General features: G+C 39.4%; 3 protein-coding genes and 52 non-coding genes across 55 annotated transcripts in view; 1 reads left to right on the top strand and 54 right to left on the bottom strand.

Moving 5' to 3' along the window:
* Positions 1 to 371, bottom strand: part of LOC149959775 (uncharacterized) — a 2,938-nt gene extending 2,567 nt beyond the window's left edge. The window contains exons 1-3 of the mRNA XM_090167393.1: positions 336 to 371; positions 226 to 287; positions 1 to 180 (exon numbers count right to left, since the gene is read on the bottom strand). The exon at positions 1 to 180 is cut by the window's left edge and continues 832 nt beyond it. Coding sequence (XP_090023519.1) covers positions 1 to 180; positions 226 to 287; positions 336 to 371 — 278 coding nt within the window. The remainder of the gene's footprint in view (positions 181 to 225; positions 288 to 335) is intronic.
* Positions 372 to 4,919: 4,548 nt separating this feature from the next.
* LOC149959776 (uncharacterized) lies at positions 4,920 to 31,168 on the top strand. Its single transcript, XM_090166536.1, has 17 exons — positions 4,920 to 5,058; positions 15,803 to 15,871; positions 17,728 to 17,873; positions 20,100 to 20,169; positions 20,228 to 20,406; positions 20,826 to 20,905; positions 21,684 to 21,763; positions 21,928 to 22,159; positions 23,934 to 23,987; positions 24,061 to 24,124; positions 25,793 to 25,831; positions 29,142 to 29,344; positions 29,654 to 29,678; positions 29,750 to 29,792; positions 30,323 to 30,423; positions 30,491 to 30,697; positions 30,834 to 31,168. Exons 1-17 carry the CDS (start codon positions 5,006 to 5,008, stop codon positions 30,926 to 30,928), a joined length of 1,740 nt encoding a protein of 579 aa, XP_090022662.1. The 5' UTR covers positions 4,920 to 5,005; the 3' UTR covers positions 30,929 to 31,168.
* A 3,545-nt stretch (positions 31,169 to 34,713) lies between these two features.
* TRNAW-CCA (transfer RNA tryptophan (anticodon CCA)) lies at positions 34,714 to 34,785 on the bottom strand. Its single transcript has one exon. It is a non-coding gene; the product is annotated as a tRNA-Trp (tRNA).
* Positions 34,786 to 34,987: 202 nt separating this feature from the next.
* Positions 34,988 to 35,059, bottom strand: TRNAW-CCA (transfer RNA tryptophan (anticodon CCA)). Its single transcript has one exon. It is a non-coding gene; the product is annotated as a tRNA-Trp (tRNA).
* A 65-nt stretch (positions 35,060 to 35,124) lies between these two features.
* TRNAW-CCA (transfer RNA tryptophan (anticodon CCA)) lies at positions 35,125 to 35,196 on the bottom strand. Its single transcript has one exon. It is a non-coding gene; the product is annotated as a tRNA-Trp (tRNA).
* Positions 35,197 to 35,397: 201 nt separating this feature from the next.
* TRNAW-CCA (transfer RNA tryptophan (anticodon CCA)) lies at positions 35,398 to 35,469 on the bottom strand. The gene has a single exon. It is a non-coding gene; the product is annotated as a tRNA-Trp (tRNA).
* A 201-nt stretch (positions 35,470 to 35,670) lies between these two features.
* TRNAW-CCA (transfer RNA tryptophan (anticodon CCA)) lies at positions 35,671 to 35,742 on the bottom strand. Its single transcript has one exon. It is a non-coding gene; the product is annotated as a tRNA-Trp (tRNA).
* Positions 35,743 to 35,943: 201 nt separating this feature from the next.
* Positions 35,944 to 36,015, bottom strand: TRNAW-CCA (transfer RNA tryptophan (anticodon CCA)). Its single transcript has one exon. It is a non-coding gene; the product is annotated as a tRNA-Trp (tRNA).
* Positions 36,016 to 36,216: 201 nt separating this feature from the next.
* Positions 36,217 to 36,288, bottom strand: TRNAW-CCA (transfer RNA tryptophan (anticodon CCA)). The gene has a single exon. It is a non-coding gene; the product is annotated as a tRNA-Trp (tRNA).
* Positions 36,289 to 36,352: 64 nt separating this feature from the next.
* On the bottom strand, positions 36,353 to 36,424 carry TRNAW-CCA (transfer RNA tryptophan (anticodon CCA)). Its single transcript has one exon. It is a non-coding gene; the product is annotated as a tRNA-Trp (tRNA).
* A 14,704-nt stretch (positions 36,425 to 51,128) lies between these two features.
* TRNAW-CCA (transfer RNA tryptophan (anticodon CCA)) lies at positions 51,129 to 51,200 on the bottom strand. The gene has a single exon. It is a non-coding gene; the product is annotated as a tRNA-Trp (tRNA).
* A 64-nt stretch (positions 51,201 to 51,264) lies between these two features.
* Positions 51,265 to 51,336, bottom strand: TRNAW-CCA (transfer RNA tryptophan (anticodon CCA)). Its single transcript has one exon. It is a non-coding gene; the product is annotated as a tRNA-Trp (tRNA).
* A 65-nt stretch (positions 51,337 to 51,401) lies between these two features.
* TRNAW-CCA (transfer RNA tryptophan (anticodon CCA)) lies at positions 51,402 to 51,473 on the bottom strand. Its single transcript has one exon. It is a non-coding gene; the product is annotated as a tRNA-Trp (tRNA).
* A 749-nt stretch (positions 51,474 to 52,222) lies between these two features.
* On the bottom strand, positions 52,223 to 52,294 carry TRNAW-CCA (transfer RNA tryptophan (anticodon CCA)). Its single transcript has one exon. It is a non-coding gene; the product is annotated as a tRNA-Trp (tRNA).
* A 1,023-nt stretch (positions 52,295 to 53,317) lies between these two features.
* Positions 53,318 to 53,389, bottom strand: TRNAW-CCA (transfer RNA tryptophan (anticodon CCA)). The gene has a single exon. It is a non-coding gene; the product is annotated as a tRNA-Trp (tRNA).
* A 339-nt stretch (positions 53,390 to 53,728) lies between these two features.
* On the bottom strand, positions 53,729 to 53,800 carry TRNAW-CCA (transfer RNA tryptophan (anticodon CCA)). Its single transcript has one exon. It is a non-coding gene; the product is annotated as a tRNA-Trp (tRNA).
* Positions 53,801 to 54,549: 749 nt separating this feature from the next.
* TRNAW-CCA (transfer RNA tryptophan (anticodon CCA)) lies at positions 54,550 to 54,621 on the bottom strand. Its single transcript has one exon. It is a non-coding gene; the product is annotated as a tRNA-Trp (tRNA).
* A 1,023-nt stretch (positions 54,622 to 55,644) lies between these two features.
* On the bottom strand, positions 55,645 to 55,716 carry TRNAW-CCA (transfer RNA tryptophan (anticodon CCA)). Its single transcript has one exon. It is a non-coding gene; the product is annotated as a tRNA-Trp (tRNA).
* A 1,161-nt stretch (positions 55,717 to 56,877) lies between these two features.
* On the bottom strand, positions 56,878 to 56,949 carry TRNAW-CCA (transfer RNA tryptophan (anticodon CCA)). The gene has a single exon. It is a non-coding gene; the product is annotated as a tRNA-Trp (tRNA).
* Positions 56,950 to 57,836: 887 nt separating this feature from the next.
* TRNAR-CCG (transfer RNA arginine (anticodon CCG)) lies at positions 57,837 to 57,908 on the bottom strand. The gene has a single exon. It is a non-coding gene; the product is annotated as a tRNA-Arg (tRNA).
* A 2,127-nt stretch (positions 57,909 to 60,035) lies between these two features.
* On the bottom strand, positions 60,036 to 60,107 carry TRNAR-CCG (transfer RNA arginine (anticodon CCG)). The gene has a single exon. It is a non-coding gene; the product is annotated as a tRNA-Arg (tRNA).
* Positions 60,108 to 60,719: 612 nt separating this feature from the next.
* Positions 60,720 to 60,791, bottom strand: TRNAR-CCG (transfer RNA arginine (anticodon CCG)). Its single transcript has one exon. It is a non-coding gene; the product is annotated as a tRNA-Arg (tRNA).
* Positions 60,792 to 61,671: 880 nt separating this feature from the next.
* TRNAR-CCU (transfer RNA arginine (anticodon CCU)) lies at positions 61,672 to 61,743 on the bottom strand. Its single transcript has one exon. It is a non-coding gene; the product is annotated as a tRNA-Arg (tRNA).
* A 327-nt stretch (positions 61,744 to 62,070) lies between these two features.
* Positions 62,071 to 62,142, bottom strand: TRNAW-CCA (transfer RNA tryptophan (anticodon CCA)). Its single transcript has one exon. It is a non-coding gene; the product is annotated as a tRNA-Trp (tRNA).
* Positions 62,143 to 62,618: 476 nt separating this feature from the next.
* TRNAW-CCA (transfer RNA tryptophan (anticodon CCA)) lies at positions 62,619 to 62,690 on the bottom strand. The gene has a single exon. It is a non-coding gene; the product is annotated as a tRNA-Trp (tRNA).
* A 339-nt stretch (positions 62,691 to 63,029) lies between these two features.
* Positions 63,030 to 63,101, bottom strand: TRNAW-CCA (transfer RNA tryptophan (anticodon CCA)). Its single transcript has one exon. It is a non-coding gene; the product is annotated as a tRNA-Trp (tRNA).
* A 476-nt stretch (positions 63,102 to 63,577) lies between these two features.
* Positions 63,578 to 63,649, bottom strand: TRNAW-CCA (transfer RNA tryptophan (anticodon CCA)). The gene has a single exon. It is a non-coding gene; the product is annotated as a tRNA-Trp (tRNA).
* A 453-nt stretch (positions 63,650 to 64,102) lies between these two features.
* Positions 64,103 to 64,174, bottom strand: TRNAW-CCA (transfer RNA tryptophan (anticodon CCA)). Its single transcript has one exon. It is a non-coding gene; the product is annotated as a tRNA-Trp (tRNA).
* Positions 64,175 to 64,775: 601 nt separating this feature from the next.
* Positions 64,776 to 64,847, bottom strand: TRNAW-CCA (transfer RNA tryptophan (anticodon CCA)). The gene has a single exon. It is a non-coding gene; the product is annotated as a tRNA-Trp (tRNA).
* A 339-nt stretch (positions 64,848 to 65,186) lies between these two features.
* Positions 65,187 to 65,258, bottom strand: TRNAW-CCA (transfer RNA tryptophan (anticodon CCA)). Its single transcript has one exon. It is a non-coding gene; the product is annotated as a tRNA-Trp (tRNA).
* An 887-nt stretch (positions 65,259 to 66,145) lies between these two features.
* On the bottom strand, positions 66,146 to 66,219 carry TRNAR-CCU (transfer RNA arginine (anticodon CCU)). The gene has a single exon. It is a non-coding gene; the product is annotated as a tRNA-Arg (tRNA).
* A 1,289-nt stretch (positions 66,220 to 67,508) lies between these two features.
* TRNAR-CCU (transfer RNA arginine (anticodon CCU)) lies at positions 67,509 to 67,580 on the bottom strand. Its single transcript has one exon. It is a non-coding gene; the product is annotated as a tRNA-Arg (tRNA).
* A 327-nt stretch (positions 67,581 to 67,907) lies between these two features.
* Positions 67,908 to 67,979, bottom strand: TRNAW-CCA (transfer RNA tryptophan (anticodon CCA)). Its single transcript has one exon. It is a non-coding gene; the product is annotated as a tRNA-Trp (tRNA).
* Positions 67,980 to 68,044: 65 nt separating this feature from the next.
* Positions 68,045 to 68,116, bottom strand: TRNAW-CCA (transfer RNA tryptophan (anticodon CCA)). The gene has a single exon. It is a non-coding gene; the product is annotated as a tRNA-Trp (tRNA).
* Positions 68,117 to 68,455: 339 nt separating this feature from the next.
* On the bottom strand, positions 68,456 to 68,527 carry TRNAW-CCA (transfer RNA tryptophan (anticodon CCA)). The gene has a single exon. It is a non-coding gene; the product is annotated as a tRNA-Trp (tRNA).
* Positions 68,528 to 68,866: 339 nt separating this feature from the next.
* TRNAW-CCA (transfer RNA tryptophan (anticodon CCA)) lies at positions 68,867 to 68,938 on the bottom strand. Its single transcript has one exon. It is a non-coding gene; the product is annotated as a tRNA-Trp (tRNA).
* Positions 68,939 to 69,414: 476 nt separating this feature from the next.
* TRNAW-CCA (transfer RNA tryptophan (anticodon CCA)) lies at positions 69,415 to 69,486 on the bottom strand. Its single transcript has one exon. It is a non-coding gene; the product is annotated as a tRNA-Trp (tRNA).
* Positions 69,487 to 69,939: 453 nt separating this feature from the next.
* TRNAW-CCA (transfer RNA tryptophan (anticodon CCA)) lies at positions 69,940 to 70,011 on the bottom strand. The gene has a single exon. It is a non-coding gene; the product is annotated as a tRNA-Trp (tRNA).
* Positions 70,012 to 70,612: 601 nt separating this feature from the next.
* Positions 70,613 to 70,684, bottom strand: TRNAW-CCA (transfer RNA tryptophan (anticodon CCA)). Its single transcript has one exon. It is a non-coding gene; the product is annotated as a tRNA-Trp (tRNA).
* Positions 70,685 to 70,749: 65 nt separating this feature from the next.
* Positions 70,750 to 70,821, bottom strand: TRNAW-CCA (transfer RNA tryptophan (anticodon CCA)). The gene has a single exon. It is a non-coding gene; the product is annotated as a tRNA-Trp (tRNA).
* Positions 70,822 to 71,160: 339 nt separating this feature from the next.
* On the bottom strand, positions 71,161 to 71,232 carry TRNAW-CCA (transfer RNA tryptophan (anticodon CCA)). Its single transcript has one exon. It is a non-coding gene; the product is annotated as a tRNA-Trp (tRNA).
* An 888-nt stretch (positions 71,233 to 72,120) lies between these two features.
* TRNAR-CCU (transfer RNA arginine (anticodon CCU)) lies at positions 72,121 to 72,194 on the bottom strand. Its single transcript has one exon. It is a non-coding gene; the product is annotated as a tRNA-Arg (tRNA).
* A 337-nt stretch (positions 72,195 to 72,531) lies between these two features.
* Positions 72,532 to 72,603, bottom strand: TRNAW-CCA (transfer RNA tryptophan (anticodon CCA)). Its single transcript has one exon. It is a non-coding gene; the product is annotated as a tRNA-Trp (tRNA).
* Positions 72,604 to 72,805: 202 nt separating this feature from the next.
* On the bottom strand, positions 72,806 to 72,877 carry TRNAW-CCA (transfer RNA tryptophan (anticodon CCA)). Its single transcript has one exon. It is a non-coding gene; the product is annotated as a tRNA-Trp (tRNA).
* A 1,287-nt stretch (positions 72,878 to 74,164) lies between these two features.
* On the bottom strand, positions 74,165 to 74,236 carry TRNAW-CCA (transfer RNA tryptophan (anticodon CCA)). Its single transcript has one exon. It is a non-coding gene; the product is annotated as a tRNA-Trp (tRNA).
* Positions 74,237 to 75,249: 1,013 nt separating this feature from the next.
* Positions 75,250 to 75,323, bottom strand: TRNAW-CCA (transfer RNA tryptophan (anticodon CCA)). Its single transcript has one exon. It is a non-coding gene; the product is annotated as a tRNA-Trp (tRNA).
* A 1,558-nt stretch (positions 75,324 to 76,881) lies between these two features.
* TRNAW-CCA (transfer RNA tryptophan (anticodon CCA)) lies at positions 76,882 to 76,953 on the bottom strand. The gene has a single exon. It is a non-coding gene; the product is annotated as a tRNA-Trp (tRNA).
* A 1,013-nt stretch (positions 76,954 to 77,966) lies between these two features.
* On the bottom strand, positions 77,967 to 78,040 carry TRNAW-CCA (transfer RNA tryptophan (anticodon CCA)). Its single transcript has one exon. It is a non-coding gene; the product is annotated as a tRNA-Trp (tRNA).
* Positions 78,041 to 79,324: 1,284 nt separating this feature from the next.
* TRNAW-CCA (transfer RNA tryptophan (anticodon CCA)) lies at positions 79,325 to 79,396 on the bottom strand. The gene has a single exon. It is a non-coding gene; the product is annotated as a tRNA-Trp (tRNA).
* Positions 79,397 to 80,376: 980 nt separating this feature from the next.
* Positions 80,377 to 80,448, bottom strand: TRNAW-CCA (transfer RNA tryptophan (anticodon CCA)). The gene has a single exon. It is a non-coding gene; the product is annotated as a tRNA-Trp (tRNA).
* Positions 80,449 to 80,902: 454 nt separating this feature from the next.
* On the bottom strand, positions 80,903 to 80,974 carry TRNAW-CCA (transfer RNA tryptophan (anticodon CCA)). Its single transcript has one exon. It is a non-coding gene; the product is annotated as a tRNA-Trp (tRNA).
* Positions 80,975 to 81,450: 476 nt separating this feature from the next.
* TRNAW-CCA (transfer RNA tryptophan (anticodon CCA)) lies at positions 81,451 to 81,522 on the bottom strand. Its single transcript has one exon. It is a non-coding gene; the product is annotated as a tRNA-Trp (tRNA).
* A 202-nt stretch (positions 81,523 to 81,724) lies between these two features.
* Positions 81,725 to 81,796, bottom strand: TRNAW-CCA (transfer RNA tryptophan (anticodon CCA)). The gene has a single exon. It is a non-coding gene; the product is annotated as a tRNA-Trp (tRNA).
* A 65-nt stretch (positions 81,797 to 81,861) lies between these two features.
* On the bottom strand, positions 81,862 to 81,933 carry TRNAW-CCA (transfer RNA tryptophan (anticodon CCA)). Its single transcript has one exon. It is a non-coding gene; the product is annotated as a tRNA-Trp (tRNA).
* A 25,468-nt stretch (positions 81,934 to 107,401) lies between these two features.
* Positions 107,402 to 140,639, bottom strand: part of su(r) (dihydropyrimidine dehydrogenase su(r)) — a 34,173-nt gene continuing 935 nt past the window's right edge. Inside the window, exons 3-22 of the mRNA XM_090166535.1 lie at positions 138,773 to 138,855; positions 137,023 to 137,110; positions 136,802 to 136,963; positions 135,831 to 136,027; positions 135,226 to 135,307; positions 135,064 to 135,148; positions 134,896 to 135,003; positions 133,574 to 133,743; positions 130,726 to 130,936; positions 128,118 to 128,302; positions 126,084 to 126,299; positions 120,850 to 121,014; positions 116,985 to 117,056; positions 115,975 to 116,058; positions 115,761 to 115,881; positions 113,367 to 113,629; positions 112,127 to 112,306; positions 109,806 to 109,952; positions 108,268 to 108,351; positions 107,402 to 107,879 (exon numbers count right to left, since the gene is read on the bottom strand). Of these exons, the coding sequence (XP_090022661.1) occupies positions 107,598 to 107,879; positions 108,268 to 108,351; positions 109,806 to 109,952; positions 112,127 to 112,306; positions 113,367 to 113,629; positions 115,761 to 115,881; positions 115,975 to 116,058; positions 116,985 to 117,056; positions 120,850 to 121,014; positions 126,084 to 126,299; positions 128,118 to 128,302; positions 130,726 to 130,936; positions 133,574 to 133,743; positions 134,896 to 135,003; positions 135,064 to 135,148; positions 135,226 to 135,307; positions 135,831 to 136,027; positions 136,802 to 136,963; positions 137,023 to 137,110; positions 138,773 to 138,855 (2,985 nt within the window). The 3' untranslated portion in view covers positions 107,402 to 107,597. The remainder of the gene's footprint in view (positions 107,880 to 108,267; positions 108,352 to 109,805; positions 109,953 to 112,126; positions 112,307 to 113,366; positions 113,630 to 115,760; positions 115,882 to 115,974; positions 116,059 to 116,984; positions 117,057 to 120,849; positions 121,015 to 126,083; positions 126,300 to 128,117; positions 128,303 to 130,725; positions 130,937 to 133,573; positions 133,744 to 134,895; positions 135,004 to 135,063; positions 135,149 to 135,225; positions 135,308 to 135,830; positions 136,028 to 136,801; positions 136,964 to 137,022; positions 137,111 to 138,772; positions 138,856 to 140,639) is intronic.

Below are 140,639 nucleotides of genomic sequence, written 5' to 3' on the forward strand. Positions count from 1 at the left end.
CGATTACATTGGTCCATTTCATGTCTTTGATCAGAATTTCGTGCTGAGGTTCTAGAGCTAGGTTTTCTGTCTTCGGTATGTTGAAGACTGCGAATTCGTTGATTTACTCGAGTTTTGGTTGTTGTGATTTTCTCGGCGCAGTTCATGTTGTTTGTAATTTCCTCTTCGTAGTCCTTCTCACTGCTTATTTCGGCTTCAATGAGTTAATCAAGATCTTTCAGTAACTTTTCTTTCGGTTTCAGTTGATCCAACAGTCGTTCTAGTTCATGTTCATCACCGACTTCTATCTGTTGGTTGATACTTGTGATTAGTTTTGTAACTGCGGTTCTAATTACCTTGCGTTTTTTCTTGTATTTATCCAAGTCGTTCATTTTTCGGTTGGTCAATGTTTCCCTTTCCCGGGTTTCGGCACCAATGTGAAATGTGGAATTCGAGGCTCAGAGCTTTCGATGGGCAAACTGGTATTTCTCCAACATTAATCGTTAATGATGGGAAAGGGATTGTCGACAGTAATAATGACGATAAATTAAACTTAAATACAACGTTTATTTAAAGGCACAGAAAGGTTACACTACATAATTGAACTTAAGATTTTTCGTTTTACATTGATTTATATACATGAGATAAAAAGGAAAAATTATATTTTTTAGCCGATAATTTGGCGTATCGTAGGATGTTTAAAATATAAATTAGAGTTTTTGATTAAGCATAGCTTAATTTTGGAAGAAAGGGGGGAGGCAACTCGAAAGGTCATTTTTTGTGAAGTCTAATTTTAACAGGCCCTAATGTTCGTAATTGGGTTTATAGCTGTACATACAATTCTAACGTAGGTATTCGCGATAAACCGTTACTGTGCACCAGTTTACCCCATAACCATTGCGCGTAAAACAACTATTTCCAACAGTAACCTGTGAAAAGATATGTTTTTGTTTGATTAATTACTCCTAAAATATTTAAATAGACAATTTTGAGCCATTCATCATTTTTTATTTAAAAAAGAACTAGCTTTCTATGATTTGAAAGAAACGCGTTTTCTAGTGCGTTCTTAGCGATTGGAAATTATGGTAAAAAGAAAACTATTTCTAACACTAACCTGTGAAAAGATATGTTTTCTTTTGTGTATTTACTCTTACACGATTTAATTACGCAATTTTGAGCCATTCTTCAACTTTAATTAAACGTAAGTCGCTTTAAAGATGTCAAAATAACCGCGTTAGCGGCGAGCTAAAGTCGACCACTCAAGGGCGTATCCAGGATTTTATTTCAGGGGGGGTTTTGTGGGAAAATTTCAAGGGGGGGGGTGCTGACGGAGGTTTCGCTGATTTTTATTAGGCACCGCCCCCCCTCCCCCCCAGTCATCAGCATTTCGGGGGGGGGTTGGACCCCCAAACCCCCCCCCCCTTAAATACGCCCTTGAGACCACTTAATCTTCGGCGAAATAAAGTGTTAGTTCCCCTGTAACTTTCGTTGCCAGCCAAACGAAAAGCATGGGCCAAAGGTAGGGTTCTTTAAAAGTTCTAATCAGACACCGCGACAAAATTTCAAAAATCGTTCTAGTTTGTTATCCGATTTCTATGGTTTTACAGTGACTCGACCCTTTCGCCACCACAGCATCGGATTAAAATGACGTCATAGGGTTCCTCTTCTTACCCTACTGCGAATTCCAAGAACAAGCGAAAAGGATCCTAGCGACCAACAACAAAGGATCACATAAATACTGGATATTCGCATTCTAAGCAGGCACTTTATGTTTCAAAATGACCGATTGTCTACTAATGAGTTCGCCAGCTTTTTCGTTAACTGAAATGGATTTACTTATGATGGGATTTTTTTTTCCTTTACCCTCATTATTATTTATTTATTTAATAGCTGTTCCTTAAAGAAATTAACCTGCTTTACAAAACTAAGAAAAACGTACGTGGACAGTAGTAAAGTAGTTCGACGTTGTTGCAATTACAAAGACGAAATAGTAAACCTCAAGCTGTACTTTGTCTTGGTTTGGTATTGCGTCGTCGTGTACTTGCTCAAAAAAAATTCAAGCGAAGAAAAGTGTTATAAAGACTCAAGAGATCATTATGTTCAAATACTAGAAAAGACAAGTTTTTCAATTTCTAATAATTTAAATCATTTAATGAGAAGTATTCTTTAGTAACTGGGACAATGGAAAATGAAGTAACATAGAACTGCCGAAGATGTGTTATATATACTAGACAGTACTAAGGCTGAATACATATTTATTTGGCTAAAAGTAATAATAGCTCAAGGTTAACTCTGATTAGATTATAATTTTACAGGGTGTGTTTGATTGAAATTTTCGATGATTAAGCTTTGATTTCGTAATAAATTTCGCGACTATCGCTTTTCAGGATTAAAGAAGTTTAATTTGGCTTCCGCAACTGGTCAATTTTTCAAGTCGCGTTTTTCAGTGAAAAATAATTATTTTTACATCGAACGAAAGGTATTTGTAGGTTTTAGATGATGCTGTACAAATTATCAATTGGAAAAAATAATTAACACCTATTGGTGAAAATATGTTTTTACAATTGTGTAAATATTTTCAGAAAACGATGAAATTTCACCAATCAACGTCTTTCGTAGCTAAGTAGCAGTTTTTGTACGACTGAGTTGTTGTTCGTTAGCTTCACTGCACCATTCTCAAAGAACTATTATTATTGTAAACAAAGCTTTCATTGCTCGTAACAATAGTCATTTGGCTCATTTCTTCACTTATAAGTATTTAATAGAACACATTAATTTTAATACAAACAGTGAATTTAATTTAATAGATCTAAAAAATTAAGTCCTAAATATTTATTTAGTTTCCAAATATTTATAATAAGTTATTTAATAACTATAAATTTAGCCTTAACGGTAAGGCTAATTAAAAATGCTATTGCGAAAAATGTAACTTCTACAGTGCTTTCCGGCCTTTTGTCAAGCTAACTCGCAGTGATGTCAAACTAACTCGCAGTGATGTCAAACTATTCTGCAGTTGCCGTTAAGACATCTACCGTGCTTTGCTTAACCCTTGCCGACTTGAAACGCGTGTAGATTTTTAATATACAAATAAATACTTTCGGATTATATTGAATACTTTTGGTTTAATGTTACATTAAATAATGTTGGTTAAGTGTCAAATTAAATAATTTTGGCTTAAGGTCAAATTAAATAATGTGGGTTTAATGTCAAGTAAAATACGATTCGTTTAATGTGAAATCTTAAATGACATTAGCAGTGGCGTCACTAAGCTGGTGTCACCCAGAGTGCGATAACTCCTAGCACCTTCCTTTTAAGCGAGTTAAATTTTATCCATAGATACACGTCCTGTTGTGTTGGGCAACTTTTTAATAAAAGGTTTGGGGGTAATACTTTCTCTGCGCTTAATGTGGTGTTAAAGGATCATAATATTAGTTTTCAGATTAACATATAATTTTGATCTTTGGAGAGGATGTCAGCAAAAGGAAAACAAAATTTACCTGTAGGTTTCGAGACTGGAAGTGTTATTTATATTTAAAAATTATTTTACTATAGCAACGTGCATATTTAATAAGTTATCGTTTAGTTTGGTTTAAAGTAAATTTTATTTTGACACGTATCCTGCTTTATCCCAATTTGGAATAAATTTTAAATATGGCTGATTTAAATGGTGCCAGTATAGTATTGCTCTACACCGAAATGAAGGTAAAATAAGTAACACGAAAAAACTCGGACAATATAATTCAACCTAAGAAAATGTTATCCAAAAATTGAAGGTGCGTGTGAGCTAGGTTAGGTTTAGATTGGTCACCGATCTTGAGGCAGTGTATCAAAACTTAATCTAACCTGGCCTTTGCTGTAATATTATCCAAACTATAAAGAAACTTCTTAAGTGGTTAGAATTCTAGCAAGGCAGCAAGAGGAGCCGGGTTCGTAAAAACTCCTTCTGCGTTGAGTGAGTCAGTTCTCTCCCCTCTGGTTAAAGGGGTTTTCTCCGAGTTCTTCGGTTTCCCTTTTCCATAAAAAACTTTATGAATTAACGGTAATAGCTAGTTAGTGTAGGGAGCTATTGGGGAAAGGGTTAACACCACTTCTTACGCAATTTAACCGGGCCACCGGTAATTGGCTTGACAAAGCGATAGTCGACTTAGTCCTATGGCGGTGCCTTTGGTATTAGCTTAGCTTATTATTATGTTTCATTTGTCCAAACAATAAAGCTTTAAAGGTTCAAACACTAATGAAGTTTTTTCTTGTGTTCTACTTTATATTGATGGGGGCTAGATAAGTGTATCCGATTTAGTTCGGTCGAGAATTGTACTACAGCAATTAGAAAATAAAATATTTTCACTGTAATTTGAAAGTGGATAGCAGTTAGTCACCGGTTGAAAACTAAAATATATAAATAATTCTGCTTATTCTTTATCACGTTTAAGGGAGGCGCCAGGGACCAAATTCAATATTCAAACTATACCCCCTTCGCCGGTTCAGAATAATTTGATTAAAATCGAGTGATAGAACACGCGAACATAAAATCACATGAACTTAACATGGTTGAACGAAAACACTTATAGATCCAATTTTAAAATTTGACCACCATCTAGTTTAATTTTTGGAATCAAGATGGGAAAAGGTGTCTGATATTTTTAGTAAAACTTTATAAAAGAAATCCAGTAGAAAAGCAGTGTTCAAAGGAAATTTTAAATCCGCATATTTCAAATCGCTCAAGATTATAAAAATTAAGGTCTTTGGCTACCAAATACCATCAACATTACTGCCATATAAAATCCGTGTCACTTTTGCTGGAGAATTACGGCGCAATAAGCATATTTTTAGTCCATAACTTTTACGTGCATACTCCTTGGTGAACTGTGACTCTTAGCCCCAACTAACAGCGAATAGCTGGATAATAGGCGCGTAACTTCGTAAAGAATGGTCATAGAAGTTTTCTTTCCAGAATTTTGCTACTGAAAATTTCCAGTTTTAACCCTTAAAATAAACTTAATTAAGAAAATATTCAGAGGAAACCACAATGTTTTACCCTGATTTCATCGTGAGAAACCGTGCTCATCTCGGAATTTTTTGGTAATGTAAATTTCGTAGTTTGACAACATTTAGGCCTAAGCTTACACAGTCTTTAGCGTGACGATTGGGGCACAATGAACTAGTATAATTCGACTACGTTATTGCACATTTGTAGTAATCTAGTATGTAAATAGGTAGGTTTTTATAACTCTACCCCCCACATATTTTAAGGTAATCGTCGCCTGCTTCTAACGTGCGTTTTAAAACCATATTTTGAACAATTTTAGTCAAAACCGTTATTATTTACAGGGTTGCCCTACATTTTCGTGACAAAATAAATAAATTAGGACGAAAACTGTATGGCAAGCCTGTAAAAATATCGTCTGCTTCACCATAGGCCAAAACTATTCGCTCGCTTTGGGACGAAAAGAGAACACCTTTTACCCCAAACTACCAACTTCTTCCATACTATAACAGCCAAACTGTATTTTGAAGTTGCTCGCTATTTCCTAAAAAATTACTCCAAAGCGAGCGAATAGTTTTGGCCTCATAATTCCCTTCATCAGCCCAAGGAGGATAGGAAGGGAGGCGAAGTAGGAGGGATGAACGCGCCAGCATCCTTGTAAGAAGTTTAGCGCGAACTCGGCGGAAAAATTTCAGAAAAATGACGGCACCACGTAGCGTAGCGGCTGCAATCTTGCCGCCATTTGTCCGAAATTTTCCCGCCGAGCGCGCGCTAAACTTCTTACAAGGATGCTGGCGCGTTCATCCCTCCTACTTCGCCTCCCTTCCTATCCTCCTTGATCAGCCTAAAGGCTGGTTTACACTAAGGCATAATAGAAAATTTTTGTGTTCACGCCCGCCGTCACGACGGTTTTGCGCTAGTGAAAACCAACCCTTATGGGAAATCTGTTCATCAAGTATATACTTACCGGGATGCCTTTGTCCACCGAATTCTTGGCAAGAAAACTTGGCATTGGCAGTATGGAGACAATACAGTTGTATATTGGCATTGCCCAGAAATAATCTAATGTGAATTCAACTTGGACATACGACTTATTGTCACTCGCATTCGAAATCTCCAAAGTCATCGGTTGCTCACAAAAATGGTTCTCAAATTGTATACCGCGAGGTTGGGCGCGGTATATCGTGTTAATCACTCTTGCGTGTATATTTTCTGATATTTAACTAGAAGTTCCTGCATTTTTAGTGTAGGTAAATTTTATTCTGTTCTTTGCTAGCCCTTAAGTATCCATATTTTTATTAAAAAAATAAATGGAGAATAATATTGACCCCTTTGAAATCCAACCTACCGCTGGGGTTCCGCGGATTTTCATTTAGATAGAAAAGCCCGCAGTCTATTCGCCAAAATTGTTTTCACGCCCAAAACTTTTCAATAAGGTAGGACTCGCGATAAACAAAAACATATTTATTTGGACGTAACTCATCAATATCTAAGGGACATATTTCACGCTAGCTGCACCAAAAAAAAAGACTTACATTTCATAATTTTGTTTCTTTAAAATGTATTTACCTGGAAATACGAGTTGAATAGCAGCTTAACTGAATGGTATCCGATTTTTTAATATATAATTCTAAAGAAATAGTCGGCCAAGCTTTTCCAAATATCGCCTTATTTGCATAGCAAAAGATCAACAAGACGTTCAATATACTTACAACTGTTACACGTACCTTATTTTGTCTTGGAAAAAAGTTTTTGGCCTAAAAAGTTGAAACGCAAAATAACGCCAAGAATTTTGGTTTGAATTTTCGCCGCCATCTTAAGGTGTATCGCCAGCGCCAGCAGCACCTTAGTGATCGATTTAAAAACTATCCTTACTTTTAAAATCGCGCAATTTAGGCTTAGGTCTCGTATAACTGGAACGCGCCGAGCGTGCAAAACAAATCTTTCGCGTAGCGCGCGCTTTTACGTTCTTTTTCTGTCTCACCGATTTCTCCCCAGGTGTCGCGGCGGACGCGCGCTTTTCAATTTCCCGAAATTTCTTTATTTTATTAAAAATTAACCATTTAATATTTTTTGATGCAGCTTTCGCCATAAATTTTTGTTTTTAGCGGGCTATAGGACTATCTAACTGGTTAAAGCTTGACCGTTCCCCTTTAAGCATATAGTTTTAGCCAGGTAGTTTACTTCCTAAATCTTTCAACTAATTTGATGCAATCTATATTTGATTGGCTCCAAGAATGCTTTTGAAAATTAATCTTTCCAATTTTAATTTTTGGGTATCTAAGAATATAGGTAGTTTAAAAGGTTTTAAAATTATAGATAGTTTAAGCTCGGTTTCGTTACTATCATGTTGAAAAAATTAATCTTTCCAATTTTCGTGACAATAAATTAATTAGGTCTATATTATGCGATTATACCATACGTCTCATTTATGTTGACTCACGAATATTGCACAAAAACCAACCAATTGTTCTAAAAAAGGTTGTATCTGTTTAAAAACGCCCAAAAAAACCCATATTTACCCAAAACTAGGTAAAATATTAACTAATTATGGAAATTTTTAAATAAATTAGAATGTCCACTAAAAAACTTGGGGCCCGGTGCAGAGACGTTTTAGCGATTCCTGTTAATCGGCGACGCTGTTATTTTTATACCAAAGTCACCGACCAATAGGAGAGCTCGATTTTTGACGCAAAAAGCTATCACGTGGTTATTGTTGGCTTACATTGTGACGATGAAATCCTGGCTCTTCTAATTAATAATTTTCTTACTCTAATTTTATTATTATTTTTGAGAATTTTTATAGTTAAATCCGTTATTTTATTAAAATATATTTATATAATATAGACACGAAGGGAAAACAAATCAGTTTCTGAATAATGAGAGGTTATCCAAAATCTTTTTTAAAGCAATAAAATAGTGCATGAAAATTAGTTTCTTCTTATTATATAATTTTCTTACTCCTATTATTTATTAAATTGGTTGAATTTATTACACAGTTTAATGGTTTTGTTATTTTAAAAATTTATTTTTATAATATGGTTGGTACACCAATAAAATAACGAATGAAAATAAGATTCATTACTATAGAGTGCTAGCAGTTGATGCTTTTTTAAAAGTTAGAGACGTCACAGCCGTAGCTTCCGTAATGGTTGTCATGAAAACTCACGTTTTTTCTCAATAGACATTTGACATTGGTGACGTCGCAGGGTTTCAAGCTGCTAGCACTCTATTATAAGCCAACATTTTCCGAAAAGAATTCTTTTAGAAAATGAGCCGTATCATTTGGTTTTTAGGAAAATATTTATTTAAAAACTTAGCTGATAGCAATTAAAATAAATCTAGTTATAACATAAATCAATAAATAAAAAAACAGCAATTTCACGAGTGTACAAAAATTGGTAATTGTCTAAAGCAATTTCTAGTGAAATATCCTATATTGATCACACGTAAAAATGGTCCTGCTTTTAGATATAAGTTGTTATTCTACTTAATTACCTGGCATTTACATAGCCTAGTCCAGGTATAAATTGTAACAAATGATATAAGCGTGTAGAATTAACTGACAAACGCTTTTAAGGTAATACCGAGGGGTCGGACATTTAACAAAATCCCGTACTTTGTCTCAAATCGCAAAATCTTTTAACTCTCTATGGTGAATTAACATTGAAATCCCAAAAGCACTTCAAAATGTAATGATAAAATCGCCAAAATCTCTACAAAATCCTGTACAAAATAATGGCAAGTGTCCGATCAAATTGGCTCGGTAAGCTCTTGATGCATGCCAAATAAACTTGAAATTCCAATACATCATTTATCGCTACTCCTAGTCTACCTGAGGAAAGGTTTCTTCTCGGTAGATGAATTGGTATAAACGCTGGTTGATAGTTAAAGATCTTTGATACACTGAACAAATTCACCAAGTCATTACTGACTCATTAGTTAAAACCCACTGCATACACTACCAGCAAATAAGGATCTATAAATAAACCAAGGCTTAGAATACACCCAAAGTAGGGCTATTTTTAACAATAGGTACTTTTGTTTTTTTTTGGGTTTTGTTTATTTTTTTTTATGTATTATTTGTCAAGGATTACAATAATGCAAAAAGTTGTAACCGCAATTTATTATTTAGAAAGATATGATAATTTTAAAATTGTTACTTGTCAGCAATTTTTACCTCGGAAAATTCGACATATTTCGAGATGTTTGTACGTGTTGGATAAGGTAGGACTGATGACGAATTAGATTAAACGACAAGATATTACTAATTTTTAAAACGTGTGCTACCAAAAATGTGTTTTCTACTACGGCTTTTTTGGTTTTGTTTATTATTTGTCAAGGATTACAGCGAGGGGCTAACCACTCTTAGAAAATTTGTACACCGGATTACGCTTAGATTACCACTGCCAAAGGCAGGGACTTCAAAGATTATGCGTAATCCCATTAGTACAGTCAAAGGTACGGCTCTGTACACCGATTACGCGGAGTGATCAGCCCCTCGGATTACAGTAATGCGAAAAGTTTTAACCGCCATTTATTATTTAGAAAGATATGATAAATATAAAATTGTTACTTGCCAGCAATTTTGGGTTAAGTGTAGAATAGCTACCCCCACCCGATTTTTTATATATATTTTTTGGACAGAGGGGGATTATTTTAATTTTAATTTTTTTTTGGCGGAAATGATTATTAACAAAGATATGAATTTTTAAACATTGGCCTTTTGCAGGACGATTCTTTAAATTCCTAGATTTTAATGCGTTGTGGATAACGTGGGGCTGATGACGAAAAAGAAAATGTGGAAATGCAAAACATACTAACTTACTTTTTTATTTCAGGTATTTTCGCCGTATTTCAATGCATTTTAGGGGTTTTGGCAGGGATAATAGGTTAGGTTATTTATATTAATAGGTTAGTTGGATTAATATCGGGTTGACGATACTTGATGCGTCAGGCTTGGTGCTGTCTTCTAGGTTGCGTTATAGATGGCCCATAGCTTTTTTTTAGTATGGGGTTGGGGAGGCGCCGCGCGCCCCCAGCGCTCGAGCGAAGTGAGTGCGCGGCGCCGTCAGGCACCAATACTTAGAATACATTCGACGTTGTATACGTCAACATCACACAGAAGACATATAATATGACATAGTATGGTTAAAAAAGGCTAAAATGCGTTGAAATACGGGAAAAATTCCCAACCCTTAAAAGTTAGTACTGTGTTTCATTTCAGCCTTTTTCTTTTTCGTCATCAGTCCTACTTTATCCAAAAAGTATTAAAATCTAGGAATTTATAGAATCGTCCTCGTCATCAGTCCTACCTCATCCAACACGTACTTAAATCTCGAAATATGTCGTATTTTCAGTTGTAAAAATTGCTAGCAAGTTGCAATTTTACATTGATCATATCTTTTTAAATAATAACTTGCGGTTAAAACTTTTTGCATTACTGTAATCCTTGACAAATAACAAACCAAAAAAAAACCAAATAAACAAAAGAACCTATTGTTAAAAAATCCCCAAAGTAGTAATGTATAAGATTCCCTATTATAATTTATTCTTAATTGTAAAATTGCTAAGAGTGGCTGGTTTATGTTTCGTAAATCATGATTGTGGTTGGGCCTTGGCTCTGACAATAATTTGACAAAAACATTTTTCGGAAAGCGATAATGAGCTAGAAACTCAAATTTTAATAATTTAAAAGATTCTGACCTACCGTGTTGTATTATTTATCTTATTAAAGTAGGTAAAAAGCGTTTACTTCTCAATTTATTTCCCAAGCTCTTTGCGAAACACAATTTGCCATTGTTTTTGCGAGCTTTTCGGCGGCTAGCGACTGCCCTGGTCTGCCCAACACCACTCGCAAAATAAACAGAGCGACTTCCTGTTATTTTAGCAAGTGAGATGTCTCTGCACACCGATTTGGCGCGAAGTTCGATAGCACGTGTGTTTTCTAGGGGTGTGCAAAATATTTGGTCAGACCAAATAATTCGATCGAATACCAAATCGAATATTCGATTCGTCGAATCGAATAGCGCTTGGAAAAGTTCGCGAATAATCGAATTTTTTTATCAAATAGTCGAATATTCGAAAAGATAGGGAAAAAGTATTTGGAATTTTCAAATAGTTTGCAAACTGGTCGAATAACCGCGGGTCTTTTTCTAATTTGTTGAAGTTCAAGGCCATCCCAGGAGAGCGTAGTGAAATTTCCGAAATAGTCCTTATTTCTAGCACCTCTCTGTAGGCCGCAGCGCGAAAGACCATATAAAGAGTAGCTTGCACGTCCGTTATCCATACCGTTTGTATTGAAACTTCTTAGCGAAAGGCAGAAGCTGTGTATTCTAGCGCCTATTGGCTACATTACTCGCGTGTTCTCTTTTGTTATGGAATTTTCTAGAATAGCAAAGTAAAACTAAAATTGAGTCTAAAACGTAAACCAAGTTCAAAACAAAACTAACAAGTTGGCAAGCCAAAATATACCTCTCCTCGGAAAAATTGTCCCTAGTGGTATTAATTTCTCGAGATAACACGTAAAGATATCTCCGCAAATTTGAGTGGTTTGTTAAAAATGTTATCCCAGTTCTATCCCGCCCGGTATAAAATTTTAATTATAATTAAAATAATTGAGACGAAACGACCAATTTTAATTTATTCATAATATCATAAGTTAAGTAGTTACAACAGTGAGTTAGACGTACTATAACAATGCACAATTGAATTAAACCCTTTTTACAGAACAAGTTTATCAGTTAAATATAATACGAAGCAAATTTTAATGAAATAAATATCTACAGAGGGTATTATAACGACCGTTCGCTTTTTTGGTTTATAATTTTTACGGAATCGGGCCGATTTAATTAAACGATAGATTATCGAAATTTTGTTAAAAGAATATTCCCTAAGGCCGCGCGATAAATTTACGAGAATGATTTCCAGTCGCTGTTAAATCGAAAATTTATTTGATTCGGGATTGCCAGAACTGTAATGTTGTGGGCGAGTGATTAGAAAATAAAATGGCAACCAGAATTATGCAAAATTATAAATGTTTATTTTTATTCAGAACAGTCTATGGAACGTTCTAGATTTAACTTTCATCAATAACCCAACAATATATATCCCTTCTTCATAATTGTACAGAACTAATACTCAAGTGTCTAAGACTAGATATGTCTTAGTTCATCGTGATTGAAAAATAAACCAAAACACACTTACACTTAAGTAAATATCATAAATTATACTGAGTAATTTTAACTAAATTCAAACTACCTAACTATAAACTCGTGTCTTAATTAACAGCTGAGAGCTGTTCGCTACTAATTACTTCCAATCTACTTAATTACCCTCACAGGTTGAATTGATAATTTCAAGGGTATAATTAGGTTATTCCAATTAAAAAAATAATAACAATAAATTTTATCTTACAGCTGACTTGAGTTAGTTCACAATTACTTTAACACTTTCAGTCTTAAACACGCACTGTTCATACAGTGAAGTCCATTCACTCACGTTCCAAACGCGAAACACAATTTATCTCTTTTCTTGACCGAAGACCAAACATACTAATTAAAACCGCAAAGTTACCTCATAACTTTTGACCGACACCAGGACCCCCGTCCTGTAGTAGTTCGTCTGACAGCCAAGAACTAAGAAAGACTAAATCTTCTATATTGACGGCAACGGCCTTATATACTGTTATTTTGTGTTTTTTTTTACCTGTCGAGATTCGACTAAAGTTCGAAAAATTACTCAATCTTATGGAGCTCATGGTAGACCTCAAGTAATTTTTTATTAATTTTAGCTTTGAGAAGCTACGTTCACATGAAGCAACACTGTTAGCTAATATATACTAACATCAACAACAATCTAACTTAAAAATTAAATTTTTAATCAGTCTGTATTAAAAATAATAAATTTTGGAACTAGTATGTACTAACAACAATAATCAAAAATGAAACTATAACCAAGGAGGATAGGAAGAGAGGCGAAGTAGAAGGGATGAACGCGCCAAAATCATCCTTGTAAAAAGGGGCAATTTTGCCGCCCTCCTAATGGTGGCGCCAGGGCGGTCCGCCCCTCCGCCCCCCCCTCGCTACGCCACTGTTTCTGGTAAGGCTTAATAATATCAATTTCAAAATTTCTCTTTTGTAATATTGATTTTATTTTGTAGATGATGATGATGATTTAGGGTTAAGGGAATGGTATAATAAAAAAACTGCACTAATATGCTGTTTACTGCTGAATCTTGAATCACTTTTACACGATTTACATACACAGAGTTTTTTCATATTCCATATAATCTAATGCTAAAAAACCATCATAAAACGTATTGTCGCTCCCAAAAAAGACCGTTGTAAAAATTGAGATATAACTGTCTGCTATTTTTTTCAAAATTCAGAAGTGATATTGAAAACTACTAGATGGAAATATACACAAAATATTTAAACAAGTCCTTTTGGTTAAAAAAATATATATCCCCCAACTTGAGAAACTTCCGTCGTTCTACATTATCAACTAAGAAACTTTTACATTACCAATTTTAAAGGATTTATGGAAAAGTAACGAGGAAATCTGTGATGTATACGCAAAAATGTTCAAACAAAAGTCTTTTTTGTTAGAAACTTCTATAGGTCTACAATATCAACTTAGGAACTTTTACATTATCAACTTTAGGAACTTCTACATTATCTACTTTAGGAACTTCTACATTCTTGACTAGAGCAGGATTCTCCCTAGTTGCTGTAGCCTTCACTTTGACTAGTAACTAGTTCACGATTATCATCAACACTAGGAGCTTAAACATTCTTAACTTCAACAGGAGTCTCCGAAACTGAAGAAACTCTTACATTCTTTGCTATCGAATTTTTTTTTCTTTGGCGTCACTATTTCGTCTGGTACCAAAGCAAGGAAATCACCCATTTCTTCATCTGAAGAAAGAATTTCATTTACTTTGCTTTTTCGGTAGTGTATTTCCTGTGGGGGGTTGAGATTGTTATTTTGTTCATTTATGCATTTTTAAAAACTTGAAAGTACCTTAATATCTTTAATGGAGCTAGCGTATTCACCAGCGTTATTGATTTTAACGGATTATTTGTTTTAACCGAAGTAGATGTTTCAACCGGAGTAGTTGGTTGTGCCGACATATACTGGTATTGATTTTAATATGAACTCTGTAAAAATAATTATGAATATAAACTCTGTAAAAATAATTATGAATATAAACTCTGTAACAATAATTGTGAATATAAACTCTGTAAAAATAATTATGAATATAAACTCTGTAAAAATAATTATGAATATAAACTAAAAATAATTATGAATATAAACTAAAATAATTATGAATATAAACTAAAATAATTATGAATATAAACTCTGTAAAAATAATTATGAATATAAACTGTAAAAGTAATTATGAAAATAAACTCTTAAAATAATTATTAATAAATATTAATTAAAAATAAATATTAATTAAAAATAATTATTAATAAATATTAATTAAAAATAATTATAAATAAATATTAATTAAAAATAATTATTAATAAATATTAATTAAAAATAATTATTAATAAATATTAATTAAAAATAATTATTAATAAATATTAATTAAAAATAATTATTAATAAATATTAATTAAAAATAATTATTAATAAATATTAATTAAAAATAATTATTAATAAATATTAATTAAAAATAATTATTAATAAATATTAATTAAAAATAATTATTAATAAATATTAATTAAAAATAATTATTAATAAATATTAATTAAAAATAATTATTAATAAATATTAATTAAAAATAATTATTAATAAATATTAATTAAAAATAATTATTAATAAATATTAATTAAAAATAATTATTAATAAATATTAATTAAAAATAATTATTAATAAATATTAATTAATATTATAATTTTTCCAAATATTTTTATAAGAATTATTATTATTATTACACGTACACCTCGGAACTAAGACGAAAGCAATGTGGGTTTCGTCCCTCGGGCCGAAAGGAATGCAAGTTGCATGCCAAAAGCCGAAAATCACGTGACTACTTTTCAAAATCACCTGAGGTGTACCCATATATAGCCGAGAGTCGCGTTTTACCTCTGTCAATGGTTTCAGGTAATGAGAAGAGCTCACCCGTTTTTACTCAGAACGTAAGTCTGGCACCGCCACTAGATGGCGCTCGCCGGACTAAAATGGCTCTGAAGAATCAATAACGCTTTTCAGTGACTATTTATGTGGATGCTTACATTATATATTAAGAAGGCCATATCATTCAGGAAAATGAACTTCGACGGCGCGACAGAGATGCCGATACTTTCGTCATCCGGCAAACAAAAAGCGCGGTCAAAGCTTCAGCTTCTCAACGGGATGAATGAGCGTTTTTGTTCTTTCTAAGATTGCTATGTCAATTTAATTTAATTTTTAGTTTCTCCATTGACATAACTTGTGGTTTATATTAATCAAGATTTAATCCAACTTATTTTTTGGAAAAATCATTGATTTAAATCATACCAGGTATTTTTTAATGTAGGAATTAAAATTACAAAAACAGTTTCTTAAAAAATTAAAATACATAAAAATCTGAGAAAACTAAAATATTAAATAAGAATTAAATTCAATTAATATTTAATTTAATTCAAGAGTACTAATTAAAGGAAAATATCCGTAAAATATACAGGAAAAGAGACCCTAATTGGATAAAAATGAATAAATTCAATTAAGTAAAAAATATCCGATTTAAATAAAAAAAAGAAAGATTGATTTGATTTTTATTAAAAAAATTAAAAAGTGCCCACCCTGCTTAAAAACTAATTTTGTAATTTAATTTTGGGTCTTAACGTAGGTTGGCCGCCCACGATCCGAAGTTCATGAAGAAGCAAGAGATTCTGCAGGCTAACGTTGTCGAAGGAAGGTGAGTCCTCTTTGGTCACTTGGTCCCCGAAATAAGTTTTTAGCCTCTGATTAGATTTCCCATTCGTTTTGAAATATACTTTTGGCACCAATTATAGTCTTAGTCGATTATTCACAATAACGAATACGATCGAAACAAAGCTGTGGACTTACACACTCATTTTGAATGAGGTGAAGACGTTTCCCAAAAATAGTTCAGGGTTACCACACTCCAAGGAAATCGGGGAAAAGTCAGGGTATTTAATAATGGGCCTAAAAAGTCAGGGAATTCAATTAAATTTTAACTCTTTTTTGAGGTAATTTTACTCTAGATCTATGACAAATTCTATGGGTATTTTTTCCTTCAAACATTGGCAATTTTTTCAACATTGCAATAGCCTTTTTGCTGAAATATAAGTCCATTTAACTTAACTTCTGATAAAAGTAAAATATAAAATCAAATTTCTGCAATAATAAGTCAAGAAAAATCTCTTTAAATGGGCAGGGGATTTGAATCTCAAAATTTTGAGGCAACCCTAAATAGGTAGCGTAACGATCTTTTGGGGTACGTTATTGCTCGTAGCAGTGTTGTGATGGATGAAATTGTAGCTATGAAAGATTAATATTTGCATTTTATTAAAATTTTACGCTATTTTGGGTACCACAGCAATTAGGACGCCAGATTTCAGTAATTTATATTTTTACGAACCTTACCAGCCCAGGGGTAACGTGGCTCGGTGACTCCAGATCAGAAGGCTGCGTGTTCGAATCACGTCCGAGTCAGTTTGGTTTTTCCTTCGAGTAATTCACAATATATTTGGTCGAACCTGAAAAAAGCTTGTTTACCGTGTCTCGGTGGCGCAACGGTAGCGCGTCTGACTCCAGAGCAGAAGGCTGCGTGTTCGAATCACGTCCGAGTCGGTTTGGTTTTTCCTTCGAGTAATTCACAATATATTTTGTCCAACCTGACCAGAACTTCCTTACCGTGGCTCGGTGGCGCAACGGTAGCGCGTCTGACTCCAGATCAGAAGGCTGCGTGTTCGAATCGGGTCCGAGTCAGTTTGGTTTTTCCTTCGAGTAATTCACAATATATTTTGTCGAACCTGACCAGAACTTCCTTACCGTGGCTCGGTGGCGCAACGGTAGCGCGTCTGACTCCAGATCAGAAGGTTGGGTGTTCGAATCGGGTGCGAGTCAGTTTGGTTTTTCCTTCGAGTAATTCACAATATATTTTGTCGAACCTGACCAGAACTTCCCTACCGTGGCTCGGTGGCGCAACGGTAGCGCGCCTGACTCCAGATCAGAAGGCTGCGTGTTCGAATCACATTCGAATCTTATATGGTCAACGCCTTGCCAATTTGCAACGGCAATGGGTAATATAGCCCTACCATGGGGAGATAAACAGCACTGGTTTACTTGTAGGACGGCGCCATTATTATCTTCACCCGTTTCACCCCCAAAGGGCAACTCCTTCCATACATTGTTTTCAACGATTTGTGAGGAAGTATTATTTATAGCTTAAAAGTCTCGGTCCATCGCTCGGACTCCTCTGTTTTACTCCACCGTCGAATCCCCATTGAAACCTTGGTTTCGCGTCAACCTGTCTCGCCACAGGAGGAACGAAATGCGCCATCCTTTGTTACAAAGGATGTTTGCGAAAATAAGGGGAGAACGGTTTCGTACTCGGAAAAACCCCAAATACCGAAGTATATATACCAAAGAGGCTTTTAACAATTATCGAAACCATACCCGACCCTTACAACCTCACCAGAGCTATGTTACCGTGGCTCGGTGGCGCCACGGTAGCCCGTCTGACATTTTTTTCTAGTTACGTATCTTATTGGCATTGTTTTTATTTTATATTTCTGGACGCAACAGTGCGAAGGTGCTCTCAATCGTGAACGGTGAAGAAGTGGTGGCTTTGGCGGGCAGTACGATGCCGGTCAAGTTTGCTTTGAGACTTAGCTCTCACATGATGTACGGGGTCATCTACGTCTACGCCAAGAAGTGCGACTTTCTCCAAAGTAAGTTTTGACATGGTTTGTTGAGTACATCCGCGCTTTCGTTAAACATATTGTCTTTTAGGGCAGGATTTTCAGATAACATTCAAACATTTGTAAAAAGAGCCAGACATGTCCGGTTTCCTTCGGTTCCGGGTTCGATTTCTGTTTTGTGAATTGAAGTTATTTCGGTAACATCAAAATAGCGACACTCATGGCTTATTTTTGAAATTTTTTTAACCAATAAATACCCTGGATATCATGGGGAACGAGTTATCTTCCTCAGAGTTTTCACATAACCTGGAATTCCTAGATACAGTAGCGGCGCTAAGGTTTTTTCACAGGTGGGCTAATTATTTTGTGGCCCCTAAGAATTTTGTGGCCCTTAGCTTGATCCTTGGATCGACTATATTTCGCAAAAGTGGTGGAATCGAAAAAACCCAAAATTTTCCAGGAAGCGAGAAGAGCACCGTCGATTTATTGTTGCGGCGTTTTCTGGACCCCCTACTGACCTTGTATCCGACCTGGAGGGGACACGTCACACGTGCATGCCTGGGATATTTCCCTAAATTCCCATAAGCCCCTTTCTTTTCAACTTTCTCTCAATTTCCGCTACCTTCCTCCCGAATCTATCTGTTCATGGTCTACTACCTTTTTGAGTAAACAAATTGATTTTGAAAGATTTTCTTCCAGAAAAACCTTTTTTGGCAATAAAACAAATTTCTAGAGATAATGAAAATTAATAAATTAAAATATGTGGCCTCTTAATTATGAATATGTGGCCCTTTTAATATAAATATGTGGCCCCTCTCAGAAATGCAGGGGGGCTAAAGCCCACTTCATCCCACCCTTAGCGCCACTACTGCCTAGATAAGTCAGGGAATTTAAATATGGGTCTAAAATTCAGGGTATTTAAATATTGATCTAATATTCAGGGAATTTAAATATGGGTCTAAAATTCAGGGAATTTAAATATGGGTCTAAAATTCAGGGAATTTAAATATTGATCTAATATTCAGGGAATTTAAATATGGGTCTAAAATTCAGGGAATTTAAATATGGATCTTAAAGTCAGGGGATTTAAATTTGGGTCTAAAAGTCAGGGATTTTAAATGTGGTTATAAAATTCAGGGAATTTATATATGGCTCTAAACGCCAGGGATTTTAAATATGGTGCTAAAAGCCAGGGAATTTAAATATGGACTAAAACCAAAGAATTTAAATATGGGTCTAAATGTGGAATTTTATAAAATTAGTTGAAATATCAGAAAAATATAAGGGAATTTCATTTCGGTTGCAAATGGGAAACCGTTTTAAAATATAGGTTAAAAAATTATAAATTTTTTCACAAAGTGAGTCAAGGCAAACCTGGAAAAGTCAGGGAATTTCAATGTGAAAAACTGTGGCAACCATGTACTTAGTCTAAACAAATTCATTGCTGAAAACGTTATGAGTCGGACATTGAAACTGAACCAGCAACGCCATCTGTCGAGAGAACGTTTTAAAATGTTCATCTTTAATTTAATTTACATGAACTAAATACACATTTTCGCCAAATATACATGTAAAGGAAATCATTCGTGAGACCAATTCTAGTTTTAGATGGCGCTAGGCAGTTAGTCAAATGCAGTATTTTCGTTTGAGATGGCAGCTTAACTAGTAGATTATGCTGAAGATTGAGGCGATCCTTGGCTTTTCAGACCCTTGTTCGATCATTTTACTGCCCAGAATCGGACCGAGCCATGGCCGCGGCCTCGGTGTCAAGCCGAACATTTTTGAACCCTAGACCCGAGGGAGTTTTGTTACCCTTTTTTCATCCTTGATTGTGATATAGCGAGCTTGGAAGATAGACGCGTACGTTCTCAGATAGTTAAATACGTTCTGGTCCTTGACATGCTATATTAATAAACACCCAGGAATTTAGAAAGTAAATGGCCGCCATAATGCGATGTGGCTGTTGATGAGGCAAGACTCAGTGTATCGATTTTTATGACGCTCTAAATAGCGCTCTCCAATTGGCCCGATAATAGCCAATGAGGAAACGATCTAGCTATGGCATCATCGGCGTTTGTCATTGGCTTCTGTAGGGCCAATTGGAGAGCCGCTCTTCCCGTTAACGTAGTTTAATTTCCGCTCCGCAATAGTGACAATGCTGTGAGGCAGGGCGAGAAGTCCAGCCCCGCGACAGGCTGATGTTCATGGACAGATATGAATTAGTTTATTAAATTATTTAATTAAGTTTTATTTCAGGAGATTTGTTATCGATGTTGAATGACACGTTCAAGCCAAAACCTTCCAGAGACAAAATTAATTTGCCCATGTAAGCTTCATTTCTAGATTTCGGAAATTTCAATCGCAAATATCGTTTGTTATTGCAGACAAGGTCAAAGAAGACGACGCGTCAGGCCTCCTGTGGCCCAAATTAATGGCAACGGTGACAACGGCAATGGTTCGGTCAACGGCCACAATGACCAAGCGGACAGAAATACGACCCGGGACGACGTCCAACTGCCTCCTGAGAATTTAGAACCCTCCCAGTCACCGCCAGGTGGTGTCGGTGAGTTATGCAAGTTGCGCTCATCGATATTTACACTTTGGAGATCATCTCAAAGACGTTCGATGTAAACTTATTTTCGGGTAGGGCTTACTATATAATCAATTAATCATACGGATTAGTAATAAATAAAACACGTGGTAAGGTTTCCATCGAAGAGAATAAGGATATTGTTTTCTAAATAATACGAAAACCCAGTATGTATTCGGGTGAACGGTGATTATGTAGACAGCACCCTATTGCCCCATGATTCCCCGGAGAGAAAACACGCCCCCGCGCTATTCTTCGTCTACTCGTTCCCCTTGTAGGCGGAGACTATCTTCCGGGAAGCTGGAGCTGAGTCGATATATTCTACGTTCACTCGAACACATCACATTCTTGATTAAACTCGGGGCAAATTTGAGATTTTTCTCCAATTACAGACACGAGGCCTCCACATACGACCGAAATCACAATACCAGAAACTGGCATTCCGATTCAGGCTGCGGAGGAACAAGAACTGGTAGGAATATTTGAATCCGTATAAAACTGCACTTTGGAAAAACAGTTAATCTGTTTCATAAATTAAAAAGGGTAGTCCGTGTCACCAGGGGTGCTAAAATTATTCCGTGCCCCCGCCGAGATATCAATAACATAATGAACAAACGCGGAAAGCTACTGCCCTCTGGTGGAAACGCTAGAGGGCAGTAGCTTAGTGGCACTTGATGAAAATCTAAAAGCACCCATTCCGCTTTGAGTTTGCTGGCTCTCTCCCTACAACTGTTGACAGAGTTTTCCACCCAGTGCCTTAGTTTCCCTTTCCATAATGTTCTGGAACACTAATTTTAGCTGTGACACATCCACAACCTTAGATTATAAAGCTGTTGTAATATAGCTTTTCCATTGTAATTATCAAGAATGTATTAAATTTTTTTTAGGGATAATAATAATCAGCTAGGCTAATTGCTAAGGCACCACCTTTATCCCAATTTATCTAGCGACTTTTATTACTTTTATATAAGAAGGACGGCTTGCAATGAGTAGGAGGTGCGTGGTGGCAAGAGCTTCATGCCACACTAACTAAGTATAACGTTAACCTCAACAAGTTTTTATGGAAAGCGGAAACAGAACAACTCGTGGAAAAATCTTATTAATCAAAGGGGGAGATCACATTGGTTCTATAAAACTGACGTTTTCCGAAGCGATTGAAATCCCTTCTCTCAATTTCCATTTCTATCTAAGCTGAAATAAATACATTTCCGTGATTAAACAGTGAGCTAATATTTGCGTGTTTCATTTAGATTCCGGGTGACGTGATGACGGAAGAGCAAGCGAATAAATTCCTGGAAAACCTCCGAAGCCCAGTTGTCTTTAGAACTCCGTAAGTGACACATTCTGGCGATTCAAGTGTTGGCTTTCCACGAGGCGTACAATTATCCCATGTCCCATTTCTCGAACAATATTTTAAATACAGAAATAGCTAATGAAGCACTTTGATCTCGATTCCCGATTCCTAAATTTAATCAGAACTACAATTATTCTCAGACGCCGACGAAGGTCATCTCCCGCTTCACAGAGTCCACCCTCTGGTGAGCCATCCCTCGGCGTCACCCTTGCAGGACCGGGACCAGGACAAGCCGTCAGATCCCCGGCACGCACACCTCCGGTCGTGGGAAGTGGCGAGCGCCGGCGCCCACGTGCAAGATCCCCGGGTCAACCTCTAAGCACGGATGATGGACCGACTCCACCAAGACGCCGACGACGAATATCACCACGAGTACGTTTCTGTGCCAGGGCTTGTTACCAATTACCATTAGAAATAGATCCGCCGGCCTTCTTTCCGATTTCAGATACTTTCGTGTATTATGAAGAATGTAATCATTTCAAACATGAATATCGAACTATATCACAATCCTTTCTACCTTCTGGGGCCAGGATGGCATTTTACTTGAACCAATTAGGTGACAATTGTTTCTCATTGACTCGATCCACAGAATCATTTTTGGGAAAAAAAATTACTAGTAATTCTTCGAAAAGACCTACACGACTATAAATCAGTTGATAATCGTAAATAATGCAATTTTTTGTTGATATTTTTTCCTATTTTTGTTCAATCGAAATAAAATTCGAATTAAGCCTTGGAAGTGTTTCAAAACGTTGCGTGTCAAATAAAGCTTGTTCGATCATAATGACGAAGCCCCTCCCATCCTAGCGTCTCAGGACAATATACCTGATGCAGTTCGATATTCATGGTGGGGAAAATTGCATTCATGGCAGTACGTAGGGAGGAATAGATAATTTGAATTTACAAGTTATCTCTGCTGAGTTTTCCGGTTTCCCCATTCCATAAAAACCTCTTGTTGTTCACTAACTATTATCGAGCTGTTGGCGGGCCTAGCGTGAAGGGCTTGCCATCACCATCATATGCAGTATAACCCGGCCACCTGATTTAAAGGCATTAAAAGTTCGTATATGACTTGGGCTAGGGTGGTGCCTTGAATATTAGCCTAGCTGATTATTATTATTATTATTATTCATATTATCATAAGTTTCATTATGTTACTTATGTTATTATTATTATGGCAGTTTAGCTATGGTACGAAAATGTACAAACGCGTACGTCTAGAAGTTAGATTCCCAAAATCAGCGCTGTCGCGAGTCACTTGTTAACTGAACCGCCATTCGTCTAAATAAAATAATGTCTCGTGGCATTTAGGGTGACAACGAAAAGAATGAGCCGCTTGCCGTCGTTTTTAATTCAGTACTAGAGAGGTTAAGCAAAGTCACGTTAACATTTAGACGTTTTAATTTTCCCGTTTGTACTTTGGTGTCGAAAATTTAACAATTTCAAGTGACGCCATATTTTGATCGCATTACGTGGCACGTCGTAATATTTTTAGTGTTTAAATAAAAATATCAAACTCAAAAAATCGATACAGAGTTATCACAACTCGATCATTATTTAACTAGCAGCATACATAAAAAACCTAAATACTTGTTAGAATATGTCAAAGCCTGGTAAAATTAGGTCGAATTTGGCCATTTGTCTAAATAACTAGGATTATTGTAAAGAGACATTTGCGGTACACCCGGGCACACGAAGAAACAAATAATTGTATTTCGACAAAACACATTCCCTTACATAACTCCTGTTTTAGTATTGTTCAAAAGACGTTTTGAATTCTTCTTGTACCCTGGATTAGCGACAAGTGCGCAATTTGTTAAACTTCGATTGCAAAAGGTACTAGATTGCGTTAGCTGGCGAACTGATAGCGCGCTTAACCGATTTTAAAGAATGTTTCTAATCGATCGAACGTCTAGGTATTCCCGACGTTGTTGTTCAAACTTCTAGAACGCTTTGTTTAACCTCTGTACTGTCAATTAAAACGACCTCGGAAAATAGGATATCTCGAGATCATTCACACTGTTTATTGTACCCATTTGAATACCAGAACATCCCCGAGAGGCGCTGCAATGATTGTTCACTCTTTTAGAAGTAAACTATTAAATATTGTTCCTCCCTGAAATAGACCATTCTTATTAACTTTCAGCGGGTAAATATTCGTCGCAACATTGAGACGCATACTCAGACCAGCAGAGTGATGGTAAGATAAAATTTAAATAAATTTAAAATTAAATAATATTTCTGTTGAGTTTCATCATCAATGTATGTTGCAGGAAGTCAACAACCCTCACCCGCAGCTTGGACCATTGCAATTGCTGACCATGAAGACACCAAATCGTACGTGCCTTTTTTTCCGGGTTTTTTCTATTATTCTAAGCCAGGTGTGCCAAATTGGCTGATCTTTGGTAGATGTACATCTTGACCTTAAAAATGCTCATCTCGTAAATAAACTAAAACCAAGATACATAGAAAACAAAGTCTGCCTCGACGCGGCTTCGTGTGCCATGAAAATTTCCAACTTCTCCGTCATGTTCTTTCCCCCTTGCGCATGATTACATTTGACGGGCGTAGCACTTTAAAAATGCGTTATTCCTGAATTCGCCGGAATTCCTACTAGGGTCGCTAGTGTCGCGGCTACTACTTAAAAAAAAAACAATTTTAATTTAAACAATATGATTGGCTCGCAAGTATAGGGGGTAAGAGGGAGGTCGGAGTTGTTGGAAGTTTTCAGGAAACCTATGGTAGAAGCTAGGGGAGGGCTATCGAGGCAGACTCTTTTTCTTCTATGTCTCTTGCTAAAACCTTATAATTAAAAATAACTACGTCAAACGATGTGAACTTGACCTTGAAAATGTTGACCTTGACCTTCAAAAAATAATCTTTATTTTAGTCTAAGGCATGCAATATTCTTATACATCAGATAAATGTTCCAATACCATAAGTTATGTAATAAATCCTAACTAAGACTACGTCAGCTTCAGGGTTTAAAAAAACCCGGGTTTTTTTAAAAACACCCAGCCCATTGGGCTTTTTTGGGTTTTATTGGGTTTTTTTTGGGTTTTATTGGGTTTATTTGGGTTTTTTAGGGTTTTTTACCTAAAATGATACCCTAAATCGATGATTTACTTCATTTTTATTTTTTATTTTCAATTTAGCACTACTTATTTATCGCTCTTATTCTTATCTTTCGTAGACGTAAAGTATCGTCTGCTCCATGTTCTGCTAAATATTTATTGAAAGTTGCAGAAGTTTAAAACTTACTGTTTAGTTAACACTGTTAACTTGCTACTGTTAGATTAGTGTTTACCAAAACACTGGTAATGTATTTTGTGTAAATACGTTTTATAAAAAAGCAATATTTTTGTATTATTATAGAATTTAAAGAATTAAAGTTTAATTTTTTAAATTATTTAATATAGTTTAATATAGTTTAATTATTAAACAATAAATTTAAACTTTTTTCGTCATTTTTGAAACTGTTTAAGGTGGGTTTTTTTAAGTGGGCTTTATTGTGGGTTTTTTAAGGTGGGTCCAACCCAAAATAACCCGTGGGTTTTTTTTGGGTGGGTTTTATAAATTCGAACCCTGGTCAGCTTAGTCCTTAATCAGAAAGATTTCAGAATTTTTTTCTATTGGTCAGCGAAGAAGTTCAATTTGAGGAGATGTAGTGAGCTCTTCAGTTTCACCTTACCACAAAAACTTGCTAATGTTAACAGTATTAGTGAGGGTAGGGATCTGTTGGCTCGCGTGGCATGAAGGCTGACCACCACCCTGCTACGCAATTTAACCCGGCAACCGGTAATTGGCATCACAAGTCTCTAGTCACGAAATTACTTAGGCTAACGATCGTCGTTATCCGCTATGAAAGAGTTCGAATGAAACTCGTGCTCTGTTACCCAGCACGATATTTTTAATTTTTACCTGGTTCTGCTTAAATACAGAAATGTAAATATATTATTTATTTTAAGCAAAGTTTGTCTAATCTTTTTATATTTATTTTCACAGCGTTAATTCGCATCAACTACCGACGAATTCCTTGGAGAGGTACGTTGTAATTGCAATCACTGCCCTTTGATAAGTTTAAGAAAGTTAATTGATTAATTGCAGGGTGACCAGACTTCCTATATTTCCTATATTTTCCTACATTTTTAAAGCCTTCCTTATGGCACGCCATCCCGGTCAAAATTAAAAAGAAAAAAAAAACGGAGTTTTTCGTTGAAAAAAAAATTCGGATATTTTTCCAAAAAAAAAATATTTTAAAATATAATTTTTGTTGAAAAAAAATAATTTTGAAAAAAAAAAATGAAAGAAAAAAAATAATTTTGAAAAAAAAAATTGAAAGAAAAAAAATAATTTTGAAAGAAAAAAAAATAATTTTGAAAGAAAAAAAATAATTTTGAAAGAAAAAAAATATTTTAGCTATAAATGAAAAAGTGCATATACCACACTAGAGAGCTGCAGAGCAGTGAAAATAGCAAATCGTTTCCGCTCCGTTTTGTTTTCTGGTATGGTACATATGTCCGTTTCCGTTCCGTTTACTTTATCGCCAATTATTTTTACCGTATATTATAATCCCATGACAGTATTAGTAGTCCCTGCAAGCGTAAAGTAGAACCATCTATGTGTGGTATAGAGAGCTGCAACGGACAGGAAATTATTCCGTTTCCGTGGACTCCGTTCCGTTCCGCGGCGCTGGAACGGAATCGGAGATAAAACTCCAAATATTAAAGCAACGGAACAGAATCGGATACAAATTTCAAAAAATCGTCGTCACGGAACGGAATTGGAGTACGAGCGAAATTCCGAAAATGGGGTTAAAAGAAGCTTCGGTCTTTAGTGGCTTCTAGGCTAGGATGCTCTCTGCTAGGATGGTGACGGGGTAAAGAAAAAGGGGAAGGGGTTATTTCTCTTAGCTGCTGATTGGGTCTCCCACTTTCTCAGACAGTAAGATCATAATCCCCTTTTTCACGGGCTCGTAGGAAACGAAAATGCAACTTGCACCTTCTTTCTCTACGATTACGTTACGTAGATTGGTGCGCAGTATAGTACAAAATACAAACTGCTGAAAACGGACGAAAATAATATACGGTAAATGAAAGGGAGCGGAAACGGACGGAAGTAATAGGTGAGAAAAAAACGGAGCGGAAACGGTCGGAAATAATAGGCGACAAAGAAAACGGAGTGGAAACGTACGGTTATTATGGACGATAAACAAAGCGGAGCGGAAACGGACATATGTACCATACCAGAAAACAAAACGGAGCGGAAACGATTTGCTATTTTCACTGCTCTGCAGCTCTCTAGTGTGGTATATGCACTTTTTCATTTATAGCTAAAATATTTTTTTTCTTTCAAAATTATTTTTTTTCTTTCAATGATTTTTTCAAATTTTTTTTTCAAAATTATTTTTTTTTCTTTCAAAATTATTTTTTTTTCAACAAAAATTATATTTTAAAATATTTTTTTTTTGGAAAAATATCCGATTTTTTTTTTCAACGAAAAACTCCGTTTTTTTCTTTTTAATTTTGACCGAGATGACGTGCCATACTTCCTATAATTTCCTTTATTCTTATCTATTTTCCTATAATTTCACGGTCTTTTGAAAATGAAAGAACGTTTTTGTACGCGTCATCGTCTACTGTAAATACTGCCATTTTCCAACCCGACAATTAACTGCTTTAGTTAGTCAAAACCCTTATTCGTACCCTATTGCTTCTTGAGAAACTACACTGTTAAAAAAAATTGTTATAATTTGAACAAATCGCCGTTCAGAAGGTTGTCCTTGTAACAGAACACCATTTTGTTCTAATATGAACAAAAAATATTTGTTCGATAAAGAACGATGGTTGATGGTTGAATATTGATTTTAGATGTTCAAATTAGAACGTTTTGTCGTTCGCGGCGGAACGCTTTGTCGTTCGCCGTGGATCATTTTCTCGTTTGACTTGGAATGCTTTATCGTTATCAAATACAAAAAGTACATAAAGTTATTGCTTTCAAAATCAAAGCTCATGTCTCCGGCCGGCGGTTCATCATGATAAATTATTAAAAGTTAACCTCACCTAACCCATTGCCCACCGAAAAGGAAAACCAGGCTAATAACTAGAATATTTGAATTTAGTTCCAACCTCAACTAAAACCATCTTATCAAGCTTAAGACATCTACCACAAAAGTGATATGCGTAATATAAATTAAACCTTTCATAGCGTAAAAGATATTACTTTCTATTCTCAGCTGAAAGGCCGAGAACTGGTAATAAACGATTTTATCATTTATTTCTATGCTGTAAACATCAAACCAAATTGCAGTATATTACGAAATATTTTCTGTAAATTTTAATTCTAGAACTTGGGCAATTACATTTCCGAACGAATTTCGTCTACCTTGCCAATCAAATAAAAATATACTTAAAAAAAACTGTGCGTGTCCTATAAATTCGGACCTTTCACAACCCTTTTTCGTTTTCCACTTCGTTAGGACACGGAGGTTATTTATATCGCTATTTGTGTGAAGTTTCTTTTCAATAGATGGGGTAGTTTCTGCGAAACAGCGTTACATACCTAACGCCATTTGAGTCGCTAGTGAAGGAGCTACGCTCCAACAATGAAATTGAATCTTCTTTAAATTTCCAAACACACTGTACATACAACTACAAAAAAAAACTTCATTACAACATGTTCTAACTCACCCTGTAAATAAATTACTACGAGTAATAGTTTAATCAAGCAGTACACTAACTTAAAACAACATAATAATGTACGAAAAACCTACCTATAACTGGTTTGTTACTTTTGACTTTTGGACATACGAAGTTTTCCGCAAAATAGTGTCACACTTATATGTTAGTATGTACATGAAGCCAATACAAAGAAATCCATATAGTATTGTGTGTAAAAACTGTTCTAAGAGGAACGAATCTATTCTATTGTGTAGTTTACAAGCCTTCCTCCAGAGGGCGAAAGAGCATTCGTTCTTATTTGAACGAAATAAAATATCTTGAACACACCGTTCTCTGTTACATACCTTTAAAACGCTATCGTTCATTTCTGAACAGACTGTTCTAAGTTGAACGTCTTCTGAACGAATTTTTTTAACAGTGTAATTAGAAAGGGAGAATACATCATTGTTAGTTTTGGGATCTGAAGATTGGCTTTTAATCAAGTTACAACTAGCGTTGTCAGTCGTAATAATTTCAAAAACAGCTGAAGCTGTTCTCAAATTAATTTAGTTCTTAATTAAGTTTGACAAAAGGCAATTATCCGTTTTTAATTGCCGCAAAAACAATCTAAAGTCAGCCCATTCTTAATTTGGAAACAAATAAAAGTCCACTTATAATTTTCGTGTAATCTATAGATGCAGATGATTTTGACGAATCGTTTCCCTGGCTGTCGCCTCCCAGAGTGCTTCCGTCGCCTCCCAGAATGCTTCCGTCGCCTCCCAGAGTGCTTCCGTCGCCTCCCAGAATGCTTCCGTCGCCTCCCAGAGTGCTTCCGTCACCTCCCAAAGTGCTGCCTCAATATTCCCCACCAGTTCCTAATCTCAACATTACACCAGAGGTAGAAACATTTTTTTATTTTTTAACATTTGACCGTTATGAAATCGGTCATATTTTTCCTGGATCCACTAGTTCTAAAACCAATTAAAGGACGTTGGCATTGTCAACGCTATATCTTAACAACTACTTAACCAATTTCACCTCTGACCCTTGATATATCGGGTCGAACTGTCACTAGCCTATATGATATATCTTCGTGTAACCCTTATTTTGTAATTATAATAATTAAATCATGAAAAATCAATGTTTATCGCGCAAAAACTTTCATTAGATTCTCCAACAAACTTTTAAATATTTGTTTTATTTGCAGGTTGCGAGACCCGGAGATTTAACACGTAATGTTTTTAGAATCTTGCTTTTGAATCCCGAAGATATAGAAGAATTAATAGGGTATTTTGTTTTGCAGAAGGCTCATTTGCTCCTAGGACTTCGATTCGAATGCTCGACAGGTAATTCTTACTCAGTCTTAAGAGACCGTTAAACTCAATTAAGGCCAACCGCGTCATTTCGCTCGAACTAGATCTCCTTGCTGCACTTGAACTTATTGAATTATCGTAGATAAAGCCATCAGAGAAGTTCTTAGTTTATGTCCGAACTGGGAAACGCAACTCCCTCACGAATCTGACTCACCAATCAGAACTCCCAAACTAAAATTAAAGCGCTTTTCCCCCATTCTTCGATATTCCCTTTCCATAAAAGTTTGTTGATATTAAAGGTAATAGTAAGTGTTGGGAGCGTGACGTTAAGGGCTTTCCACCACCCTCCTACGCGATATAACCCTGTTACCTGAAATAAAACCATTAAACGTCACTCGATGACATTTGAAACTTTTTTTAATAGGAAATATGGGGAAGGATTGAAAAATCGCAATAAGTTATTTGTTTGGTCGAACGAACATGGTTCTTATTTTTTTTAACTTAACCAAGGCAAGTTTAAATACGCGTCAAAGTAGAATGTTAAATTGTCTTTTTGTTTGCAGCTCATTGCGACCACCCGACCCTGATAGAACTCCTGACCCTGATAGAACACTGGACCCTGTAAGAACAGACTACCTTGATAGAACACCGTCGTCTGTTGGAGGTGACCGATCTCGTTTAATTTGGTAAAAGAGAGTAACTTAATTATATCGAGCCTTTACCTGATTTAGCTTGCAGACCAACTGGCTTTTCGCCCATGTCCTCGGCACATGGCAACACTCCAGTCCTCCGAAGAGAGGAAGACACTAGCGCGACACGCAGACAGGTTGGCAGTGTCTTTCGATCGTCGAGGTTTCGATCGACAACTTTCCAACAGTTATGTCCGCCGACCAGCACTACACGTGCCAAAGCCGCCAAGACCTTTTTCGACCTGATTGGTAAGTGCATATTTTGTGGGAAAGTCTAATTTTCCGTGTTTTCCAGTAATCTCCGAGAAATCTAATTCAGACTCGAGGCGAACTCGCCCAAGGTCAAATACTTCACGGTACTCATTTAGTCTCGTTTACTTTGCAGTGATGCACAAAGGCAAACAAGTACAAGTAACCCAAGAAGAGTGTTTCGGTGAAATCGTCATCAAGCATGGTGAGCGCGTACTTGAAATCACCTAAAAAGTAAAAACGCCATCTCAGTACTTATCCTCAGGCTCGTTGGAAATTATTTCGTTCGAGTTAATTCTGTTTATGTCGCGATGATAGTGCTGTGCACGGAGTGGATCCGTTTGATCTTGAATCCAACACCTGTGGCTGCCTTTCTTTGTTTCTTATTTTCCCCCTTTTTAAACTTTTGTCACTAAGTTCTATTCTTACAAAACCCAAACGTGTTAAACTACGTTTAGTACGCTATTGCGAAGCTCGTTTTGTTTAAAACTGTTCATCCATTTATTTCAGATAATTTTTTTTTTATTTACAACTGTAAATACCTGCAGTTAATAACTTATTCTCACATTGATGCCAATTTAATTAAATTTTACATTACTTCAGTTTATTGTAGTGTTAGTTTATCTGAAATTGCATTTGTGTACCGAAGTGATACATTGAGATTTAGATAATCGTTTGCAAAGTTTTATTCTTCTCAGCGCTTTCCATTCTCAGTAACACTTTTTATGCGTGGTTTTTTAAGTAGTTTTTATGTTATTTTTACTGCCCATTGTTCTTCACGCAAACTTTTTACTCTACTTCAAAATAAGCACCCAATTTCGAAGGAAATTTTGTTTAAAACTTGCATCCAATTATTTCATACAATGAATTTATTATGCAACTGTAAAACTCTGCAGTTTATTTTTTATTTTACATAAATGGATAATTAATTTTTTCATTTATTTATTTGACTTATTTTTATGTTAAGTTCGATTTGTGTAAGGGAAGTAAAGAGAAGGCTATTGCAATTTGCTTATTTCTTGTACATACTTTTCAATCTAAACACTGCCACCGTGATTCTTTAAATGTTATTCTTTTCGTCGCTTTGCGCATTCAGTAACACGTTTTTACGCATTCAATTTGTTCAATTACTTTTACTGGTATTTTATTGTTCGTTGTTAATCACTAACAACCAAACTTATTACACTAGTAGCATTTCAATACGGTGCATTCATTTATTTCACAAGAAACTTTTTATAAATCTACAGTTTTCAAAATGTATTTGATGTTATTGTAAAATGTTATTTCGTTTTACATTTTATTATTTTAATTTATAACTGATTTTACCATTTTTCTTATAAATTGCCCGTGATTTTTTAAATAAAACTTGTAAATTAAACAATTCGGTCTTCGTGCATTTTCTACCAGGTCACAAAGTTGAATATTAGTTCCGCATCGACATTAATTGAGAAACATTCTTTAAAATCATTTAAGCACTTTCAGTTCTCCGGCCAAAGAGGATAGGAAGGGAGGCGAAGTAGGAGGGAAGAACGCGCCAGCATCCTTGTAAGAAGTTTAGCGCGAACTCAGCGGGAAAATTTCGGAAAAATGGCGGCAACACGTAGCGTAGCGGCCGCCATAGAAATCTCATAGGTAACTAGAATGCTGCCGCCTACGGCTGAGCTTGACGCCAGTTCGCCTTGAACCTTCAGCCAATGAGAGGCCGTAGAGTGGTTCCGCCAAGGAGGATAATAATCCTCCTTGGATCCGTTACTATAGCGGGAGATAGGTGACTTAATTCTCTCTGGTGACATTAAATCCTTGGCAGAACCACTCTTTGAGCTCTGATTGGCTGAGATCTGGCTATCGTCTGCCACGGCGTTTGGCCAATTTGCCAGTTACACGGTAGCATTCTAGTTACCTATGAGATTTCTATGGCGGTCGCAATCTTGCCGCCATTTTTCCGAAATTTTCCCTCCGAGCGTGCGTTAAGCTTCTTACAAGGATGCTGGCGCGTTCATCTCTCCTACTTCGCCTCCCTTCCTATCCTCCTTGCTCCGGCTAACGCAACAACAACAAATTTCATATTTCTCTAACTCGGGTTACACGAAGAATTAAAAACGTCTTTTGAACAACACTAAAACAGGAGTTTTGTATGGAAATGAGTATTGTCGAAAAACAATTATTTGTTTCTTTCACGTGCCCGGGTAAACCGCAAATAATATTCAGCTAGGCTAATACCCACCACCTTAGGCCTAACGGTAATAGTTAGTGTAGGGAGCTGTTGGCTCGAACGCGTGGCATGCAGGGCTTGCCAACACCCTCCTACGCATTATAACCCAGCCACCTGAATTAATGGCTTCAAAAGAGGGTGGTGGCAAGCCCTTCAAGCCACGCGAGCCAGCAGCTCCCTACACTAACTATTACCGTTAACCTATACAAGTTTTTATGGCAGGGGAAACCGAACACCTCGGGGGAAAGCCCCTTTAACCAGTGGGGAGAGAACTTGCAAACTTAACGCGGTGGTTTGTATACTCATTATTTCAAGAAATTAGTCTTAATTGTACAAGTCCTTGGCGCATTTCAATTCAAACAAGTATTAAGGTTTTTTATGTACGCTGCTAGATAAGTAATAAGTTGTCATAACTCTGTCTCAATTTGGTGAGTTTGAAAATTATAACTATCCGTATTCTTATTTAAACACTATGAATATATTAGGACGTGCCATGTAATGTGACATAAATATGGCGTCATCTTGAAGTTCAAACGGGAAAAGTAAAAAATCTTCACGTGACTTCCGACGTTGGTGCTCAAAGTTGGCCCTTAAGGCTCTTCCCTTAAAACGACGTTTTTATGCTTCGGTTATATCAATGTACTCTATTACTTATTAAAGTTAGAAATGTCGGTCTTACAAATGTTCACTCTATCGCTTGGTTATATTTGTATACGCACTTTTCTGCCATCGTAATAATTAATTATGACTATCCAAAGTTGATTTCAAAGTTTTTCCCTCACATGACACCCTTTCATCCAGCAAATTTGTAAAACCATCAAACCGATCAGGTTGTGCAGTATGTCATTTTACTTGAAACCATTTGATGTATGATTTTAATACTTTTTATTCGTATAACTTTATTACTTTTAAAGATAATTAGGATTTAAAGCAAGTATCGGCTCTAGGTGAAGTAGCTCTTTTTTCAACAGATGTCGCTAGCGTCGAAATCAAAACAAGATGCTGAAGCTACATTTTGCCCCAAAAGGCGGGACATAAAAGTATGCTTCGCGTTGATTGGCTAGTTTGTAAATTTGTCAATAACTTCAATTATAGTAATTGTTTACAATATATTTTATATGGGATATATAATTTAGGTTAAAGTTCACTAAGTAGAGTAAAAATGGTCGAAGTATGTCTCTCTGACGACGTTATTCTTTCGCTATTTTGAATTTTAGCTTCAGTTCCCATTAATAGATGGCTCCACGCTCTCCACGAAAGTCAATTTTTCGAAGAATCGCAAAGATTCATGGCCATCTCTAATAACAGGGGCCTTTTAATAATACAGGTGGCGATGATAGAGCCGACAGTTGCTTTAAGCTAAAAATTTTATTTTCGGAAAAATTGAAGGGCAGTTAATTGTAAATATTGCGTCACCATAAAAACTATCTCAATACATAAAACGGAATCTTATCTGTTTTTGAGGTATTACTCGAAAATTTTACTTGTTTAGTTTTAAAAATTTGCTGGATGAAAGCCGCTCTGCTATTTTGCCCATTGACTTAACACAGAGGCCTATTTCGAAGGGAATCCGCCAGGGGTAGACGGTGTTTCCAAAACAAAAAAATACATATTTCCCGCTAAGAAGCCACGGTTACGAAATTTTGGGAATAACTCGAAAGAAAAAAAACACTCGGTCTAGATTCGAAAACGCAGCATTCTAATCTGGTGTCAGCCGTGCTACCGTTGCGCCACCGAGCCAAGTTGCCAAAACTCTGGTCAGGTTCGACAAAATATGTTGGGAGTTACTCGAAGTAAAAACAACTGACCCGGACGTGATTCGAACACGCAGCCTTCTGATCTGGAGTCAGACGCGCTACCGTTGCGCCACCGAACCTCGAAAACCCTCCTCTGGTCAGGTTCGACAAAATATGTTGGGAGTTACTCGAAGGAAAAACAAACTAACTCGGACGTGATTCGAACACGCAGCCTTCTGATCTGGAGTCAGACGCGCTACCGTTGCGCCACCAAACCTCGAGAACACTCCTCCGGTTAAGTTCGAAAAAATATGTTGGGAGTTACTCGAAGGAAAAACAAACTGACTCGGACGTGATTCGAACACGCAGCCTTCTGATCTGGAGTCAGACGCGCTACCGTTGCGCCACCAAGCCTCGATAACACGCCTCTGGTCAGGTTCGACAAAATATGTTGGGAGTTACTCGAAGGAAAAACAAACTAACTCGGACGTGATTCGAACACGCAGCCTTCTGATCTGGAGTCAGACGCGCTACCGTTGCGCCACCGAACCTCGATAACACTCCTCTGGTTAGGTTCGACCAAATATGTTGGGAGTTACTCGAAGGAAAAACAAATTGACTCGGATGCGATTCGAACACGCAGCCTTCTGATCTGGAGTCAGACGCGCTACCGTTGCGCCACCGAACCTCGATAACACTCCTCTGGTCAGGTTCGACAAAATATGTTGGGAGTTACTCGAAGTAAAAACAACTGACCCGGACGTGATTCGAACACGCAGCCTTCTGATCTGGAGTCAGACGCGCTACCGTTGCGCCACCGAACCTCGATAACACTCCTCTGGTCAGGTTCGACAAAATATGTTGGGAGTTACTCGAAGGAAAAACATACCGACTCGGACGCGATTCGAACACGCAGCTTTCTGATCTGGAGTCAGACGCGCTACCGTTGCGCCACCGAACCTCGATAACACTCCTCTGGTCAGGTTCGACAAAATATGTTGGGAGTTACTCGAAGGAAAACAAACCAACTCGGGCGTGATTCGAACACGCAGCCTTCTGATCTGGAGTCAGACGCGCTACCGTTGCGCCACCGAACCTCTATAACACTCCTCTGGTTAGGTTCGACCAAATATGTTGGGAGTTACTCGAAGGAAAAACAAATTGACTCGAATGCGATTCGAACACGCAGCCTTCTGATCTGGAGTCAGACGCGCTACCGTTGCGCCACCGAACCTCGATAACACTACTCTGGTCAGGTTCGACAAAATATGTTGGGAGTTACTCGAAGTAAAAACAACTGACCCGGACGTGATTCGAACACGCAGCCTTCTGATCTGGAGTCAGACGCGCTACCGTTGCGCCACCGAACCTCGATAACACTCCTCTGGTCAGGTTCGACAAAATATGTTGGGAGTTACTCGAAGGAAAAACATACCGACTCGGACGCGATTCGAACACGCAGCTTTCTGATCTGGAGTCAGACGCGCTACCGTTGCGCCACCGAACCTCGATAACACTCCTCTGGTCAGGTTCGACAAAATATGTTGGGAGTTACTCGAAGTAAAAACAACTGACCCGGACGTGATTCGAACACGCAGCCTTCTGATCTGGAGTCAGACGCGCTACCGTTGCGCCACCGAACCTCAATAACAATCCTCTGGTTAGGTTCGACAAAATATGTTGGGAGTTACTCGAAGGAAAACAAACCAACTCGGGCGTGATTCGAACACGCAGCCTTCTGATCTGGAGTCAGACGCGCTACCGTTGCGCCACCGAACCTCTATAACAATCCTCTGGTCAGGTTCGACAAAATATGTTGGGAGTTACTCGAAGGAAAAACCAACTGACTCGGACGTAATTCGAACACGCAGCCTTCTGATCTGGAGTCACACGCGCTACCGTTGCGCCACCGAACCTCAATAACACTTCTCTGGTCAGGTTCGACAAAATATGTTGGGAGTTACTCGAAGGAAAAACAAACTAACTCGGACGTGATTCGAAAACGCAGCCTTCTGATCTGGAGTCAGACCCGCTACCGTTGCGCCACCGAACCTCGGTAACACTCCTCTGGTCAGGTTCGACAAAATATGTTGGGAGTTACTCGAAGGAAAAACAAACTAACTTGGACGTGATTCGAACACGCAGCCTTCTGATCTGGAGTCAGACGCGCTACCGTTGCGCCATCGAACCTCGATAACACTCTTCTGGTTAGGTTCGACCAAATATGTTGGGAGTTACTCGAAGGAAAAACAAACCGACTCGGAAGCGATTCGAACACGCAGCCTTCTGATCTGGAGTCAGACGCGCTACCGTTGCGCCATCGAACCTCGATAACAATTCTCTGGTCAGGTTCGACAAAATATGTTGGGACTTACTCGAAGGAAAAACAAACTGACTCGCACGTGATTCGAACACGCAGCCTTCTGATCTGGAGTCACACGCGCTACCGTTGCGCCACCGTTGCGCCACCGAACCTCGATAACACTACTCTGGTCAGGTTCGACAAAATATGTTGGGAGTTACTAGAAGGAAAAACAAACTGACTCGCACGTGATTCGAACACGCAGCCTTTTGACCTGGAGTCAGACGCGCTACCGTTGCGCCACCGAACCTCGACAACACTCCTTTGGTTAGGTTCGACCAAATATGTTGGGAGTTACACGAAGGAAAAACAAACTGACTCGGACGTGATTCGAACACGCAGCCTTCTGATATGGAGTCAGACGCGCTACCGTTGCGCCACCAAACCTCGATAACACTCATCTGGTCAGGTTCAAAGATGGGCACGTTTTGTTCACGAACCAAAGAAAACCGTGATCAGAGCACGAAATATTACATTCCCAGATAAAATACTATTTTTACCAAAATTATGTATTGTCATATAATTGAGTTAATGTTATTAGATATCACACTTATTAAATAGTTTTACGGATATCACTTCGTAAAATGACCTTTAGCTCTATATCTACCTAAGATTTGTTATTGAATAGTCAGTTTTCAGATTGATCATTTTAGAATATATTAATTACGACTTATAGGCAAGATTACGGTCGTGAATTATTATTAGAATAATTTTTACCGGCGATCACGACGTGAAAATATTAATATTGGTTTCGAACACCAAAATCACCGCTGTTATCTGACAAATAAATATTTAATCACCAGTAAACCGTACGATAATATATCTGGACATTAAATAATTTACATTCTTGTAAAAAATAAATACCGAAACACGTCTTGAGTTCGAGATAAAACAAGTTGGCAAGCCAAAATATACCTCTCCTCGGAAGCATTGTCCCTAGTGGTAATAATTTCTCGAGATGACCCTCAAAGTTATATCTCCCCAATTCAGAGTTATTTACTAATAACGTAATCCCGGTTCAATCCCGCCCGGTATAAAATTTTAATTTGAATTAAAATAATTGAGACGAAACAACCGAGATTAATTTATTCAGAATATTATAAATTAAGTAGTTACAACAGTGAGTTAGACGTACTAAAACAATGCACAATTGACTTTATCCCTATTTACGGTACAAGTTTAGCAGTTAAAAATAATACGAAGCCAATTTTAATGAAAGAAATATCTACAGAGGGTATTTGTATTTTTGTCGCTTACGAAATACTTGCCGCATAGTTAACGCTCATTTTATTTCAACTATCGCCCGATCAAGATACCGTAGATATCTGGTAGTGGACGACTCGTAGACTGTCGGAACCTGTTGACGTTGTGACACATACCGCATGAAAAAGACCAAAACCGTCCAATTTCCCATATCATATAATGACTCGCACACCCAAGATATCAATGACTGCATTAGGAATCGTAGATATCCAAATATCCACACCAACAAAAAACTTATTAACAAGAAGCGAAAAACTTACCATTCACAAAGCACAGAAAGCCACTTGACTAAACGTATATCAATAAATGACCGTAGAGGGAATAGTTAGGGTTCTTTATAAATAAACACAAACGAACCCCATTGATGAACTGCATTAAACATCTTAATCAGCCGAGAAAACGTTTAAAATAAATTACGACCGAGTTGAAAACCAGACCAACTCGATATGTTGTTAATAAATGAATTATTAAGCTTGAAAACCAATACGCTAAACCTAATAGATAAGAATATACGACTGAAAAAAACTAAATAAATTACAAAAAACTAACGTGTTCTACCCTTTATCTTATCTGCTGACTGCGCTAAAACAAGATTTGACCATTAAATTTTTTGAAAATGCGACGTATACACTTTGAAGGTTCCGTCAAAAATTATCCTTTCCCAAACGTAAAGGTTCTCAAAACATTAATACACAAAAAATAAGTAAAAAGGTTCCTCCAAAAAATGAACCATTTTGCGGAAGAAGTAAATAATTTTAAAAGAATAAAAGATAAAACAAATATACAACCGCAAAAATAAAACGTCAAATAATAGAAGAAACAATCTTAAACTCCATTCATTAAAAAAACACTAAACAAAAGTACCAAATTGAAATAAAGCAACTTATTATATTAAACAAGATTAAGTCTTTATAATTTTTTCGTAAAAAAACCACATTAGGCCTTCACAATTTCATTCGTAAAAAAATTCAAGACTTTGTTAACTATTATGCTTACAATGAGTGTCTTATTTGCAGTGTAGCTTGAAGTTATCGTTGGTTCTGTGGTAGAGCGCTCGACTGCCTAACTGAACGGCCCGGGTTCGAAACCTGGGTGACGCATTTGTTTTTAATCAAATGAGAAATCGCTAAATTAGAATTTCTTCGATGCAATAATTTCAATTTCAATTCTATTTCAATTAAACCAAAATTTCGTACTCTATTAAATACGCTTCTGATAAAGCTGAAGGTCTAATTTTCAATAAGGCGTAACAAGTGTCGGTGGTTCTGTGGTAGAACGTCCGCCTGTCATTCAGGAGGTCTCGGGTTCAAATCCCGCCCGATGCGATCGCAAATTGATACTAAGACCAATACCGTGTACAACTGGTGGAAACCCTGCCATTGGACGTTGAGAGGTAGCATTACACTCAGCACTCGGTCCGTCCCAAAGTCATTAAGAAGAAGTTGGAGAGAAAACGCCCATATAACACAACAGACTCAACATGCACAACCATCAGAACACAAACACAACAAATTCAACATTACAAAAACGTAATACACCAAACCGTCACGACGGTGAGCGAAAAAACACCATCCAAACCAAACCGCAAATGCATTCGTTAACGCTCACCGTCACACGGTGGTTTTGCCAACCCTTTGAGAAACTGCGTACGCAGTGATTACACTTTGCACCGAAAATGCGAACGCGTTCGCAGTCCTGACAGACAGACAGACCCACCCACAGACCCACCCACAGACCCACCCACAGACGAACCCACAGACCCACCCACAGACCCACCCACAGACCCACCCACAGACCCACAGATAGGTATTTTTTTTAAAATAATATTATCTAACTTTTAATTTAGTATCGTGTGGCGAGTGTTTACTGCTCCTTGAAAAGATTAGTAGACCTTCTATTCGGCTATTACATTATTCGTGTCAATTAAGGTGGAAGGTTTGCGATTAGTAAGCATCCTCAATTATTGATAGTCGACGATGAACGAAGACAACGAATTAAATCGAGCTACCACGAGTAACGCTGACCAACAAAATCAAGCTCCTAAGTTAATAAAATGTCCAGTTTTTATCGATAAATTCGATACAGGGAATTTCGGGCAGTTCAATATCCATAAGTACTTTGATTATGAACGTTCTATTCCAATTACTGGTACAAATACCCCAGGATCAAACTAAGTGTTAACTGGCAAACTATGTAACGAAAACAAGAGAGGGGACGGAGCATCAAACTTTGAACGGCACATTCAGGTACGTTGTCCGAATTTTAAATAGACCTTAATGTTCTTTCATTACTCTTATACAAGCGATTTGCGAAACGAAATTGATGCACGCGACCAACCGTAGAATTGGGTATAATTCCGTAGAATAATAATAATAGTAAAATTAGCTAGGCACCACCACAGGCTTATGTCATCTTACAATGCGTAGGAGGGTGGGGGCAAGCCCTTCATGCCAGGCGAGCTAGCCGACAGCTCCCAACACTAACTATTACGGTAGAATTTCGTCGAGGTGGGTAGAATTTCGTCGAGGTGGGTAGACCTGATGTTATGTAATGTTTCATTGGATATTTTAGGCCAAACACAAAGACGTTGCACTCGTACCACGTGGCAGCTTGGAAAAGGGCCATGAGCTCTTACAATTTCATGGGTTACCACGCAAGCAAGTTCCAAAAATTAAATTGATATCAGCCCAGCAATTGTGTTTCAAACAGTCGATGGTGGATTTAGTGGCTGTCGATGGTCTTCCTCTCAGCTTTATCGAAGGAAAAGCTTTTCAAGCGTTCATTACGATGTTCTTACCTCAAATCAACATTCAATGTCGTCGAACCGTAACGAGGGACTTAAAAATGGTTGTTTCCTATGAAATAACACCGAAATTAAAAGATTTGCTTCAAAACCAGTCGTATTTACACCTGACGCTCGACATATGGAGCGCACGATCGAGGGAAGCCGTTCTAGGTGTAAAATGCCAATTTATTAATAATGAGTTCGAACTGGTAAATCGCACACTTGCATTCACACATTTCGAAGAAGCACATACAGGGGAAAACATTCTGGCAAAACTTGAACAGATTCTGCTCAACTTAGGCGTGATGTCAACGCAGGTACTTTATTATCTATATGCTCTTTTAAAAATAATTATCAAACATTTACTTAAGTAGATTGTCACAATTTGTGCTGATAACGCCAGCAACATGGTTAAAGCCTTCAACCTTCAAGCAGTATACTCGGAGCCTTGGGAGGTTGAGGATTCTGCTGACGAGTCTGACGCTGACGATCAATTAGATAATGGTAAATAGCAGTGAGTCTGCATTTTGTTAAAATCATTCTTTGAAACGTGGTATTATTAAAAACTACGCGCTTTAACGAACGGGTTGGATTTGGTTTGTCCTGTAAAAACCCGGTGGAATTCGTTATGCTTTGCCATGGAGCGTTTCTTAATGGTAATTATTACAGTTTATCAAAAGTAAATGAGTCAAACTATTTGGAATAACCCCCAAAATATGGAGGCATTCTATTTCATTAATCAAAACTTGGTGAAACTTTCGATCAACCCGTCGAATTTGAAAAGAGAGGACAGCCACTCAATTAAATAGGAAAGTGGCGATTGGGTCATTCCATGTCAAATCGAGAGGCTGGTAGGTACCACCTTCCCGATTTGTAAATTGATGGTTTGTGTGAAAGTTGGCTTAAAATAATGGCTATTCCCAAAATTTGGTCCTTCTAGCCGTATAATTGTCCGTTTTATGTTTAATTGAAACTGAGTTCCACCAAAGGCCCTAAGGACCCAAAAATTAGAATTTTTGACCATAGCTTCCAATTAAATATCTTTTACTGCCACAAATTACTTTCCTATACCTACTTTTGACGAGAAATTTGAATCCGGTTTCAAAATTTACCTCCGATTCCTGGATTTTGGAGATATTTGAGATTCGGTGAGTACAATCAACGCCCAAAAATCGGATATCACGTCACCTTCGATTTTTTTCATTTTTTAATATGTTAGTGCTATTGAACCAAGAAGCATATGCTTAGATTTTCATCAATGTGAAACATTTAGTTAACAATTCTTAACAGAATTTAGAATGGAAACTAAATTTCCAAATCTGTTGTCCTCCACAATTTATTATCCTATACACCTTTAAATGGTTAATATATCGTTAAGGTTTCCCTGATGTTTAAAAGTATTGCCCTTGAAGTAGGCACCGCCCGTCCCGAAGTAGGCACCGCCCGTCCCGAAGTAGGCACCGCCCGTCCCGAAGTAGGCACCGCCCGTCCCGAAGTAGGCACCGCCCGTCCCGAAGTAGGCACCGCCCCGCCCCCTACATGTGTTGTTAATTGGGTTCTCATTTCGAATTGAAATGTTTTTCTAACGAAATGTATCATTATTACACCAAGAAACATTATAATCGATCCTCAAAGTATGAATTTACCAAAAAAACCATGTGCTTAAAAGAAAAATGCCTTATCGTAAAAAGTGTCCCGAATATTTTATATAATAATATTAGCTAGGCTAATACCCTAGGTACCACCTCAGGCCCAAGTCGCAAGCGACTTTTATTGCCTTATCCTACATTGCGTTGGAGGGTGGTGGCAAGCCCTTCTTGCCACGCGAGCTCACCGTCAGCTCCCTACACTTACTATTACCGTTAACCTAAGCAAGTTTTAGGAGCTCCCAGCCTTTATGGATATTATATGGTCGGGGTAGAAGTTTTGAGCCTCCTTAATTTATAAGAAGACTCATTACCTTCAATTGGTCTTCATCGAAAGATCGAAACTTTTACCCCCTTTTAAAGGTTTATTAATTGCATTCATTAACCTATATCTCCCCCACCCTCGCAGCAGCGTAACTATATAGCCTTTTATGCGCCTGGTGCGAGCTCCTAAAACTGCGCCCTTCGAATCTGACTAACTACTATGCATGACAGAAAAATTTGTAATTTCTGCGCCCCTCCATGGTCTGCGCCTTGTTCCTGGGCATCACTTGCACTACCTTAAGCCCTAGTTTTGGCAGTGCGCCCTCGTTAGGGGAAATACTTATTAAGTGCAGTAGATAACTCCAGTTCATTTACTTCTGATATTATTTGTAGATGATTTCAGTTCACCGCCCTGGGCAGAGGGTTACCCAAATTTCAGAACTCCCACAAAAAAAGACGCCCTTCAACTGTTGGAAAACTATGGGTCAGAGTTTTTTACCCCAACGAATCTGGAAAATGCAACTGTAGAAACGACTTCAAAGTATTTCGGTCTTATGTTGAAAAAGAGACCTAGGTTGGAACCAGGCTCGCTTAAAGTCATGATAAATTCGTACGTTCATGAAGAAACGGCAAATACTGAACTTTCGTGCACATTGGCTTATTGGAAAGAATACCATACGAAGTATCCGGCAATTGCCGCACTTGCAAAGAGACATTTGTCTACACCCGTAACCTCGGCTAGTTGCGAACGAATGTTCTCCAGAGGCAGATCACTAAAAAGGCCAAGACGCGCGAGGCTTGGATTTGGTTTGTCGAGGACTGTTTGATTTATAAAGAATACAAGGAGCCACAGTTAGAAAAGATTTTGTGTAAAACCGAAAGCTAAATGAATAATGAAGTCATGTAATTATTAAGATAGACTTGTGCCATTATGTTACTAATGTTTATTTACATTTCCGTTAAACTGATATAAAATGCGTTAGAGAAGGTATTTGAATTGTTTTACCTATTACCCTCAAATATGCGAAGTGTCATACTTAATTAATAATAAGAAGAATAATAATAATAAGCTAAGCTAATACCCTGGGAACCACTACTTATGGACAATATTTTACTTAACGACTTTCGACGAATTACCGGTGGCACATTTCAAAGTAACATTCAAGAGGTTGGGAGGCACCACCTCACCAATTTGTACATGGATTTTTATGTGAAAGTAGGCTTGAAATAATGAACATTCTCAAAATTTGGTCCCTCTGGCGGTAAAATTGGCCGTTTTATGATTAATTGAAATTTAGCCCTACCTAAAGCTCAGAGGACCCAAAAATTATAATTTTGGCCCATAGCTTCCAATTAAATTTCTTTTTACAACTACAAATTATTCTACTAGACCTAATTTTGACGATAAATCTGTATCCGGTTTCAAAATGCACCTTTGGATTCGGAGATATTCTAGGATCCGGGGGGGGGGGGGGTCATGGAAAACATTTGCAAATGACATTGAAAAATAGGTTCAAGGCCATCCACAATTTAGTATTGTAGACACCTTTACATGGTTAACATATTGCCAAAGTTTCATTTCCCTGTGATAATTTGCTGTAAAATTATTGCCCTTGAAGTGTGTCTTATGTAGCATCCATATTATAAGGAACAGATTTTCCTTAGTCGTCATTTGTCGAACGCTAATTTTCGTCACTTTGGGATCGTCGCGTAAGGCGTTGGGGGCTCCATAGAGTCGTTTCGACTTTAGTATCTAAAACTACGACACGCGTTCTCCAACTTGGCCTTCTCAGATTTTAAATTCAGCTTTTAATTATTTTACAAAAAAAAATCGTAAACGTGACCGTTCAAATTCACTAATTTGGGGTTGAGGTTCTCCCACTTTCAGAAAGACGGGTTGAAGGGGGAACTGCATTCGAACACGAGAGGTAAAAAAATCCCCTTCCAGATTATTATCTCCCCCTCGGTTGCTTCCGCCCCTACCAGCTTTACGATAATCAGTGTTGCCAGCCTTACGATAATAATTGTCGTATCATAGATGATAAAATATGTGGAGATGTGGAGATACAAAATCTTAAATATTTCTCACATTATGTTAATGTTGATGTGAAACCGTCAGTCTTGCCATCCATAGTACGCGTCAATAACTTTGAGAAATTTTGGCAGCGTACTATAATTCCAACTACCTACTATATAGTACGCTATTTTCCGATAATTTCACTTTGTCGTACTATAATGTACTATATTTTTTGATATTTGTGCTGATTCGCACTTTCCCCTGACAACGATCTAAGCGATTAACGGGCTTGTCTGAAAAATGAGAAGAGAGGACGGCGGACGTGCTTTCAAAGAAAATATTTTAGAGGGGATTTACGAGCTCAAGTGGCGTTCTTTTAACTGTTACAGCCCACTACATTTAAAGGAGTCCAGGGCCGGACTGGCCCGGGTGGCTAACCGGCGATCGCCGGTCAGATCAGGGCTAAATAAGATAGGGGGCCACATCCCCGACTTATAGAGGTTATGCACATCTGGGGCCAACACGAATTCATAGCCGGTGGGGCCAACTACTAGCCAGTCCGGCCCTGAAGGAGTCAGTTGGGTTTCTTATGGGTCTAAAGCAGTCTACATGGTTTCTTGAAATTCAGAATCGACACGAGTATTTGGGTATTGTTTGTTGATACCAAATTATTGACATATCGGCGATTAAAATAATTTATTAAATAGTGTCATTTTGATCCCATGGATAGTTGTCAGCTAACTGCTTATTGTGAAGTAACTTTGTTGCGATTAGCGCTGCCAGCTTTACGATAATTATCGTCGTCTTATAAAATAGAAAATATGTGGGATACAAAAACTTAAATATATCTCGGATTAAATTATTTTGATGTGCAACCGTCAGTCTTGGCATCCGTAGGATAGTTATCGTCGTCAAAATAAAAAATGTGTATTCTTTAATATATTAATGAATTATTATACGAATTATATACGATCATCCCAACTAGCTGGGGCCCGGCCATAGGCCGGGCTTCATAGCTAGTTGTCTTTAAGATAAAGCGATAAATATACAGTCAGAAAAGTTTATATTAAAAACTATATTAACTCTAAATAAATAATGTCTAACAACACACATTAATTTTAGACGTTATAAATCTGAAAATAAACGTGGCACTGAATTGAAACTTTTCAGGCACATTGACCATTTAAGTGGCCCGGTAAAATTATAATTTTTGAGGACCTTGAACTCTTTTTCAAGGTCATTCACTCATTTTTTCCATGGCAAACAGGTTTGGAAATTCAATTTCAATTCGAAATTTTTTCATCGTCACAAATATCAGAATATGCCTCTAGGTTCAATAGTTTCAACATATTAAAAAATTAAGAAAATCGAAGGTGACGTCATTTCAAATTTTGGGGGTCATTCGTACCCCCCAGATTCTCGAATATCTCCGAATCCACAAATCAAAGGTTAATTTTGAAACCGGATTCAGATTTATCGTCAAAATTAGGTCTAGTAGAGTAATTTGTAGTAGTAAAAACAAATTAAATTGGAAGCTATGGGCAAATATTCGAATTTTTGGGTCCTCTGAGCCTTTAGTCCGGCTAAATTTCAATTAATCATAAAACGGCCAATTTTACCGACAGAGGGACCAAATTTTGGGAATAGCCATTATTTCAAGCCTACTTTTACAGAAAAAATCCATGTACAAATCGGTGAGGTGGTGCCTATCACCCTCTCGATTTGACACGGAATGACCCATGTGCATGGTTTTATAATTCGTTATATACAAATACTGCAGTGGCGCACCCAGGGGTAGGCAGGGGACCCCTCCAGGAAGAAGAACAAAATAAGCAGGACCGAAGCTTTCATGAAATTAAAGTAGTCGAAAAATTTTATAACTCGTCGGGCGCCTCCCAGAAAAAAAATCCTGGGTGCACCACTGGGTTACTCAACTTCCCATCAAAGTACAATATACTCGAGATCACTGTTACCTAAGTACACTACCAAAGGCAGGGATTTTTATACGTCCGCTGGAAATATAGTCCCCCAACCAAACCGACTGGTCTTTAGAAATTTTAGCTTACAGTAAAGTGTAAAATATTGTTTGACACGAAAATGAGCTACAATCGTAAAAGATTTTGTAAAAAAATTGTTATCGTACCTAAAATTCAAATTTAAAGTAACACGGGTACCTCACTATCTCGACCATTGCCATTTGTCGTAACAACGGTTTCTTCGAAGAAAAGAACATGACAACACTGTTTTAAATAGTACCTTTGAATTTTCTACTTAAATTAACACTTTAATGTTTCTTTACGAGCTTGAGTAAAAGTTGTTGCGATTACGTAAAATTAGCGCCGCTAAAAGTTCAGTTCAGTTCTTTGTTCCACCCCAAAAAATGATCCCTTTTGGATCAGGGAGGGTCATTTTTGCCTGCACAGAAGGGGCGCGGTGGAGCACGCCGTGAATTCACCACGTGGGTCGCTTGCAGAGGTTAACGGTAATAGTAAGTGTAGGGAGCTGTCGGCTAGCTCACGTGGTATGAAGGGCTTGAAACCACCCTCTTACGCAAGATAACCCGGCCACTGGTTAGAAGGCCTTATATGTCGCAAGTTGACTTAGGCCTGTAGTGGTGACTTGGGTATTAGCCTAGCTAATTATTATTATTAATTATTTGGTTTTCTAAGAGACCACCACCTGTTGTTTAGTGGCCTCCGTCGTTGCTGATTTTGGTTTTTCAGGGGCTAGGCCAAGAAATCGGATATTATCCAGTGTTGAATGCGGTTCGCCTGGGGGAGCAGTCTCTGTCTCTCCTATAGAGGGTGTTACGGATAAGAGTACCGAAACTTTCTATATGCATTCTATGGGTCTCTACGAGTACAAAACGTCCATTAAACATGGGTCCTTAAGTGCTTCGTTTCAGAGATATGGGCTCCCAAAAAACTACACCAAAAAAACCGGACACAGCCTTAATTCTGTCAAACAATATTCTTCCTTGAACCAAATTGTTTTCATTAAACTATCAATTGTTTTTTATGCGTGAGGCGAGAAACTTTAATAACAAGTGGCAAAAGTGCATTAATGTCCTTTTAGAAGTAAAAATGAGTTTGAAGACAAAGCCATTTTAATTTAGTGATACGATTTTAATTATTAAATATAAAGATACAAATGTCATAAAAATTCTAAAGGAATGATTTTAAAATTGTCTAATTCGTTTTGCAGCTAATATGGCACATTGGTCTAGGATTGCTTATTGAACGGACGGGCTCAAAAAAATGGGTTAGAAGCTCAAAGATTCAACCAGCAGTAGATCATTTTACTTCTTAAAGGACATTAATGAACTTTTACCACTTGTTATTAACGTTTCTCGCCTCACGCATAAAAAACAATTGATAGTTTAATGAAAACAATTTGGTACAAGGAAGAATATTGTTTGACAGATTTAAGGCTGTGTCTGGTTTTTGGGGTAGTTTTTTGGGAGCCCATATCTCTGAAACGAAGCACTTTAGGACCCATGTTTATGAGACTTTTTTTACTCATAGAGACCCATAGAATGCATATAGAAAGTTTCGGTACTCTTATCCGTAACACCCTGTCGATTCGCGTTCCCTAGTCAGGGCCGGACACTTTTCCAGGATGTGCTTGACGGTTTCTGCCTGAGTGGCGCAGAGTTTGCAATCCGGTGCATTGCCCAGAAGGTCGGACTCCCTGGCTGCAGTTGGCAAGGCTCCCGTACGGGTCTGGAAAAACAAACAGCTTCCTTGGCTGTTGTCGTACATTCGTTCCTTGGCAGGTTTTGGTTTCAACCGTTTTTCGTGGAGACTGGATTTCTTGGCCACGTCGAATTTCCTTCTGGATTCATTGGTAGCCACCACATCCCTTCAAACCCATTGGCGCCACGTTTTGGCTGTTGGGCACGTTCAAATCATCGACAAATAACCCTCAGAGGGACTCGAAACCGTTAATAATTTCAAATCCCTACATGGGAGATGCGCTTTTGTTAGTGCCAGCATCTAGTGAATCTCAACGCAACTAAAATCGAGGAGCAAATGGCGCCGTCCACTAAAGCAGCTAATCCTGGTGATTTCTTTTTGAATCCATAAACCATGTCAAGTCGTAAACTGCTTTAACTCTCTTATTTTATATTTTTAGTTCATTATATTTGTTATATTTTATAAAGTTGTTACTTAATCACACTACAAATAAGTTGAAATCTATTTCTTTGCTGAAAAACAATAAGCCTCGTTCAGTCAGAGATCACTTATGGAAGCGGCCATTTTGGCTTTCACCCCGCGTTTTGAACTCATTTTTACGCCACTAGGTAGCATGACACCGAAATCAACGCGCCCGTGTAGATACGAATAATTTTGTATGGGGTAATGCTACGGAGTGGAGTCCCTCTGAGGGTTATTTGTCGATGTTCCAATGTTCGCGCGCACTCCGAACTTCTTGTAGGGGCAGTTTGTGCGGCGAATCCATTGGGTACGATGCATGGGACGGTTGATGTAGTCATACACCGCACGGTAGGCATGTTCCGAGGTAGTTTATTTTCGCCCTAGTTTCTCTTGCTTCGAACGTGGACCAGCCCATTTCAGCCTTCAAAGGCTGCATTCGCGGTGATTACATCCTAAGGCTACTTTACCGACTTCCCTCTGGCGGCGTTCGAGAGAAGGCCAGGTTGGAGTTGCTAAACAGAGGGCTCCGTGGCAAACGTAAGAGCTGGAACTGCGACTGCTTTCCATCATAGAGGTCATATATAGAAACCTCTACCCGTAGACAAGATTGTACCTTTTAGTCGGTTTACTTTTGTGACCCGTGCCGCATTCATTGCTGCAAGATAATACTCTTGCGTTGAGAAATGGATCCCCAAGTACTTTTCCTCAGTGAACTCTTGGAGCAGGGGCCACCAAAGTAAAAACTCTTTGTTTGGGGGTCGTCTGGAAACCAGTGACCATTCTCGCCATCTGTTGGTCAGTTAATGAAGTTCCGCGTACGTATATTGTTGTTAAATACCGACCAATTTATTGCCTCAGGTAACAGTGATTTCGAGTATAGTTACAAGAAAATGCTCCGCTGCTGAATAAAAAACAGCGTCGTATTTATGGAAGCAAATTTATGTTATTTAACTTATTACTTTATACTCTTCCAATTATTTTCGTGAGTATAGCTTTGAAACTATTTCAAGGTTATTCACGGCAGATATCTATGTTGTTGTCGTTTTCCTATTCAAAGTTTCTTCGGTATTAATTTCAAACAAAATTTGAGCGCGGATGAATTTTTGATATTATCGCGGTATTGAAATTTTTTGGCAGAAGGAGAAAGTTTCTGTGTTCTGTTTTCGCATAGCCTCAAAACCAGATTTTTCTGAAAAAACCATATTCGCTACCCCGAAATCTTATCAAAAAAACCAGTGAAACAGCCAGTGCCCAAAAATTAACTGCGAATGTTACCTATTGAATATGTTCTTAACGTTCGAACGATTGTTTTTTCTCGACAAGATCCGTTAACTATATGAAAAAAAATTGTTCTTTTCATTCTTAAAAATATTTTAATGAATGTAACGTCTCGAGATTTTGAACGGAAATAGATAACGGTATGTGGATTCACTTGCCGTAGTTTTTTTAAGATCTTCATTAGAACGACTTTTGCCGTGAAAATATCAAAATCAATCCGTCAATTCTTATATGATCACTGTTATTATCAAGAAAACGCACTCGATTGGGAACTTTTAAGGATGTAGGAGTTTACTCGGGCGGCGAAACGAGCTACTTTAAGTAAGACTGTTCTTGCTCAAAAGAGTGTATGAACATGAATGAAAAATTCGCAAAATGTCCATCTTTGGTCAGGTTCGACCAAATATGTTGGGAGTTACTCGAAGGAAAAACAAACTGAATCGGACGTGATTCGAACACGCAGCCTTCTGATCTGGAGTCAGTCGCGCTACCGTTGCGCCACCGAACCTCGATAACACTCCTCTGGTCAGGTTCGACAAAATATGTTGGGAGTTACTCGAAAAAAAAAACAAACTGACCCGGACGCGATTCGAACACGCAGCCTTCTGATCTGGAGTCAGACGCGCTACCGTTGCGCCACCGAACCTCGTTAACACTCCTCTGGTCAGGTTCGACAAAATATGTTGGGAGTTACTCGAAGTAAAAACAAACTGACCCGGACGTGATTCGAACACGCAGCCTTCTGATCTGGAGTCAGACGCGCTACCGTTGCGCCACCGAACCTCTATAACAATCCTCTGGTCAGGTTCGACAAAATATGTTGGGAGTTACTCGAAGTGAAAACAACTGACCCGGACGTGATTCGAACACGCAGTCTTCTGATCTGGAGTCAGACGCGCTACCGTTGCGCCACCGAACCTCAATAACAATCCTCTGGTTAGGTTCGACAAAATATGTCGGGAGTTACTCGAAGTAAAAACAAACTGACCCGGACGTGATTCGAACACGCAGCCTTCTGATCTGGAGTCAGACGCGCTACCGTTGCGCCACCGAACCTCTATAACAATCCTCTGGTCAGGTTCGACAAAATATGTTGGGAGTTACTCGAAGGAAAAACAAACTGACTCGCACGTAATTCGAACACGCAGCCTTCTGATCTGGAGTCACACGCGCTACCGTTGCGCCACCGAACCTCGATGACACTCCTCTGGTCAGGTTCGACAAAATATGTTGGGAGTTACTCGAAGGAAAAACAAACTGACTCTGACGTGATTCGAACACGCAGCCTTCTGATCTGGAGTCAGACGCTCTACCGTTGCGCCACCGAACCTCGTTTACACTCCTCTGGTCAGGTTCGACAAAATATGTTGGGAGTTACTCGAAGTAAAAACAAACTGACTCGAACGTGATTCGAACACGCAGCCTTCTGATCTGGAGTCAGACGCGCTATCGTTGCACCGCCAAACCTCGATTACACTTTTCTGGTCAGGTTCGACCAAATATGTTGGGAGTTACTCGAAGGAAAAACAAACTGACTCTGACGTGATTCGAACACGCAGCCTTCTGATCTGGAGTCAGACGCTCTACCGTTGCGCCACCGAACCTCGTTAACACTTCTCTGGTCAGGTTCGACAAAATATGTTGGGAGTTACTCGAAGTAAAACAAACTGACTCGGACGTGATTCGAACACGCAGCCTTCTGATCTGGAGTCAGACGCTCTACCGTTGCGCCACCGAACCTCGATAACACTCTTCTGGTCAGGTTCGACTAAATATGTTGGGAGTTACTCGAAGTAAAAACAAACTGACCCGGACGTGATTCGAACACGCAGCCTTCTGATCTGGAGTCAGACGCGCTACCGTTGCGCCACCGAACCTCAATAACACTTCTCTGGTCATGTTCGACAAAATATGTTGGGAGTTACTCGAAGGAAAAACAAACTGACTCTGACGTGATTCGAACACCCAGCCTTCAGATCTGGAGTCAGACGCGCTACCGTTGCGCCACCGAACCTCAATAACACTCCTCTGGTTAGGTTCGATAAAACATGTTGGGAGTTACTCGAAGGAAAAACAAACTGACTCGGACGTGATTCGAACACGCAGCCTTCTGATCTGGAGTCAGACGCGCTACCGTTGCGCCACCGAACTTCGGTAACACTCCTCTGGTCAGGTTCTACCAAATATGTTGGGAGTTACTCGAAGAAAAACAAACTGACACGGACGTGATTCGAACACGCAGCCTTCTGATCTGGAGTGCGACGCGCTACCGTTGCGCCACCGAACCTCAATAACACTTCTCTGGTCAGGTTCGACAAAATATGTTGGGAGTTACTCGAAGGAAAAACAAACTGACTCTGACGTGATTCGAACACGCAGCCTTCAGATCTGAAGTCAGACGCGCTACCGTTGCGCCACCGAACCTCAATACCACTCCTCTGGTTAGGTTCGATAAAATATGTTGGGAGTTACTCGAAGGAAAAACAAACTGACCCGGATGTGATTCGAACATGCAGCCTTCTGATCTGGAGTCAGACGCGCTACCGTTGCGCCACCGAACCTCGATATCACTCCTCTAGTCAAGTTCGACAAAATATGTTGGGAGTTACTCGAAAAAAAAACAAAGTGACCCGGACGTGATTCGAACACGCTGCCTTTTGATCTGGAGTCAGACGCGCTACCGTTGCGCCACCGAACCTCGATAACACTCTTCTGGTCAGGTTCGACTAAATATGTTGGGAGTTACTCGAAGTAAAAACAAACTAACTCGGACGTGATTTGAACACGCAGCCTTCTGATCTGGAGTCAGACGCGCTACCGTTGCGCCACCGAACCTCGGTAACACTCCTCTGGTCAGGTTCGACAAAATATGTCGGGAGTTACTCGAAGTAAAAACAAACTGACCCGGACGTGATTCGAACACGCAACCTTTTAATCTGGAGTCAAACGCGCTACCGTTGCGCCACCGAACCTCGGTAACACTTCTCTGGTCAGGTTCGACAAAATATGTTGGGAGTTACTCGAAGGAAAAACAAACTGACTCGGACGTGATTCGAACACGCAGCCTTTTGATCTGGAGTCAGACGCGCTACCGTTGCGCCACCGATCCTCGGCAACACTCCTGTGGTCAGGTTCGACAAAATATGTTGGGAGTTACTCGAAGGAAAAACAAACTGACTCGGACGTGATTCAAAAACGCAGCCTTCTGATCTGGAGTCAGACGCGCTACCGTTGCGCCACCAAGCCTCGATAACACGCCTCCGGTTAAGTTCGAAAAAATATGTTGGGAGTTACTCGAAGGAAAAACAAACTGACTCGGACGTGATTCGAACACGCAGCCTTCTGATCTGGAGTCAGACGCGCTACCGTTGCGCCACCGAACCTCTATAACAATCCTCTGGTCAGGTTCGACAAAATATGTTGGGAGTTACTCGAAGGAAAAACAAACTGACTCGCACGTAATTCGAACACGCAGCCTTCTGATCTGGAGTCACACGCGCTACCGTTGCGCCACCGAACCTCGATGACACTCCTCTGGTCAGGTTCGACAAAATATGTTGGGAGTTACTCGAAGGAAAAACAAACTGACTCTGACGTGATTCGAACACGCAGCCTTCTGATCTGGAGTCAGACGCTCTACCGTTGCGCCACCGAACCTCGTTTACACTCCTCTGGTCAGGTTCGACAAAATATGTTGGGAGTTACTCGAAGTAAAAACAAACTGACTCGAACGTGATTCGAACACGCAGCCTTCTGATCTGGAGTCAGACGCGCTATCGTTGCACCGCCAAACCTCGATTACACTTTTCTGGTCAGGTTCGACCAAATATGTTGGGAGTTACTCGAAGGAAAAACAAACTGACTCTGACGTGATTCGAACACGCAGCCTTCTGATCTGGAGTCAGACGCTCTACCGTTGCGCCACCGAACCTCGTTAACACTTCTCTGGTCAGGTTCGACAAAATATGTTGGGAGTTACTCGAAGTAAAACAAACTGACTCGGACGTGATTCGAACACGCAGCCTTCTGATCTGGAGTCAGACGCTCTACCGTTGCGCCACCGAACCTCGATAACACTCTTCTGGTCAGGTTCGACTAAATATGTTGGGAGTTACTCGAAGTAAAAACAAACTGACCCGGACGTGATTCGAACACGCAGCCTTCTGATCTGGAGTCAGACGCGCTACCGTTGCGCCACCGAACCTCAATAACACTTCTCTGGTCATGTTCGACAAAATATGTTGGGAGTTACTCGAAGGAAAAACAAACTGACTCTGACGTGATTCGAACACCCAGCCTTCAGATCTGGAGTCAGACGCGCTACCGTTGCGCCACCGAACCTCAATAACACTCCTCTGGTTAGGTTCGATAAAACATGTTGGGAGTTACTCGAAGGAAAAACAAACTGACTCGGACGTGATTCGAACACGCAGCCTTCTGATCTGGAGTCAGACGCGCTACCGTTGCGCCACCGAACTTCGGTAACACTCCTCTGGTCAGGTTCTACCAAATATGTTGGGAGTTACTCGAAGAAAAACAAACTGACACGGACGTGATTCGAACACGCAGCCTTCTGATCTGGAGTGCGACGCGCTACCGTTGCGCCACCGAACCTCAATAACACTTCTCTGGTCAGGTTCGACAAAATATGTTGGGAGTTACTCGAAGGAAAAACAAACTGACTCTGACGTGATTCGAACACGCAGCCTTCAGATCTGAAGTCAGACGCGCTACCGTTGCGCCACCGAACCTCAATACCACTCCTCTGGTTAGGTTCGATAAAATATGTTGGGAGTTACTCGAAGGAAAAACAAACTGACCCGGATGTGATTCGAACATGCAGCCTTCTGATCTGGAGTCAGACGCGCTACCGTTGCGCCACCGAACCTCGATATCACTCCTCTAGTCAAGTTCGACAAAATATGTTGGGAGTTAGTCGAAAAAAAAACAAAGTGACCCGGACGTGATTCGAACACGCTGCCTTTTGATCTGGAGTCAGACGCGCTACCGTTGCGCCACCGAACCTCGATAACACTCTTCTGGTCAGGTTCGACAAAATATGTTGGGAGTTACTCGAAGGAAAAACAAACTAACTCGGACGTGATTTGAACACGCAGCCTTCTGATCTGGAGTCAGACGCGCTACCGTTGCGCCACCGAACCTCGGTAACACTCCTCTGGTCAGGTTCGACAAAATATGTCGGGAGTTACTCGAAGTAAAAACAAACTGACCCGGACGTGATTCGAACACGCAACCTTTTAATCTGGAGTCAAACGCGCTACCGTTGCGCCACCGAACCTCGGTAACACTTCTCTGGTCAGGTTCGACAAAATATGTTGGGAGTTACTCGAAGGAAAAACAAACTGACTCGGACGTGATTCGAACACGCAGCCTTTTGATCTGGAGTCAGACGCGCTACCGTTGCGCCACCGATCCTCGGCAACACTCCTGTGGTCAGGTTCGACAAAATATGTTGGGAGTTACTCGAAGGAAAAACAAACTGACTCGGACGTGATTCAAAAACGCAGCCTTCTGATCTGGAGTCAGACGCGCTACCGTTGCGCCACCGAACTTCGGTAACACTCCTCTGGTCAGGTTCGACAAAATATGTTGGGAGTTACTCGAAGGAAAAACAAACTGACACGGACGTGATTCGAACACGCAGCCTTCTGATCTGGAGTGAGACGCGCTGCCGTTGCGCCACTGAACCTCAATAACACTTCTCTTGTCAGGTTCGACAAAATATGTTGGGAGTTACTCGAAGGAAAAACAAACTGACTCTGACGTGATTCGAACACGCAGCCTTCAGATCTGAAGACAGACGCGCTACCGTTGCGCCGCCGAACCTCAATAACACTCCTCTGGTAAGGTTCGATAAAATATGTTGGGAGTTACTCGAAGGAAAAACAAACTGACCCGGACTTGATTCGACCACGCAGCCTTCTGATCTGGAGTCAGACGCGCTACCGTTGCGCCACCGAACTTCGGTAACACTCCTCTGGTCAGGTTCGACAAAATATGTTGGGAGTTACTCGAAGGAAAAACAAACTGACACGGACGTGATTCGAACACGCAGCCTTCTGATCTGGAGTGAGACGCGCTGCCGTTGCGCCACTGAACCTCAATAACACTTCTCTTGTCAGGTTCGACAAAATATGTTGGGAGTTACTCGAAGGAAAAACAAAGTGACCCGGACGTGATTCGAACACGCTGCCTTTTGATCTGGAGTCAGACGCGCTACCGTTGCGCCACCGAACCTCGATAACACTCTTCTGGTCAGGTTCGACAAAATATGTTGGGAGTTACTCGAAGGAAAAACAAACTAACTCGGACGTGATTTGAACACGCAGCCTTCTGATCTGGAGTCAGACGCGCTACCGTTGCGCCACCGAACCTCGGTAACACTCCTCTGGTCAGGTTCGACAAAATATGTCGGGAGTTACTCGAAGTAAAAACAAACTGACCCGGACGTGATTCGAACACGCAACCTTTTAATCTGGAGTCAAACGCGCTACCGTTGCGCCACCGAACCTCGGTAACACTTCTCTGGTCAGGTTCGACAAAATATGTTGGGAGTTACTCGAAGGAAAAACAAACTGACTCGGACGTGATTCGAACACGCAGCCTTTTGATCTGGAGTCAGACGCGCTACCGTTGCGCCACCGATCCTCGGCAACACTCCTGTGGTCAGGTTCGACAAAATATGTTGGGAGTTACTCGAAGGAAAAACAAACTGACTCGGACGTGATTCAAAAACGCAGCCTTCTGATCTGGAGTCAGACGCGCTACCGTTGCGCCACCGAACTTCGGTAACACTCCTCTGGTCAGGTTCGACAAAATATGTTGGGAGTTACTCGAAGGAAAAACAAACTGACACGGACGTGATTCGAACACGCAGCCTTCTGATCTGGAGTGAGACGCGCTGCCGTTGCGCCACTGAACCTCAATAACACTTCTCTTGTCAGGTTCGACAAAATATGTTGGGAGTTACTCGAAGGAAAAACAAACTGACTCTGACGTGATTCGAACACGCAGCCTTCAGATCTGAAGACAGACGCGCTACCGTTGCGCCGCCGAACCTCAATAACACTCCTCTGGTAAGGTTCGATAAAATATGTTGGGAGTTACTCGAAGGAAAAACAAACTGACCCGGACTTGATTCGACCACGCAGCCTTCTGATCTGGAGTCAGACGCGCTACCGTTGCGCCACCGAACCTCGATAACACTCCTCTAGTCAGGTTCGACAAAATATGTTGGGAGTTACTCGAAAAAAAAACAAACTGACCCGGACGTGATTCGAACACGCTGCCTTTTGATCTGGAGTCAGACGCGCTACCGTTGCGCCACCGAACCTCGATAACACTCTTCTGGTCAGGTTCGACAAAATATGTTGGGAGTTACTCGAAGGAAAAACAAACTAACTCGGACGTGATTTGAACACGCAGCCTTCTGATCCGGAGTCAGACGCGCTACCGTTGCGCCACCGAACCTCGGTCACGCTCCTCTGGTCCGGTTCGACAAAATATGTTGGGAGTTACTCGAAGGAAAAACAAACTGACTCGAACGTGATTCGAACACGCAGCCTTCTCATCTGAAATCAGACGCGCTACCGTTGCGCCACCGAACCTCGATAACCCTTTTCTGGTCAGGTTCGACCAAATACGTTGGGAGTTACTCGAAGGAAAAACAAACTGACTCGGACGCGATTCGAACACGCAGCCTTCTGATCTGGAGTCACACGCTTTTTTTTTTTTTTTTAATTATATCATTAAAAAAATACACAACGCGTGTATGGTACAAAAAGCGAAATGCAACAAGATAATAGAACAAGAAAAAAATACGAAGTAACATTTGAAAAAACGGTCGCGAAAAAGAACATCGATAAAGAAAGAACAACGAGCAGATAATATTGATTAAACAATAGTGAGAAATAAAAAAATTAAGCAACGTATCAAACACTATTAGGCAGTACATGTTGTAGAAAGAATTCATGAACAAAAATAGGCTAAATTAGATATTAAACAGCAGTAAAGACGATTAAGAAGAAATAAATTAACGAAAAAAAAAACTCCTTATTGAAAATGAGAAGCAAAGGCTTAGAACCGACAGAACACAGAAAAGGCCGCAAAACATTAAGAAAATCCAACACCATTAATTTGTAACTTATACTTTGAAACCGTAATCATCCGGGATCACAAAGTCCTTATACAGAGGACTGGTAACAGGCTGACCCTGATACCGACACGCCCGAGCAAAAAATTCGTTCTCTGAAGATGGCGGCCAAGCAACCTCCTTAGGCCACCACTCAGGCCGGCGATGACCCTTGAAAGGGTACAGACGCATAGCAACGGGAACCCTTTGAACCTTCGTAGCAGAGCCAGAAGAAGAAGACAGCTTCTGACCGACATCGCCATCGCTTGACGACAGCGAATGCTTAGCACTCCGACGCGGATCAGACTTGACACCGGCATCGACGATGGAAGATTCACCGCTACCGGCCCGGACCGGAGAACCTTGAGGAATAGCGACTGAGGCAGGATCGACGACCATCGCTTCACCGTCACCACCACCGCCAGACGCCGCTTCTAAATCACGGGATGCCATCCGGGGCCATAAAGGACACTCCCGAACAACATGTCCCTGCTTCTGGCACTTAAAGCACTTGAAATCAGGACAATGGCGATAAATATGGTCAGGAGAATAACACTTATTACATATTTTCAACTGAGAATCATGTCGGACAGCGTAAAACTTCTCTCGACCAACAGCATCGGCAACTCGTAAGCGATATGGTAATGATGACAGATTCTCAGGTAAGGTAACACGAACGGTACGAAGTCCGCAATAGAATGATGCCTTTTTATGCCACACAAGCGGACCCTTGATTTCACAGCCAAGCGACGTTAATTTGGATAAAACGGCTTCATCAGTCACAAACTCAGGTAAGTCCGAAAAGGCGACAGTCACAGTCTTCGCAGAAACGCTTGAAATTTCATATATCTCACCATCAATATCCAAGCCCGAATCTATAACGCCCTCGACATCGGCCAAAGTCTTCAAGGTGAGAATGTAACCTCCCTCATCACAGACAACTAAAGCAGAAGCACAATCGAGACCAAAGTTCGCAATCACCGCCGTAGACACAACTTCAAAACTTGGTAGATTTCGTTTAAAATCAATAAAAACCGATCTCTTGAATGCGTCCATCCTGGGTAGAAACACCCAGGAGGAATTACCAAATTAATAAATTAACAACTATTGAATTAAATGCACGAATAATAACCGAAAGAAAAATAAATTGGCAAAAAACCCCGCTTAGGCTTAGCGCGACGAAAACACGGAGTGCAAAATCGAACGACCTGCACTCTCCAAAAGCTCGAACGCAACTCCCTGGAGTCACACGCTCTACCGTTGCGCCACCGAACCTCGAAAACACTCCTCTAGTCAGGTTCGACAAAATATGTTGGTAGTTACTCGAAGGAAAATCATACTGTTTCGAACACGTAGCTTTCTGATCTGGAGTCAGACGCGCTACCGTTGCGCCACCGAACCTCAGTAACACTCCTCTGGTCAGGTTCGACAAAATATGTTGGGAGTTACTCGAAGGAAAAACAAACTGACTCGTATGTGATTCGAACACGCAGCCTTCTGATCCGGAGTCAGACGCGCTACCGTTGCGCCACCGAACCTCGATAACACTACTCTGGTCAGGTTCGACAAAATATGTTGGGAGTTACTCGAAGGAAAAAAAAACTAACTCTGACGTGATTCGAACACGTAGCCTTCTGATTTGGAGTCAGACGCGCTACCGTTGCGCCACCGAACCTTGATAACACTTCTCTGGTCAGGTTCGACAAAAAATGTTGGGAGTTACTCGAAGGAAAAACATACTGACTCGGACGTGATTCGAACACGCAGCCTTCTGATCTGGAGTCAAACCGCTACCGTTGCGCCACCGAACCTCGATAACACTTCTCTGGTCAGGTTCGACAAAAAATGTTGGGAGTTACTCGAAGGAAAAACATACTGACTCGGACGTGATTCGAACACGCAGCGTTCTGATCTGGAGTCAGACGCGCTACCGTTGCGCCACCGTACCTCGACAACACTTCTCTGGTTAGGTTCGACAAAATATGTCTGGAGTTACTCGAAGGAAAAACAAACTGACTCTGACGTGATTCGAACACACAGCCTTCTGATCTAGAGTCAGAGGCGCTACCGTAGCGCCACCGAACCTCAGTAACACTCCTCTGGTCAGGTTCGACAAAATATGTTGGGAGTTACTCGAAGGAAAAACAAACTGACTCGTATGTGATTCGAACACGCAGCCTTCTGATCCGGAGTCAGACGCGCTACCGTTGCGCCACCGAACCTCGATAACACTACTCTGGTCAGGTTCGACAAAATATGTTGGGAGTTACTCGAAGGAAAAAAAAACTAACTCTGACGTGATTCGAACACGTAGCCTTCTGATTTGGAGTCAGACGCGCTACCGTTGCGCCACCGAACCTTGATAACACTTCTCTGGTCAGGTTCGACAAAAAATGTTGGGAGTTACTCGAAGGAAAAACATACTGACTCGGACGTGATTCGAACACGCAGCCTTCTGATCTGGAGTCAAACCGCTACCGTTGCGCCACCGAACCTCGATAACACTTCTCTGGTCAGGTTCGACAAAAAATGTTGGGAGTTACTCGAAGGAAAAAATACTGACTCGGACGTGATTCGAACACGCAGCGTTCTGATCTGGAGTCAAACCGCTACCGTCGCGCCACCGAACCTCGATAACACTTCTCTGGTCAGGTTCGACAAAAAATGTTGGGAGTTACTCGAAGGAAAAAATACTGACTCGGACGTGATTCGAACACGCAGCGTTCTGATCTGGAGTCAAACCGCTACCGTTGCGCCACCGACCCTCGATAACACTTCTCTGGTCAGGTTCGACAAAAAATGTTGGGAGTTACTCGAAGGAAAAACATACTGACTCGGACGTGATTCGAACACGCAGCCTTCTGATCTGGAGTCAAACCGCTACCGTTGCGCCACCGAACCTCGATAACACTTCTCTGGTCAGGTTCGACAAAAAATGTTGGGAGTTACTCGAAGGAAAAAATACTGACTCGGACGTGATTCGAACACGCAGCGTTCTGATCTGGAGTAAGACGCGCTACCGTTGCGCCACCGAACCTCGACAACACTCCTCTGGTTAGGTTCGACAAAATATGTTGGGAGTTACTCGAAGGAAAAACAAACTGACTCGGACGTGATTCGAACACGCAGGCTTCTGATCAGGAGTCAGACGCGCTACCGTTGCGCCACCGAACCTCGATAACACTTCTTTGGTCAGGTTCGACAAAAAATGTTGGGAGTTACTCGAAGGAAAAACATACTGACTCGGACGCGATTCGAACACGCAGCCTTCTGATCTGGAGTCAGACGCGCTACCGATGCGCCACCGAACCTCGACAACACTCCTCTGGTTAGGTTCGACAAAATATGTTGGGAGTTACTCGAAGGAAAAACCAAATGACCCGGACGTGATTCGAACACGCAGCCTTCTGATCTGGTGTCAGACCTGCAACCGAACCTAGGTAACACTCCTCTGGTCAGGTTCGCCAAATATGTTAGGATTTAACCGAAGGAAAAACAAACTGACTCGGACGTGACTCGAACACGCAGCCTTCTGATCTGGAGTCAGAAGCGCTACCGTTGCGCCACCGAACCTCGATAACACTTTTCTGGTCAGGTTCGACAAAATATGTTGGGAGTTACTCGAAGGAAAAACAAACTGACTCGGACGTGATTCGAACACGCAGCCTTCTGATCTGGAGTCAGACGCGCTACCGTTGCGCCACCTAACCTCGATAGCACTCCTCTGGTCAGGTTCGACAAAATATGTTGGGAGGGACTCGAAGGAAAAACAAACTGACTCTGACGTGATTCGAACACGCAGCCTTCATATCTGGAGTCAGACGCGCTACCGTTGCGCCACCCAACCTCAATAACGCTCCTCTGATTAGGTTCGACCAAATATGTTGGGAGTTACTCGAAGGAAAAACAAACTGACCCGGAAGGGATTCGAACACGCAGCCTTCTGATCTGGAGTCAGACGCGCTACCGTTGCGCCACCGAACCTCGATAACACTCCTCTGGTCAGGTTCGACACAATATGTTGGGAGTTACTCGAAGGAAAAACAAACTGACTCGGACGTGATTCGAACACGCAGCCTTATGATCTGGAGTCAGACGCGCTACCGTTGCGCCACCGAACCTCGACGACATTCCCCTGGTTAGGTTCGACAAAATATGTTGGGAGTTACTCGAAGGAAAAACAAACTGACTCGGACGTGATTCGAACACGCAGGCCTCTGATCTGGCGTCAGACGCGCAAAAGTTGAGCCACCGAACATTGGCAACACTCCTCTGGTCAGGTTCGACAAAATATGTTGGGAGTTACTCGAAGGAAAAACAAACTGACTCTGACGTGATTCGAACACACAGCCTTCTGATCTGGAGTCAGAGGCGCTACCGTAGCGCCACCGAACCTCGATAACACCCTTCTGGTCAGGTTCGACAAAATATGTTGGGAGTTACTCGAAGGAAAAACAAACTGACTCGGACGTGATTCGAACACGCAGCCTTCTGATCTGGAGTCAGACGCGCTACCGTTGCGCCACCGAACCTCGGTAACACTCCTCTGGTCAGGTTCGACAAAATATGTTGGGAGTTACTCAAAGGAAAAACAAACTGACTCGGACGTGGTTCGAACACGCAGGCTTCTGATTTGGAGTCAGACGCGCTACCGTTGCGCCACCGTACCTCGACGACATTCCCCTGGTTAGGTTCGACAAAATATGTTGGGAGTTACTCGAAGGAAAAACAAACTGACTCGGACGTGATTCGAACACGCAGGCCTCTGATCTGGCGTCAGACGCGCAACCGTTGAGCCACCGAACATTGGCAACACTCCTCTGGTCAGGTTCGACCAAATATGTTGGGAGTTACTCGAAGGAAAAACAAACTGACTCTGACGTGATTCGAACACACAGCCTTCTGATCTGGAGTCAGAGGCGCTACCGTAGCGCCACCGAACCTCGATAACACCCTTCTGGTCAGGTTCGACAAAATATGTTGGGAGTTACTCGAAGGAAAAACAAACTGACTCGGACGTGATTCGAACACGCAGCCTTCTGATCTGGAGTCAGACGCGCTACCGTTGCGCCACCGAACCTCGGTACAACTCCTCTGGTCAAGTTCGACAAAATATGTTGGGAGTTACTCGAAGGAAAAGCAAACTGACTCGGACGTGATTCGAACACGCACCCTTCGGATCTAGATTCAGACGCGCTACCGTTGCGCCACCGAACCTCGGTAACACTCGTCTGGTCAGGTTCGACAAAATATGTTGGGAGTTACTCGAAGGAAAAACATACTGATTCGAACACGCAGCCTTCTGATCTGGAGTCAGACGCGCTACCGTTGCGCCACCGAACTTCGGTAACACTCCTCTAGTCACGTTCGACAAAATATGTTGGGAGTTACTCGAAGGAAAAACCAAATGACCCGGACGTGATTCGAACACGCAGCCTTCTGATCTGGAGTCAGACGCGCAGCCGAACCTAGGTAACACTCCTCTGGTCAGGTTCGCCAAATATGTTAGGAGTTACTCGAAGGAAAAACAAACTGACTCGGACGTGACTCGAACACGCAGCCTTCTGATCTGGAGTCAGAAGCGCTACCGTTGCGCCACCGAACCTCGATAACACTTTTCTGGTCAGGTTCGACAAAATATGTTGGGAGTTACTCGAAGGAAAAACAAACTGACCCGGAAGGGATTCGAACACGCAGCCTTCTGATCTGGAGTCAGACGCGCTACCGTTGCGCCACCAAACCTCGATAACACTCCTCTGGTCAGGTTCGACAAAATATGTTGGGAGTTACTCGAAGGAAAAACAAACTGACTCTGACGTGATTCGAACACACAGCCTTCTGATCTAGAGTCAGAGGCGCTACCATAGCGCCACCGAACCTCGATAACAACCCTCTGGTCAGGTTCGACAAAATATGTTGGGAGTTACTCGAAGAAAAAACAAACTGACTCGGACGTGATTCGAACACGCAGCCTTCTGATCTGGAGTCAGACGCGCTACCGTTGCTCCACCGAACCTCGGTAACAGTCCGCTGGTCAGGTTCGACAAAATATGTTGGGAGTTACTCGAAGGAAAAACCAAATGACCCGGACGTGATTCGAACACGCAGCCTTCTGATCTGGAGTCAGACCTGCAACCGAACCTAGGTAACACTCCTCTGGTCAGGTTCGCCAAATATGTTAGGATTTAACCGAAGGAAAAACAAACTGACTCGGACGTGACTCGAACACGCAGCCTTCTGATCTGGAGTCAGAAGCGCTACCGTTGCGCCACCGAACCTCGATAACACTTTTCTGGTCAGGTTCGACAAAATTTGTTGGGAGTTACTCGAAGGAAAAACAAACTGACTCTGACGTGATTCGAACACGCAGCCTTCATATCAGGAGTCAGACGCGCTACCGTTGCGCCACCGAACCTCAATAACGCTCCTCTGATTAGGTTCGACCAAATATGTTGGGAGTTACTCGAAGGAAAAACAAACTGACCCGGAAGGGATTCGAACACGCAGCTTTCTGATCTGGAGTCAGACGCGCTACCGTTGCGCCACCGAACATTGGCAACACTCCTCTGGTCAGGTTCGACACAATATGTTGGGAGTTACTCGAAGGAAAAACAAACTGACTCGGACGTGATTCGAACACGCAGCCTTATGATCTGGAGTCAGACGCGCTACCGTTGCGCCACCGAACCTCGATAACACTCTTCTGGTCAGGTTCGACAAAATATGTTGGGAGTTACTCGAAGGAAAAACAAACCGACTCGGACGTGATTCGAACACGCAGCCTTCTGATCTGGAGTCAGACGTGCTACCGTTGCGCCACCGAACCTCGGTAACACTCCTCTGGTCAGGTTCGACAAAATATGTTGGGAGTTACTCAAAGGAAAAACAAACTGACTCGGACGTGGTTCGAACACGCAGGCTTCTGATTTGGAGTCAGACGCGCTACCGTTGCGCCACCGTACCTCGACGACATTCCCCTGGTTAGGTTCGACAAAATATGTTGGGAGTTACTCGAAGGAAAAACAAACTGACTCGGACGTGATTCGAACACGCAGGCCTCTGATCTGGCGTCAGACGCGCAACTGTTGAGCCACCGAACATTGGCAACACTCCTCTGGTCAGGTTCGACAAAATATGTTGGGAGTTACTCGAAGGAAAAACAAACTGACTCTGACGTGATTCGAACAAACAGCCTTCTGATCTGGAGTCCAGAGGCGCTACCGTTGCGCCACCGAACCTCGATAACACCCCTCTGGTCAGGTTCGACCAAATATGTTGGGAGTTACTCGAAGGAAAAACCAACTGACTCGGACGTGATTCGAACATGCAGCCTTCTAATCTGGAGTCAGACGCGCTACCGTTGCGCCACCGAACCTCGGTGCAACTCCTCTGGTCAAGTTCGACAAAATATGTTGGGAGTTACTCGAAGGAAAAGCAAACTGACTCTGACGTGATTCGAACACGCAGCCTTCTGTTTGGAGTCAGACGCGCTACCGTTGCGCCACCGAACCTCGATAACACTCCTCTGGTCAGGTTCGACAAAATATGTTGGGAGTTACTCGAAGGTTAAACAAACTGACGCGGACGTGATTCGAACACGCAGGCTTCTGATCAGGAGTCAGACGCGCTACCGTTGCGCCACCGAACATCGGCAACACTCCCCTGGTCAGGTTCGACAAAATATGTTGGGAGTTACTCGAAGGAAAAACAAACTGACTCTGACGTGATTCGAACACGCAGCCTTCTGATTTGGAGTCAGACGCGCTACCGTTGCGCCACCGAACCTCGATAACACTCCTCTGGTCAGGTTCGGCAAAATATGTTTGGAGTTACTCGAAGGAAAAACAAACTGACTCGGACGTGATTCGAACACGCAGGCTTCTGATCTGGCGTCAGACGCGCTACCGTTGAGCCACCGAACATTGGCAGCACTCCTCTGGTCAGGTTCGATAAAATATATTGGGAGTTACTCGAAGGAAAAACAAACTGACTCGGACGTGATTCGAACACGCAGCCTTCTGATCTAGAGTCAGAGGCGCTACCGTAGCGCCACCGAACCTCGATAACACCCCTCTGGTCAGGTTCGACAAAATATGTTGGGAGTTACTCGAAGGAAAAACAAACTAACTCTGACGTGATCCGAACACGCAGCCTTCTGATTAGGAGTCAGACGCGCTACCGTTGCGCCACCGAACCTCGATAACACTTCTCTGGTCAGGTTCGACAAAATATGTTGGGAGTTACTCGAAGGAAAAAAAACTAACTCTGACGTAATCCGAACACGCAGCCTTCTGATTTGGAGTCAGACGCGCTACCGTTGCGCCACCGAACCTCGATAACACTTCTCTGGTCAGGTTCGACAAAAAATGTTGGGAGTTACTCGAAGGAAAAAATACTGACTCGGACGTGATTCGAACACGCAGCGTTCTGATCTGGAGTCAAACCGCTACCGTCGCGCCACCGAACCTCGATAACACTTCTCTGGTCAGGTTCGACAAAAAATGTTGGGAGTTACTCGAAGGAAAAAATACTGACTCGGACGTGATTCGAACACGCAGCGTTCTGATCTGGAGTCAAACCGCTACCGTTGCGCCACCGACCCTCGATAACACTTCTCTGGTCAGGTTCGACAAAAAATGTTGGGAGTTACTCGAAGGAAAAACATACTGACTCGGACGTGATTCGAACACGCAGTCTTCTGATCTGGAGTCAAACCGCTACCGTTGCGCCACCGAACCTCGATAACACTTCTCTGGTCAGGTTCGACAAAAAATGTTGGGAGTTACTCGAAGGAAAAAATACTGACTCGGACGTGATTCGAACACGCAGCGTTTAGATCTGGAGTAAGACGCGCTACCGTTGCGCCACCGAACCTCGACAACACTCCTCTGGTTAGGTTCGACAAAATATGTTGGGAGTTACTCGAAGGAAAAACAAACTGACTCGGACGTGATTCGAACACGCAGGCTTCTGATCAGGAGTCAGACGCGCTACCGTTGCGCCACCGAACCTCGATAACACTTCTTTGGTCAGGTTCGACAAAAAATGTTGGGAGTTACTCGAAGGAAAAACATACTGACTCGGACGTGATTCGAACACGCAGCCTTCTGATCTGGAGTCAGACGCGCTACCGATGCGCCACCGAACCTCGACAACACTCCTCTGGTTAGGTTCGACAAAATATGTTGGGAGTTACTCGAAGGAAAAACCAAATGACCCGGACGTGATTCGAACACGCAGCCTTCTGATCTGGTGTCAGACCTGCAACCGAACCTAGGTAACACTCCTCTGGTCAGGTTCGCCAAATATGTTAGGATTTAACCGAAGGAAAAACAAACTGACTCGGACGTGACTCGAACACGCAGCCTTCTGATCTGGAGTCAGAAGCGCTACCGTTGCGCCACCGAACCTCGATAACACTTTTCTGGTCAGGTTCGACAAAATATGTTGGGAGTTACTCGAAGGAAAAACAAACTGACTCGGACGTGATTCGAACACGCAGCCTTCTGATCTGGAGTCAGACGCGCTACCGTTGCGCCACCGAACCTCGATAGCACTCCTCTGGTCAGGTTCGACAAAATATGTTGGGATGGACTCGAAGGAAAAACAAACTGACTCTGACGTGATTCGAACACGCAGCCTTCATATCTGGAGTCAGACGCGCTACCGTTGCGCCACCGAACCTCAATAACGCTCCTCTGATTAGGTTCGACCAAATATGTTGGGAGTTACTCGAAGGAAAAACAAACTGCCCCGGAAGGGATTCGAACACGCAGCCTTCTGATCTGGAGTCAGACGCGCTACCGTTGCGCCACCGAACCTCGATAACACTCCTCTGGTCAGGTTCGACACAATATGTTGGGAGTTACTCGAAGGAAAAACAAACTGACTCGGACGTGATTCGAACACGCAGCCTTATGATCTGGAGTCAGACGCGCTACCGTTGCGCCACCGAACCTCGACGACATTCCCCTGGTTAGGTTCGACAAAATATGTTGGGAGTTACTCGAAGGAAAAACAAACTGACTCGGACGTGATTCGAACACGCAGGCCTCTGATCTGGCGTCAGACGCGCAACCGTTGAGCCACCGAACATTGGCAACACTCCTCTGGTCAGGTTCGACAAAATATGTTGGGAGTTACTCGAAGGAAAAACAAACTGACTCTGACGTGATTCGAACACACAGCCTTCTGATCTGGAGTCAGAGGCGCTACCGTAGCGCCACCGAACCTCGATAACACCCTTCTGGTCAGGTTCGACAAAATATGTTGGGAGTTACTCGAAGGAAAAACAAACTGACTCGGACGTGATTCGAACACGCAGCCTTCTGATCTGGAGTCAGACGCGCTACCGTTGCGCCACCGAACCTCGGTAACACTCCTCTGGTCAGGTTCGACAAAATATGTTGGGAGTTACTCAAAGGAAAAACAAACTGACTCGGACGTGGTTCGAACACGCAGGCTTCTGATTTGGAGTCAGACGCGCTACCGTTGCGCCACCGTACCTCGACGACATTCCCCTGGTTAGGTTCGACAAAATATGTTGGGAGTTACTCGAAGGAAAAACAAACTGACTCGGACGTGATTCGAACACGCAGGCCTCTGATCTGGCGTCAGACGCGCAACCGTTGAGCCACCGAACATTGGCAACACTCCTCTGGTCAGGTTCGACAAAATATGTTGGGAGTTACTCGAAGGAAAAACAAACTGACTCTGACGTGATTCGAACACACAGCCTTCTGATCTGGAGTCAGAGGCGCTACCGTAGCGCCACCGAACCTCGATAACACCCTTCTGGTCAGGTTCGACAAAATATGTTGGGAGTTACTCGAAGGAAAAACAAACTGACTCGGACGTGATTCGAACACGCAGCCTTCTGATCTGGAGTCAGACGCGCTACCGTTGCGCCACCGAACCTCGGTACAACTCCTCTGGTCAAGTTCGACAAAATATGTTGGGAGTTACTCGAAGGAAAAGCAAACTGACTCGGACGTGATTCGAACACGCACCCTTCGGATCTAGATTCAGACGCGCTACCGTTGCGCCACCGAACCTCGGTAACACTCGTCTGGTCAGGTTCGACAAAATATGTTGGGAGTTACTCGAAGGAAAAACATACTGATTCGAACACGCAGCCTTCTGATCTGGAGTCAGACGCGCTACCGTTGCGCCACCGAACTTCGGTAACACTCCTCTAGTCAGGTTCGACAAAATATGTTGGGAGTTACTCGAAGGAAAAACCAAATGACCCGGACGTGATTCGAACACGCAGCCTTCTGATCTGGAGTCAGACGCGCAGCCGAACCTAGGTAACACTCCTCTGGTCAGGTTCGCCAAATATGTTAGGAGTTACTCGAAGGAAAAACAAACTGACTCGGACGTGACTCGAACACGCAGCCTTCTGATCTGGAGTCAGAAGCGCTACCGTTGCGCCACCGAACCTCGATAACACTTTTCTGGTCAGGTTCGACAAAATATGTTGGGAGTTACTCGAAGGAAAAACAAACTGACCCGGAAGGGATTCGAACACGCAGCCTTCTGATCTGGAGTCAGACGCGCTACCGTTGCGCCACCGAACCTCGATAACACTCCTCTGGTCAGGTTCGACAAAATATGTTGGGAGTTACTCGAAGGAAAAACAAACTGACTCTGACGTGATTCGAACACACAGCCTTCTGATCTAGAGTCAGAGGCGCTACCATAGCGCCACCGAACCTCGATAACAACCCTCTGGTCAGGTTCGACAAAATATGTTGGGAGTTACTCGAAGAAAAAACAAACTGACTCGGACGTGATTCGAACACGCAGCCTTCTGATCTGGAGTCAGACGCGCTACCGTTGCTCCACCGAACCTCGGTAACAGTCCGCTGGTCAGGTTCGACAAAATATGTTGGGAGTTACTCGAAGGAAAAACCAAATGACCCGGACGTGATTCGAACACGCAGCCTTCTGATCTGGAGTCAGACCTGCAACCGAACCTAGGTAACACTCCTCTGGTCAGGTTCGCCAAATATGTTAGGATTTAACCGAAGGAAAAACAAACTGACTCGGACGTGACTCGAACACGCAGCCTTCTGATCTGGAGTCAGAAGCGCTACCGTTGCGCCACCGAACCTCGATAACACTTTTCTGGTCAGGTTCGACAAAATATGTTGGGAGTTACTCGAAGGAAAAACAAACTGACTCGGACGTGATTCGAACACGCAGCCTTCTGATCTGGAGTCAGACGCGCTACCGTTGCGCCACCGAACCTCGATAGCACTCCTCTGGTCAGGTTCGACAAAATTTGTTGGGAGGGACTCGAAGGAAAAACAAACTGACTCTGACGTGATTCGAACACGCAGCCTTCATATCAGGAGTCAGACGCGCTACCGTTGCGCCACCGAACCTCAATAACGCTCCTCTGATTAGGTTCGACCAAATATGTTGGGAGTTACTCGAAGGAAAAACAAACTGACCCGGAAGGGATTCGAACACGCAGCTTTCTGATCTGGAGTCAGACGCGCTACCGTTGCGCCACCGAACATTGGCAACACTCCTCTGGTCAGGTTCGACACAATATGTTGGGAGTTACTCGAAGGAAAAACAAACTGACTCGGACGTGATTCGAACACGCAGCCTTATGATCTGGAGTCAGACGCGCTACCGTTGCGCCACCGAACCTCGATAACACTCTTCTGGTCAGGTTCGACAAAATATGTTGGGAGTTACTCGAAGGAAAAACAAACCGACTCGGACGTGATTCGAACACGCAGCCTTCTGATCTGGAGTCAGACGTGCTACCGTTGCGCCACCGAACCTCGGTAACACTCCTCTGGTCAGGTTCGACAAAATATGTTGGGAGTTACTCAAAGGAAAAACAAACTGACTCGGACGTGGTTCGAACACGCAGGCTTCTGATTTGGAGTCAGACGCGCTACCGTTGCGCCACCGTACCTCGACGACATTCCCCTGGTTAGGTTCGACAAAATATGTTGGGAGTTACTCGAAGGAAAAACAAACTGACTCGGACGTGATTCGAACACGCAGGCCTCTGATCTGGCGTCAGACGCGCAACCGTTGAGCCACCGAACATTGGCAACACTCCTCTGGTCAGGTTCGACAAAATATGTTGGGAGTTACTCGAAGGAAAAACAAACTGACTCTGACGTGATTCGAACAAACAGCCTTCTGATCTGGAGTCCAGAGGCGCTACCGTTGCGCCACCGAACCTCGATAACACCCCTCTGGTCAGGTTCGACCAAATATGTTGGGAGTTACTCGAAGGAAAAACCAACTGACTCGGACGTGATTCGAACATGCAGCCTTCTGATCTGGAGTCAGACGCGCTACCGTTGCGCCACCGAACCTCGGTGCAACTCCTCTGGTCAAGTTCGACAAAATATGTTGGGAGTTACTCGAAGGAAAAGCAAACTGACTCTGACGTGATTCGAACACGCAGCCTTCTGATTTGGAGTCAGACGCGCTACCGTTGCGCCACCGAACCTCGATAACACTCCTCTGGTCAGGTTCGACAAAATATGTTGGGAGTTACTCGAAGGTTAAACAAACTGACGCGGACGTGATTCGAACACGCAGGCTTCTGATCAGGAGTCAGACGCGCTACCGTTGCGCCACCGAACATCGGCAACACTCCTCTGGTCAGGTTCGACAAAATATGTTGGGAGTTACTCGAAGGAAAAACAAACTGACTCTGACGTGATTCGAACACGCAGCCTTCTGATTTGGAGTCAGACGCGCTACCGTTGCGCCACCGAACCTCGATAACACTCCTCTGGTCAGGTTCGGCAAAATATGTTGGGAGTTACTCGAAGGAAAAACAAACTGACTCGGACGTGATTCGAACACGCAGGCTTCTGATCTGGCGTCAGACGCGCTACCGTTGAGCCACCGAACATTGGCAGCACTCCTCTGGTCAGGTTCGATAAAATATATTGGGAGTTACTCGAAGGAAAAACAAACTGACTCGGACGTGATTCGAACACGCAGCCTTCTGATCTGGAGTCAGACGCGCTACCGTTGCGCCACCGAACCTCGGTAACACTCCTCTGGTCAGGTTCGACAAAATATGTTGGGAGTTACTCGAAGGAAAAACAAACTGACTCGGACGTGGTTCGAACACGCAGGCTTCTGATCTGGCGTCAGACGCGCTACCGTTGAGCCACCGAACATTGGCAGCACTCCTCTGGTCAGGTTCGACAAAATATATTGGGAGTTACTCGAAGGAAAAACAAACTGACTCGGACGTGATTCGAACACGCAACCTTCTGATCTGGAGTCAGACGCGCTACCGTTGCGCCACCGAACCTCGGAAACACTCCTCTGGTCAGGTTCGACAAAATATGTTGGGAGTTACTCGAAGGAAAAGCAAACTGACTCGGACGTGCTTCGAACACGCAGCCTTCTGATCTAGATTCAGACGCGCTACCGTTGCGCCACCGAACCTCGATAACCCTCTTCTGGTCAGGTTCGACCAAATACGTTGGGAGTTACTCGAAGGAAAAACAAACTGACTCGGACGTGGTTCGAACACGCAGGCTTCTGATCTGGCGTCAGACGCGCTACCGTTGAGCCACCGAACATTGGCAGCACTCCTCTGGTCAGGTTCGACAAAATATATTGGGAGTTACTCGAAGGAAAAACAAACTGACTCGGACGTGATTCGAACACGCAACCTTCTGATCTGGAGTCACACGCTCTACCGTTGCGGCACCGAACCTTGAAAACACTCCTCTGGTCAGGTTCGACAAAATATGTTGGGAGTTACTCGAAGTAAAAACAAACTGACCCGGACATGATTCGAACACGCAACCTTTTGATCTGGAGTCAGACGCGCTACCGTTGAGCCACCGAACATTGGCAGCACTCCTCTGGTCAGGTTCGACAAAATATATTGGGAGTTACTCGAAGGAAAAACAAACTGACTCGGACGTGATTCGAACACGCAACCTTCTTATCTGGAGTCAGACGCGCTACCATTGCGCCACCGAACCTCGGTAACACTCCTCTGGTCAGGTTCGACAAAATATGTTGGGAGTTACTCGAAGGAAAAGCAAACTGACTCGGACGTGCTTCGAACACGCAGCCTTCTGATCTAGATTCAGACGCGCTACCGTTGCGCCACCGAACCTCGGTAACACTCCTCTAGTCATGTTCGACAAAATATGTTGGGAGTTACTCGAAGGAATAACAAACTGACTCGGACGTGATTCGAACAAGCAGCCTTCTGATCTGGAGTCAGACGCGCTACCGTTACGCCGCCGACCTTCGATAACACTTCTCTGGTCAGGTTCGACAAAATATGTTGGGAGTTACTCGAAGGAAAAACAAACTGACTCTGACGTGATTCGAACACACAGCCTTCTGATCTGGAGTCAGAGGCGCTACCGTTGCGCCACCGAACCTCGATAACACCCTTCTTGTCAGGTTCGACAAAATATGTTGGGAGTTACTCGAAGGAAAAACCAAATGACCCGGACGTGATTCGAACACGCAGCCTTCTGATCTGGAGTCAGACGCGCCACCGAACCTTGGTAACACTTCTCTGGTCAGGTTCGACAAAATATTTTGCGAGTTACTCGAAGGAAAATCAAACTGACTCGGACGTGATTCGAACACGCAGCCTTCTGATCTGGAGTCAGACGCGCTACCGTTGCGCCACCGAACCGCGGTAACACTCCTCTAGTCAGGTTCGACAAAATATGTTGGGAGTTACTCGAAGGAAAAACCAAATGACCCGGACGTGATTCGAACACGCAGCCTTCTGATCTGGAGTCAGACGCGCCACCGAACCTTGGTAACACTCCTCTGGTCAGGTTCGACAAAATATGTTGGGAGTTACTCGAAGGAAAAACATACTGACTCGGACGTGATTCGAACACGCAGCGTTCTGATCTGGAATCAGACGCGCTACTGTTGCGCCACCGTACCTCGACGACATTTCTCTGGTTAGGTTCGACAAAATATGTTGGGAGTTACTCGAAGGAAAAACAAACTGACTCGGACGTGATTCGAACACGCAGGCCTCTGATCTGGCGTCAGACGCGCAACCGTTGAGCCACCGAACATTGGCAACACTCCTCTGGTCAGGTTCGACAAAATATGTTGGGAGTTACTCAAAGGAATAACAAACTGACTCGGACGTGATTCGAACAAGCAGCCTTCTGATCTGGAGTCAGACGCGCTACCGTTACGCCGCCGAACTTCGATAACGCTTCTCTGGTCAGGTTCGACAAAATATGTTGGGAGTTCCTCGAAGGAAAAACAAACTGACTCTGACGTGATTCAAACAAACAGCCTTCTGATCTGGAGTCAGAGGCGCTACCGTTGCGCCACCGAACCTCGATAACACCGCTCTGGTCAGGTTCGACAAAATATGTTGGGAGTTACTCGAAGGAAAAGCAAACTGACTCGGACGTGCTTCGAACACGCAGCCTTCTGATCTAGATTCAGACGCGCTACCGTTGAGCCACCGAACATTGGCAGCACTCCTCTGGTCAGGTTCGACAAAATATATTGGGAGTTACTCGAAGGAAAAACAAACTGACTCGGACGTGATTCGAACACGCAACCTTCTGATCTGGAGTCACACGCTCTACCGTTGCGCCACCGAACCTTGAAAACACTCCTCTGGTCAGGTTCGACAAAATATGTTGGGAGTTACTCGAAGTAAAAACAAACTGACTCGGACGTGATTCGAACACGCAGCCTTCTGATCTGGAGTCAGACGCGCTACCGTTGCGCCACCGAACGTCGGTGCAACCCCTCTGGTCAAGTTCGACAAAATATGTTGGGAGTTACTCGAAGGAAAAGCAAACTGACTCTGACGTGATTCGAACACGCAGCCTTCTGATCTAGATTCAGACGCGCTACCGTTGCGCCACCGAACCTCGATAACACTCCTCTGGTCAGGTTCGACAAAATATGTTGGGAGTTACTCGAAGGTTAAACAAACTGACGCGGACGTGATTCGAACACGCAGGCTTCTGATCAGGAGTCAGACGCGCTACCGTTGAGCCACCGAACATCGGCAATACTCCTCTGGTCAGGTTCGACAAAATATGTTGGGAGTTACTCGAAGGAAAAACAAACTGACTCTGACGTGATTCGAACACGCAGCCTTCTGATTTGGAGTCAGACGCGCTACCGTTGCGCCACCGAACCTCGATAACACTCCTCTGGTCAGGTTCGACAAAATATGTTGGGAGTTACTCGAAGGAAAAACAAACTGACTCGGACGTGATTCGAACACGCAGGTTCTGATCTGGCGTCAGACGCGCTACCGTTGAGCCACCGAACATTGGCAGCACTCCTCTGGTCAGGTTCGACAAAATATATTGGGAGTTACTCGAAGGAAAAACAAACTGACTCGGACGTGATTCGAACACGCAACCTTCTGATCTGGAGTCACACGCTCTACCGTTGCGGCACCGAACCTTGAAAACACTCCTCTGGTCAGGTTCGACAAAATATGTTGGGAGTTACTCGAAGTAAAAACAAACTGACCCGGACATGATTCGAACACGCAACCTTTTGATCTGGAGTCAGACGCGCTACCGTTGAGCCACCGAACATTGGCAGCACTCCTCTGGTCAGGTTCGACAAAATATATTGGGAGTTACTCGAAGGAAAAACAAACTGACTCGGACGTGATTCGAACACGCAACCTTCTTATCTGGAGTCAGACGCGCTACCATTGCGCCACCGAACCTCGGTAACACTCCTCTGGTCAGGTTCGACAAAATATGTTGGGAGTTACTCGAAGGAAAAGCAAACTGACTCGGACGTGCTTCGAACACGCAGCCTTCTGATCTAGATTCAGACGCGCTACCGTTGCGCCACCGAACCTCGGTAACACTCCTCTAGTCATGTTCGACAAAATATGTTGGGAGTTACTCGAAGGAATAACAAACTGACTCGGACGTGATTCGAACAAGCAGCCTTCTGATCTGGAGTCAGACGCGCTACCGTTACGCCGCCGACCTTCGATAACACTTCTCTGGTCAGGTTCGACAAAATATGTTGGGAGTTACTCGAAGGAAAAACAAACTGACTCTGACGTGATTCGAACACACAGCCTTCTGATCTGGAGTCAGAGGCGCTACCGTTGCGCCACCGAACCTCGATAACACCCTTCTTGTCAGGTTCGACAAAATATGTTGGGAGTTACTCGAAGGAAAAACCAAATGACCCGGACGTGATTCGAACACGCAGCCTTCTGATCTGGAGTCAGACGCGCCACCGAACCTTGGTAACACTTCTCTGGTCAGGTTCGACAAAATATTTTGCGAGTTACTCGAAGGAAAATCAAACTGACTCGGACGTGATTCGAACACGCAGCCTTCTGATCTGGAGTCAGACGCGCTACCGTTGCGCCACCGAACCGCGGTAACACTCCTCTAGTCAGGTTCGACAAAATATGTTGGGAGTTACTCGAAGGAAAAACCAAATGACCCGGACGTGATTCGAACACGCAGCCTTCTGATCTGGAGTCAGACGCGCCACCGAACCTTGGTAACACTCCTCTGGTCAGGTTCGACAAAATATGTTGGGAGTTACTCGAAGGAAAAACATACTGACTCGGACGTGATTCGAACACGCAGCGTTCTGATCTGGAATCAGACGCGCTACTGTTGCGCCACCGTACCTCGACGACATTTCTCTGGTTAGGTTCGACAAAATATGTTGGGAGTTACTCGAAGGAAAAACAAACTGACTCGGACGTGATTCGAACACGCAGGCCTCTGATCTGGCGTCAGACGCGCAACCGTTGAGCCACCGAACATTGGCAACACTCCTCTGGTCAGGTTCGACAAAATATGTTGGGAGTTACTCAAAGGAATAACAAACTGACTCGGACGTGATTCGAACAAGCAGCCTTCTGATCTGGAGTCAGACGCGCTACCGTTACGCCGCCGAACTTCGATAACGCTTCTCTGGTCAGGTTCGACAAAATATGTTGGGAGTTCCTCGAAGGAAAAACAAACTGACTCTGACGTGATTCAAACAAACAGCCTTCTGATCTGGAGTCAGAGGCGCTACCGTTGCGCCACCGAACCTCGATAACACCGCTCTGGTCAGGTTCGACAAAATATGTTGGGAGTTACTCGAAGGAAAAGCAAACTGACTCGGACGTGCTTCGAACACGCAGCCTTCTGATCTAGATTCAGACGCGCTACCGTTGAGCCACCGAACATTGGCAGCACTCCTCTGGTCAGGTTCGACAAAATATATTGGGAGTTACTCGAAGGAAAAACAAACTGACTCGGACGTGATTCGAACACGCAACCTTCTGATCTGGAGTCACACGCTCTACCGTTGCGCCACCGAACCTTGAAAACACTCCTCTGGTCAGGTTCGACAAAATATGTTGGGAGTTACTCGAAGTAAAAACAAACTGACTCGGACGTGATTCGAACACGCAGCCTTCTGATCTGGAGTCAGACGCGCTACCGTTGCGCCACCGAACGTCGGTGCAACCCCTCTGGTCAAGTTCGACAAAATATGTTGGGAGTTACTCGAAGGAAAAGCAAACTGACTCTGACGTGATTCGAACACGCAGCCTTCTGATCTAGATTCAGACGCGCTACCGTTGCGCCACCGAACCTCGATAACACTCCTCTGGTCAGGTTCGACAAAATATGTTGGGAGTTACTCGAAGGTTAAACAAACTGACGCGGACGTGATTCGAACACGCAGGCTTCTGATCAGGAGTCAGACGCGCTACCGTTGAGCCACCGAACATCGGCAATACTCCTCTGGTCAGGTTCGACAAAATATGTTGGGAGTTACTCGAAGGAAAAACAAACTGACTCTGACGTGATTCGAACACGCAGCCTTCTGATTTGGAGTCAGACGCGCTACCGTTGCGCCACCGAACCTCGATAACACTCCTCTGGTCAGGTTCGACAAAATATGTTGGGAGTTACTCGAAGGAAAAACAAACTGACTCGGACGTGATTCGAACACGCAGGTTCTGATCTGGCGTCAGACGCGCTACCGTTGAGCCACCGAACATTGGCAGCACTCCTCTGGTCAGGTTCGACAAAATATATTGGGAGTTACTCGAAGGAAAAACAAACCGACTCGGACGTGATTCGAACACGCAACCTTCTTATCTGGAGTCAGACGCGCTACCGTTGCGCCACCGAACCTCGGTAACACTCCTCTGGTCAGGTTCGACAAAATATGTTGGGAGTTACTCGAAGGAAAAGCAAACTGACTCGGACGTGCTTCGAACACGCAGCCTTCTGATCTAGATTCAGACGCGCTACCGTTGCGCCACCGAACCTAGGTAACACTCCTCTAGTCATGTTCGACAAAATATGTTGGGAGTTACTCGAAGGAATAACAAACTGACTCGGACGTGATTCGAACAAGCAGCCTTCTGATCTGGAGTCAGACGCGCTACCGTTACGCCGCCGACCTTCGATAACACTTCTCTGGTCAGGTTCGACAAAATATGTTGGGAGTTACTCGAAGGAAAAACAAACTGACTCTGACGTGATTCGAACACACAGCCTTCTGATCTGGAGTCAGAGGCGCTACCGTTGCGCCACCGAACCTCGATTACACCCCTCTTGTCAGGTTCGACAAAATATGTTGGGAGTTACTCGAAGGAAAAACCAAATGACCCGGACGTGATTCGAACACGCAGCCTTCTGATCTGGAGTCAGACGCGCCACCGAACCTTGGTAACACTTCTCTGGTCAGGTTCGACAAAATATGTTGGGAGTTACTCGAAGGAAAATCAAACTGACTCGGACGTGATTCGAACACGCAGCCTTCTGATCTGGAGTCAGACGCGCTACCGTTGCGCCACCGAACCGCGGTTCAACTCCTCTGGTCAAGTTCGACAAAATATGTTGGGAGTTACTCGAAGGAAAAGCAAACTGACTCGGACGTGCTTCGAACACGCAGCCTTCTGATCTAGATTCAGACGCGCTACCGTTGCGCCACCGAACCTCGGTAACACTCCTCTAGTCAGGTTCGACAAAATATGTTGGGAGTTACTCGAAGGAAAAACCAAATGACCCGGACGTGATTCGAACACGCAGCCTTCTGATCTGGAGTCAGACGCGCCACCGAACCTTGGTAACACTCCTCTGGTCAGGTTCGACAAAATATGTTGGGAGTTACTCGAAGGAAAAACAAACTGACTCGGATGTGATTCGAACACGCAGCCTTCTGATCTGGAGTCAGACGCGCTACCGTTGCGCCACCGAACCTCCATAACACTCCTCTGGTCAGATTCGGCCAAATATGTTGGGAGTTACTCGAAGGAAAAACCAAATGACCCGGACGTGATTCGAACACGCAGCCTTCTGATCTGGAGTCAGACGCGCCACCGAACCTTGGTAACACTCCTCTGGTCAGGTTCGACAAAATATGTTGGGAGTTACTCGAAGGAAAAACCAAATGACCCGGACGTGATTCGAACACGCAGCCTTCTGATCTGGAGTCAGACGCGCCACCGAACCTTGGTAACACTCCTCTGGTCAGGTTCGACAAAATATGTTGGGAGTTACTCGAAGGAAAAACATACTGATTCGAACACGCAGCCTTCTTATCTGGAGTCAGACGTGCTACCGATGCGCCACCGAACTTCGGTAACACTCCTCTAGTCAGGTTCGACAAAATATGTTGGGAGTTTCTCGAAGGAAAAACCAAATGACCCGGACGTGATTCGAACACCCAGCCTTCTGATCTGGAGTCAGACGCGCTACCGATGCGCCACCGAACCTTGGTAACACTCCTCTGGTCAGGTTCGACAAAATATGTTGGGAGTTACTCGAAGGAAAAACAAACTGACTCGGACGTGATTCGAACACGCAGCCTTCTGATCTGGAGTCAGACGCGCTACCGTTGCGCCACCGAACCTCCATAACACTCCTCTGGTCAGGTTCGACAAAATATGTTGGGAGTTACTCGAAGGAAAAACCAAATGAACCGGACGTGATTCGAACACGCAGCCTTCTGATCTGGAGTCAGACGCGCCACCGAACCTTGGTAACACTCCTCTGGTCAGGTTCGACAAAATATGTTGGGAGTTACTCGAAGGAAAAACATACTGATTCGAACACGCAGCCTTCTTATCTGGAGTCAGACGTGCTACCGATGCGCCACCGAACTTCGGTAACACTCCTCTAGTCAGGTTCGACAAAATATGTTGGGAGTTACTCGAAGGAAAAACCAAATGACCCGGACGTGATTCGAACACGCAGCCTTCTGATCTGGAGTCAGACGCGCTACCGATGCGCCACCGAACCTTGGTAACACTCCTCTGGTCAGGTTCGACAAAATATGTTGGGAGTTACTCGAAGGAAAAACAAACTGACTCGGACGTGATTCGAACACGCAGCCTTCTGATCTGGAGTCAGACGCGCTACCGTTGCGCCACCGAACCTCCATAACACTCCTCTGCTCAGATTCGACCAAATATGTTGGTAGTTACTCGAAGGAAAAACAAACTGACTCGGACATGATTCGAACACGCAGCCTTCATATCTGGAGTCAGACGCGCTACCATTGCGCCACCGAACCTCCATAACACTGCTCTGGTCAGATTCGACCAAATATGTTGGTAGTTACTCGAAGGAAAAACAAACTGACTCGGACGTGATTCGAACACGCAGGCTTCTGATCAGGAGTCAGACGCGCTACCGTTGAGCCACCGAACATCGCCAATACTCCTCTGGTCAGGTTCGACAAAATATGTTGGGAGTTACTCGAAGGAAAAACAAACTGACTCTGACGTGATTCGAACACGCAGCCTTCTGATTTGGAGTCAGACGCGCTACCGTTGCGCCACCGAACCTCAATAACACCCCTCTTGTCAGGTTCGACAAAATATGTTGGGAGTTACTCGAAGGAAAAACAAACTGACTCGGACGTGATTCGAACACGCAGCCTTCTAATCTGGAGTCAGACGCGCTACCGTTGCGCCACCGAACCTCGGTCAAACTCTTCTGGTCAGGTTCGACAAAATATGTTGGGAGTTACTCGAAGGAAAAACAAACTGACTCGGATGTGATTCGAACACGCAGCCTTCTGATCTGGAGTCAGACGCGCTACCGTTGCGCCACCGAACCTCGATGAAGCTCCTCTGGTCAGGTTCGACAAAATATGTTGGGAGTTACTCGAAGGAAAAACTAACTGACCCGGACGTGATTCGAACACGCAGCCTTTTGATCTGGAGTCAGACGCGCTACCGTTGCGCCACCGAGCCTCGAAAACACTGCTCTTGTCAGGTTCGACAAAATATGTTGGGAGTTACTCGAAGTAAAAACAAACTGACCCGGACGTGATTCGAACACGCAGCCTTCTGATCTGGAGTCAGACGCGCTACCGTTGCGCCACCGAACCTCCATAACACTCCTCTGGTCAGATTCGACCAAATATGTTGGTAGTTACTCGAAAGAAAAACAAACTGACTCGGACGTGATTCGAACACGCAGCCTACTGATCTGGAGTGAGACGCGCTACTGTTGCGCCACCGACCCACGGTAATATAGCCCAGGTTAAGTTCAACAAAAGATGTTGTGAGTTACTCAAAATGAAGTACATTTTATACAATATAATTTTTTTAGGAAACAATTTGCAGGGTCTTTTTAGCTGCTTTTATATTTTGGTTTGGTTCTAGAAATAGTTGATTTAAAAACTTCATTCGAATAAAAGTACGCATTTTTAAAAAAGTTACTATTTGGTCTCTTGTGTATATCGTAAATTTGTTACACACCTTATCCGCAACATTTCGAACAATTCCAAGCTCATTTGACATTGTCGTTTTATAATGGTGGTTAAGAAAAATGGTTTCAAATTGTTTAACATCTTTTAAAAATTTACTTGATGATACAATTATTCCACCATACGAGAGTTGCGTGACCCACGAAGGAACTGCGTAATCATGCTCTAACACGGATCTGCATTGAGATTTTTAATTTAAGTTTGGGCATTTACCAACATATTTCTTCGTAACCGAAACCGCTTAATATTCTATACCCCCTTCTTCACGTTGATTAAAATCATACATGGGCTTATTTGTTTCAAGGTTCTGATTCTCTTTATTTCTCCTTGGTGTTGTTAGTGGTGAAGCCTGAAAGGTACTTGTTCTTGTTGTACTCGTTTTGGACGGAGAAAGTGTTATAATCTGAACGAAATTGCTAATAGTATTTAGTTTAGGTCGAATCACTGGCATTGACTCGAATGGAGTTTGGTTTGTACTATCACAGTTTTCCATTGAATCTAAGCCAGCATTGAAAATTAAGTCAATTTCAACCGCATCATCAATTTCTTCTAAATCGGTTTGTTCAAATACTTTTGTAACCAAGTATTCATCGTTGGCCTGTGATTGTGAGTTGGAATTTATTTGTAGGATTCCGAGGATTTTTCCCAGAATAATCATTTAAATTTGGGCTATCGCTTTTAATGGTGTCGGGTGATCAACAAGCAAACCACGTATTCGAAGTTGGGAAAAGAAATTTTCCAAACAGTCCTGATTTACACGGTGCGTTAAAATATAATTAAATCCATACTTATACTTTAGATCGTACCAGAGAGATATAAGTGATTTTTTGGATATAATAATTCCTTTTTGAAAAGGCTGCAAGCTGTTTAACGCCACCTTTTTTGTTGAAACACTATCAATTGCACGAGGTTTGTCATTTTTCTAAAGCTGTGGACTGCTCTTTCAAATTCACACCATACCCACTTTTGATACCAATATTTTTGCAGTATTTATTCATGACATCGAACCAACTGTTTACGGTTTCAAGGAACTCTACTGTTGTTGATCGCGATTCTTCTTCATCTTCATCTGGTAACTCAATTTTAGGCAGTCTTTTAACAGCTGCAGCCACAGTACCTGACATTAGCTCCGTAGCTAAGCGAACGTTTTGTCGCTGTATTTTGACACACTCAAGGTGAAGTTTCGTTAGCTTGTGGCACGTCTTCAATTCAGCTCTGTCCTGCTTAAATACAGTTACAACGAAATCTTTTTTAATAGTTACTCCGTCTAAATCAAATCCTGTGTCCAAAATCCAATTTCTGACTAGTTTCAATGCGTGCGGTGCATCAGCGAAACAGTAATTTTATCATTTGAAAGAGCTGGTTCTATTTAGATTTATACCAAGTTCACGCCAAAGTTCCATGTTTCCACCTCCCATATCGTTGACGAAAGCGGCAAAAGTAAATCTAGCTTTTTGCAACTCCATAAAGGCGCTTTATAAAATATTCTTGGTCATTTTCTGGTCGAACTCTAAATAGATGGGATGTTTCCATTTTCAAAATAAACCTCTAGCCATTATCACTTGCAGATATTTGTGTTTTCCCACTATCTGATCATTTTTCACGTCGTACTCATAAAATGATTTCACGTTAACTTCGTCAAATGATAGGACAGTTAATTAGCTTGTCTGTATTGGAGAGAGTTTGACCTAGTGACTACATCAATGAGAAAACCACAGTAATCAAACCTTTTCTTATCTATTTGGGAAGCGTAGCGTTGCAGAGTTAATATTCCAGGTAACGGAATATTTTTCTGCTCTCTCAAATAGACATACGCTCGTTTACTTAAATAACGGAGTGTGAAAGCGTGTGCGATGTCTTCACGGTCCCAGTTTACTTTCTTCTTCCCCAACAGTTTTTTTATTTGACATGGTGTAAATAGTTTCTCTAAACAGCCCATGTATTTTTCATGATACCTGATATATTGGATTAATTAATTATATTTGATATAGTTAACGTTCAGAATCAACACCAAATACTAAAAATGCATATGATAATCGCATACAATTTATCTGCATTGTGCACATTTCAAAAACCGGCTATTAGAACAGTTAGATAGGTTACAGGAAAGCGAATCACTTGTTGCAAAAGTGAAAAAACCTCTTTCACCGAGTAAAATAAAGGTTTTTCATCGCAATTAAAGTCCAGAGGAAACCCAGGAATCTTGCTTCATCAGTTTGAAAATCGCAGAGAGTCGGTTATGTAGCAACGAGAGTAGTGGATAACTAAAACTTAACGCTTTTATTTCCAAGATGGCCGCCAAGATGGCCGACAAAACAACCCCCCCACCCCCAAAAATATTTTTCAAAAACAAAATTTTTGTCCTTGGAAAAAATACGCAAAATTTTTTAATTTAAATCTCAAATTTCACATTGAAGATGCTCTTTGACCTCGACGCCTGACACCTGTCCACAGCCACTAAGCCTCGGTCTATACTCCCAACAAGTTTGGTCACGATCGGACAAGGTCGAACCGAGATATCGGCGGTAATATGTGACCCCACCAAATACTTTTGGTGTCATTTTTTTCGTTTTTCATTTTTTCGACGTTTAAAATGCTAATTAGTTATTTGCGAGATGGGGAAACGAATTCGCGACCTTCGCTTTATATCCTTGGCGGTTTTGGCCCCACCCAAAATACTTTAAATAATTAAACTAATATAAATAAGTTTTCATTTTTTCGCAAATATTTTATTATTTTAAAAACAATAATAGTTTAAGTAATCAAAAACACAATTAGTTATTATAATTAACTATGATATTTCAATATATTTTTTTAAACACTTAACAAAATATGAAACACTACAAATAAAACTAAAATCTAACAAATTAAATTAATAAATAATAAAGAATTAAAGAAGGTTGTATAAATAATTTGAAGGCTGAAAAATATAAAAAACACAATGTTAAAAATATTTTAAGTGTATAATTAAAAATAATTATAATTACATCAATTCGTAGAAGGTATTTTTCCTCTTCGATACAAAATGACATGTTGGGTTGGAAATTCGGGCTAGAATTTATAAATATAAATAAATTAACCTATTAAAAAAATGAATATATCTAAATAAATATTTACCACAAGAATTATTTTTGTTGCTCTAACATCGCACGAATAAAACAATGGTTTTGGTCTTAATCGCTTCGGAAGTATATAGTTCGAGAATGTCTGAATTAAAACAGATCGAACGGTATGTTGTACAATGTCAACATGATGAATTTGATCTAACACATGAAGTTCAGACTCAAAATGATTTAAATTCTTGTGATTCCACCACGAAATTTGACGGAGTATTACAAAGATTATACATTCTTACTACTCGAAAAGAGAGAAATTTTAAAGATCGTGGCAAAGAAAGTACAGGCTTTAGATGTAATTCACCAGACATCTTAATTCTAGATTTCTTTTGGTAAAATCCTTTACATTGAGATTTTATAGTTTAAGCCTGACATATATTTTTAAAATTTAAAAATATTGTCTTAGGGAATAATTATTAATTTTTTAATACAACTAAGGTTAACTAATTATCCCTATCCTTCTTAAACAAGTTTTTATAAATTAATAAAAACAATTATATTCAATTTTTAAAAACAACCTAGTACAAAATGTACTTATACAATTTTCAGTTAATATACTAATCAATTACCAAAAAAAAATCATAAAACATTAAAGTTTAACCGATATTAGTAAAAAAAGTACATAGAGTACATGAAAAAAATTAAAAAGAATAATAAATAACCAATGGGTTGTTTGAAACGAGCGATAGATTGTATCCCAGATGAACTTTGTTGAAATCGGTTTTAAACAAGAAATTTTCAAGAAATTTTTTAAATAATCATTATAATAATAATAATAATAATAATAATAAATATAAAAAACTAACATTAATAAAAAAAACAAAAAGATATTTATATCAGACAATTAATTTAACCAAAAAAAATTGATACCTGACAAAAAAGATAAGAATATCATTTCTTGAAAACTTATTGGATAAAAAAGATGAAAACAAAGAATGTTTGCTATAGAAAAGAAATGTTAATAATCTCAGGTAGACTTTTAAGGTTTCGGTTAGGCTCAAGGGTATATAGCGCAAGAGATGAAAAAGCAAAGAGATTAATAATAATAATAATAATAATAATAGAAAAACATCAAATCTAGTACAAAGCGTACTAATCAAATTTCAGTTAATATCTAATACTATAAATTAAATTAATAAAGCTAGTTAAAAAAGAAAAAATAGAGTATGAACCATTAAAAAGAACCTCCACCGCCTGAATTAAATTAATAAAGCTAGTTGATTTGGAAAACATGTTTAAAAAAATCTTAAACTTTTTAAAATAAGAACATTTAAAATAAAAAATATAAAACATTTCAAAAATTATCACTTTCACCAAATAAAAAAACAATTAAAAATAAAAAAACACAAATATAGTCTTTAAATAAAATAGTCTGTTGAACAATTCTAGAATTTTATAAGATTTGAGTCCTATTTCAAAAAATAAATAGTTTTAGTTTTTAAAATAAATAAAAAAATATTGTAAATACCTTGAGTCGTAGTTGAAAAAGTTGCCGACGATCATTTAAATTTTGATCTGTTCGAGATAATTTGCGACTAAATAAAAATATTTATTTTAATTATTGTAATTATTTTTTAAAATTAAGTATTCCTTACTCTAAAGTTGTAACTATTTTAACTTCCTGTTTATCCAAATCATTAATAAAAAATAAAACTATCATTCCTATCTCCAAACGGATGGTATATCTCGTTAGGCAAAAGGTCACGTTGAAGGCTCCTACGAATTTTGTGTTGGCGAAACCATGGGATCTTATTTAAATTTTGATATATGCGCATATGTTTTCCAATTAAGCGTAAAATTTCGTAAGAAAACCAGCCTTCAAGAGTGGATTGAGTGTGGAACAATAAGCCGTCAAACTCAAAAGCCTCGTGGGGACAGACAAAATTAATAGAATGAACGTCAAATAGACAAGAATTGTTATTGATTCTTCTAGAAAAAACCGAAGCGAAAACAGCTGGCGATAATTTGAAAGAATTTTTTATAAAGGGACAGGCAAAAACAATTTTTTTAAAGGGTTCTATTAATGCTTTACACTAAAGAAAGACAGTTCTCATACAGTAATTTTCAACTCGAATTGAAATATCGTTAATTTTAAAAAGGTTATAATTCCTAACTTTACGTAAAGCTAAATATTTTAGTGAAAAAGGGTTAATAGCGACAGGATGAGAAATCTTACCAGAAAAAGTCAAAACGTCGCGAGAGCCCATGGTTTATAAAAGGAACACGGTGAAAGACAGTCTTTTTATAAGAAAAATTTCAGAATATTTAATTTTTACATCCTGATTTTAACCTGTTTTAAAATCAAGTCAAAAGACAATTTTTTATCAAATTCACCCTGCAGAAATATAATTTTATCCCTTCGTTTAAATTTTATACCTCGCAGAAATATATTTCTTCCCATAGAATTTTAAAACATCTAACCCTGTAATTAACAAAATTCTTACATCTATAATCGATTTTTAAAGCAAAAAATATTAAAACTCTTAGGGCGTTGTCTTTTTTGTCACGAAATTAAATATAAAGTCCTATAAAAAAATAATTAATAATTTTATAGTTTTATACATGTCTACATATTTAAAATGTTATTCACAAACAATTTTAAATACCGTTTACATACTGATAAATTATAACTAGGTTCTATCCTTGTAGTATTAATCACTTTAATATTCAAGGTTTTATATTTTGAAAAAAATTAATGAAAAATACATTTGGTATAAAAAGGCAAAATTTTACTATTGAATCATAACAGGCTAAAATGGCTTCCACAAGTAATAGTCAAATCTCCGCGAGTCAGGTAGTTTCAGTTTTTGATAGGCCCGAAGAGGAGATGTTATTAGAGTCGGACGAATCGGATGGGGACTATATTCAAGAGGTCCGTAGAATGTCAAACATCGAAGAAGTTGGAATCGAACAATCAGTGAAAGTCAAGAAAGGTGGAGTGTCTTACGAAACTAAAACTCCGAGAAAAAAAGCGAGCGACAAGGGGGTATATCTAGATATTCAGATATATTCATATAAAAACATCAAACATCTTCCCCAAGATGAACTCTGGAAGGGTGATTATAAAAGGGTGAAATTCTTTGCTAACACCCTATCCATGGATGTTATTCGAATCATAAACTCAACAAACAGGCTGAAAAAATTAATCGAGCAGACGGAAGGAAAAATTGTTGTTCCACATACGAAGGCAAGTTAAACTCATTAATTAATTATTCGTAATAGTAATTAGAATAATATTTTAGACCTGGAAACGAAATTAGAACATGGAAGACTCCAATGATTACTATTCGGACAGTGAATTAGACTTTTCATCTTTAAACAGTTTTAATTATAAAAAGTTTTATAAAATTAAAAAATTAAGCCCTAGAAATTCAAAAAAGTGGAAATGTAAACAATTGGATATTGATCTAGAACTAATAGATTTAAACGAAATCCCCACACATTTATTTTTTACAGTATTTGAAAAGATTCTGTCCAAAATTATCAAATACGTAAGACAACAAGCACCCGGTTTCGATTTCCTCAGATTTGCAATTCAATCGGAAAATTTAGAACATCCAATTAACATTAAATTTATTAAAATTGATCAGTTAACTGTTTCTCGAATATTTAACCATATAGCTCGCGTTGCTCAATCGAAAAAAGGTTTCTTACTTGATGGAGAAATTAAATTTTCAAATTTATTTCAAGGGTTTTCCCCCTACAGAGAACAAAATTCTACTTGTAAAAATTGGCACGCACGTTCATTTAGCTAAAAATCTACATTCCATTTGGGGTGGGGTAGCTTCGTGCTTAGACTGTGAATAATTTTTTTATTCAACCACACATAGAAACAAACACCACTGTTTTTCTGCTTCAAATATAAAATGTAAAAGGTGTTTAGGTCGAGATTTTCACGAAATTTTAGAAATTCCTTCAATTCGTTGTAAACTTTGCAATAGATATTTAAAACAAGGGGAATGTTACAGTTTTCACCTTAAAAATGAAACTTGCAAGCTTTTCTACAGATGTGAAAAATGCTGTGTTCAATTTGAAACTTCAATAACTCACAAATGTGAAACAGCTTGCGAGTCTTGTAAAATTGATCGTCCTCCAAACCAACATTATGTTAAACAGTCGACATTTAAAAAAGAACCACGATCCTATGTATATTTCGATATTGAGACTATAATCGAGAATAATATACATAAACCTGTTCTGCTAGTGGCCCAAAGTGAAATTTTAAATCAGCCTGTAGAAATCACGGTTTTTGAAGGACAATATTGTGTAAATAACTTTCTTAATTTTTTGTTTCAACATGAAACTATTTTACTTACGGATGGAAAACGGAAGAGAAAAACAATTAGGCCGAAATTTACCAACCTCATCGTAGTGGCCCATAATCTAAGATCTTTCGACGGAATGTTTATTATTTCTAAATTAATTAATCATGTCATTCCCGAGGTTATTTACGATGGAGCCAAGATACTTACTATTTATATTAAAGGGGTAGACATTCGTTTTGTAGATTCTTTGAATTATGTTAGTGGTCCATTAAGACATTTTCCTAAAATGTTTTCTTTGCCTCAATCTAAAGGATATTTTCCCTATATTTTTTGGACGAAAGACACTTTGAACTATTCAGGTAAAATCCCGGACGAAAAATACTTTGAGCCCAATAAAATGAAAGAATTTGAATACCGAGAATTTAAAAATTGGTATTCACACAAACAGCTCGAACCGGTCTATTGTATTAAATCAGAATCCAGAGCTTATTGTCTTTTAGATTGTAATTTATTACGCTTAGCTATGCAGAAATTTCGCATCTTATATAAAGAACTAATTGAAATTAATATCAGTAATTATGGGGGTATTTCTCTTTCTGGGGCACTTAATAATGTTTTTATTGACAAGTTTTTAGAACCATATACCTTATGTACTATTCCGGCTATCGGTTTGGCAAGTAGACAGAATCAAAGCGAGATTGCATTAAAATATTTATCTTGGTATGAGAAGGAAAATAATTTAATTTTGCAAACGGTCAGAAGTTCAGGGGGAGAACAGGCAGTAGGTCCGTATTTCGTAGATGGCTACTGTGAAAATCCGGCCATAGTAATTGATGTAATGGGTGATTTCTGGCACGGTTGTCCAAAGCATTTTTCTGGCTCGAGCTTTAACACAGTTTTAGGAAAAACATTCAAAGAAATTAGAGAAAGAGAATTAGATCGAAAAGAATTTATTGAACAAAATTTACCAAACCACACATATATTCAAATTTTTGAATGTGAAATATTAGACTTGTTGAGAAAAAATGCCGAGGCGAAATCTTTTTTTAATACAATTAAAATTATTCCTAAAATTAACCCTAGAGATTCGCTAGTGGGTGGCCGTGTAGAAACAATTAAGCTGTACCATGAAGTTGAACCCTTACTTGGAGAACAAATCAGATATTTTGACTTTTGTAGTCTGTATGCGTATTGCTTACAAAAAATGGAGTACGGTTGTAAAAATGTTAAAGTTATCACACACAACTTTGATTATGCACCGGACGCGTATTTTGGAATAATTAGCTGTCGAATCCTCCCCCCCAGAGACCTCTACTTACCCGTTCTTCCCTATCGATTTAATAAAAAACTTTATTATCCTTTATGCGGAAGTTGTGTGATAAATAATGATGACAAATGTACCCATAGTATTGACGAACGAGCTATAACGGTAGTCTTACCCTCGGTGGAAATCTACTACTCAATAAAAGAGTGTAACTACAAACTGTTAGAAATTTTCGAAGTGTACCATTACAATATTACAACCAATTTTTTCAAACCATATATTGACATTTTTTTTAGAGCAAAAGTTAAAAATTCAGGATTTCCACCCAATATTAAAACATATCAAGAGCAAAAAGAGTATTTAGACGCGATATACGAAGCTGATGGAGTAAGGTTAGAGCCTGAGGAAATTGTTGATAACCCATCCTTAAGAACTTCCGCGAAATTGGCGCAAAATTCGTTATATGGCAGAATGGCGTTAAGAATGGATAAATCATCAATTATACATAGATACTCCCAATTAACCGAGATTATAGCAGACACATCGAATAAATTAACAGACTTTCATTTAATCAACAACGATGTTGCTATGGTAAGCTATAAAAAAAAGTGAGCTAGCCCCAACATTTTCAAAAGGTAATGTTATTGTTGCTTCGTTTGTCACCAGTTACGGGCGTATTCATCTGCATAAGTTAATTAATAAGTTGGGAAAGCGTGTAATTTATTATGACACTGACGGAGTAAAATTTACACATCAACCAAACGAGTGGCTACCCCCCTTGGTGGTAATTTAGGTGAACTTACGTGCGAGACTCCGAATTCATATATCACAAAATTCGTATCAACTGGACCAAAAAGCTACAGCTATAAACTTGAAAATAATCAGACAATTATAAAACTTAAAGGAATAACTCTTACCAGGGAGAATTCAGAAATCATACATTTCGATTCTTTTAAACAAATGATTTTTGTACCAAATACCGAGTTTAAGGTGAAAATTCCCTTTAACGTAATAAAAGATAAGTACAAAATGCTTTTACGTGTTGGCAACTTAAGTAAAACTTTCAAAAAGACTTTTTGTAAACGTGTGCTACAAGAGAATATTTCTAGTGTACCCTACGGCTATTTAGAATGTGAAAATGGCGAATTGTAAAATAAAGTTGTCTTTTAATTATAAATCTAAAAAACATGTAACAAAAAAACTTGCAAAACAGGTGTCATTTAACAACATAGTTATCGTTAATGAAATCTCTTCCGAAAATCGAGTAAATACTTTATTTTTAAATAACCTAAGATTTAAACTTTTAACTTCCAAAATTGAATTTTTACTAAAAAACGGGAATTAATAATTTTTTTGGTGAAGGAGATGTTATGATTTATTTTTATTCAAAAATGTTATTTTTGTATGTTATTATGAAGTTTATATAACTGGTGAAGGAATGTTTTTGATAAGAAACATTATTCTTTAATAAAATAATTTTTTAAATTTAAAAATGTGTTTGTTTATTTTTTCATATATTCTATAAATCAGTCAATTTACTAACAAAATACGTAGTATGTTGTCTTTGTTTAAACAGTAATGTCTTATATAAAATTTCTTTCACTATTTCGAATGATGGTGTCAAGCCCTACTATGTCGGGCAACTCATCATGGACGAACTCACTAATTAGATGGAGGAATGAATTAATTGATAAACCTCCAATTAAAATTATTTATTGTTATTCGGTTGGGCAATCAGGTTACCACGATTTATCTCAGTTTTTAACCGATATAGAGTTTATTCAAGGACTTCCTCCAATGGACAGCGAGTTCTGGGAATCAAATAGAAATTCTTTACTTATTATTGATGACTTAGCAGAAGAACTTTACAAAAATGATCAAATTGCTAAATTGGTTACCGTAGACAGTCATCATTATGAAATTTCAGTCGTATTAATCTCACAAACCCTATTTCCTCGAGGCAAACAATCTCGTTTAATCTCTCTTAATATGTCATATCTAAATCTGTTTAAATCTCCTCGAGATCTAAGTCAAATCCAATATCTGTCCAATCAAATATCTCCAAATAATACAAAAATAATTAAAATATCCTACGATATGGCTACTAGAGAAACTTACAATTCACTATTTATAGACACATCTGTAACCACTCCAGATAGCTTACGATTAAGATCGTACACATTTAATCAAATCGGACCACAAATGGTAGTTTATTCCAATAATAAATAATTTACTATATTATTAGCAACTTCATTAAAGAAAATGGCACCAAAAAAGACAGTACGTAAAAAAACGACTCCTATTGCAAATCCCTCTGACAGGTTTAAAACACACTATCCATATTTAAATTTATTGTATAAATCTAAAGGAGGGATACGTAAAAATTTATTAGCTAACAGTTCTCCAACGCAATTAAAAGCCTTACAGACCGTTTGTAAAAACTTGAAAGGGGGTGGAATTATATTATCTAAAGCCAAAAAAAACAACTTTCTAAATATAAAAAAACAATACGGTTCTTAGCCAGTCCGAAAATTTCGCAAAAAAAAGCGTGCTCTAATAATTCAGAAAGGTACGGGATTATTCATACCGGCTTTATTAGGATCTATTGTTCCTTTAATTGCCAATTTATTCAATAAAAGATAAAATGAAAAAAATGATTTTAGTTCCCGCATCGAGTGTCGGACAAATATCTCAAGAAAATAAACAGCTTGTTTCTCCCCAGGAAACGTATTATAACTTATTAGATAATAAGATGCAAAATATATTAACTTCTAATTTAAACAGCCGCTCTAAATTACGAGAATTTCTAAAAATACTGAGCGAGGCCCGGGAAATGAGGAAAGCGATACCGGTACCTAAGGTTGAAAATACAAACCTTCAAGCACCCGTACCTGTTGGCTCATTAAATTCCCCGTTCACCTCGCAAATTTATTCACCCTTCAAAACGCCCGAGGGAGTTAACGCTGGCGACGCTGCAGAGCTGCGTTTAAATACTATGACACGCAAAATGAAAGACTATCTCAGCGAGAGAGAAAACGAGCAGAGTAGAAAATTCCCGAGTCTCTTAAAGACTGTAGAATCTGGGAAACGGAAAGCATCTCCGCCGATTGTTAAGCAACAGAAGACAATTACTGATGATAGAATGCATAAACGATTAAATCGAGAAAATGAAATATTTGAAGAATACTTAGAAAATACCGATATTGGAAGTCAATTACACAAGGAAGATGATTGGGATCGAGAGCTATCTTTGGAGGAGGGTGCTGTTGGTGGGGTTCCAATATCACCGCAAAAAAAATTAAAATTACCATCCCCTAAAAAATCGCCAAGGCCTAAAAGACAGACCCGCCCTCCTTCTCGTTGGCAAGAATAATAAAAATGTGTAAAAATAATTATGTGTGAAATAAATAAACATTTTTTTATTTTAAACAAATCGATTTATTTTGTTTCCACTCTTTCATCAAATGAATACATATATTCAACAACGCTAAACTATCATTTCTTTTTAAATCGAAATTATACAATTCGTTAATTATTTTACTGTAAGAAATCCCCACACATCTCGAGGTTATAAAATAAATTACATGAGGTCCGCAGTTTTGGCTTTTATTTGATTGAAATTTATGAGTATTGAATTGAATACGCTTGCTATATCGCTCTAGCAAAAATCCATAGTCACTGTGATCTTCCTAGAGAACAAAAAAAGTCCAGAATGTCGCCCGATTTGTAAACAGCCGTCCAATGAGAGCCTGGAAGCGTATCAGGATCGGTGTTGATTACGAAACAATATGATTTTTTTTAATTGGAACTTTTGGTAATCTATTAGCGGGAAACACTCCGATAAATTTATCTTTCGAGCGGGGGTCACACTTAAGTATAGCTTGGATTTGATTAGTGTTCATCTTTCACGTCACTGTCAAAATGCATAATTTCTCATATTGATCTTTTGTTAAGTTGATTCCCCTGATAGATGGTTTCAAACTCCCGTCTTCTTTTTTAAAATGTCGCACGTCGAAAGTCTCGTTACATTTTACGAGGTACGTGTCTCTTCCTAGATCGTAGGCTTTGTCACAAACTCCAATATCTAAGCTGTATTCGGGACTTCTTTTTTTAAATTTCATCGCGGATGTTACTATTGTTGCACTCACGCCAAATATTACAATCGCGAGACCCAGGAGAATGTGTACTTCACCCATGGTTAACAAAATGTTGAATAAAGACTTTAGCGCTCTACACTTGAATTTTAACTATTTCTTGAGCGTAAAAAGCTCCTTTAATTATATTGCCGGTTAAATCTTTCACAATATACATACAGGGATCTCTTGTAATTACTCTATGAATTTCAAATATTTCGGCTGTAAACGTTCCTCTGTATGCTTTATCAAATGTTGTTTTTGCAACGGCTAATCGAACTTTATCCCCAATTTTTAAATTTGGCTTTCCAATCATACTAAGTTTGCCATAGTTTTTTTCCCAAATTGCCGATTCATTGTTTTTATTGACATCTTTAGGGGCGATTCCCGTTGTAGAATGTTTTCGAGCGTTATAAGATTTTGCAATTAATGGTAGTTTATTAAGATACTGTAAATCGCCGGTCTTGGTAATTATTTTAAAATTTTAGATTTTACCGTGCGAACGAGTCTCTCAACCATAGAAGCCTTTTTCTCAGAGTACGTGAGGTAATGGTGGATGTTATAACGCTTTAAGAGAGCGCGAAATGGGGCGTTTCGAAATTCTGTCCCTGCGTCGGTACATAAATTAAGGGGTACCCGTTTTTTGAAAATCTCTCTAAAGGCCTTCACAATCTCGCTCGAGGTTTTATTTTTAATTGGCAGAATAAAAACGAATTTGCTTAAGATATCCTGAACTAATAACGTATAGCGGTAATTTTTATTAAAAGTTTGTAAAATAGGGAGGTCTAATAAATCGGCCATAAATGTCTCATCAATCGTCGTTACATATAATTTGGTACGTTTAAAATTTAACCTCCAAGCTCTGTGTTGTGTGTAAGTTGGTTGTTTACTGAGAAAATTTTTAATTTCTTTTTCCGAAATTTTGGGAAATTTTTTTCTTAAAGTAACACTGTCAGAATAACTGTATGGGCTTTCAACATCGTAATAAACTTTACTTAATTGTTTGTATGTTTTTGACAACACCATCTTTAAATGTATGAATAGAAATAATAAAAACAGATTATAGTAAAAGTTTTTATTTTAATAAATTAAATCACATTTTAAGTTTGACACATTTTGAACAATATCAAAATATAATTGACTTTCTACTATTAAGGGGTCAAGACCAAATTCCTTTTGGAATCTAACAACAATATGATCGTAGTTTAATTGGGGGATAGCTATTAATATCATATTTTCCACTCGGTCTTCAAAATTTGTGCTAAATCCTAGTTTACAAGAGACATCGTGAGCAATCGAAGATTTACAATGCGGATTCTCACAATTTTCGGTAATTTCAAACATTTTATCCGTGAGCTCATGTACAATTATGTCACGCATAATATTTTTTGCCGACAAAATTAAATTAATCTCCTGATCGATTGTATGTTTATAATGTTTTAATCTTTTCCACCCTGCTTGGTTGAGATTAAAACCATAATTTGTTGAATAAAAAAGATGATACAAATGGTTTTTTCCTATGGTACAAGCGCGTACATCCACGAGTTTTTCCTTTTGTCCCTTGAAACAGTCGATTTTTATCTTTGAACCTTCAAGAGGAAGCCAGGTGTGAAAACTAGCAACTTGGTCTTCAAAAAAATCAGTTATTTCCTTTTCGAATGTGAATAGAGATTGCCAGGCTTCCAAATTCAGTTCAAATTCGGCGCAAGTGTCTAGTCGGTAAATTTTGATGGATGGATTGACATAACCTATCACCGATACTTCTTGTTTAGGTGAGAGACTGTGAGTTCGAGACATCTTTACCACTACGATTTCGCGAAACAACTAACCAATCTTTGCCCTCGTTGATTGATTTTATTCCGTAATATACGTAACTTGACGCTCTTGGTTAATGACAAATCGGTTTTCGTATTCTCCAATAATAATTATGTTTTGAATATTAGTTAAGGGGGAAGAAAACTTCATTACCATCCGTAAACTACCATTTCGTTGAATTGAGAGATTGTTAGAGTTTGCCGAAGAGTCGTAAGTTAAATCAAATGCGAATAATGTATTACCGTTTTTATAATTTTCGTAATCAATACAATTACCAGAGTTATTTCCAATTAAATCCATTGCCGAGAATAGTGAATAATATGACCTAGTGTAGAGATTTTTATTAAAATCTGGAGTTAGAGCAGTTTCTGGTATATTCTGGTCGTCTAATGAAAGTTGTAAGAACGAGAGATTATTATGGTTAAATTGAAAGGGATTTTCTCGACTAGATCCATTGTAAGTAGAATTATTTACCATTCCGATTATTACCCGATTTGGAATTTTACCTAAAAAAATATTTGACTTCACGAAATCGCTAGCGCCTGCTGAGATTGTTAGAGTTTTAACAACAGTTTGTGTTAGATCGTACAAAGCTCTCTGTTTTTGCAGTATGACATTATGTGCCAGCTGTAGATCTGGATTTACGAGAATATGTTTAGCCGTAAGAACCGCTTCTTCGATACATAATCTATATTTGATATTAACATCTTCTTGTGAAATAATTATAAATTCATCGGAATTTTTCAAGAGTCGAATTCTTAAATTCACTTTGTTTAAGAGAAATTTGTCTATTTTACAAGAGTCTACATGAAGTCTACCCATATATTCACAAACTTTCGACCCCGCAATATCTTTACTTCTTTTTAAAATTCCATTATTTTTTTTATCCTTATGAACATCGTCAAACGCTAGGGCTGGGTCGCAAAACCCGTCTTCGTAATAACCCTCGGCGGTTTTGTAAGATTGTTTGGCTCCCTTATCAAAATTTAAAACTGTTGCTAAATATGCTAAATATGGGTAGCAGTTGTTGCTAGATTGTACTAAAGTCTCATTCATAAACACGTCTATTTGGCTAAAAATAGAATGCAATGGAAGATTACATAGTGATACTTTTTTTTCGGCTGCTGGAATATCTATTAAAACACCGTTTTGTTCTTTTTTAACCCGAATTCGAATTTTAAGCATCAAGTTTGTCATGTCAATATAATAATCTCCCCCGGGGATAGAAAAATCAATCTGTGTAGCATTAGACAAGGGAGCTATAGGGAAATAGTCTACAAATTTATTCCCCTCAATATTGCCATTAATCAGGGGTTCGTTAAAAAGTTCTAACTCTGAACACATAGATTCAAATTGAGGCATAATGCTTTAGTCAAGAAAATCGGTTTTTGTTCTCTTGCGTTTTCTTTGATTATTGCGTAATTTTGATTTGCGCTTCTTTACTCTCCGAGCTCCAGAGCCTTTCTGTGTATTTAATATGGTATCACCGAGACTATTTAAAAGATTTGTTCCAGCAATTTTACTATTTTTTTTTAACGACTCCTTAAAATTTTGACCCGCAACAACATCGTCCATAATTCTCTTCCCCATAACCAACCCTTGAATACCGAGTGATTTAGCTACGGGTCGAAAAAGAGGTGTTACGAATCTTGCTAAACTTTTAAAAATTGACCCAAATCCACGACCAGTCTGATATTGGATTCCTCGAAAGACGTTATATCCGCGTCCTGTAGACTAAGCATCCAGTCTTTTAAATATTAATTTAATAATAGTCTTGCCTGTTTTATATGGCAGGAGTTCACCGTAATCCGACCTTAAAGAAATTTCTATAGTTTGTATTTGATCGTAGAGAACTGGAAAATAGTCTAAAAAATTAAATCTTTCAACCTGTGCTCGATTTTTATTTTCGTTTAATTTGATAATTCTCAGTTGGGGTGTATTAGTGTGGCCTGTAATTATAGGTTGTATAATATTTGTATAGACATAAATTCCAGATATTCCGTGGTTGAGATCTGCGGGGTACATACCTATTTCGTTAAAAAGAGGTCTTTCAATTTGATTGTTTGAAAAACCTAACATTTGCCCAAGTTTGGGGTTATCTATTGGAAAGGTTAAAAAACTGTTTCCACCCAAACCTTTAACTGAAACTGTCGAATCTGAATTAAAATTAAACTCGAATTTAGCCCAACTCTGATGTGGCAATGATTGTTTCATCGCAATTAAAATATCCTCAATAGTGTGGTAAACACCAGTTGGAATTCGACAATGGAATTTGTCTACAATATTTAGTTTATTATTTTTAACATGTTCGTAATTGTTGAAATCAATATCACGTTTTTGTCGTCGACTATTCTCAACTCTGTTTAAATCGTTTCGAAAAATTATAAAATTAGCCGTATTATCTAATTTGAAGTGGGTCTAATGCTTTGCTTTTATAAACTGAGGAGATATAATCTACTTTGTACTCAATTTGTAAGAGGTCTGCTAGAGGACCGAATATTTTAATTTCCAACCCACTCATTAACTCAATTTGAAAATAATAATTTCCATTTTCTTTGAAAATAAAAAATCCAGCCTTAAGTGAGATATGTGAATCAAAATATCTTTGAAGTTCATTCAAAATTTTGAAATGAAGAGATAACGGTATAAAATTCCCGCTTAAATCCTTATCAGACTCGTAATAGTTACGTTCAAACGTATAACTGTCATTTTCCCAGTTAGGAGCTTCAATTGGAAAATTTTTATTGTACCTAAAATCTATAACAGATTCCTCATCTGACATAAATTTTTCCTCATACACTTTTAAAGGATTTTTACTGCTAATTACACCATTTTGAAATTCTGGCGCGTTTATATTAAAAATATTGGCTAATCTCCCAGTGAAGGCAATTTGTAGATCTTTAGGGAATGAAATTCTTAAGTAATGACCTCGATTTATTTCTTCTATTGCGTAACTAATTTCGTACCGATTCAAAGGGGGGTAGTTACTAGTTAGTAGCTTGTTGAATCTCGTTTTTTAATTGCCCATGCAAAGATAATGGGATAATATTTCCAAAATCATCTCTCTGACCTTCAAATAAAAAAGGTTGGATAATTGATACGGAGTAAAAAGTCCAATCTTCCTGCTCAAATTGCGGTATTTTTGTAGTCTCAATACGTATGTCGATAAAATTGTTACGCGAATTAAAAGTAATATTATTTAAATTATTTAACGGTCCAAATTTTTGATTACCCGTAAAATAAGTGTCTGGTGGAATTTTAAAAAGGTCTGCTAATGGATTTTGAAATTTAATTTCCATCCCTACCGGTATTTATAAATTAAAATATAAATTATCTTCATCATCGGAAGATATCGCTGTTTTTAATCCATCAAACTGTCTTGGTTTACATCGTTCTAATAAATCGCGTATAATTAAGTGTAATGTGAACGGTTGAATTTCATTATTATATTGTCTTTCTCCCTCATATCTGCCCGCCTCAAACACAATTGCGTAATTATTCCATTGTATTTGTTTAATAACAGGCTGAGATGGTAGATTAATGGGTATTGGGAGAGAACTTGGTAATCTATTTTCTTCGGAAGGATTTAAAACTTTTGGTTGGTTGACGTCTCCATTAATATTTGGAATTAAAGGTTCTGTTGGTAAAATGTTGTTTAGATTTTCTTTTGGTTTCAAATTTGACTTTTCTTCTAAATTTGTTTTTGGTTCAAGTTTTGGTTTTTCCTCTTGTTTCACTTCTGGTTTTAGTTTCGGTTTCTTGTTAATTTTCTGTTTTTTTCTCCTGGGTTGTGATTGTATTTCTTCCACGGGAATTTGTCGTGGTAAATATTTTTGTTGATATTTATTCACAACTAACGCTTTTTTAATTCGTACTTCTATAAAATTTGTTGCGTAAGTTAAAGAAATAGTTTTGGCGTGATTCGAGAGAGGATAATTAGAAAGATAATCACTGTCGACAAAATGATTTTCTCGAAATTCCAGAACAGACGCTAGGGCGATGCTTGAGGTATTCTTACTTGCACATCTTTTTGTAACTGTATTTTTAATTTTGAACTGTCTTCGTTTTCATCTGCTTTTACCGTATTCATATGTATTTTTCCTTTGAGTGTTTGATTGGCCTCAATAGTTTTAGCAAACTCGTTGAGTATATTATTTTGGAGAGATGTTGGAATATTATTCTTATTTCTGTCTAGATCACCCTCGTAACGTTTGGGTGGAATTTCAATTTTAATATAATCCCATTGATTTTCTTCGGGTGAAATAACATCTGACACGTGCCCTACTTGGAAATGCGAATACTCATTTGTTATATTCGAATAAGTTTCAGGAAGAATTATTTCTGCTAATGCACAAGCCCATTTTTCATTGTTAAAATTTAATGGGTTTGATAATTGTACTTTAAAGCTAGAAGGTGTATTTTCCGGGTAAATATCGGGTGATGCGTTCGAAGGTAGAAATACTACGAAACTTGACATCTTTATAATGACAGTTTCAGTTGGGCGACATCTCGTTTTATACTAATAAAAGATTTAGCGTGATAGATCGAAAGGATTGGGATTTGAACTTGAGACTGTTTGAATAACATCCTGCAACGCTACCGATCTACGACGCTAAACCTTAACATGAAAGAGTTAAAATATCTATTTTACGTAGGAAAAATAATCACAATATATTAGAAAACATATTTATTCACATATTTTCAATCATTTGACAAGTTTGTTCAAGATTTTCCAAAACCTCAATGGGTGTTTCAACTTGATTAAGAGTTAAAATTTGATTATTTTTACAATATTCTTGAAAAAAAATAATAGCTTCCATCTGCTCATCAGATGGCATGACAAAGTCCGGTGGAAATACAATATTTGATTTCATTGTTGAATTTAAAGTTTCTTCACTCTTAATACCAGTTGTCTTTTTTTTACGATGAATTTTCTTTGGAGTTCCAGTACCATTAACAAACTTGTCGAGCCATTCTTGATGTTTTACGTTAAACTCGTTCAAATAATCAATAATTTGATCGTCTAATATTTCTTCTTTGGTTGTATATTCTGGTTTCTTTGAATGAAGACAATCGCAAACATCAATACGAATTTGATTTTTATAACTACTCGATAAGTGATCCATTAAGTGTTGCTTAAAAATTGTCTTGTCAAGATATTGTTCTTGACAAATCCAGCATTTAACACTAAAGTTTAAATTATCAAAGAAATTAAAAGCGTGTTCGCGACATGGCTCATTATAATAACAAGGATTCTCGTTAGGCGATTTGCATTTAATTTCTGGTTTCCCCATAAATAACTTCATTTTTTTAACCTTTAAAGAGCTCGATTTTTGAGACGTCTTACGCTTACACATATCCTTTGACTTTTAAATGTAAAAACAATTATTATTTATAGAAATAGCTACTATCTCAAGTTTAGACACGTTTATTAGCTGTTTAAAGTATTTTGGGTGGGGCCAAAACCGCCAAGGATATAAAGCGAAGGTCGCGAATTCGTTTCCCCATCTCGCAAATAACTAATTAGCGTTTTAAACGGCGAAAAAACGAAAAACGAAAAAAATGACACCAAAAGTAAATAAGTGAAAGTATTTGGTGAGGTCACATATTACCGCCGATATCTCGGTTCAACCTTGTCCGATCGTGACCAAACTTGTTGGGAGTATAGACCGAGGCTTAGTGGTTGTGGACAAGTGTCAGGCGTCGAGGTCAAAGAGCATCTTCAAGGTGAAATTTGAGATTTAAATTAAAAACTTTTGAGTATTTTTTCCAAGGACAAAAATTTTGTTTTTGAAAAATATTTTTGGGGGTGGGGGGGTTGTTTTGTCGGCCATCTTGGAAATTAAAGCGTTAAGTTTTAGTTATCCACTACTAACGAGTGCAATCTAATCTTATTTCTTGATATGATCTCATCCCCAGGAATTTCAGCTCTAAAGTCAAGTGTAGCTGTCGAATATATTTATTTGGCGAAATATTTTGATTGCCGGTGAAACGTACTTGTATCTAGGAGCTGGATAATTTACGTTGTTTTCTCAGGTATTATTTTTAATTGACATTTTAGGTATCCATTAATACCGAATCGTTTATCATATATTGAAGTGTTGGTCCGCCCTGGCCACAGGACTCAATTGACCAGAGCGTTTCAGGAGACATAGATATACGGCCGACTACATTTTCAGCCATATTGATTAGGTATTGCACGGTGTACGAATGGGTCACTAGATTTATCGGAGATCTGGCATATCCTAATGTCAGTTTCTCTCCCTTGTGGGACAGTGTGTGGCCTGCTGTAAGCTCATAAAAAAAGGGCTTGATCCGTATTGAGAACAAAATCTGGGTTGTATTTTGGTGAAATTTCATTTATTGAATTTTGGAACTCTGTGGCAGATTCTGAAATAACATTTATCTACTCTTATTTGGCGTCTATTTACGAGATTGGTGACCTTTCGGCTTGATATGTCATGTCTATTTTTAAAATTTAACACCCAGTGCACACTTACTCCAAAGGTTCGAGAGGCTTGAATAGCCCACTATTTCCATCTTACTTCCTGGAATCTATCAAGAGTGACCTTGTCGATGAAGGCATATTTATCGTATTGCGTGCCACCAGAAGCCACTTGATCTTTCCACCTCTTTACGCAATGTTTGTGTTTAAGTTCTTTGCAGCCTTTGGTTTGCAGGGTTTTAAAAGAGATTACCGAATTGGAGCCTTTAAGCCTCCAATTCGGTAATCTCTTTTAAAATATGCTCTTTTCTTTAAATTGGGAAATTATTCGATAATTAGGATTTAACTTCAATGCCCTGATCATTTACTAATGTCCAAGGGCTATTCCAAGAGCTGTGACTACTATTTAACGTTTGGGAGCATCCAGGCGAAGAAAATTTGATGATATTCTGTACCGTCATATTAAAAAAAACGAGTTATAGAATGAATACCATAGTCGCTAAGATAACATTTTGGAAGTTAGTAGAAGTTCTCTGATTTGACTGGGTCGGTCTAGCTTCCAATTTTGACCACTCCCGCCTTTGACTCTTTTCAATTTTGTCGCTGCTAAGTGGTTTGTTTATTAAAATTCTAGGGGTCTTAAATAAAGAACGCTAATAGGTTATATTCCCTTTAAGAGTCACTTAGCTAATAACAAGAATGGAAAGTACCCTATTTAATGACCTCTTTTTGATCAATAATAACTCATCTACCGGACGGCAAAGCTATTGATTTAAATGTGAAGGGGAACACTATACTAATTGAAAACAAGTTGCAAAAATTAAAGCCTCTCGATTTTTTTAAAAGGACTTTAATCTACCACTTCGCAAGGTGGTCTTTGTGTAAGTCCCCTACAATTTTCGGAATTTTCTTTAAAAACAGCACTTAGCAGTGCCAAAGGTGGTAGCGGCCAACGTAAAAAGCTTAACCAAAGACCAAACGTCTATTTTATATATTATACTTGATATAAAAGAGACAGTTGCAATTTGACTTGAAGAATACAAACTAAGCTAATTGATAGTTTAATAATTCATTTAACGATTTGCTTTCCAAAAATGTAGCTAACTTCAAAAAAATATCAGTGGGGTCAATCCATGTCAAATCATCCAAGTTCCCCACGCCACCCCCTCCGATATTAGTGAAACTTTCACCAAATTTAATTTCCGCCTGTTTAGTAAGAAATCCAAACTCTCAGCTCCGTATTCCATATAGCCAAAAGTAAACTTGGGTCCCACCGCACGACGTCTTATTTGAGGGGTAAAAATTTTGGGCTTCGGAAATGACTTCCCCCTCGCCTCTTTACAGGGACACAAAGGTATCGGTTGTACTCCGCCACGATGAAAAATAGTTCTCTATAAAATACGTGTATATATAACTTTTGCTTTCGATAATTTGGTTAATTTAGTTCCTAAATAAAGTAGATATATGAGAGAAACTAAAATGCGACATTTTAAAAATAATAACACGACTTTTGAAAAGAAATAAACCGTAACTAGAATAACGCTCACTTAAATCGTGGAGAGCGTGGCGCCATCTAAGAGCAGAGATCGGGACTAATTGGTAAATCTACGATGTTAAGGCCTAACAATTTGCAAGTTTAACTGAAATAATAGCTATAGCTACGACCTTTTTTTCGTTAATTTTACAATTTATATAGTAATTATTAATTAAAATCAACCGTTATCGAAGGAAATAATGGTCAGCATTTGACAGAGAGACTATTTGAAATCGCGAGGCGGTGACATGGTTGCCAGGGAATAAAATCAAAATTTTCATCTTGAACGCGGACCGGAATACCACAAATGCACTACTTCGCGCGTAATGCGCTATCCTTATTGGTTAGAAATATCACGTGATCACTAGCTCTTTAAAAAGGGTGTCAAGCATGGTGGAAGGTAAAATCTGAAGGCAGTGATAGACCTTTTCCCCCTATTTACTTTTGATATAGCTCTAGAGATACCGGCTTTGAAATTTACCCCTGGACGCGGTCGAAATTTCAAACCTTTAAAAAATCACGTTTTCCAAGATGGCGGATTTTCCACCTATGACAGAACGCAGGGCGTAGATGACTACCCCAAGTAAAAGAGGGCCCCAACCTTTTTTCATTTAAGTCCATGTCAAATTTTATTTTTCCTATACTATTTTAAAGCTACTCTCCCGGGATCAAATTTTAAGGGGTTGGTTAAATATTATTTTTATTTAAATTATAATATTATTCATATTAAAAATACATAATTACATGAAACAATTTTAGTAGCTATCGAATTTGTAAAATTATTGTTAATATGTCAAAACATGATCAAAATCAGTTATATCTAAAAAGTTAAGGCGGTAGCTTAAATCTGCCCCAAGGTAAGGTAGAACTAAAAATAAAATATTTCAACGTTTGGACTACAGCAAAAAGGTTAAGGTATGAGTGTTATAACCTATAGGAAGCGTAATATTTGTATATATATTAACTAAATTTAGTCTTCTATCAATGGTTAATTGTAAATAGTAAATATTTTGGTTTTGCTTTAAAGTATTGAAATTTGAACAATAATATAAGTTTTGCCTTAAAAAAATCAATAGCCGAGTAAAGAATTAATTATTTTTCCTTCTCTTCTTTCATTTTTACGTGAAAGTTATTTTGAAAAAAGGGGCCATTAACTGGGCCTAACATGTTTAGTCATGTGATGTTTGTGCCGGCTATAACTGGCCAGGTACCGACATCTAACGGTTGAATTTTTCAACTATATTGAAAATGCAACTCTCTTTTGAAAAATCTTTTTCGCCTTGATCAGTAATAATATTTACAATTTTTACCCATATTTTTTCTAATAACATTAATAATACTAAATATATCGCACCAAGAGATGCATTAATATTTAAATTAATAAAAGTTGAAGAATGGCTCAAAATTGCGTAATTAAATGGTGTAAGAGTAAATACACAAAAGACCACACACACACACACACACACACCCACACACACACACACACACACACACACATGGACGATACCAGCCTATTATGACACGTTTACTAACGAACACGATTCATAAAAATGGAAGTGGGGAGTACTAGGCATGATTTCACTAGTTACGATGTCACTAGGTTAGAATAATAGACGGCCCAGCTTGATTATAAAGAATGGGGCGCCAATGCTTATTTTACTGGTCTGTTGAGTTACGATTTCCCGTGCTAAGTATTAATTGGTTTTTATTTTTGTTTTTAAATATTCATTTCCGGCAAAAAAATAATTACATCGCGTTCACCACGTCATTGTACACACTTTGGCGCGGAAAAAAAATGTTACGAGGGTTTTGTACTGAACAAATTCGAGAATACATATCACATAACTTTAGCTCCAAAAAAAGTTTTACTCCACTATATAAATTGTACATAATATTTATCCAAAAATAAATAACTCATTATACTAATATTAATATAATTGACGGTAATTATCACCAGAAATTACCCCCACCCCGCCCCAAGGTACAACACGAAGGGGTAGCCACTTCGAAAAAATTGTACACCAGATTTCAGATATAAATATTTCCAAATATTTCCGACATCTCTATAGATTTCCAGAAATAGCGAAAATATTTCCGTTTATTTCTCTAGATTTCCAATATTTCTTAGGATTTCTCGATTTCCAGAAATATTGAAAATATTTCCGTTTACTTCTCGATATTTCCAGAAATATCGACAATATATCCGATAATTTCTTTCGATTTCCTATATTCCTCGTGGATTTCTAGATTTCAGCAAATAATTATATCGATTGGGCACTGTTTGTACACGAGATTTTTTAAGTGGCTACCTCCTCGAAATATCCTCTGTCAACTTCTCAAGCGTTCCTGATGAACACGAGATCGAGGCCTTAGTCTCGTGTTCATTTTTGTCGGAACGAATTTAATTGAAGATATTTAAAAATTAACTGACCAAACCAGATTCGAATATTTTGATTTAGCTTCGAAAGTGGTTTTGAATGAACACGTTCAGAAATCTATGTAAGCCATAAAATTGAACTGAGAAAGTGCTTCTAAGGGTAGACATATATCGCTAAGTCAATTAACGAGAACCAAATTCAAGACCTTTATTTTGAAAAAAAAATTACTATTATATTTAAAGGATATTTGAAAAGGGTTAACTAAGCCATTAATATTTCCAAATAAACATTTTTATAATTTTATAATTAACATATTATTCAGATTAGTTATAATCAATAACCATATTGAAGAAGTTGGGGATTTATTTGTAGTCCCAAAAATGAATTCATGGTCCTCTTGGACTCTTCGAAAGTCATTCCTCTCTTCGGGTTGTGGTCAATGGCTTTCTTGACCATGGTAATGCAGTCGTTTATGGGGCAGACGGATAGGCATAGAGTGCACCCGGTGCAGTCTGGCGTCACGTGGGCCAAATGAGTTTTGGCGTCAAAGGTAATCGCTTGATAACCAGAGTCGTTGCATGTCATGTAGCATTTTCCGCAGTTGATACACATATCCTGATTGATAAATAAGTAAAAGACCACATTATTATGCAAGAAAAATTAATGTGACATTCGTTTTTGCGTAATCTTGTTAGATCAGGAAACTAAAATTTTCTTAATTTTTTTCTAATCCAGAGTAAAAAGCATGGTGTGATATTTTATTTGAAAATAATGCATTTCAGATTTAAAATCTTTAAGAAATTATTATGTTTATTATTGCAAAACTGTTTGTTCGGTTAAAATAAACTATATTGCGGAAGCGATCAACCCAAAACCCATTATAAAATATACTAATATAAATATAAGGGGCCCTGTTTTGCTACCCTTGACCTGCCACAGAACCAAACCTACTTTTCCTTCTTGCATGTAGGTTAAAAATTGGTCTTATATAAGATGAACTTACTTCATCAATAAGTGCGACAACTTGTTGATTGCGGTCCAAATTTTTGTGAGGCCCAATAAACGGAAGAGATGATCCAATTAGTTCCTATGATATAAGATCATCCATAAACACAGAGCATGAACGAAAATAAGAAAAGTAACTAACATTATTTGTTGTTAAACTCCCTTAAAGCAAGTGGCGGCTCTATCATTGTCCCAGATCTGAATTATGAAAAGGCCCCTGTTATTAGAGATGGCCGTGAATCAATCAGATTCTTCGAAAAGCGCAACTTTACTGGAGAGCGTGGTGCCATCTATTTATGGCAAATGAAGCTAAACTTTAAAATAGCCAAATGATACCGTCTTCAGAGAGCCATTGTAGAGTATTTTAGTTAGACAGCTTATACTCTATTTAGTGGACTTTAACCAAATTATATATCCCGTGTAATAACATTGTTTATAATTGTTGTAATTTTTGTTATTGCCCAATTTACAAACGATCCAATGAACGTGAGGGGTACCTATAAGTACCGCCTTTTGGGATTTGACGCTATCGACATCTATTGATAGAGAGCTACTTCACGTCGAGCCGCCACTTGCTTTATGACATTTGACCCTTCCCAATCGCAAAATAGTGCTAATTATTTATGTAATATAAATGAATTGTGACAAATCACTGTTGTGATAATAGCTACATGTATGCACGAGTGGGGGGTCAGTGTTACCTAAATGTCAAATTTTTAGAATAAAGTCCATGTCAGTGGCATAAAGTGGTAAATATGGCCAAGAGTGGCAAATATGGCAAAAAGTGACAAATAGTGACTAATAATCAATAAATGCATTTAAATGATGTAAATAATATCTTTCAGAGATGTAGCATCACTTACATGTGAGATAATGTTTCAGTTTTTCACAAAAGAACCATTAAAAACACCTTAAAGATATATAGCAGACGAATTCAAACTCAGGAAAAATCGTTGAAAAATAGCCAAAAGAAATTACTAGATTGGGCTATAATTGAGTATCTAGCCCAAAACCTGACAACTAATACAGTATATTTGTCTAAAATAGCACAAATATATTTTTCCTTTCGTATGTTTTTTTATTTTTATTAAAATTTATTATTTCCCACTTTTTGGCATATTAGCCAGTAAAAGTATTATTCGCCATGTCGGTATTTACCACTTTTTGCCACATTATTTGACACCTGACATTTACCTCTTCGGAACACTGAGGAAAAACGTCATAAATTTTAGGGGACAAATGAGATACCGGGCTGATTTTACTTAATTAGGTGGAACGAGCTTAATCTTCAAGCAAGAAGGGATAGGGAGCAACGTAAAAAAATTATCTGAATATAATCAGTATAAATAAATACATTATTTTTTGAAATACAGGACAAACGTTTAACTAGTGACTACTGTCTCACACGAGCACACCTTTTATTTTCCGGAGCTAGGCCATATGGAATTATGGATTTATTTCCGTTTTGAACGGTAGATGGTGTTGGTAGTGAGACGAGTGACGCGTATATTATCAAAATAGAAGAAAGGTACTTACGTTAACTGTCGCCACTGATTTTTCCAGTTTAGCAGGGGGTCTGTTTTCACTGACGATATTGTTGTCGCTCAGTAGGTCATCTTCCAGTTTCAATTTTACAATGATGGCTTCTTTTTCTTTCTTGTACGGTCCAAAGTTCGGCAACGCCTACGACCATATTTAAAAGTTAGTACTATAAGTACACACTACTGATAAAACGTTTCTATTAACTAAAAACAATAAAAGTTTAGTATCGCAAAATATGCATATAAAATGCAATGCTACGCTGGTTTTCACTAGGTAAATAACCAGCGAGAGTCAACACAAAAATCCTCCGTTAAGGCTGATTTTTACTAGAGCAAAACCGTCACCACGGCGAGCGTCGACGCGAGAAATCCCCGTTAGGCTTAATGTATTTTTGCGTCGACGCAAAAAAATCCCCGTTAGGCTTACAGTATTTTTGCGTCGACGCAAAAACTCCCCGTTAGGCTTACCAAATTTTTGCGTGGAAGCCCAAAATCCTCGTTAGGCTTATAATATTTTGGCGTGGACACCAAAAATCCCCGTTAGGCTTACAGTATTTTTGCGTTGAAACCAAAAATCCCCGTTAAACTTACAATATTTTTGCGTTGAAACCAAAAATCCCCGTTAAACTTACAATATTTTGGCATCGACGCAAAAAAATCCCCGTTAGGACTACCATTTTGCTCTGCGTGAGTGCTCTCTGTCATCAAGGAGGATAGGAAGGGAGGCGAAGTAGGAGGAATGAACGCTCCAGCTAGGAGCAACAAACACAAGGAGAACGCAGCTAGCTTTTAAACACGCTAACGAAGGGTTGTGTACGAATTTGGGGATTCTGTAGTAACAGATACCACAATTATCATTAACCAAGAGGCCGAGAGACGATACGAAACTCTGTGGGAATTCATATTTATAAACAAAACAAAACCAGCCACAGAACGATAAGGCACCAGAGTGGAAATCAATTTTGTAGGCCAAATACCAACGAGACCTACGATATCTCCCAATATTCGTCTACTTTGGCCTACGTTCTAAAAAATGCTTAAAAAATTGCACGTGCACTACGTGCTCAAAACACTAAAAATAAAAAAAATTGAATTACAAATAATATGTATAATAAAAAACTCCATTAGTTTCGTCTACAAATAATAATTGTATCTTCGTATACCCTGAGGAATATCAAAACGTATCAATACTCTTTTTACTTAGTATAGATTAAACAATAAAACTGTGTCATCATCAGTTCTACTTTTGTTGTCCCAGATACTACAGAATAGCCTACGAATTTCATTGGACGAGCGTCACGAGCCTTTACGCTGACCGTTTTACGGGCGGGGGAGGGGAGACAATTTCGTATTTTCCCCTTCCGACGGCAGCAGGTGCTAAAGCGTCTAGCCAATGAAAAACGTACACAAGAAAATCCACGACGTATGACGGGTTGCGTTCTCCTTGTGTGGGGTGTTGTGTTTGTTGCTCCTAGGCGCCAGCATCCTTGTAAGAAGTTTAGCGTGAACTCGGCGGGAAAATTTCGGAAAAATGGCGGCAGCACGTAGCGTAGCGGCCGAAATCTTGCCGCCATTTTCCCGAAATTTTCCCGCCGAGTTCACGCCAGTAGCGGCGCTAAGGGTGGGCTGAAGTGGGCTTTAGCCCCCCTGCATTTCTGAGAGGGGCCACATATTTATATTAAAAGGGCCATCTCTAGAAATTTGTTTTATTGCCAAGAAAAGTTTTTCGGGAAAAAAACTTTCAAAATCAATTTGTTTACTCAATAAGATAGATTCGGGAGGAAGTGAGCGAAAATTGAGAGAAAGTTGAATGGGCAATAGAAAGAAAAGAAAGGGGATTTAGGGAAATACCCCGGGCATGCACGTGTCTCCTCCAGGTCGGATACAAGGTCATAGGAGGTCCAGTATACGCGATGAGAGCGGCAACAATAAACGACCTTGCTCTTCTCGCTTCCTGGAAAATTTTTAAGGGGTCACTAAAGTTGTAAGGGCCACAAAATTCTTAGGGGCCACAAAATAATTAGCCCACCTGTGAAAAAACCGTAGCGACGCTACTGGTTCACGCTAAACTTCTTACAAGGATGCTGGAGCGTTCATCCCTCCTACTTCGCCTCCCTTCCTATCCTCCTTGCTGTCATATAGTTTTTTCCCTAAGGTTAGTGCTCTTAGGACATATTTCCGTTAGGCTTAATTAATTTTTTTTGTCGATGTTGCTTCAGTTTTTCTTTATTGAAAACCAGCCGTTACAGAGATTTTAGAAGTTAACGCTCATTGTCGCAGATATTTTGGCCTTTTAGTAAAAAATATTCTTCTTACTTTGTCACACGTGTCTCTAATATTTGGCACGGGTTTCCCTTTCTGGTGTTTTATTGTTGGAGGAGATTGACCATTCCAAGCTTTTGTAGACTCAAGATTTTGAACGTAAATGAGAGCTTTGAGTCCAGTGATGTAGTCCTCCACGACGGTAAAATCTTGATTTTGCACTGCGCTGCATACCTGTAAAAATTACATTTCGTCTAGAGAGCGCAGATGATAAATAGTACAAACCGTAGGTAGTTATTTTAGGGGTGGAGATATAGCCGCAACCCCCAACTTAAGTAGATTTGTGCCCAATTGTAAGAGGACTTCTAGGGCCGCAGTTTTCAGAAGGCTCTGTGATGATTTAAGTGGCAGTGGGCCCAAACAAACCATGTAAGTTCTTTAAACTGAGAAAATATTTATTCCTTTAACTACTCGACTGTTATGAAAATAGGTGGTTTCTTTTCGCTTATTCCGGGATTTCGGAGTACGGTACGGAGAGTAAAGCTATGACGTCATTTTACTTCAATTCTGAGGTGGCGAATAGTTCAAGTCGGAGTAAAATCGTTTTTTTCCAAGTCACTGCTTGTGGCCTTTTTAGCAGATAAATTCTGGCTAGCAGACGACAAAATCCGATTTACTCTCTATGGCGCGGAGTAATTATAATCCATGGAAAAGGGGAATGAAACGTTTTAGATTAAAAATAATACACTTAGAGTCTTGCGCCGCTGCTAAACGCCGCCGCCGCCGAAAATAACAAATCAAAAGAGCCATTTGTATGTTCACCGCCGCCGTAGCCGGTATACATTGGGTCAAACGCCGCCGCCGACTCATATCAGATCGGCGCAGGCCTCTAAATACACTTTTAATTCGAGAACAGGTGAAAAGAAACCAAGTAATATTTTACAGACTAGTTAGTTATTTTATCCCACAAAATATCTCTTAAAATGTCATAATATATAGAATTAAAACTACCACACTGTGCAATACCTCGACAGGGACGAATTTACATTTTGGGAACCCATAGGCCCTACGAGGATTTTGCACTAATTGCTCCTGGATGAATGCTCAACGGATCAACGAACGTTAAGGCAGCTATAAAGATATTGCGCCCTCATTCGTCTTTTCGTTTATATGGCCCTCGAAAGACACCAAAGGTGATATGACCTTCATAACACCCTTGTGCCACGTACGTAGCTTTAACTTCGTGAATGTCAAGGTTCCATCAACTATGTCGCCTCTAACGAAATTTTTTTACCTGAAGTAGACTGGCTCCACACCTGAGGAATTCTAGTCCGACATCGGCGGAGTCGATGCCTCCGGTGGCCAGGATGGGGAAACCTTCGATCTCTTTGGCGATGTGGCTGACAGCGCGAAGTGCAATCGGTTTGATGGCGTTTCCGGACATTCCACCATAAGTACTCCTCTTCTCGGAACCTACATTCGGCCAAGGTTCACCATTTCCGCGGAGTCCCATCAGACTTGACACGGTATTCGTTGCTGTAACGCCACTAGCACCACCTAGGTTTTAAAGAAAAAGACAATAATAATCAGCAAGGCTAATACCCAAGTCACCACCTTAGGCACAAGTCATCTAGCTATTTGTAATGCCTCTAAACAGTTGGCCGGGTTACAATGCGTAGGAGGGTGGAGCCAACAGACGTTTTTATGGAAAGGGTACACCGAAGAACTCGGGGAAAACCCCTTTAACTCAACGCAGAATGAGTAGTTTTCACCCCGTGCCACAAGCTACGATCGAACCATTCATGCTAGGCAAAAGCGCTAACCACTCAGACAAACAAAAGAGTAATTACATTAAAGCAATGAAAGTAAGTACTATTTAACAGGGTATACTTTGGGAACCCCGCTCTCTTCCAATGATGAAGTAAATGTTTCTTTTGCAGAAATATCATTAAAATTTATATATCTATCATACGTTCGTGAAACTCTTAAATAGAAAACCAATGAAAAAAGTATAATTATATAAAATCCGACAGTCTTCTCACTTACAATGTTAGACTTTGCCTCTATACCGATTATCCAGAGTACACGAAGACAAAGCTGGGATTACGCGACGAGTAGGAAAAACTGGGATTACGCGGAGGCAAGGCTGGGATTACGCGACGAGTAGGAAAAACTGCGATTACGCGGAGGCAAGGCTGGGATTACGCGGAGGCAAGGCTGGGATTACGCGGAGGCAAGGCTGGGATTACGCGGAGGCAAGGCTGGGATTACGCGGAAGCAAAGCTGGGATTACGCGGAAGCAAAGCTGGGATTACGCGGAAGCAAAGCTGGGATTACGAGGAGGCAAAGCTGGGATTACGAGGAGGCAAAGCTGGGATTACGAGGAGGCAAAGCTGGGATTACGAGGAGGCAAAGCTGGGATTACGAGGAGGCAAAGCTGGGATTACGAGGAGGCAAAGCTGGGATTACGAGGAGGCAAAGCTGGGATTACGAGGAGGCAAAGCTGGGATTACGAGGAGGCAAAGCTGGGATTACGAGGAGGCAAAGCTGGGATTACGAGGAGGCAAAGCTGGGATTACGAGGAGGCAAAGCTGGGATTACGCGACGAGTAGGAAAAACTGGGATTACGCGACGAGTAGGAAAAACTGGGATTACGCGGAGGCAAGGCTGGGATTACGCGGAGGCAAGGCTGGGATTACGCGGAGGCAAAGCTAGGATTACGAGGAGGAAAAGCTGGGATTACGAGGAGGAAAAGCTGGGATTACGAGGAGGCAAAGCTGGGATTACGAGGAGGCAAAGCTGGGATTACGAGGAGGCAAAGCTGGGATTACGAGGAGGCAAAGCTGGGATTACGAGGAGGCAAAGCTGGGATTACGAGGAGGCAAAGCTGGGATTACGAGGAGGCAAAGCTGGGATTACGAGGAGGCAAAGCTGGGATTACGAGGAGGCAAAGCTGGGATTACGAGGAGGCAAAGCTGGGATTACGAGGAGGCAAAGCTGGGATTACGAGGAGGCAAAGCTGGGATTACGAGGAGGCAAAGCTGGGATTACGAGGAGGCAAAGCTGGGATTACGAGGAGGCAAAGCTGGGATTACGAGGAGGCAAAGCTGGGATTACGAGGAGGCAAATCTGGGATTACGCGGAGGCAAATCTGGGATTACGCGGAGGCAAAGCTGGGATTACGAGGAGGCAAAGCTGGGATTACGAGGAGGCAAAGCTGGGATTACGAGGAGGCAAAGCTGGGATTACGAGGAGGCAAAGCTGGGATTACGAGGAGGCAAAGCTGGGATTACGAGGAGGCAAAGCTGGGATTACGAAGAGGCAAAGCTGGGATTACGAAGAGACAAAGCTGGGATTACGAGGAGACAAAGCTGGGATTACTAGGAGGCAAAGCTGGGATTACGAGGAGGCAAAGCTGGGATTACGAGGAGGCAAAGCTGGGATTACGAGGAGTCAAAGCTGGGATTACGAGGAGGCAAAGCTGGGATTACGAGGAGTCAAAGCTGGGATTACGAGGAGTCAAAGCTGGGATTACGAGGAGGCAAAGCTGGGATTACGAGGAGGCAAAGCTGGGATTACGAGGAGGCAAAGCTGGGATTACGAGGAGGCAAAGCTGGGATTACGAGGAGTCAAAGCTGGGATTACGCGGAGGCAAATCATAGGTCTTAGGTGTGAGCATAGGTTTTACCTTCTTTAGCAGCTTTTGCCAGCACGGTAATATCGGTAATGTTGGGTGTAAGCTTCGGAAAGAAAGGTATTCGAATACTCTCCTTCAACCAGGTACAAATTTGAGTAATTTTCAACGGGTCCTAAAATAAATTTCAAATTTTATATTTATTTATTTACTAATTGTATTATTTATTTATTTATTTAAAAACATTTTAATTGCGATCATTTTTTACCTGGCCGCAAGCCATTCCCATCCCTCGCTCACCGATGCCGTGAGGACAGGAAAGGTTCAACTCCAGGGCATCCGCTTTCGCATTCTGAAACGGTTCAAAATATCTGTTAAAAACATACAGGGACGGTCCTATGTGGGGGCTACTCCCTTCCAATAATTTGGTTACTGGGTAAAGTGAGATTCAAATGTCAAAATGCAATTTTTCAGAACCTTTTCTAGGAAATAATTGTTATTTAGAAATTTGATGAAACATTCATATAGGCTACTACCATAAGCCTATCATAAGGTCTAGGCCAAATTTTTGACGATCATATACCCGTTATTAAGAGGTAGGTATTCAAAATCTGCACCTCCTAGTGGCTACGACCTCAACTATGCATTTCTGAAATAAATTTCGCGAAATGCACTATGAATGCGCGCGCGCCGTGCGCGAACGTTTGAATATTTTAACCCTTAGCACGGAAGCCAAGCCTTTTTCACAATTTTATCGCTTTAAAACTTAAAATTAATACTTATCTTTGCCTCATCATTCATCAGAACCTAAAACTGGCTGTTAGAAATAAGAGTTGTTTCTGAAGCTATTATTTTTTAAATTAGACGCGTTTTGTGTGGCATTTATCAACTCGAGCGTGGCTGCTCTACCAAGTAAAAGAATATTATAGATGTAGAAATTTGGAAAAAGAAGATGTCGCTACTGCCCTATCGTCGGACGTTCACATTTTCTTACCTCCGGGACAACGCCGTTAACATGGGCCCCTATGGTAGAAGTTTACTTATGGGGATCTTATGATAAGCGTATGCTACTACCCAAGGCACCACCAGAGGCCCAAATCAGCTAGCGACGTTTCATGCCTTTGAATCAGGTTTCCAATGCATATGAGGGTGGTGGCAAGCCCCTGGCCCCCTCATAATGCGCAAGCTAAATTAGACTACAGTTGACAAAATGAAGATTGCCTAAACCCAAACCCACCCGGTTTACATACAGATAGAAAATGATAAAAATGTATTTACTTCACAAGCGATGGCCAATTGCAACCATGATTCTCGACTGTGGTATGGCGCGGTTATACTCGCAATTATGATCTGAAAAATAAAGAACAAATAACAATAAATAGGGTATAATGTAAGTTTCAAATAATTCCACTTTCTAGGATAACAAGGCAGTAAAAGCTGGTTATTGAAAATGATTTACTAATTAGTACATTTTTTAAATTTTAGGTCGTTAGGAACAGTATTAGTTTGTGGCGAAAGATTCGTGTCCAACGGAATACAACTCGAGCTAGCGAAGTTTAATTTGTTCTTCCAGGAGCCACGTTTGAAATTGAAGGAATCCTTCTATATGGAAATATTAAGCACAGCGTGCTTTAAAATATGACGCTTTTACAAGTATGTCCTGGTTCTCTGTATTACAACCTCTAACCAAATGGCTGAACAGGTTTAATTTAAACGTATATTCTTGGTCGAACCAACAACTTTCCAGTAAACCACACGCCGCTTCGTGAAATTATTTTATTATTTTCTTTAAAAGTACATCATTATAAATTTAAAACCATTATCTTTATATATTTTTTACATAGGAATATATTTAAAAAAATAAAATTTGTTCCTACAGACTTTCTTAAATAAAATAATCTGGAATATTTAAATTTATAATAATACTTTAAAATCTGTTTATCTACTTGACCACCATTTTTCTGTATTCTTGACCGTTTCATTTCGTCCATTTTAATCGGGAACACGTCCAACCTCGAATAAGCGGCAAACCGTGGTGGTGTACGTTTTGAACACGTCGCAAATAGAACCTCTGGTTTGGAACTTCACCATTGGCTCGTACTGTATGGCCGCCAAATGAAATTCGTTCATCTCTAAATCGACGTTTACTCTAGTCATATCCACGTTGTAAAGCGAAGAGTAATCGTAAGCGTCTACTATTCGGAAAAAGATGGACGCGTTGAGCGTGGTGTAGGGCCTCAGAGGGACACTCGTCGGCTGGGTGAAGGGGTACTGAACGCTTCCGTACATCACGTCGCCGACTTTGGTGAACTTCACTCTGCTCTGATGGAACATCGTTTCTACTCGAATAAGACGAAACATTCTTAGATCCCACACGTTGGAACTGCTGACAAGTTCGAGTCCATTGGGGTGAAACCGTCCTCCGAATTCCTGGCAAATAGCCTCGAAAAAGTGAATGACGCGAGCGCTTCTGACGTCCCAGAGCACGCGATCGGACAGGACCAAGTTATCAGTTGGGTCGAACGCCGCCTTGTTCGGTGACGTATCGCAACAGGGTTCCGGAAAATATGCGGAATTGAGATTCAGAATTTTGGCACCGGTCTCGGTGTCGAAGATATTGGCGTCGTGGTCGTTCTGGGATCCGATCAACTTCAGCGGAGACATTTTGCTGAATTCTACGTGATGTTCATCCGTGAAGCCGTACTGTTTCTCAAATTGACCGGAATATTTCCACAGGGAAGAGTCGGACGGCAACTCGTACGTGGACGTCAGTATCAAATCGATCGAGTCCTTTTTCGCCACGTCGCAGAAGGACACCTCGGATAAGTTGCAGAAGACAGTCGATTCCTCTTTCCAGACATTCTTCGCCAAACGATACGCTCTTACGCTTCCGTCGGAAGCTCCCAAGAACAGTCTTCGACCGCAAGGAGAGAATTTGCAGCACAGCAAGTCGTTCATGGCTGGGCCGTAGATAATTTGCGTGTTCCGATAACGACTGTAAATATATTTCTTGGTATATCTCGCGTGGTTTAAGGCGACCAAGTGTTTCTCGTTACCGCTAAATATTTCTCGATTTCTTAAGGTTTTACAGATATCTATTTTAGGAACCTTAAGGGGGTTTGAAGTATTTTCACCTCGATTCATCGTGGAAATTAAATTAAAGGTGGGGGTTATAAAAATTCCGCGTACTAATGTCAACTACCTCTAGTTTCGAGTATATATACCCCAAGTATTCATTTTTTATTAGAACTTTAAAATACACAAAAAAACTTGTACGTCTTGGTGAAATTTCCACTTAAGTCTAATTAAAAAAACTATTTGACAAAAATAGGATAAAAGCGGACGTGGTTAGATAATCAAACCTACTATAAAAAGATTTAAAAAAGGATGGTGTCAGTAAACTAATTTTTTTATAACTTGTCGACAATGCATATTTTTGAATGTATATGAAATGATATTTCAAAAATTTTACTTAAGATATCAGGGATTTTGAGTACACGCAATTCCCTACTCTGTTAAAAATATCCATAAAATATTTTCACTAGCAAATGCGCAACACGTTGAACCCTAAATTTCCAAATTGATAGTGAGCCAGCGAGGGCACGATATCACATTTCGTTTGAACGTATAATTTACCTTTCAATCGCAAACGGTGCAAGTTAACGCTAATACCCAATTTCGGGGTCCTAATTCCGAAAATTTACAATGACAAGGAGAGTACACGGGGTGTTTATTGCCGATTTTGTTCAAAGTCGGGCGTAATGTAGACCTATATAAGATATGAAATTTCCCGAAAGGAGACGTTGCACTACCCATTCGATTTGCCATGGCAACCGTAAATGTTTTGGACCACTTTTTCCTTATTTTACCCAAAAATTTCCAATTTACCCTAATGCCCAATTTCGGTGCCCTAAAATACCCACAATTGAAAGGGTGCGATATAACCTAACGGTCGCCGAAAATTGACACTGAGACAGCGAGGGTACGAAATTATCTATCGATCGATGCCGAACATATCAACCCGCGTATCAACAGACCGCAAGTATGGTCGTATTTATTTTCTTCGCCATGGTCAACAACTCATCTCATATAATTTTCGGGGTGAAGTGTTTAATGTTCATAATTGTCGGGGTTATTTGGAGGGGTTAGTATTTGGTATTGTAATGTTAAGCTCAAGCCTTATTGCTCCACCTAAAATCTAATAGATTTAAGTTCCTAGTTGCACAGTTATAGTACTAGTAGTTAATGCTAACAATTGGCATATATAGTAGGCCTACCGGACATAGTAGACGTCAGGTATCAAAAATTGTTACACATTTTAGGTTTGGTAAAACTACCATTACTAAGAAAGAAGGTGCAGCTGATTTTCATTGTGAGGAATATTTTCGTAAGTATGCTTTAAGCACAATTTTAAGTATGAATAACGATACACCATTTAAATGAAAGAATAAACAGCATTAGGATAAAAATTTCGCGACATAAAACTTTTTAATGTTACTTATGTTCATATAAAATAGCTAACGCTTAATCTATGACCTAAGCTAATTTTAATGAGGAACAGCAGATGTCGCCTTAACGTTTTAGGTTCAGTTGGAGATTGGCTTAGCCTCTATTTCTAATTTATTGATTCCGAAAATTGTATCTTCAATAAATAATAATAATCAGCACCACCTTAGACCTAAGTCACCAAGCGACTCTTAAAGCCATTAATTCAGGTGGCTGGGTACAATGCATAGGAGGGTGGTGGCAACTATTACCGTTAACCTCAACAAGTTTTTATGGAAGGGGAAACTGAAGAGCTTAAACCAGTGGGGAGAGAACATGCAAACTCAACGCAGAAGGAGTTGTTCCAAGTTTTTACCCAGTGGCCAGTGCCACACGGTGTTTTCGAACCCGGCTCCTCTTGCTGCGAGGTGAAGGTGCTAACCACTCCGCCACCCCACTAATTATCTTGTAGATTCTTTCGCTGAGTAAACTTCTTTCCCTTAATTCTAATGATGTGTATATTGACATTTTGGGTACCGGAAAGAAATTGAAATGTTAATATGGTTTTCAGTATATTTTGCCATTTGGAAACCATTGGCTCTTCAGGAATCTCTTCGGTTGGCTGAAGCCGCCAAAGATCTCTCTCATAAACACTTACGTGGTCTGGAAAATCTTCTTTTAACTCTGAGATAGCTCGAAGCCAATATCCGGTGGTTTTTTCGGTGATTTCCTCGATATTAAGGAATGATCCTTGGCCCGGTCCGAAAATATGTCCAGATGTCGTTCCTCTGATAATTCGCGGAGACACGTTAGTGCTGACATCCTACGGATATAAATAAACCAAATAGTACGAACTGTCATTGTATGTCCCTTTGTGTGACATGGTCAAGATTAATTTAAGAAGTATGATTTTCTAAAGTAAATCGTCACGAAGAATTTAAGAAATATAATTTTCTATAAAAAATAATTTCCAAATTAATTCAATTATTTTTTTAACATACTGAGTCATAAGTACATGTAGGCCTCTGCGTAACATTGCCATAGAAAAAATTCAATGAGACCTTAATAGTTGATTTTATAAAATAAAAAGTGGTCTGGCCCAACTTGTTAAAATGTGGCTCTTACGTCACAAGACCCAGCTTTATTCAGTGTTGCCAATGCTTGAAAGTTGAAATTCCCATTGCTGGGTAGTAAATTTCCCACAAATTCCCACACCCCTATTTAGCCCCACCCGCAACGAAAACTCAACGGGAAACATGCCATAATTTTCAATATTATTGAAAAATTAACTTTTTAAATCTCCGAGGGGACAAAACCACCGTGTGACGGTGAGCGTTAACGGATGCATTTGCGGTTTGGTTTGGATGGTGTTTTTTCGCTCACCGTCGTGACGGTTTGGTGATTTACGTTTTTGTAATGTTTATACGTAGGTTGTGAGTGTTGAATTTGTTGTGTTTGTGTTCTGATGGTTGTGCATGGTAAAAATTGTGAAAATTTACATTTCAATTTTGCAACTGGTTTACCTAAACCAGATTCTAAAAAAGGCAGATCTGATTCACTCGCACCATTTTCATGCTCAATAGTAAATACACCAATGTAAATTTTAATGTTTTTAAGTGCTTAGCAGGGCCGGCTTCAGGGCTTCGTGCTTCACAGTGCTTTCCGAGGGCCCCGCTTTTAGTGTCAAACTTTTTCGGGCTCCTATCTTGTATCTTGCTGCCTATATGCCCCTCCACACCGTAATGCCGGGCCTGTTGCTTAGGACCTCTAAAGGTCCAGCCCTCGGCATGTAGTTACATCCGAAACATCTTATGTAATCCATACATATCATGTTTTAATCTATAAGCCTTTCCATAAATTAGCTACGACAGCCAGTGCCGGATTAAGACCATTGGGGGCCTCTAGGCTATCGGGGGCCCCTTTAATTCAAGTAGAGGACTCAAGGATGGACTAAGAGGGTAGCTAAGCAAACCAACTTTTTCTAGAGTTGACACAATGACCATTTTGAAAATGGGAAATGGTTTTTTTCCATGGGCGCCCGCAGAGGTGTGCAAACGGGGAAATTGCTCCACCCCCCTTTCTTTAGTTATACCTCTTTACTCCCCCCCCCCCCGAATTGGGCCTTGCCCTGTTGTTTTTTCTGTTAAACTTTTTGGGGAGTGCAGTGACGAAGAAGAGTGATCCAGTTACTTGAAATGTGTGTTACATCAATTTCGGGTAACTTATATCCCTATTCCTACTAAGCTTTAGCTATAGCTAGTTCATTTATCGGATCGTTGTATGTGTAAAGGTTGTATATTTCATCGGGCGAGTTCGCTATATGACTTGAAATTATTTCTGCCGGCGTCCATGCTCTCAGTAGCGTAGGGGGTGGACTTGCCCCTTGGTCCACCCATCTGGCTATGCCACTGCATGCTCCTCTCTATTTGAACTCTGTTTGAACCCAAAAACCAACCTTTTTCTATTTGACTAGGTAAAAACCTAACTTTTCGCCCTACCACTCTAAGACCAAGCACTTAATTACATACGTTCCTGAATTCCATATGTGACAATTCACAACGTAACTTAAACCAAAAAATAAATAAAAATGCCATAGCACCCACTTAAAGGAAGCAATAACTGGACCATGATGATCCAAATTATAGTTCGACTAATCAAATTTGTTTAATGTTGGGAAAATGTTGTCAATTCAAATACTAACGATGTTTATATGAAAGACTATGTTGGGGCCAAACAAAATGAACAGGGGTGGGGCAACCCCCTCTCTGCTGAGCGGCCTGACACGGAGTCACAGAGTGGACAAGAGATTGGTTATGCAAGGTTACAAGGTAGTCGTTTTGGTACGGTTCTACCTCTATAGATCACCGTAAAACGAAATAGAGGCTACGCGGCAGTAGCGGACTGGGTCTAAAAATGTGGACTGCCAGGGGTCAAAGGGGGCCCACCCAAAACCAGAGGCGTAGACAGGGGGAGACACCCTCCGAAAAAGGAACATTCCCCCCTGAAATATTGTTTTATGTTAATAATTTTTTCGCTTTCAGTATTTTTACTCAATTGTGTGCGAACTACGCTACTGCCGAAAACTAGAAGGATAAATGCTGAAATATTTTTAATCAAATCAACGAATACCACTGGGCATGCCTCAGGCTGGAATCAAACCAGCGACCTGTGGGTTGCGGTCCCAACGCTTCTTCCATTTGGACTACCTAAGCCCACAATAAAGGTGTTCCCTTGTTTCGCGTAAAATATATATCCCGATTTTTTATTAAGCCATAGCATTTTATAAATCACCTAGTAGTAACAGTTCCTTTCAATTGGAATACTCTTTGAAACGGCAACTCATAGGTCGCTGGTTCGTCGCCATTTATAGCGATATAATGTTTTTAATAATTACAGATAACATATTAAAGGCAATATACAGTCGATACTAAATGTAAACATAATTATACAGATTGTTATTATTAGTTTATATTTTAGACAAATGCTAGCTTTTTAAATAGGTATACGGTGCCGAAATTTTACTTATTAACCGGTTGTTTAAAAGCATGTTTCATGTTCCACTATATTTTGAGTAATCGTTGGAATACACTAGATGACTGTGCGAATCTGTCCATAATTGCTTTTAAATCCAATTCATCTAACAATTACAAATACTCGGGCTTAGCCAAACTTTTAAAAAGGTGTTAAAAATGGTTAAAATTGTTTTGAAACTGAATCCACGCTGAACCGCCAGCGCCTCGGCACCCCGACGATGTCATTGGAACTTTTTTTTAAATAAAATATTAAGTTTTAGTTTTATTCAGTAAAAATAGAATTTAATATTGAAAGTTTTGGAACTTCTATTATACTTTGAAGCTACTATAATGTTGACATATTGTTGAAGGTTTAAGGTGTCCCACTGACCAAATTTATCATGGGGCCCACCTGCCATCGGGCAGGCCCAGTCTATGGCCAGTCCGCCACTGCTACGCGGTACCTTATCCCAACTTACTCGAATTCGTTTTTTAGTGTTTTTCGGAAGAGTATTTCATATTTCATTTATATTATAAATATTAAAAAAAGAATCAAAATAGTTTCAAAGTTATTGATTGTTTTCATTTTGAAAAAACATGCCGTAAAACTGTTATTAAAATTAAATAAGCTTAATGTTTTTTAGCGTATTGACAAGGGATCTTTCGGGGCCCCCTGACCCTCGGGGGCCCCTAGGCAAGTGCCTAGTGTGCCTAATTCTTAATCCGGCACTGACGACAGCCTAACTTCTTGAAATGGTGCAATGAACCCTATTGGACGAATTCACTAGCTCTATTTAGTGGGAGAGCTGAGTGAAGCATTGTAGAAGTGAGAAAAAAACAGTAAACAAGAAAGCCACGTTAATTTATAGAAAGGCTTATGGGACCTATCCGCAAATCCAGTAGACATAATTTTGCTTGGTTAAATACGCGAAAAGGTAGAAAAGTTCATAATGAAAAAGGGGGCAAAAAGAGCTAAACCCTAAACAAATTTAAAGTCATAACGAGTTACTCGTACCAATAGGTCTTCGCGAATAGAGTGTTCTATAAAATCGGCCCAAAACCGGCCAAATGTTTCATACAGACTATAGAGCTAGTTTAGCAGGACTAACAACATTTGTTATTCTTTGGGTTAAGAGAATTCGGCTTATGTCCTGTTTTTATATGAATATTTTAGAGACGTACCTTTTAGGAGTTGTCGGAGGGACACTAGGTGTTGAAGTATGTTTGGGGTTAAGAATTTTTTCATGATCTAAGTTTCTTTTTAAACCTAATGATTAATTTGGGACTAGTATTTTGCTTATTCGCCATCATACATTTATTACAAAAATCATTTAAAATAAGAAAAAGGGCGAGGAAATCCGGAAATTAGTGAAGCCTAGGCTAGCAACTATGCTACTCCTAAAAATCGACTGCTCTCAATTTCTTACGGGTTTGCCAGATAAATATTTTTCTCTCACACGAAAAACCGGCCAAACCTTCACCTCCTCCGAACTCAAAAGGGGGAAAGCACACCACACCGATTTTATAGAACGCTCTATTAAATAAAGACGGGAAACTCGGACCAAATAGATCTTCGATTCAAAAACGAATTAAAAAGTAATTTCTACTGGTAGAATCCCTATTTGGGGCTCATCAGTACCGTGTAGGCTAAAAAATATCTCTATGAGTTTTATGCATTACCTAATTTCACAAAAAGTAAATTGCCTTGCTTGAGGACCCACAAGTTCACTTGAAAAGTCTCCTTCAGACCGACTTGAGGTCATTCTTTCAACCGATAACAAATGCGTTATTTGAACTAAAAACTATTTAAGATAAACCTGATATCAGATTATCTGCATTAACGTTGAATATTATCAGATCAGTTGATACGGTTCCAAATTCAAACCGGATAGATTAAATCTGAAACTAATCTGAATTAATTTTAACCCCACAGACAGAAGGTAAGCGGATTTCAGATGCCAGGCGATTATCGATTGGGCATATCCCCGATTAAATTCGTTTCAAAATATTCACCACTCTTTATTGAGTTCAGATCGGTTAATCTAGAGAATGAATCACATACAATTTGAGATCAAATTGCTCGGGGGGGGGGCATATAAAAGATAAACTTGATCTGACTAACTGATTATCTTCACATATCCGAAAACTATTACTTAAATAACGTTAGTTTAGGTAGTATTGATGGGTCCCAAATAGGGAGAAACAAGTCTATCGTTCGAAATTGTGGCTATTTTAATTAAATATTAATTCGTTTTTGACTCGGAGATTTATTTGGTCTGAGTTCCGCGTCTTTTACTCATTCTCGAAGGCCTATAGTAGCTCGTAATTTAATTAATTTCTAAAATTTGTTTAGGGTTGAGCATTTCTGAACGGGACATACCTCATCCAAAGAAAACGTTTTGGTGACCACGAACCCCCATCCTGTTTCAAACGCCCTCCGGATCATGGCTGCGGACGTGCAGGGTGGAGCGCTGGCCAGCCCAAAGGGATTTTTGAATTTCATGCCACACATCTCGACGCTGATATCGACCAAATCAATCGGGGTGTAGAACTTTGGCAAACACACTTTCTCCGGAATGGACAATCCAGCTGAGTTCTGATCAAATTTAATTTCAATTATATAGCAGAAATATTAAACTTACGAGGAGACTCCCCTAGGTGATAATCACCGATTTTGTTGAAACTAGGTGGGTACATAGACCTTATGGTAACATGAAATTTCACCAAGGGAAAAGTTGCAATGGGCATTAGTTTCGGCATGGCAACCGAAAATGTTTTTGACAACACAGTACGTATATTTTCTCATTGAAAATAACATGGGAATCTGAGCGTTTCTCAGGAAAATTTTCAAAATCAAAAATATGGATCAAAATTGACAAATGAAATTAATTTTATGATATTTTGATGAATTTTGGTCAATTTGATCAAATTTTATGAGAATCGGTAAAAATGGAGAAAAGCGAAATATAAAAATAAAAAGTTGTATTTACCAACTAATCGCCAAATCGACGGTAATAAATGAATTTTATCAAAATTAATAAAATATAATTTAGATGTTTGAATTTGATCAAAATTAATAATTTTAATTAGAATTATTATTATTATTTTTTAGAAGTGCTCTGATTCCCATGTCATTTTCAATGGGAAAATATACATACTGTGTTGTCAAAAACATTTCCGGTTGCCATGGCGAAACTAATGCACATTGAAATTTTTCCCTTGGTGAAATTTCTTGTTACCATAAGGTCTACGTACCCACCTAGTTTCAACAAAATCGGTGATAATCACCTCGGGTAGTCTCCTCGTTAGTAGAAACACGCGAGCAATTTCTTGAAATTTTATCTGCGCCATTTGGAGTTGGCTCCAGATTTTTTATTTCTACCCTTCCAATGTAAAGCAAATTAGCCTTTTCAGTTCGCATTGAGCCACCTAGGGACATAAAAGCGTTTGCTGTTTCCAACGGTGAAGAAAATCATTAAAAGACTTTCAAAGAAACACGAACAAATTGGTTAAACCTGGTCGATACAGAATATCGCAATTCACATTTTATAGTGAATTTCTGTTTTAACAAACGCGAATAGTTAATTTGTCTGAAATTTCAGTGGAATTACAACCAAGGTTTAGCTTTTATTTTGGTTTAACTTCTTTTTAAATTAATTTAAATAGCGATAATTTAAGTTAAACATTTTATTTAACTACCTTAAGCGATCTCGTGGTATTGCTCTTATTTTCTAAAGAAATCAAGTCAAATCAAACCCGATTTCTTGATTTGGTTTCTGATTTCGTTTTAACTTTACCTTTTATTTTTCTTGCAAAAATTCCTAATGATCTTAAAGAACATTTTCCCAGAAAAATATGAAATATTTGGATTACATTTATATAAACTTATACGTTTAAAATACAGTGTCGAAGTTGTAGGGTTCATAATAGTAAACTAGTGTGTTAAGTCGGAAAATATTCCGTAAAATGACCCAGGCCGTTTTACCGGAAAATATTCCGTATTTTTCCATGAAAAAATATTTAATTCCATGATTAGTCTAATATTGTTTGCAAATTTAAATAAAGCGGAATTTTCACCTCATTTTTTCGAATCTGAAAGTAAAACTAAACCTCTAGACTACGTTTAAACTGATTATCAATGTAACACTATTAATGTTTTGTAATATGTTTACTGTTATTAGACGTTTTATATAGATAAAAAGTTAAAAAAATTAAAAACTCTTAAAAAGTAATTTATGTTTAAATTTTTTATTTTTCCGATTTCCGGAAATTTTCCGGAACATTTTCTGGCAATTTTTCCGGAAAATAACCAACACTTTATTAAACTAACTCTCCAGGGTGTGGTCGGAATATCAGTCCACTAATATTTACAATTTGACCGGCATATTGGGAAAAATAAACATTAAATAGATACCTGCAGATATTTGTGCATTTGCCAAGCAGCAATTTTGCCATCGTTGACAGCTTCCACAGTAGTTTCAGCCACTCCGGCGACATCTCCGCCGCAGAATACCCAAGGCTCCGAGGTTGACATGGTTTGAGAGTCTACCTCAGGCAAACCCCATTTCGAAAATTTGAGTGGACTCAAAGCTTCAATTACTATTAAAATAAAAATATATATTTAAAATATTGATTTTTCCCTTGCTGAAAGCTAAGTTCTATTTTTATGAGCATGCTGAAATTAGCCTTATCAGTTTGCATAGCCCACTTAGCCACTTGATTTTTGTCTGGTAAGCATACATTTTTACCATTTTGAAACACAAAGCGTCTGTTAAATGCTAATGCTAAAGATATAACACCAAAATAAAACCCAGTTTAATTTTTAGAAGCTATTTCGGTTGAACCAAAAACTTAGTTATTTCCGGTTATATTTATGAAATCGTGTGATGCCTTTTGCTACCGCCCAACTACCCAAGATTGCGGCTAATGCTAATGTTTGATCGCATGTATATTCTTTGCTATTTAAGAAACGTAACCGCTAACTCTCTCAAATAGAAAAGTGTTTCACAATATATTTAATTCGTTTCAATGGGTTTTAACTAGTATTTGGGTTTGACAATTGAAAGCTGTAAACGTCATTTATTTGGATGGAAATGAGGTATATTCCCGTGGGTCGAAAAATTGATCGAATTCTAATTTTGCAATCCCATTGGGTCAAATCCCATTTATTCGAAAAAGTAATATAAAATTGAAATCTGTTTATTTGGTTAGGTTAGGTAAGGTTAGTTTAGGTTAGGTTAGGTTTAATGCTTTCACTTGTGAGCAAACAAAATGTCGGTCGAATGGGATTCGATTGAATGAGAATCGACCCAATGGGACAAAAGCTGAAAATGATCATGAATTCGACAATTTTTATGTATAACTCTGTAAAAAATAATGATTTAATCCTTTAAAGTATCGCGTTTACAGGGTTTAGTTTCTGAATTAGCAGATATCATCGAATTTTTCGTATTTCTTATTTAAAATATTTTAACTTAATAAATGAACTAATAACATTTGAATGTTCTAAAATGTTTCAATTTTAATATCTGTGATAGTCTTATGAAATAAAAACTTAATTATATCACTTCCGGTGTGGGAAAGTATTTAAAAGGGGATTTCTATTCTTTGTAATAATGAAGTTCTAAAGATTAGCGAAGGTTTGTTTGACATAAAGTGGGGTGTATCTGCTTTAGAAAAGTGTTTTTTTATAATGTTAGAAAATAAGTTTCAAAGAACTCCCATTTACGAGAATCGGTAAATGTACGATCCTGGATAATCCTCGATGTAATCTTTGATAAAACTAAACACCATTACACGAAGAAAATCCAAGTGTGTGTTTTACTTCAAACATGTACGGATGGAAGAACTTTCAAGTACTTCACAGTATGGGTATAGTGACCAAGAGGAAATTAACCTTGGAAAATATTACTAGCAGCTGTAATAGTTCCATAATTTGGTATAAAAATGTAATTCCTGGTAATTTTCAAACAAAGTTAATAATTTATTATTTATTACATTATTGGTCATAAAATTTTTTTAGTTTAATATCGTCTCAAATTTGCAAACCAATCTTCTCTGCATTCAATAAATGTAAATATTGATCCATGACTACTTTCCTCTACTTTTCTATAAACTGTTTGATTGTTAATTTGTTATTTAAACTGTTTGATTGTTAAATTGTTCTTTAAACTGTCTGATTGTTAAATGTTGCTTCAAACTGTTTGATTTATAAATTGTTCTTTAAACTGTTTGATTGTTAATTTGTTCTTTAAACTGTTTGTTTGTGAAATTGTTCTTAAAACTGTTTGATTGTTAAATTGTTCTTTAAACTGTTTGATTGTTAAATTGTTCTTAAAACTGTTTTATTGTTAAATTGTTCTTAAAACTGTTTGATTGTTCTTTAAACTGTTTGATTGTTCTTAAATTGTTTGATTGTTCTTTAAACTGTTTGATTATTCTTTAAACTGTTTGATTGTTCTTTAAACTGATTGATTGTTCTTTAAACTGTTTGATTGTTCTTTAAACTGATTGATTGTTCTTTAAACTGATTGATTGTTCTTTAAACTGTTTCATTGTTAAAAGGTCCTTTAAACTTTATGATTGTTAAATGGTCCTTTAAACTGCTTGTTTGTGAAATTGTTCTTCAAACTGTTTCATTGTTAAATTGTTTGATTGTTAAATATTTCTTTGAACTGTTTGATTGTTGATTTTTCTTTATTTTCGTAGTAAATTAAAATACCACCATTATAGAGTTATTAGTTGGTTGCTCGAAGAGTAGACAAAAATAGTGTTGCATGGTTTTACACTACAAAACTTGGGACGACATTAATAGTTACGTTAATCTGTGTCTAGCTATTATCTTTCGGTAAAATATTTTAAAAATTGTACCGATACTTTAAATTTCAAGTTTACAAGAAAAGGAACACTTACAGAATTTCTTATATGTATGGAGGAAATTCAAAAAATAATTCAACCAAAAATAAACGTTGTATGTTCGAAATATGGAATTGTAAAAATGCTGATAAATGTGTTTAAATAACCTTCCGAATTCTTCAGCGCAGATCCAAATGCTGAGATTACAAAATCAGCCTTGATTTTGACTGTTTGCTCCTCGTCTTCGATCCAATTTCCGGCTTCGTCCTGCTCCGTTCGACAAAACTCAATGGCCACAATGCGGCCTCCTTTCACCGAAATCCGCTTCGGGGACACGAACGGTAGAAACTCGCACGATTCATCTTTGGCAATATCCACCTGCGGAATTGCATAAGTCACATATTAATAACTTTAATCAGCTAGGCTAGTAGCCAAGGTACCACGTTAGACCGAAGCTATCTAGCGACTTTTATTGCCATTAATTAATGTGGATGGATTCTGCAAGCTGACACAGCTCACAGCTTCCTACACTCACTACAATCGTTAACTTCACCAAGTTTTTATGGCAACCGAAAACTTCGGGGAAAACCCTTTAACCAGTGGGGAAAAAACTCAACGCGGAAGCAGTTGTTTCGAGTTTTTAACCAGTGCAACAGGCTGGGACCTAACCCAGCTTCTCTTGCTGCGTAAGTATCTTCTCCCGACGGAAATTGTTTTAATGGTAACCTGTTTGGCCAATGACTACGGAAATTATTACACGAGTAAAGACTGAAAACTCTCTGGTAGTTCTAGGTAACGATGAATAAGAAATTGCCGACGACGGCCTATTTGAATGAAATTTAAGGAAAGGGTTTTAAAATATATAAAAGGTGAGGAAAATCGATGGAAATTATTTTAGAAATATATTTTGCTTTTTAAAATAATTCCAAAAAATAACTCTTCAATTCTAAAACATTTCCAATATCTGTGCCTTCATAGATCCCAACTACTCCCCCTTAAATCAACCTTCCAACTGCTTTGATAAAAGCATTTTTTATTTAATAAGAAATTGCCGCCGACAGCCTATTTGAATGATTAGCCAAGGTTTATTGGAAATTAAATCACTTTCAACCAGAAAGATAACGTTAACTTTGGCGAAATATTAACATGAAGTTGACTAGTCCCCTTGCTTTGTGAATGAAGTTATTTTCGAACTTGAGATCTCAACTCCTTTTCATTGGTATTCATCGGATCTAATCTAGCAGTAGTTTTGTGGCAATGAATTTCCTCTTCCGAAAGGCTATCATTGACCGAAATCGTATACTTATTTATGGATAAAACGATACTTATGATAATTACAATAACATTATCAGTTCATTAGAATGTTCTACAGCACAGTTGTTAATTTATTTAAAGAGCTTAAGTTAATATGGAATGTCATTGCCTATTTTAGTGGCAGCTTTGCCGGATTTGGGTAGTTAAATAAATTTAGGTACTACCAAAAATATTTTAAGTTCGGTAGTAATATTGGGTAGTTCTAAATTGATTTTGACAACAAAGTTTTCGCAAAATTAAAATTTACTAGTTTTGGTTAAAAGGCAACTTGTAAGTGTCCTGGTAGGACACAGGGTGGACGGGAAATGTCCGGGGGATATAATTCAGTGACAGCTTGCTTTCACCCTGTGCACAATTTCAATTTTTTCCACGTCTAGCGATAGATTAATCCCACAACTAACCGAATTTCGGTCTACGCTCCGACGGGTCAGGGGGGCGATTCTGTAAAAAGTCGAATGGGAATTCGATCTCGATACCCTATACCATGTCGAGATCGACTTCGACAATTTGCATTGATTTATGCTTATTCGAAATCTTTACCGAATACCATTCGTCGAGATCTCGAAGTTCGAAATCTAGTTTTCGATCGAAAATTCGATTTCGAATATTTACAGAATAGGCTCCCTGGTCACTGAAAGATGTCTGCCTTTGATAGCGGGCACGGGAGGCTATTCTGTAAAAATCAAAAATGACAAAAAATCATCATCCGTCAAAAATGACAATGCGCGTGTGCAGAAGAGGCTGCCTTCGAAATATCAAACTATCAACAGTATTGGTCACATTCAAAATCGTGGCGGTCTGTAATGCTGAAGTAAGTGATTTTAATGAAAAGCTTCGACATTCGGTCGATGGTGCCAATTTAGGTCTTGGGCACCAAGAATAAACAGGTATTTTACGACCGCCTAAGTATTTAGTTTACGATTTGACTGAAATACCGGATAAAGCGTAAAATACTGCCACTACTTAAGCCACATTCACACTAGAACTTAAAACCCACTTTAGGTCGGTTTTAAGGCCAGTTTTGACCGCCTACGATAATTCTTAGTTCACACGTGCGAAATCGCTTCAGCCCGGTTCGCTTATAGCCAAGCCTTAACGCCATTTCAAATTATGACTAGAATTTTGAAAATACTAAAATGTATCCCAAAACAATTAGTTAACATGTTTACTATACATATAGTAATATTATTTGACATTATTTAGAATTTTATCCCCCTTTTTTTGAAAATACGAGCAATTTTACTTCCCCGCCTTGTCGTTTTGAAAGCGTTTCTAAGCGAACCGACTTGGACGAGTTGCTTCCCGAACCAACACGAAGCGATTTCTCACGTTGGTTTTAAAAACCAGTTATCTAAACGAAGCGAATTTAGGGGTAAGTGTGAAAGTAGCTTTAGAATATAACTAACACAATCGATAGTTTGATATTTCGATATCCGCCCCTTCTCCACACGCGCATTGCCATTGTTGGCGGAACGAGATTTATTTGGAATTTTTGACTTTAAGAGAATAGCCTTGCTGGCCGAAAAATAAGTTAATTTTATCTCTATTTTGGTCTTCCACCTACCCCGCGAAAAGGGGTGGTTCTGGAAAATCACTTTGGCATTTGTCTCCAACGTTTCTCCCGTCCTTGTGCCCGGACACTTGCAAATTGCCCTGTAATGTTTGGTACAAATCCTTCAAATGGGCACCGGGGAATGTTACCTCTTCGGGCACCGCCCTCATTTGATTGAATCCTTTTCTGAAAGCGACGAAAACGGACTTGGCTCCGCATCGAAGAGCCGATGTGGCACAGTCGAAGGCCGTGTCTCCTGCTCCCAGCACGACCACTTTGCCGTACAACTTGGGAAGACTAGACTTGCAATTGCACATTCCTTCCAAGGAAATAAAAAAAACCATAATACTAGGATCATACGAAACTTGATAACAAATAAATAATAACTTTTAGAGGTTAAAGGTAATAGTTAGTGTAGGGAACTGTTGGCTCGCGTGGCATGAAGGGCTTGCCACTACCCTCCTACGCTTGGGCCTAAGGTGGTGCCTTGGGTATTAGCCTAGCTGATTAAGTAATACCCAAGGCACCGCCATGTAGGCGCAAGTCAACTTGTGACTTTTCATTCTAATAATTCAGGTGAACAAGTTACAAAACGTAGGAAGGTGGTGGCAAGCTCTTTATGAGACGCGAGTCAAACTCACCTGAGTAGTAGTAGTAGTATATTTCACCTTGGGCATATTTAAACACTAGGGGCCTCTGTGCTGAACTAATCTTTGATTGCGTAAAAGCTCTGAAAATCAGTTTGGTGATATTTTTTGCTAATTGTCATACTTATTTGTATTATTTTACTTATGCTAGGATATAGAGAAATGTATAACAATAAGGTGAAAACTACGGCAGTCATTGCTACAATAACTATTAATTATAGTTTTCACCAAACCTTTACCGAAAATTCACCGTTTGGTACCAAACTTCAATCATCTCGTCTACGTCTTGTTCAGAAACTATATTAACAATTTCCAATCCTTCTGCGTTATCGCGGTATATTAGATTTGAGTACAAAATGTAAGTCTGGCTCGCTCCTAAAAGGATTTGAAAACCGGTCATCGTGATTGGAGGATCGAGTGGCTAACATTTTCACTAAAGCTAATAGAGGTTCGATTGTAGTGATTTTATTTATACTAGATGGCACTAAATTCAACTTTGTGGTGGAAAGGCTATACATACATACTGATTTATTGCTACCACTTCTAACATTATTTCAAGCTATGTTTACTGTAAAAATTATACCAAGAAGATAATAATACAAGTTATAGGCTAATACCCAAGGCACAACCTTAGGCTCAAGTCATCTAGCGCCTTTTCCAAGACTTTAATCAGATGGGGTGTTACAATACGGAGGAGGGTGGTGGCAAGATGTATATCCTAGGTTAAGCTAATGTCAATAATATTTCAGTGGTCAAAATTCATGTATAATGAAATAATATGGTTTGTAAGTTACTTTATTGAGAGACAAATCTACAAAGCTCACCTCTTTTACTGGCTTTTGCAACTTGGGGTAAATACTCCTTCGAAGTGTAAAATCCTTGTTCAGGGGTTAGGTTTTCGAATATTTTATCACGTTTTGACTCGGGTAATCCTAAAATAAATTACATGTTAGTGCATGTTTAGGTGAAAATCTACTGAAATCGTCCTTTACCTATTCCAATAAATACGGCTGACGTTCCGTCATGTTGTAGACTTTTTAAGCTCACATCTTTTCCAAGGGCTTTCCCATACTCTATCTTGGAATGGAACAAATCAAAAAGCCTTTTAATCACTGTGCTTCTTTGAACGAACATTGAGATTTTAAATGAATTACCTTCACACCCAAATCTTTCATTAGGTCTACTTCAAAATTTACCGTATCAAAAGGTAGACGGAATTGGGGAATTTCTGTTGCACTATAAAATGAAAAGATTGAAATCACATTATTCAGTTTTCAAGAAATGGTATCTAAAAAATATCATCTCATTAGATACAGGTTTGAGATACCCGGTATCAATGTAATAAAATTCGTTTTCAGGAATAGGTATCTATTAATTTCCTTTTCATACAGTTTTGAGCTACAATGTAACCATAGATTAAGGAAGGCATATCTTCCTTAGTCTATGGTGTAACATTATTTCATTTTCAGGAAAAGATATCGAAGATTTTACTCTGTCTGTAGATAAAGTTTCGAGAAACCGAGAAAGATTGCAATCACATTATTCAGTTTTCGGGAATAAATAAATGGCACGTCTATAAAGATAACGTTTTGAGAAATCGGGCAAAATTGTAATAACATTAGTTACTTTTCAGGAATAGGTATCTACAAATTTCATCTCTATAAAGAGCATTTAGCGTTTCGTCTTTGATCCGCAATAATCCGCTTATATTTGAACAGCAATGAATCGAGAATTGAAAGGTTATCTGTGCTGTTTTTACCTTAAACCTCCTGAAAATTGTTCCTTTTCGTAAATGGTCAAATGATCGTAGCCCAGTCGAGCTAGGAACGTGGCACAACTGATGGAAGCGGGACCTCCCCCGACTAAAGCGATTCTAGAGTGATACACGTCGGCCATTTCTGAGGGAGGAGGCAGTTCGGGTGGCCTGATCTGAGGAACTTTCATCGTTTTGAAGATCTGCGTAATTAATTAAAAACAAGATGAAAACAAGAGTAATTTATTTCAACTTACAAGGAGAGTACCCGAGGTGTTTATTGTTCAAAGTCGGGCGTAATGTAGACCTATATGAAATATGAAATTTCCCAAAAGGAGACGTTGCACTACACATTCGATTTGCTATGGCAACCGAAAATGTTTTTGATCACTTAAAACAATAAAATCTCCATTTAAAAAAGCATGGGATTTCCTCGGTTTCACAGGTTCCTAGCTACGAAAATTTTGAAAAATTTTGAAAATCACGAAATGTGTAATTTGGACCACATTTAGGTTAATTTCATCAAGTTTGGGTAAATTGAAACATTTTTAGGGTAAATTTGTAACAAATTTTGGGTAAAATAAGGAAAAAATCTTATTTTGGTTGTAAGTGGTCAAAAACATTTTCGGTTGCCATAGCAAATCGAATGGGTAGTGCAACGTCTCCTTTTGGGACATTTCATATCTCATATAGGTCTACATTACGGCCGACTTTGAACTAAATCGGCAATAAACACCTCGGGTACTCTCCTTGTTAGTGAAAATGACAGTGTTGAAATGATCCACTGGCATTATGTTCAAATTTTCATCCACGGCACAAGAGGGGGGAAGGAAAAATTACCCTTGCGCGTGCAATGCAATCTTAAAATATCAAATTCGAAGGTAAAATATTTTTTCAATTATTTACCCGGGGTCATTTTTAGTAGACAACCTGTAGAGATACTATGAGAGGTAAACTCTTCATGAAATCAAACTGACCTCTGTGGCGAAGTGCTGCAATCCGTTGATGTTAATAGGTCCTTCTTCGGTAGCGGCTAAATTGCAACCTCCAACGCACAGGTCACTGACAGGACATACCATTCCACACGTGAGTCCCAGCGGATTGTCCGAAAATATGGCTTTGGCGGCTCCGTAATAGTTCTAAATAAATAGTTCGTTAAAAACAATGAAAGTAAAGCGATTCTTCGCAAAACGTTCACCTTGGTCGAAATACTACTAATGAAAGATTTGATGTCGATTTGAGTTGGGCAGCTTTTTTGACATGGGGCATCGGCACATTTCAAACACCTGTAAATTTTGCAACAATATAAAACTCAATAAGTTCATAAACCTTATTAACTAAAAAAAGGTATTAAATTTGAATTAACATCAATTTATTAAAACATTAATATTTATTAATTTATAAACTCTGTAATTTGGAATGCTCTGCATACAAAGAAAATCGGAATTTCTGACGTCACAACAGAAGCGTGAAATGTTTGTTCTATTTTTTGCATATTTAAAAGTATTTTTGCATAGGGGTTTGATTTTGTTCTTTTAATTATTTTAAATTTCTTTTTTAACTTTAATTCAATTATTTCTAAGCAAACACATGTCGTGAACACTTTATTAATAATTTAATAAAAAACTTTTCCGCTAAAATGTTTGTAACAAATATTTGTAAGCTAACAAAATGAATGAGTGATAGTTAAAGCAAGTGGCGGCTTGACGTGAAGTAGCTCTCTATCAATAGATGTCGTTAGCGTCGAAATCAAAAAGGTGGTACTTATAGGTACCCCTCGCGTTGATTGGATCGTTTTTAAATTGGTCAATAACAAAAATTACAGCAATTATCAACAATGGGATGTATAATTTAGGTTAAAGTTCACTAAACTATAATACTCTACAATGACTCACTGACGACGTTATCATTTGACTATTTTAAATTTTAGCTTCCTTTGCCATAAATAGATGGCACCACGCTCGCCAGTAAAGTTTTCGAAAATCGGATAGATTCATGGCCATCCAGAATAACAGAGGCATTTTCATAATAGAGGTGGCACTTGCTTTAATATACTAATTATACTATGTTGTCTGACCGGGAAAATGCTGTACATCATAAGAATATAATATATATCTTAGAAGTTAGAATGAATGTTCTTAGCTCCAGCTGATTTTCCAAAAAACAATTTGTAATGAAAAATTGTGCTGAGCGAAAACCACGGTTTATATATTTACACAGGTTAGACTACTTGTACCTTCATACGTTCTAGCGTTTTGAGCCTCTTAAGTTCTTCTGACAGGCAAACCTGTTTTCTACTATGCTACTGGTACGCCCTCTAATGTATATAAACAGTACTAATTAATTTATTATAAATTAAATTTTTGTAAATTTTAATTATAAATACACTAATGAGCTAACGTATTTATAATTTGATAATATATATTTTAAAATTTATTAATTATCTACGATACATTTAAATTTAAAATATAGGTGACGCTCCATTTTTAAATATAAATATTATTTTAACAATAGTTGATTATAGTTCGAGAAACTTTACACAAGCCGGCGCTGTAGGCGCGAAGTAGAATTTTTCAAATTCTCTAAACGTGGGAGTAGCTCATATAAGCGTCCATCTCTGAGTAGTCTTACCTGTGTAAATATATAAACCGTGCTAAAACTATTACATGAAGAAAATGTGTCCCTACGAAGTGTCAATTTTTATATTTTACATCTTTAGGCGATAAAGTTTGAGTACGTTCGTAATGAAATTTCTTAAGCCCGAGAAGGTACAAGTTTCAATTTAACATCCTAGATGAATATTAACTAGTACATCACTTAATATAATGCTCCAATTACAAAAATAATACAATAAAATATTTTATAGGTTTTTATCTAAGATTAAGTTATCAGCAGGGTAGTATAAGCTTTTTTGAAGATTAAGTTTGTGCTAAATAGAAATATCTGACCTGGCAGCTTCCCGTAGAGCTCCCCTTTCGCTCAAAGTGGTCGGTTTCACGTCATCAAAATTCTTTTCGAGTGACACACATGCCTACAAAAATAAATAAATAAGAACTTTCTGAAGTTCTTCGTGTGTAACGAGTGAACATGATGTTTTGTAAAAATGCTCCACTACTAAATATTTAACATCTATTTTTGCTAGAAATTTTATATTTTCAGATCAAATAGCCAGTGCTAGGGGTCATTTGTTGAGAGAAATTTCTATGACATTGAAACAAGCCTTCAAGGTCATTTAAAATTTATCTCGAGAACCGTTGTATTTGGAGACTCGGTTCCAATTAGAAAAATGTGCGATTTTCGGTCTAATTGATTTAGTACCGATGTGATTTGACCATTAGGAAGCTCAGAAAATTAACATAAAAACACCAAGGTCATTTGGTAAAAGTGTTCATGATATCCGAATTATAGGTGTGAATAAATTAGAAAGTACTTGTGCTACGGAATTGAAAATTTAACGACAAACTCAACCTGGTAAGGGGTCTTTGGCAACGGAAGTTGTGTTGACCTTGAACCATGTCTTGAAGGTCTTTCAATATTTAATACAAAAAAGTGTGCTATAACGTTTTAGATACAGTGAGGTTGTCGTGAAATTTTCAACGCCGTATCACAAGCAGTGCCGTAACTAAGGCGGTGCCAGCGGCGCCCAGGCACAGGGCGCAGAAATGACTAGACCAGCAGTCGAGTTGCTGGCAACTCTGCTTTTTTTCAAGGGGGCAGTTATAAAGCTGGCCCCGGAAGCATAAAGGGCTATTTACGATACTGATCACAAGTACTTTCTAAATTATTAACACCTATACGTGATATCTTTAACATTTTTATTACAAGACCTTGGTGTTTTTGATGTTAATTGTCTGGACTTCCAATTAGTCAACTCACATTGGTATTAAATCATTTAGACGCAAAATCTGACGGCGCCAGCGCCGTAGCTAGGGCTGGGTGGCCGGGATGCCGCCCCGGGCGCCGTGCGCACGATAGGGTATAGGGGCACCAAAATTGGTCCATATTATTATATTAGGGGGCGCCAAAATTGCAGCTCACCCCTGGCGTCATTTTATCTAGCTACGGCCCTGGACGGCGCGAACTTTTCTAAATTCAACGATCCTCAAAATAAATTTTTAATGACCTTGAAGACATGGTTTAAGTCATAATATTTTATTTCATAAAATGACCCCCTAAACCGGCTATGCGATCAGAAAATATTAAATTCCTAGCAAAAATAGATTTATAATTTTTAGCAGGGGGTATTTTTTTAAGGACACCCTGTATACACAATATATCTCTAAAGGGTGATAATTTTTTGCTTGGGAAATAGACATGCCTGGTAGTGAGGGGCTGACCACCACTTCTTGTAACATTTGGGTGTACAAACCGGTACAAAATGACTAAAATGGTTATATAAATTGCTGTGCAATTACTACGTAATGGCTGTAATCGTTACATTATCATTCTGTAATCAACCCAAAATCATTTTATTTACAATTTGTAAAAAAGCAATCGACGCGGAATCAATCTGTAAACCACCCTAAATCACTCTATTTTAATTTTGAAATCACCACAATCCATTCGGAACCATTCCGTAATCAACCCGAAACAGTGGCGGACTGGGTCTAATATTTTGGGCTGCCAGAAGACAAAGGGCCCCAGCTTTAACAACTATAACGCTATCATGTTTGAGGGGCCCACTTCATGAACGGTCCGTGGGGCCCACCTGCCATCGGGCAGGTTCACTCTATGGCCAGTCCGCCACTGACCCGAAATCATTATTTACACTAATACACTCTTATCATCGCAGAATCATTCGGTAATCAACCCAAA

This window comes from Leiobunum rupestre, chromosome 2 (genome assembly GCF_980474605.1).
Source record: "Leiobunum rupestre chromosome 2, qqLeiRupe1.1.hap1, whole genome shotgun sequence".
Classification (NCBI taxonomy): domain Eukaryota; kingdom Metazoa; phylum Arthropoda; class Arachnida; order Opiliones; family Sclerosomatidae; genus Leiobunum; species Leiobunum rupestre.

Excerpts from the sequence above, each read along its gene's own strand:
- LOC149959776 (XM_090166536.1), top strand. The coding sequence starts at position 5,006 with ATGTTTTACCCTGATTTCATCGTGAGAAACCGTGCTCATCTCGGAATT. Across the intron at positions 23,988-24,060 it reads CTCAGACCAGCAGAGTGATG|GAAGTCAACAACCCTCACCC; the intron begins GTAAGATAAAAT and ends TGTATGTTGCAG. Across the intron at positions 30,698-30,833 it reads GACCTTTTTCGACCTGATTG|TGATGCACAAAGGCAAACAA; the intron begins GTAAGTGCATAT and ends TTTACTTTGCAG.